Source organism: Triturus cristatus, chromosome 9, assembly GCF_964204655.1.
Source record: "Triturus cristatus chromosome 9, aTriCri1.1, whole genome shotgun sequence".
Taxonomy (NCBI): domain Eukaryota; kingdom Metazoa; phylum Chordata; class Amphibia; order Caudata; family Salamandridae; genus Triturus; species Triturus cristatus.
Window position 1 is genome coordinate 1,275,169,489 of NC_140592.1, and position 144,179 is coordinate 1,275,313,667.

Consider the following 144,179-nt stretch of genomic DNA (forward strand, 5'->3'; position numbering starts at 1 on the left):
GTAACTATGCTCTGAAACTGTGTAACTTGTAACTATGTAACTGGTAACTATGCTCTGAAACAATGCTCGTCCTCTTGTAAAGCGCTCTGATACCTCCTGGTCTAGCCAGCGCTATATAAAACTTTTCAAATAAATAAATAAAATAAGTGACTGCCATGGTGCTCCTTATTCATTCATGCATAAGCTATCAGATATAGTGAGCTGTCAAGTCCTTCTTTGATGTTCATGTCACCTCATTAGAGCACCTCTCCCTGGGCCCATGACTGCCTGAGTGCTCCTTATTCATTCATGAGAGCTGTCAGATATTGTGAGCTGTCAAGTCCTTCTTTGATGTTCATGTCACCTCATTAGAGCACCTATCCCTTGGTCCAGTGACTTCCATGGTGCTCCATATTCATTCATGAGAGCTGTCAGTTATTGTGAGCTGTCAAGTCCTTCTTTGATGTTCATGTCACCTCATTAGAGAACCTATCCTTGGGCCCAGTGACTTCCATGGTGCTCCTTATTCATCCATTCATGAGAGCTGTCAGATATTGTGAGCTGTCAAGTCCTTCTTTGATGTTCATGTCACCTCATTAGAGAACCTATCCTTGGGCCCAGTGACTTCCATGGTGCTCCTTATTCATTCATTCATGAGAGCTGTCAGATATTGTGAGCTGTCAAGTCCTTCTTTGATGTTCATGTCACCTCATTAGAGCACCTATCCCTGGGCCCAGTGACTTCCATGGTGCTCCATATTCATTCATGAGAGCTGTCAGTTATTGTGAGCTGTCAAGTCCTTCTTTGATGTTCATGTCACCTCATTAGAGCACCTATCCCTGGGCCCAGTGACTTCCATGGTGCTTCATATTCATTCATGAGAGCTGTCAGTTATTGTGAGCTGTCAAGTCCTTCTTTGATGTTCATGTCACCTCATTAAAACATTTATCCTTTGGCCCAGTGACTTCCATGGTGCTCCATATTCATTCATGCATGAGAGCTGTCAGATATTGTGAGCTGTCAAGTCCTTCTTTGATGTTTATGTCGCCTCAATAGTGCACCTGCCTCCTCCCAATAAAGCCTCTCGCTGTAGTTATAACGGATTGGTGGTATATGAGGGGGCGGAGGGAACCAATCACATAGAACGAAATGCCATGACAGAAGTGAGGCGTGACCAACCAGGAAGTGTACCAGCATTCCAATGGGCGCCTCACTTGGAAGAACGGCAAGAAATCTGTGCAATCGGTGCCTGGTGAGGTGTTTGAGGCGGATAGAGCTGCCCAATGGCCTGTGGCGGTAGATCGATGGGCGGTGAATGTTAACCAATGAGCGCTCTGCCCGGGCCCTGGGCTGTCCAATAGGCGGCAGGTCTGGGTGTGGGACCTCTGGTGGGCGGGCCGGCGGCAGCAGTGTGCCCTGTCCGGGCCCCCGGGACGCGATGCCGGTGCACGCGCGGGACAAGAAGGAGGCGGGCGGGCCCCCGGGGCGGGAGGACATGGAGCTGGATTACGGGGAGCCCGAGGGCAGCAGCGGCAGCGAGGAGGACGACGATGAGGACGAGGAGAGCCCGGGGAGCAGCGGGAGCGACGGGGGGGAGAGCGAGGGTACGCGCCGTGAGGGGGGGCTGGAGGGGCCACCCAAGGGGGGGGTTCGCGAGCGGGTGGACCCAGGACGGACTGGGAAGAGAGCCGGTGCTGAGGCTGTGCGCCCCTTCCCCACCCCCGGAGGATGGGGGGGGGGGTCTCAGTCCCCCCCACCCTCTGGAGGATGGGAGCCCTCCCGGGAGGGTGGCACTCACCGCTGAGGGATAGAAGGAGGGTCAGTGCAGATAGAGGAATGGTTGGGTAAAAGTTGAGGGGTCAGGGTCACACGGAGCAGGGGTTGCAAGCTGGCATGAGGCTAGGGTCACATAGGGCAGGGGTTGCAGGTTGGCATGAGGCCAGGGTCACATAGGGCAGGGGTTGCAGGATGGCATGAGGCCAGGGTCACATAGGGCAGGGGTTGCAGGATGGCATGAGGCTAGGATCACATAGGGCAGGGGTTGCAAGCTGGCATGAGGCTAGGGTCACACAGGGCAGGGGTTGCAGGTTGGCATGAGGCCAGGGTCACATAGGGCAGGGGTTGCAGGATGGCATGAGGCCAGGGTCACACAGGGCAGGGGTTGCAGGATGGCATGAGGCCAGAGTCACATAGGGCAGGGGTTGCAGGATGGCATGAGGCCAGGGTCACATAGGGCAGGGGTTGCAGGATGGCATGAGGCCAGGGTCAAATAGGGCAGGGGTTGCAGGTTGGCATGAGGCCAGGGTCACATAGGGCAGGGGTTGCAGGTTGGCATGAGGCCGGGGTCACATAGGGCAGGGGTTGCAGGTTGTCATGATGCCAGGGTCACATAGGGCAGGGGTTGCAGGTTGGCATGAGGCCAGGGTCACATAGGGTAGGGGTTGCACGATGTCATGATGCCAGGGTCACATAGGGCAGGGGTTGCAAGCTGGCATGAGGCTAGGGTCACACAGGGCAGGGGTTGCAGGTTGGCACAAGGCCAGGGTCACATAGGGCAGGGGTTGCAGGATGGCATGAGGCCAGGGTCACATAGGGCAGGGGTTGCAAGCTGGCATGAGGCTAGGGTCACATAGGGCATGGGGTTGCAGGTTGGCATGAGGGCAGTCACATAGGGCAGGGGTTGCAGGATGGCATGAGGCCAGGGTCACATAGGGCAGGTGTTGCAGGATGGCATGAGGCCAGGGTCACATAGGGCAGGGGTTGCAGGTTGGCATGAGGCCAGGGTCACATAGGGCAGGGGTTGCAGGATGGCATGAGGCCAGGGTCACATAGGGCAGGGGTTGCAGGTTGGCATGAGGCCAGGGTCACATAGGGCAGAGGTTGCAGGTTGTCATGATGCCAGGGTCACATAGGGTAGGGGTTGCAGGATGTCATGATGCCAGGGTCACATAGGGCAGGGGTTGCAGGATGGCATGACGCAAGGGTCACATAGGGCAGGGGTTGCATGTTGGTATGATGCCAGGGTCACATGGGGCAGGGGTTGCAGGATGGCATTAGGCTGCGGTCACACGGGGCAGTAGTTACAGGAAGGCATTAGGCAGGGGTCACACGGTGCAGGGGTTTGCCCATTCGCCTGAGACTGGGGTCACATGGGGCAGGGGTTGCAGGATGGCATGAGGCCAGGGTCGCACGGGGCAGCAGTTACAGGCAGGCCTGGGCGTAGTCGCGGAACTCACGAAGTACCAGAAAAATTCTACCAGAGCGGCAGCTCGCGAACGGTAAGGGAAAAGTCTCTGCTACACTATGTGGAGCGCAGTTTTCTGCACAGTCCAAGTTTTGTGGAGTGCAGAAAATTCCGCGAACGGAGGGGAGTTCACCGCCCAGGCCTAGTTACAGGATGGCATGAGGCCGGGGTCACACGGGGCAGGGGTTTGCCCAATGGCATGAGGCTGGGGTCACACAGGGCAGGGGCTGCAGGATGGCATGAGGCTGGGGTCATATGGGGCAGGGGTTTGCTCAGTGGCATGAGGCTGGGGTCACACGGGCAGGGGCTTGCCCAATGGCATGAGGCTGGGGTCACACTGGGCAGGGGTTTGCCCAATGGCATGAGGCTGGGGTCACACGGGGCAAGGGTTTGCCCAATGGCATGAGGCTGGGGTCACACTGGGCAGGGGTTTGCCCAATGTCTTGGGGGCAGGGGTTGCAGGATGGCATAAGGCCGGGGTCACACAGGGTGGGGGTTACAGGATGACATGAGGCCAGGGTCACACGGGGTGGGTGTTACGGGACGACGTGGGGCCAGGGTCACATGGGGCTGGGGTTATGGGATGGCATGAGGCCATGGTCACATGGGGCTGGGGTTACTGGACGGCCTGAGGCCAGGGTCACGTGGGGCGGGGGTTACAGGATGGCACGAGGAAGCGACTGGGCAGTGAAGGGCACTGGGGAGCAGGTGGATGGGCGAGGGGTCTGAGGGTGTAGCAGTGAAGGTGTGGGAGAGTACAAGGTTAGCTGGGGAGAAGGGGCATGAGAGAGGAGGATGTGGAGAGGGAGTGGGGTCCTACCTAGGGATGGTGTAAGCATGTGGGGCGTGACAATGGAAAGGAAGGGGTAATACCTAGGAGAGGTAGGGGTAGAGGATGATGCGGGGGAGGATGTAGACACAGTGAGGGGTAAGAACCAAGAGAGATGAGGGTTTAGGAGGTGAGAGTGAGGCAGGTAGAGGATGAAGCCATTTAGGAGGTAGTGACTGAGGGGTAAGAGCCAGGAGAGGTAGGAGTAGAGGAGGGGAGGGTGGTGCAGGCAGAGGATGAAGCGGGGGAGCAGGTAGGAACAGTGAGGGGTAAGAGAGCGGGCAGAGGAAGGAACAGCGAAAGCATGGCACAGTCAATGAACGGCTGGCATGTGATACTCGGATGTGGTGGGTATGAACCAAGGGGGAGGCATGGGGTGACATTGGGCCAGGAGGAATCAGTAAGAGGACAGGGGGGAGTGGGGATATGGATATAGTCAGTGGGACAGTGAGAGTTAACGTGTAGATTGGAGCACAGATGATGGTGTTTTAGGGGATTATGACGGCCTGGAGGTAGGACTATGGGGGAGGAGGGAGAGTGGGGGTGTTCATAGACGGGGCACCTATAGGATAAGGAAACAAAGCGATGTAAAGAATGCTTGAATCAATCTCAGCCAATCATGGTCCTTCAGGACTGGATTCCATTTAATTGTTTTTCACCCACAATACCATCCTAGACAGAGGCCTTCCATATGCAAATCAGCCTTCATCCTGCTGCATTAGGAGCAGAATAACCTGAGCTGCCGGGTCCCTTCCATACAGTAACCCAAGCGACCTGTATGATGAGTCCTGTGACATAGCGAGCTGGGATGCCTGGATTGTGACAGTAAAAGTGTGTCTTGTGCGAGGGAGGTTTCTAGGATTGAGACTTGAAAGTGGGATGGGTGAGCAGAGCTGCAGAAGACCTCAGGTCACTACTGTTTTTCAGCACCAAGCCTTGCGTTTTGACTTTCACAGTGTAAATGTTAGCCTGTAAATGCCACTTTAGAAGTCGCCTATGGGTGACTAGAAAGGATTATTGAAAGTCACAGTTATATAGGGCCGGTTAATTGCTGCTGCGGGCCAGTTAGTGTTGTAGGTAGAGAATTGGAATGAGGAGTTTGAGGTGAGGAGTAGGGTTGGTGAAAAAGTAATGGGGGGTGGGTTCGAGTGAGGGGTTGGTAAGCTTATGTACCCTGTAAGGACAGCGAGGGTGATTTTATTCCTAAAACTCTGCAGAGGCGGCTTTTTTTGCTCTGCCCAATCCCAGTCCTTTCACAATTGCTTTATTGCACCTTGCTTAGCATTTAAAGAGGTGCTCGAATTGGACACGAAGGGGTTAACACTCAGAAAAAGTTAGGTATATCTTGAAGGTTCATACCACGGTAGTCCAGCAAGACTGAAAAATTACAAATGAAAATGTCCTTCTTTTTGGCTACGGCAGCTTTTTCTCCCTTCAGGCATTTCGGTGCCAGTATCGGGCAATCTGATCAGCTGGGCGCATTGGTGAACAAAATGTTGCATCCACCATTACAGGACTCTGGGAATTGGCCCCAGTGTGCCGACAAAGTAAATGAAAATGTAGATAAGAGGGCAGGGTGGGGATACCCTGACGCCCAGGCACTTGGCGGGGCTAGGGAGGGATTTCATTTAAATGAAAGAAGAATTTCAGGCCATGGGTGCCACTGTACTCTTGCCGAACCCACTGCAGCCCTCACGTGAGGTATTGTGATACTCCCACAGGAGCAGCTGTGCAAGCTTCCATCACATGGTACCGTCCATTCCCCGAAGAAGCTTGCACAGTACCGCTGTACCATGGGGTGGAAGCTTGCGTGTTGAGTACTACAGGAGTACCATGGTATCTGAAAAAATGACAAAGAGAATGGGGATTAGAATGTGAAGGAGCATGCACGATGGGTGCATTCGTTGCAGGTTGCCCGAGGTTGTTGGGCGCATTCTCAATTTGATTACGAAAAACAAACTTTGTGAGAGAAAAAAACCTAAAGGTTAACGTGATATAGTTAGGTATGGTAATAAGCACTTAGCATACATTTAAAAAAAATAAACTTGATCAGAAAGTTAGAGATGTCATAGTTGGGTGCTGAAAAGAAACAAGAATGTTTAAAAAACAGAAAACTCCTAAATTCACAATTTGTAGTTAACTGAGCTACCAATGACCTGCCCCCCTGCTGTGCATTTCTTATGACCTCACATTACATTACTCATGACGTTATGACATCATTGATAAGTTCACTAACATCCTCCAGTCATTGTGTCAAGGTTCTGTAGGGTTTGTGGACTTAACGTAATTCAGCACACTAAATCTATGGGAAATAGTTTATCACCAATCATGTGGCAGCCATAAACTTTTATGAATCGTGCACACAATTTCTCAGGTGATAAGCTTGAACGATCCAGATATTTTTTAGCACATACTGTTTGCCTGCGGGACGCGGGTCTGTTTCTGATAAGCCGTTAAAGTGAAATAATGTTATATATTGATTTTTGATCAAAAAATGTATTTTGTTATTTTTAGTGCCCCCTGACGAAGGGTCCTTCCGAAATGCATTGGGAGCTGTAACACTTCATGGAGTTTAAGATTCGAAAAATGAATGCACATACAGATTTATTGTTCAATAAACATGATGCTTATGGGTCATTAATTGTGTGAAATCATTGATAGCGGGAGTCTATTTGAGACTGGCTCTTGTAGATTTGCGTATTAGACTTTTCGATGTGTGTATGGATTTTATTTGAAAATTGTATTTGTTAACTCAATAGTTTGTACAACAATTATTGAAGTTACATAGCACCATTATTGGGCTGGTGAAAAGTGCACTTTGTATTCATATGTGACAGTTCATGTTCTCATGGTATTTAGACATAAACTTTGAACACATGCTGGGCACATAGCTTATCTGTCAAGTCACCCACATTTGGTGGATGTTAACCTGTTTTTACCGCTATTCACCAACCTCACAAACAAAATACCTCTATAGACTTTAATAGTCGCCCACAGTTGGGAGTCGAGAGGTAGGCACCTCGTTTTATCATCGTTTCATGCAGCCGGTTTCCAAGTTTTTAGGACCCCTGCAGGCCCACCCAGGCTTCTTTTTCTGGCACAATGTGTCTTGCTTTGCTGTAGGCTCCCAGATGCTCTGCCATTTCTCAGCTTGCTCTAGGTTTTGAAGTATTTTCTCCTTTATCCTTTCCAACATTCTTGGACTCTGCTTCCATTCGTTCATCAGCCAGGCACAGGTTTTCCCATTACGTCTCCAGCTGCAACACTCCAAGCCCTCCTATTCCTGGCATTCCCTCCCCTCGCCTTAGTTGTCCTGCATCTTAACACCCCATCATCCCCACTTTTATCTGCCCCACTCTACCAGTGTAAGTTTTTGGTTGACTGGAGCTTCATCTTAGCCAGCCCTAACTGCTGGTCACCAGTCTCTCTTTGCACTGCCCGTTTTCCATGTGTCCCTCCATTTCCCATTGTTTGTGGGACCCTTTCTCCTCAGTCTTCAATGTGCCAGGGTTTCTTTACTATGAGTGCTTCTCTGTGCTTCGCTGATTTGAACATCTTTCCCAACAGAAATGGATGATGAAGACTGTGAGAGGCGGAGGATGGAATGCTTGGATGAAATGTCTAACCTTGAGAAGCAGTTCACAGACCTCAAAGATCAGTGAGTCCAGGGCTGCTGGGTGGACGGGTCTGTGGGGGATTGTGTGGGGGTGGTGGTAATGGGAACTCAATCAGGGTGTTTGTAGGTGAATAGCCAGATGGGTGCTATTCATGCTGTCGGTTTGCAGTCTTTGGTTGGAAAGTTGTTGTGGGGCGGATTCTTGCATGCTGGCATTGACACCTTTAGATAAAACTGCATTTCCATTCCCAGTAATGTAAACGGTTGCTAAAAATCATTTGTGTCAACTTTAAGGTCAAGTTATTGACTTCTGATCGTCATTGTGCTGGAACTAAAAAAAAACCAAAAAAGCTCTCAAACCCACATGTAATATGAAAATTGTCGCATGCGTAGTCCCGCAGTTGTCCAAACAGTTTACATACGGGTGGATGTTGTGAGAAAGGAAACGCTGCCGATTTCCTGTCGACTCTTGAGATAGACCTGACCTAGTATTCCGCTTTGCTTCTTAATGCTGTTACACTTACTTTTTATTTCCACAACATCTGCTGTGAGGCCACAATATGCAGGTGCATTGAAGGGTACTGCTGACCCTTTCTAGCATACTGTGACCTATAGGTGTAGAAGTCGTTTACTTAAACATGTAGTGTATATCCACTTTGTTTTTTTGGTTTTATAATGAACTTAAAGTGAAAAGGTGCTTTTAAGATTCAGTAGTTTCATTAAAAAGAGATATCTGGCCCCCACGGGTCCTAATGGTACATAACTCCAATCTAATGTGACATAATGCACACAGTTCACTTGATAAATAAAAACATCCAACCTTCTGTTGATTTGTGTAAAAAGTGCATTCTGTGATTGTAAGAAGCTGGCCTGGTATATGATGTCCACTAATATACGTGGGCACCTTGCACCAGTCCAGACAGCCCTTAAGGTGATTTAAGCGGTCTTGGACAACCTTAGAAAGCTCTCTAAGTGGTAGCTGTGGAGAGCAGCTTTCAGGCTTAGTCCAGAAGGAGTTTAAATCATCTTGTTTTACCAGATTGCAATCTTATACTATAGATTAAGTGAAAAGAACCACACCAAGTATTTATAAAAATATGTATTATTATATAATACTCTCTAGTACGTTCCAATATCTCCAACACAGAGATAAACACAATACTTTAGCAAAGTAACACAGTAAATTGCACAAAATACACAGTGGACCCCAGGTGGGACCAAACCGTATTCTAAGAAAGTGGTGTAAGAACCACGACTTTGATCACGACAAGGTAGAGAGGACGTAGAAGTGCTGATGACCCATGGAACTACCCAAGGTGAGTAGAAAGCGACCCCATGGAGGGCGTGTGCAGTGTGGAAACATGACCGCGTGCTCTGCACAACTCTGTGTGCAAGTTGTGGTTGGATTTTTAAAGATTGTGGATCATGAAGAAACCCCGTGGAAGAGAGGAGGTTGAAGAGCCACCCCACCTGTGGATACCCTAGTACCCACGTTGCCTACACCAGGGAAGTCGGGTGCATACGTGTGAAGTGGTGTCGGAAACCGCTGTCAAACCCAGTGGAGGACTTAAGGAAAGTGCCGCTGTGGAAGAAGTGTCTTGTGGTATCAGAGGATGGATTCTCGATGAGAGGTACCTGCAAGCAGAGGGGAGAGTCTGTCACTCAGGAGTGACCAGGAGACTTGGAAGACGAATGCCCTCCGATGTTGGGTGTTGCAGGACGGTTGACGATGACCTTGACTCTGCAGCTGTGAGGACCAGGCGATGCTGAGGAGGACCAGGAGCCGTGAACGAGCTGTCCCACGAAGGATGTAGTGTGCTGAGGGGTCTGTGTCCGGCGGGAGTACCAACAAGCCTTGGCAAATGCAACCAATGTAGGAATCAAAGAAGGAGCAACTTCGGGACCAGGAAGGTCCAGGTGACTCCACAACAGCAGGGGAGTCAGGGCAGGTCCTGAGCAATCGGGAGCTGTTCTGCTTGGGTTGTCGGATCAGATAGAACCCGCTCAACAGAGCCTCTCTAACCCAGCCAGAACGTTACCCCCTCCCTAGGGCCTATTCACAATAAGTAACCATATATATATATATACCACCTAAGGACAGGGAATTCCTACTATATATATATACACCAAGACCTCTTATAATACAAGTGGCGGCCTCGCGATCCCAGACGGACCCAGGACTTCCTACCCAGACGGCAGCCTTAGCCTCGCGGTCCCAGACGGACCCAGGGCTTCCTACCCAGACGGCAGCCTTAGCCTCGCGGTCCCAAACGGACCCAGGACTTCCTACCCAGACGGCAGCCTTAGCCTCGCGGTCCCAAACGGACCCAGGACTTCCTACCCAGACGGCAGCCTTAGCCTCGCGGTCCCAAACGGACCCAGGACTTCCTGCCCAAACGGCAGCCTTAGCCTCGCGGTCCCAAACGGACCCAGGACTTCCTGCCCAGATGGCAGCCTTAGCCTCGCGGTCCCAAACGGACCCAGAACTTCCTGCCCAGACGGCAGCCTTAGCCTCGCGGTCCCAAACGGACCCAGGACTTCCTGCTCAGACGGCAGCCTTAGCCTCGCGGTCCCAAACGGACCCAGGACTTCCTACCCAGACGGCAGCCTTAGCCTCGCGGTCCCAAACGGACCCAGGACTTCCTACCCAGACGGCAGCCTTAGCCTCGCGGTCCCAAACGGACCCAGGACTTCCTACCCAGACGGCCGCCTTAGCCTCGCGGTCCCAGACGGACCCAGGGCTTCCTACCCAGACGGCAGCCTTAGCCTCGCGGTCCCAAACGGACCCAGGACTTCCTACCCAGACGGCAGCCTTAGCCTCGCGGTCCCAAACGGACCCAGGACTTCCTACCCAGACGGCAGACTCAGTACAAGTTCATCCTATAATTACCATAACATACAACAAGGGAATCAGTTTTACTATACATCGGATCACACAAGAACTGCTAGTTTGAGCACAACCTGTTCTCTGGTTTGAGGGGCTTCTCCCTCCTTTATTCAGTTACCACTTACCTGACCAGTGTTAACATCCGTTCATGTCAAGTCACAGCTGACTAGAAGAATAGGCTACCCTCTTATACAAGAACACGCAGCACATGTTGATTCACTACAAACTGACTTTATTATATATTATATACGCAAGCACATAACATTACTGTGTAACACATAACCTGTAAAGAAAAGTGAAAGATTAGGTTGTACACTCTAATAAGAAAGGGGTCGACATCACCTTAGTCGTGTGTAGCCTGCACTCAATGGTCATCTAGGTTCCCTTCTCGTCTGTGCCTCGGCTCGCCTGGAGATCACACCTCCGTAGCTCCCTTCTCCGAGTCACTGGGACCTCTTCCTCATCGGCTACTCTCTCCTCTCTGGCAATTCTGCTAGAAGAGTATCTGTCTCTTGGTCTTTCTCCGCCCTCAAGTTTGTCATCTGTCTTCCCTGGAATAAGTAGTAGCTTTTCTGCTAACGGCTAGATGCCGCCTATGGATTGAAAGAATAAGTGCCAGTATCTGCCTCAGACTTTCACTAATATAGAGGTGCATTTTCTCATGGAAAATTCCAGCCCGTAACCTGCCGCCCACCAAATTCTTGTACCTCCCCGTGCCAAGGACACTTTCCCAGCCGGCCGGCCTGATGTAGCGTCTTCGGCATGAAGAAAATTACAATCCTTCGATAAGGGCCGGTCTGAACCGGTTCTCTCCAAGCGAATAACACCTCATAACTAAAACATCCCCTTTAACCTAGAAGCATCTCAAGCTGCTGGAGCAGAAAGAAAGATGGAGTCTCCCCCGTTTGAGGCCTACCAGGCCTGAATTCAGCACGGCTCCATGAAATACCCTCACTACAGGGCAGGCTATCCCTAAGACTAACGAATCTATCCCCTAGGATATGTGTGCAAGCCCTAATCTATGGGGAAGGACACAGGATCATGTCGAAGTGCCTAATAAATAGGCTCTATACACTACTCTAACCCTTAGACTTGGATGGAAAGAGACTGAAGTCACACTAGTTATTCTTTAACGCAAGAAAAGGCCGGAAAAATCGAGCAGTACATTTCACCCTTGACTTCAGTCTATTATACATTCATTAAACAGAACTAACATCGGTGGAAGAATAATATGAAACAAAACTAACTGATCTATGTCTAGTACCAAGTGTGCAGAATTGAAGTAGCGAAGGAATACACTGAATAAAGCAACAAATAGAAATCAAAACAGCGATGGTAATTAGAATACCTCCTAATATTCGACGTAACAGATACAGGTCAGGTAACCAATTAAAGAGCCAGTCAAACCAGCCCTGGTCAATGTGTTTTCTAACTTCCTCCGTCAAATCATGTAACCTGTCAATGTGGGCGCGAATAGATTGTGTATGATCAGACAAGTTAAAACAACAAAGACCCTCAAAATCGGAGCAGTCATGTCCATGTTTAAGCAAAAGATAATCAATGGCCGCTCTATTTTGCAAGATGGCTCTTCGTTCACCCTGGGCGTCTAACAGCATGTCAGATAGGACTGTAGAAGTATGATTAATGGATTTTACCATCCAGCAGGCCATTTTCTCAATAGATTTAGCATTATAAACCGCCAAAGCAGGAACACCAATAATTGAAATAGCCAGGCTAAGGTATTCAGACTTGGAATATAAATGCAAAGATGAGTCACAATCCTCCTGTAACATCACTGCATCTCGAATCACACGAGAATTGGCATTCGGATGTGATGAGAACATCAGTAAGCTGAGTCTCGTAATGGCACAGGGGCCACCAGAAATATTTGCGGGGACATATGGCCAAGAAGTATTACCACATGAGAAAAGCCATCCGGCAGGTAGCAACATCGTGCGATAATGACTAGGGGTAACTACCAAACTCTTGCAAGTCATATTGTTCATGACCGAAGCACATGTTTTCGGTGTCCTTTGAAAGCACAAAGTTCGCTCATGAAAGGTGAAGGAAGTAGCACCTTTCAATTTCAGATGTAGACATTCAGAAATTGCACTAGGATTACATGTAAGAAAGAAGCATGTATCACCTTGTGTGATATTATAGGTAACTATTTGGGACTGGACGGGGGGTATCCTGTCCGGTAGTTCAGTACATAAGGGGCAATACGTATGGGTGGCAAAATCGCCCAGAAGAGCAAAGTTGGGGCAGTGCCTTTTACCATCCCACCACTGAAGACAGGCATTATCAGTAATTGAGCCACTCGGTCAGTTCGATGGATCAGCAAATCAGCCTCACTGCTATTTAGCAGGAGCACCTTAATCTCTCCCTGATAATCGCTGTCAATGACCCCTCCAAGTACCTGAATGCCTTTTACAGCCAGCCCCGATCTAGGGGCGATTAATCCAAAATTCCCGGGTGGTATATGAACACCAACACCGGTCGCGATGATGACCCGATCTTTACCTTTTAGAACGGTGTCATCCATGGCATGCAAGTAATGCAATTCCCAATTATGGGAATGCCAAGTCGGTAACCAAACTGCCAGTCCATTGGCAGTAGACCAAGAGTCGGTGAAAATATGACATGTGCCGGGTAATTCTTGTTTCAGGACTTGATAAACAGCATACAATTCAGCAAATTGGCTGCTCTTACCTTCACCAGTTGTGCTCAGCAGTTTCTGTGTGATCGGATTATAGGACACCGCTTTCCAGTGCCGTTTCGGCCCTATGAACCTTGCTGAACCATCCGTAAACCAGACATGGTTCCTGTCCTCCGCGGACAAATCATCAAAGGGTCTACCCCACTTGACAGGAGACTCCTGTACTAAGGGTACGGAACATTCACTCTCAGTCTCAGTTGATGGCGCCCGTGCCACCTGCTCATGCAAAGATGGAACTCCTTTTTGTCCCACACGTGCCCTGTCTTGTATATACCATTTCCATTTAATCACACTCGCCTCTTGAGCGTGTCCAATGCTGTGGGTTTTTGGCGAACTCATAACCCACTGCATAATAGGAATCTCAGGTCGCAAAACTATATCATGTCCCAAAGTCAATTGCTCGGTACCCACCAGAGCCCAATAACATGCAAGTAACTGTTTCTCAAAGGGTGTATAACGCTCACTAGCATCAGGTAACTTTTTGGTCCAGAAACCCAACGGCACTCTACTCCTGCCTTGCTTCTGCCACAAACTCCAATTCGCATAAAGGCCCTGTACAGACATATTTAAATCTACCTCCCCATCACGTACGGGCCATAAATCCAAAGCATGTTGAATTGCCTCTTTTGCTAGGTTGAACGCATCTTGCTGTGGTGTATCCCAATCAAATGCATTCTTTTTACGGGTGACACGGTACAAGGGGGCCAATATTTGACTCAAATGAGGAATATGCTGACGCCAAAAACCAAATAAACCAATGAAGCTTTGGGCTTCTTTCCTATTCCTTGGAACTGCAAAATCAAGAATTTTTTGTTTAACCTGAGGGATCACTTCACGGTGCCCTTCATGCCAATTAATACCCAAAAATTTCACAGCCTGGGACGGGCCTTGTAGTTTATCCGGATTGATTTCCCAACCTTTCTCACGCAGGCACCCAATGACTCTGTCCAATTGGGTCTGAACTTCCTCTTGTGTTTCGCCTTGGATCAAAACATCATCAATATAATGACACATCTGAACCTGCGGATGAACCGGTACCTCAGCCAAATGCTCTGCCACCAGCCGGTGACGTATCGTAGGGCTATGCACATAGCCCTGAGGAAGACTCCTAAACGTCATTTGACGCCCATTCCACGTAAAACTGAACTGTTCCTGACACTCAGGGGCAATCGGAATCGAAAAGAAAGCATTAGCAATATCAATTGACGCATACCATGTACCTGGATGTTTTTGGATTCTTTCAATTAGGGTAATAACATCCGGTACTGCAACGGTCAAAGAAGGTGTGTGTTTGTTCAATTCTCGATAATCAACAGTCATACGCCAAGAATTATCACTTTTACGTACAGGCCAAACAGGATTATTCCAAGCAGAAGTAACTGGGGCTATAACACCTGCATCCACCAACTCCTGAATAGTGGTACTAATCTCCTCATGACCACCCGGAATACGATACTGCTTCTGACAAACCACTTTTGTCGCCTGAGGAACTGTTATGGGGGGCATTCGTAAACGACCAACCCGTATAGGCCTGGACGATATATAATGCGTAGTTCCAAATTGGTAACATCCATCATCTAAGTGCAAAGTCATTCCTTTCAAAATATCTATTCCAATTATGAATTCCAAGAGAGGCACCACTAGTACAGAGTATTCTTTTCTAGGAATTCTACCTATTCTCATTTCAAGTAATGTTTGAATTGCGGGAGTTTCCTTTCCACCTAATCCGGTAATTGTAAAAGGCTGACCTTTAAACTTCTTTGATTGACCATGAATAAGAGTGGCCTCCGCTCCTGTATCTACCAATGCTCGGGCCCTTTGGATATTACGATGTCTCCAATAAATTTCAATATCTACATAGGGTCTATTATCTCTGTGAGCCCATCTGTGTACTGGAGCTTGACCTATTTCCTAGTCATGTTTACTGCATTCTGTGTACCAGGATAAATCAGGATAAAGACTCTCACGCTGCTTAGGTATCGGTACCTCCTGTTCATATCCATTCCCAGTACGAAATGGATTCGTGTCTTCTGCAGTACAGTGCTGGTTTCGATCGGCCAAATTATGACGATCCTCTCTCCTCCTCAACTCAGGGGATTGATCCCTATCATCTCTACGTCTGCTGTAAATATAATCATTTTTTCCCCTCTCTCTTTCCTCTTCTCTCTCTCTGTCTCTCTCTCGACGGGGGGACATATCACGTACATAACGTCGGTCATCACGACGAACAGAGCGCCCACGGCGGTCGTCATCACCGCTACCGTCAGAACCACCACGATCACACTCAGACATTAGAACACGCCGGGCACCCTCCTTCCGATCCAAGCCACGTTTGCGAAACAACTCCCACAAACGAGCAGTTGTCTCACCGTCAATGTCCTCCCTCCGAACACCATCGGCCAGAAGACCAGAAAAGATATCACGTCTAGTAAGTTTATTGTCACCAGGAGTACGAGTGTCAGGCCGGGACTGACGTTCAGGTTTAAACCACTCGCCTAACTCACCGAGTTGGCGTACCGATTCCAGTACTGTAGATAACACGTTACCAGTTTGATTAATCAATAAAGTCATCATGACCTGCTTATAAGCAACAGGGGAAGAACGAATAATACGATTCCGCACAGAAGATGTCAACGAACCATCAAGCAACCTGTCAGCAGTACCTAGAAAAATCGCCGTTTTCATCACCTCTTCTTTGAGACGTTGTGCAGCGTCGCGCAAAGTATACCACTGTTTGTCATTCACAGGCCAATCAGACTCAGTAGGGTACTTTATATTACAACCCTCAGTCGCCAATTGAAGTAAAGAAATTTGACCACCACCATTATAGTTACGAAAATGATCCTGTACAGTAGAATCCGAGCTCAAGGAACAAAACTTCAAACAATCACCATTATCCAACATAATGCCAGCAGCGCCCAGTTCATAAAGGCGCACCATCCATGTGAGTAATGTCTCACCAGCTCGCTGCCGAAATCGCTGCAAAATATCACTAATTTCCTGTTGAGTAAAGTCCTCTAAAGAGTCTAAAGAAACACCCTGCGGAGCAGCGGGAGACTGCTGCAATTTCCGACGAAAAACTGGATGCACCGAGACCGCGGGGTGAGCATCACAAGGAGCTCGACCAGTACACGTAGAGGAACAATCAGTGGAAGAAGCATCAACCCCACTCGAAGGACGAGCGCAATCACGGGGTGCACCATCAGGGGTGCGAGAAGCAGGCTTACAATCATGGCGGGAGCGGGAGGACTCGCGCTTAACAGATTCCTCACCCGAGGAACAAGAATCACTCGAATTCCAGATATTACCATCCCATTCATCAGGATTCCAATCCAGTCCGGTTTTCGCCATGACCAGACGCACCTTTCGCGGCGAAACCCGGCCGCGCCGATTTTTGTATTTATAACGGGCAATTCGCACAGCCGCCCTCTCGGCAATAGTCTGGTAAGTCTCAAGTTTGTCAGCAAGCAACTTATTTTGACACCGCAACAAAGTATGAGAATTCTGAATCTCAACAAAGTGCGCTTCCACATCCTTAAGAGAGATCTGTAGCTTCAACAACCTCTCATGCAGAATCCTGTACGCAGACAGAACAATCCAACCTCTGCGCCCCAAAATGGGAATCTCCTCACCCTTCGAGATGGGTGCCTTCTGTAAACAAGTAATCACATTAGCCGGCCCCGCCAGCTCCAAAGAAGAATTCCAATTCTCACTCAAACCAGTAGAATCAGCCCACTCGCGGGCTAAGGCTTCATAAGGCGTTGAATCCCATCCGGGAATATCAATGGGCAACTTAAAAGTAGATTTTGACTTTCTAGAAAACATTGTGAAAAAGAAAGAAGAAAAGAAAGAAAAAGAAAAGAAAGAAGAAGAAAAACTATACACACAATTATACCACAAATAATATACAAACAAAACCACGCACACGCCGAAACCAAACACAAGACAACACGACGCACACAGGTTTCGAAAACGGTTCGTGACGCCAAATGTTCTGCTTGGGTTGTCGGATCAGATAGAACCCGCTCAACAGAGCCTCTCTAACCCAGCCAGAACGTTACCCCCTCCCTAGGGCCTATTCACAATAAGTAACCATATATATATATACCACCTAAGGACAGGGAATTCCTACTATATATATATACCAAGACCTCTTATAATACAAGTGGCGGCCTCGCGATCCCAGACGGACCCAGTACTTCCTACCCAGACGGCAGCCTTAGCCTCGCGGTCCCAGACGGACCCAGGGCTTCCTACCCAGACGGCAGCCTTAGCCTCGCGGTCCCAAACGGACCCAGGACTTCCTACCCAGACGGCAGCCTTAGCCTCGCGGTCCCAAACGGACCCAGGACTTCCTGCCCAGACGGCAGCCTTAGCCTCGCGGTCCCAAACGGACCCTGGACTTCCTACCCAGACGGCAGCCTTAGCCTCGCGGTCCCAAACGGACCCAGGACTTCCTGCCCAGACGGCAGCCTTAGCCTCGCGGTCCCAAACGGACCCAGGACTTCCTACCCAGACGGCAGCCTTAGCCTCGCGGTCCCAAACGGACCCAGGACTTCCTACCCAGACGGCAGCCTTAGCCTCGCGGTCCCAGACGGACCCAGGGCTTCCTACCCAGACGGCAGCCTTAGCCTCGCGGTCCCAAACGGACCCAGGACTTCCTACCCAGACGGCAGCCTTAGCCTCGCGGTCCCAAACGGACCCAGGACTTCCTACCCAGACGGCAGACTCAGTACAAGTTCATCCTATAATTACCATAACATACAACAAGGGAATCAGTTTTACTATACATCGGATCACACAAGAACTGCTAGTTTGAGCACAACCTGTTCTCTGGTTTGAGGGGCTTCTCCCTCCTTTATTCAGTTACCACTTACCTGACCAGTGTTAACATCCGTTCATGTCAAGTCACAGCTGACTAGAAGAATAGGCTACCCTCTTATACAAGAACACGCAGCACATGTTGATTCACTACAAACTGACTTTATTATATATTATATACGCAAGCACATAACATTACTGTGTAACACATAACCTGTAAAGAAAAGTGAAAGATTAGGTTGTACACTCTAATAAGAAAGGGGTCGACATCACCTTAGTCGTGTGTAGCCTGCACTCAATGGTCATCTAGGTTCCCTTCTCGTCTGTGCCTCGGCTCGCCTGGAGATCACACCTCCGTAGCTCCCTTCTCCGAGTCACTGGGACCTCTTCCTCATCGGCTACTCTCTCCTCTCTGGCAATTCTGCTAGAAGAGTATCTGTCTCTTGGTCTTTCTCCGCCCTCAAGTTTGTCATCTGTCTTCCTTGGAATAAGTAGTAGCTTTTCTGCTAACGGCTAGATGCCGCCTATGGATTGAAAGAATAAGTGCCAGTATCTGCCTCAGACTTTCACTAATATAGAGGTGCATTTTCTCATGGAAAATTCCAGCCCGTAACCTGCCGCCCACCAAATTCTTGTACCTCCCCGTGCTAAGGACACTTTCCCAGCCGGCCGGCCTGATGTAGCGTCTTCGGGCATGAAGAAAAATACAATCCTTCGATAAGGGCCGGTCTGAACCGGTTCTCTCCAAGCGAATAACACCTCATAACTAAAACATCCCCTTTAACCTAGAAGCATCTCAAGCTGCTGGAGCAGAAAGAAAGATGGAGTCTCCCCCGTTTGAGGCCTACCAGGCCTGAATCCAGCACGGCTCCATGAAATACCCTCACTACAGGGCAGGCTATCCCTAAGACTAACGAATCTATCCCCTAGGATATGTGTGCAAGCCCTAATCTATGGGGAAGGACACAGGATCATGTCGAAGTGCCCAATAAATAGGCTCTATACACTACTCTAACCCTTAGACTTGGATGGAAAGAGACTGAAGTCACACTAGTTATTCTTTAACGCAAGAAAAGGCCGGAAAAATCTAGCAGTACAGGAGCCCAAAAGAAACAAGTGTGAACCTCAAGTGGACCCACAGGCCGGAGACACTGGAGTAGCAAGAGGACCTCAAGCAGCTCACCAAAAGATACAGGCCACGATGCACAAGATGTGGTGTGGCTGAAGATTCTGGTCACAGGAGGTGCTCGAGGTTGGGGCTACTTGGAGCCTGAAGATCTTCTTGGAAGGAAGCCAACAAGCCTTTGCAACTGCAAGTTGGACAGGGTGCACAGAGGTTCAGTTACTGCAACCCCCACAAGGGATACTTGCCTCAAATTTGGTGAGAGGGCAGGGCAGGCCTTGGGAGTTGTGGAAAACCACCACCTGTGTTGCAGAGCCTTCTGAGTCCGGAGGAGCTCAGGATCTGCAGACCGATCGACTTAGTTACGGTGCCTGTGAATGCAGGAGAGTGACACCTTCCCTCCAAGGGAGATTTGTTCAAGTGTCTTTAATGCTTCACAGGCCTTGGAAGGTTCCTGTATGATGCACAAACCATGCAGCAGACTGGAAGGGAGACGAGATCCGGCCCAAACGAAGTCCAGACGATAGAATTAGTGTCTGATTTGAATCTTAGCCCATGACGAATCTAGGGACCTACACCCAGGTAAGCCGTAGTACCCAAGGGAAAGGATTGGTAAGATTAAGGGGACCCTTCAGGGAAGGGTCTGGACATGGGGAAGGTTACTCCCTTGTCCTTTGTCCAGTTTCGCACCAGAGCAGGAGCTAACAGCTCTCAGAACTGGTTTGAACTGGACTATGTACGGGGACACCAAGTGTGCCCCTCATGCAGACTTGCTGGCGCTGGCAAGCGCACCCACCCAGTCCCAATCCACTAAATCTTGTCTTGGAGGTGGTTACACCTCCCTGTGACAGGATGCCTATTGTTCCACCTGCCTCTGCTTGGCTTCCTTAGCTCAGCAGCAGGAGGGCAGAAATGTGTCCCTGGTCGGCAGCAACCATTTTGTGCTGTCCGGGACTAAAAGGTTGGCACCTGGAACACTGAGAGCCTAACAGAAGGTTCTTCCAGTGCTTGGAATCATACTTCCTACACTGTTTGCAGTGTGAGGGTATGATTCCAACATGTTTGATACCAAACATGATAGAATTAATTGCAGCCGTTTTTGAGATGGTCATCGCATAATTACGCGGTGCCCCTCTATATAGTATATGGCTGCTTCACTGACAACCCAGGAGAATGGACTCCGTAGGCTGCAGGGGTGTCCTGCTCATGCAGCAGCGCCCTCTCACTTAAAACCAAGCACCCTGCTATCAGGATTGCAAAGGCCTGCAATAGGGCGACTTATAGGTTTTAAGTACAGTGAAGCTTGGATATAGAAAACGTATATCTTAAGTGGTGCAGCACCAACTTACACAGGCTGCAATAGCATGCCTGTAGTTCCCTTTTGCATGGTTTCCCATGGGTGGCATAATGCATGCTTCAGCCCATGGGAGACCTATGCCCTCGGTACCTTTACCATATACTAGGGTCTGATAAGGGTCCGCCAGTATCCAATCCAGGGTTGTACCTAGATTCTAGCACAACAATTTAGGGAGAAAGCAGAGAGACTGGGTTCCTGATTAGCAGGATCCCAGTCAGACTAGTCAAAAACCGCTTCACATCAAGCGAAAAGTGAGGGTCACCATGAAAGTGGACCCTACAGTAATACAATAATGTTTCCTGTAAGAGTTTATCAATGTCTTGCATCATCTGAGAGGAAGTCTGACCTACCCCTGCTTAGGGAACTGTTTAAGCTCTGCTGTTGCTTCAAGGCATTTGTTTATGCTTTAAGTTCTTTAGTTCTCGTCACGATATCTCATAGAGGTTATGATCTGTATTTTGACTTGGCTGTTGAAGAATCCTGATTCTTTTATTTTTCAGCCAATCAGTGGTCGATTACTGGTGTGTTTTTAGATTATCAGCCTGTTGCTTGATCCAATTTCGGCTCAGCTTGAACTGTTTCACTCTCAGGTAGAGAGAGGAAGTCAAGGTGCACTCCATGATTTTGAGGTGTCCCGATCCAAAGGCTGTAAAGCGGCCCTAAACATCACTCGTCCACCACAGTGTTTGAGGTTATTGAGGGGATACAGTTTGATTTTCGCCAAATGTACATTTAATTTCAGCCATAAATCTCCACTTCTGCCTTGCCTGTTCAAAGGTCATTGTTCCGCCAGTCTTTTGGTTCACTCGGGTTCTGGTTTGTAAATCTTAAATCATGCAGAAATGCGCGTAATTGTTTTTTATTATTTAAGAGAAAATGGGTTTTTTACATGGCTGCCCTTCCACGGAAGCTGTACGTTTAAAACCTTCTTATGGTAGAATCTTAAACTCTTAACATTTACAATATTTACCCAAGACTGTCCAGCCTTGCATGTAGAGGTGGGCTTCTTTCTGACCTCGACCAGCATCATAAAGTGAGGTCACTGAGTTTCTTTTGTGATGACCTCCACATCAGGGCAGAGGGTATTTTTATGTATTGCCCACCAGGTAGATTGGCAGCAATCTTGAAGTTTCACCTTTTGTAAATATTTCTGACTCACGAGTGATGGTCTTAATGTTGCTTAGAAATGATTTTATGGCACTTCCAAAACCGATGAGCATAAGCTCTTCTTGAGCATAAGCTCTTCTTGAGCAGAAGCTCTTCTTTCTCTGAGCCCCTCACAGCTGTCTTTAGATCTGGGCCACGTTGCCACAGCCCTGAGTGTTCCAGACTCTACTGGCATAGTCTCATTGTATATAAAGATTCTAGCACTTCCTAGTCCAAGTCATTTGGTGCCCTTTTGTCGCAACACCTGATTCTAATTGCCTTCTTAACTGACATGGAAGCAGTAAAGCTGCACTTCTGAATGCTGGCAGTGGTTCAGAGTGGCCCTGGGCCTGTACTCTGGTGGTTGGGGTAGTTTTCCACTGGTGTCCTGGGGATCTCCATACTGACGGAGGACCGAGGTGAGGGCGATCAGTTCCGTGGGTCCTTGGAGTAAGTGTGACTACAGGACCACGGTCCCTCGCCGGTCCCGGGTTTGGAGACTTTCCAATAAACCCTTAAATTGTTCACTCTTGGAAACTGTTCAGAGTACAGTACTAAAAACGACAAGCGGCTGCCTGTCGTTTGAAGGTAACGAATCCCCAAATAGGGGTTAGACTAAAAACCTAAGGGACCAACACCCTGATGAATGCCAGTACGACTCTTGTGAGCGTTTAATGTTGGCAGAAACATGTTGGTACAAGCAGCTGGGATTTAGGGGTCTTTACCTCCCCTAAATAATCCCAACAGTTTACTTTTAAATTCTGCCAGGAGGTGACAGGAATAAAATTGTATACAGTCTCCCCCCTAGGTAGTTTTAGTATATATGTCTGCACACCTGTGGTCCCTTTTTGAGGGAATACTTTTCTTTACTTTGGTTTTGTTGTCACTATTTTTATTTGTTATCACCTTTCATCTTTCTGTGACCTCACCACTACATTCTTCATCTCTTAAAAAACATTGCGCTCCGCCCTCTGTGTTGGTCGGCACGGGGGCGTTTGACGCGGCCCAATGATGAAGCATGACACTGCAAAGTGTGTGAGGGCAGTATTATAAGAATAATGCTTTTTCCTTTTCACAAATATTCTTGGTTCTGATAGTAAGGGATAATAGTGTGTGTCTCCTACTATCACGGTTACCTGTTACTAAAAAGTTTGGGTAGCTGTTCTCTGTATAGTGAGTTCTAAACGTTTGTTAGGGGAGTCAGAGAAGGCTTAAGCTCTCCCTTGTATCTCTTCCTTGTGATAGTGTATGATCTCCATACTGGGCCAAGTTCAGCTCTTTCTGCACTTGACTGTCAGGGCATCGAGGGTGCTCAGTCACTGGCTTCTTCGGGCGAGTAGCACTATCTCGAAACTCGGCGATCAACCAACAGGCACAGTAACTCGAATGTCCAGCGTAGTGCGTGCCTTTTTAGAAAGGAATGTACTTTCTAACCGCGGTGCTCCATGAAAATTCTTTGAATTATACAGGTTAGGGGGTCAGATCACGACTTAGTGCACCACATCCCCTTTCCTTTCACCCTGATGACTTGAAATTAACTTGTACTGGCCTAGCTGGCATGAATAAGTCGCAGGTGCATATTTATTGCCCCACAAGTCCTCTCTGCAGTTAGTTCACTCGTTTGCCCAACGTTTCACCACTGGAAGTGAAGTGGGTAGGAATTCAGTCTCTAGGCCTTTCATGCTCGACTAGTACAAACTCGACAGCTTAAATGCTCTGCAAGCTGAAGCCTGCAATTATTGGTTGCTATCACTCAGAGGCTGCGAAGGACGCTGGGCGCAGGCCACATTTGACCATGTGGTGCCGCCCTAATTATTTTGGTGACGATTGGTAGTCCTGGCAGCACCAGAAGTTTATCAGCCACGGGGCGTCATGGCCATGAGGTTTTAGAGGCAGGTGCTGTCCCCAACCAGACAAATTGAACACCATGGTGTTTACAGTCCCAGCTGGCCCCATGCGAAGGGAGTTGGTGTCCTGACTATGCAGGTGTGCGTAAGCAAGTAGATCTTTTGTGGTTCTTGCCTGGAACCACAGTGAGACTGGCAGACACTCTGGAGCACGAGTCACTCCTGTCTCTGCTTGAGGAGTGTGCTTTCTCTGGGTGTTTCTTCTACCAGGAACACACTGGGCTTCTCCTGGACAGTTTCTCCTACTTCAGGGCCAACCCGATTCCGTCCCTCTGTAAGCAGGCAGGTGTCAATGCACTAGGCAAACCCTCTGCTTCTCCAGCTGAAAGTGAAGAATTCAGGTGTTGTCCTGCCCACCTCGGGAAAGTGATGCAGGCACATTCCCTGGCCACACAGTATTCCTTCAAGCACTCCACAGATATCTCTCCTTAATTATGAAGCACATGGGAATGGGACAGTTTAGCGGTTTGAGTTCCATAGTTATACACGTTTTTGAGACCGTTGATGTGCATCTACTGTCTCAACCTTTAGAACCAGTTTGGGGGATAGCTCTCATTGAAGTGCCCTATTTAGGTTGCTCTCAAGACCCTGGCTTTGTGTAAAGTGATGCTTCTGGCAGCAAGGAAGATTGGGACTGTCTCTAAATTGGAGCACCCGCAACATGGGCACAATGAAGTGAAAGATTTCTGTATCTGGCTGTCGGCCTCTCTGAAGTATTACTCAGTTGTAGACAAAAGGGCGGCCCTACGTAACTCTTCCTTCTGGAAGAACTAAACTGCAACCCCTTGCAAAGTCTTTACTTTGTCCTCTGAATATATCCATTCTCCAGGCACAGAATTTTAGGCAATACACTGCCATGGTCAGGGAAAACTACTCTCAATCCTACTGCTGCACATATGCCACGCGTACACTACATGCACCTGACATGAACACAGGATGTCAGTGCAGGGTCCTGGGTATTCACGTAACAGTGAAACTTTACACAAGAGGGCCAGTAGGCCGTGCTTTCATTGGCTCGGATGAAAATGGAGGGGGGTGGGGTGGGTTAAGACCCGGTAAGACAATCTCAAAACACGGTATGCTGCTGCCGCAATTTTGTGTTGCACCCAAGACAGCGACAGTAGGTCTCTATAAGGACACACATGTGTGCCCCTCCAGATAACATGCAAAAACAACAGTTGATGGACAGAATGCAGAACTATGTAATACATTCACCCCAGTACAGAGATCTGGGCCTAAATCCATCGTGTTTTTTTGCTCACCATGCCATTCCAGTTTGAACCCAGCCATATGCAAATTTCTAAAGCCAGGATAACTTGATTCCAGATCACAGGCTATATCCTGGACCTTTTGTAGTGAGTAACCTGTCTTTGCCACCAGGGCCAAAATAAACATCAGGATACCAGATACGTATGCAGGTGGGCACTCGGGGCAAAGGAACCACCCATATACCATAAAGAGGGCACTCTCATCCGAGCAGATTATCACCTGAATTTGTGTGTCTAAAGTCTTGCTGTGGTGAGTACTAGGTGGACTTTGGTATACATTATAATATGTAAAACAATGGAATCTTAGATGGAGTACTTTCTCTTGCTTCACGGCATGGGTTTATGTATCGGCCATCCCTTGTCGGGTTAATTGTTTAAACCACCCCTTCGGTTGTCTTTGGAGTGGTAAAGCCCATAAGATCTCTCACAGAAAGGCCTCTGCATGCTGCGTTTTCATGAACCCCTAAAGGTCCGTTTATTGCCCTCTTGCCCTTATAGAAGAGAATGTTAAACTGAAAGTCTTTTGTTTCCAAAATTGGCCTTTTGACAGCCATATGACTTTGATAGAAAGCACTAAAATCGCCTCTGGGATAATGCTCCTTGTTGATAATTAACCTGTATCTTGTAGCTTTCATTGTAACTTTGAGCCTCGGTGTGCTTTTAATGACCAAAAATGTTCAGAATATATTGGGCTCAGAGGGTTTGTGTATGTGGCAGGGGGTATTGATGTGAACAAAGCTGGTTCCTTTAGACTAGAATCCTTCCTGGTAATAGAAACAAGCCTTTTTATAAGTCCTCGTGAAGTCATTTTGGGTATTTGAGATCCTGGTGGTCTTTAACGTTCCCTGTGTCTGGGCGGGTTGGTGGGGTTCCTTGTCTCGAGTGGTGCTCCCATGTTGGCCCTTTCTGCAGATCTAGAGTGACCTCTGGAGCATGTTTTCGTTTTCTAAGGCTTTCCATTTATATTCTCCTTGTAGTGCAGAGGCGACCCAGTCTGAAGAACGGGCTGTCGGGTAAGTCTGCACACCACCACATGGTGCCTTCACACTTAACCCACTTTCATGAATCTGCCCTGCATCTGTTCCAATGCGCTCCGAAAGCTTGGTTGAGGGTGAAGGTCCCAGGTGGTGTTAGGGTGGGAGGGTGGCTGCTCCCCACTTTAGTGTAGCTTTCAATAATGGGAAGTAGGTGGTTGGTGCAGCTTTGTGTCCTCTCTTGGGTGTACTTCACTCTTAAGTATATAACTTTTCAGTCACATTGTTCTTAGATACCTATATATGTATTTTTTTTCAATCAAAACAAATTGGTGATAAGTTGCCTTAACCAGCTATCTTCAGAGGGTGGTTTCGCAGCAGATTTCTGGTGAGAGTTATTACAGCGCTGTTGCATTGGATGTGGCATTCTGGCATGAAGTCCTGTGCCTACTCTTTGGCCAAGAAGGCCTTGTGTACGACTCGTTCAGGGTATCCAGCTGTAACCTTTGCATACTTCCTGTGGCCTCCACCCTGTTGAAACGGCCAGCCTTCTGCAGGTCACTTATACTGCACCCTATCATCACCCAGGCAGCTGCCAGATGTCGGCATTCTAAATCCATTGGGTTCCTTTTACAACCTTCTCACTTCTCCTGTGTTGGTGCACTTGTACCCCGAGTTGGGTCCATTGTTTTTGTTTTGTGCATAAGACGCTCTGTCTAGCATTCGGTTGGGCATTCTGGTAATGCTCTCACCTTGTCTCTGTTAGACTCTACAAGGAACGCCTGAACCAGGTGGATTTCAAGCTTCAGGAGGTGAGTGCGGGAAAGGGTCCGGAGTACCTGGAACCACTGGCCACACTACAGGACAACATGCAAATCCGAACAAAAGTTGCAGGTAAGGAGAAGAGCAGGTTTGCTCAGGGCCTGTTTGTCCATTGTTGGGAACTGGGTGTTGTGTTAAAGTTGGGGTGAATTAGGAGTGCTAAGCAGGGCTTCCAGGAAAAGAAGAACCACATTTTCTGCTCTGAGCTTCTCCGGTTTGCCTACATTGCAAGTCAGTGAGGTCCATGGTGTCGATTACTGGAGTTCTGACACGAGGCCGAAGTGGCTTGTACCAGGAGTGGGGCTCTGCCTGCCACTGGAGGCTTTTAGCACTCATTGGAAAGTGGAGCATGGCAGCTGTGGCAGGAGCATTTGGGCCCCACTGGAAGTGATAGGGTTGTGGCGGGAGGACTGCTGTGGCGGGAGGTTGTGGTGCTAGGACTGCTGTGGCGGGAGGTCATGATTGGTAGTACTGCTGTAGCGGGAGGTCATGATTGCTAGGACTGCTGTGGCAGGAGGTTGTGGTTCTAGGACTGCTGTGGCGGGAGGTTGTGGTTCTAGGACTGCTGTGGCGGGAGGTTGTGGTTCTAGGACTGCTGTGGCGGGAGGTCGTGGTGCTAGGCCTGCTGAGGCGGGAGGTCGTGGTGCTAGGACTGCTGTGGCCGGAGGTCGTGGTGCTAGGACTGCTGTGGCGGGAGGTCATGATTGCTAGGACTGCTGTGGCGGGAGGTCGTGGTGCTAGGACTGCTGTGGCGGGAGGTCATGATTGCTAGGACTGCTGTGGCGTGAGTTCGTTGTGCTAGGACTGCTGTGGCGGGAGGTCGTGGTGCTAGGCCTGCTGTGGTGGGAGGTCGTGGTGCTAGGCCTGCTGTGGTGCGAGGTCGTGGTGCTAGGCCTGCTGTGGTGGGAGGTCGTGGTGCTAGGACTGCTGTGGTGGGAGGTCGTGGTGATAGGACTGCTGTGGCATGAGGTCGTGGTGCTAAGACTGCTGTGGTGGGAGGTCGTGGTGCTAGGCCTGCTGTGGCAGAAGGATGTGGTGCTAGGACTGCTGTGGCGGGAGGTCGTGGTGCTAAGACTGCTGTGACTGGATATTGTGGAGCTCATTGGACGGAAGGGAGGGGTTTCTGTGGCGGGAGGTTGTGGGTGTTTGTCAGAAGTAAAGGGCACCATCATCTGCAGTAGCCTGTCAAAGCGCTCGTTTTGATGCATATGGTGGGGGCCACGTGCTAGTTGGAAAGGGCGTGCTGCAATGGCAGCCATGGTATTGGTGACCGGCTGTGAAATGCCATTAGAACTTGTGATTGTTCTGCTCTGTGTGAAGGGGAGCACAGCATCTGCAGTGGGGGGGTGTGAGTGTTCAGTGTGGCTGGCAGAGAGCTACTGTGGTGGTGGCTTGTGGGTTCTCATTACTGGTGGAGCACACTGCCTGCATTAGGAGGACATGCATGCATACCCTGAAGGGGAGGTTTATGGGTTCTAGTCACTGTTCTGGTAGAGCACACTGTTTGCAGTGGGAGGATGCATGCCTGCTGTGAAGCTGGGGGCTTGTAGCTTCTTGTTACTGGTAGAGCACACTGCTTGCAGTGGGAGGATGCATGCCTGCTGTGAAGCTGGGGGCTTGTAGCTTCTTGTTACTGGTAGAGCACACTGCTTGCAGTGGGAGGATGCATGCCTGCTGTGAAGCTGGGGGCTTGTAGCTTCTTGTTACTGGTCGAGCACACTGCTTGCAGTGGTAGGGCATGAATGCTTGCCCTGAAGGGGGAGTTTGTGGGTTCTCGTTACTGGTAGAACACTGTACCTGCAGTGGAAGGATGCATGCTTGCTGCGAAAGTGGGAGCTTGTAGGTTCTCTTTACTGGTAGAACACACTGCCTGCAGTGAAATGTCATAGATGTTTGTTGTGAAGGGTGAGGGATGCTCGGTGGGAAGCCATGGTTCTAGTTTTCATGGGAAGGAGAGTTGCCAGATTAAGCACCCGCTATTCTGGAAGGTCACGATTAAAGGAGCGCAGGCTTCCACTACTCGTTTTTTGAGAAGAATGAAAACTCAGCAATAGCTTTTCTCTGGTTCTTGATCCTGGATTTTGTCAAAATCGTATGTTCGAGGCATATGAGCTGCATATTCTACATTATGCATAGATAGTCATCTGGTGTTGGGCTTGGATGCTTGCATGTTGTTGCTGTTGTCTTGGAAGAGTCTTTTGTAGTAACGAGAGGTGACTCCTCCCTTGGGCGATAGTGCGCATGGGCATCGACTCCATCCTCAGATTGTTTGTTTTTTTCCGCAATTGGGTTCGAATGTAACTTTTGCGCTCCGGTTCGGCACCTTAATCTCCAAACCTTGGCAACGCGCAAACTATCTACAACTCGACTGTATAGTTTTCGATCGCGTGATCTTCGATGTGCATCTGAGCTACTCGATTCCAGTCGTTGACGCGGGCCGCTGGGCCTATCGACGCCGTTCGGGCCTACAGCTCATGGAAAGGACTCCCTTCAAAAAATGCCCCCAGCGTGGAACTAAATTCCCACACAGTGACCATCACAAGGTCTGTACCTGTGTCTCTCGCCCGAGCACGACGAGAACAATTGCTTGGCCTGTGCCTCTTTTCGATCCAAGAAAACCATCCGTGATCGCCGGGCCCGACGACACATCATGGCGCAGCGAGCAGCTCTGGCACCAGTGGACATCTTCGATGAAGGCCCTGATGTCCTGGAGGAGTATTCTGAGGACCTGGCAATCGTGTCTGAAGCAGACTACTCAGACGACCACATCACTCCTGGTCAACGAGTGAGTACAACTGCCCCTACCTCAACTTCACCCTAAAAAAAGAATGCCCTGGTCAAGACTTCGCCTGTTGGCCCCAGTCGCGACCGAAAACAAGCTTCAGAAGCCCTGCCCCCGGGCCCAGCTCCGAAGATAAAGGACAAGCCATCCGGTAGCTTTGGACCGAGCAAACCGTATCTCTGTGTCCCGCAGGCGCCTTCGGCACCGAAGACGGGACAGCAACCTACTCCCAAAAAGAAGTCGGCACCGACTACCTCGATGCCGAAAAAAAGCCATCGAAACCAAAGCCTCCGGAACCGAAAAAGATTTCCATCTCCATAGCCAAGCCAAAGGACCCCAAACCACCTCCTAAGGCCTCGGAGCCGAAGTCCAAACCCCACTCTGACCCAAAGAAGTCGGCGCTGAAAGCGGTTACCGAGGAGGACAAACTTTTTCGACTGGATCCTGTCGATCTGAGGCAGAAAAAACTTCATATAGACCCCAGGACATGTGGCTGCTGTTCCACACAAAAAGAGGAAGCTGGACACACCAGACAACTCCTGCAGTGCCTGTAAAGAAAAAAGAATGTGACACTTCACCTATAAGATCCTCTTCTCCTGTCCCTCCTCCTGAGCCTGTTCTTCCTTCTAAGCCTGTCTGTCCTCCACAGCCTCCAACACTTCAACCACGTTCACCACCACCGCAGGATGACGATGATGATTTAGGGGGTGAGGGAGGCAACAATGACCCTTTCACTGACCCTTATGATGACATGGACGTACCACAGGACGATTGGGACGATTATGATGACCCAATAGATCCCCCAGGCCTCCCAGATCCCCAGGCATATCCAACAAAGCCATCTCCACCAGATGACAATATTAGCTTTGGTCAGATTGTAAACCGAGCTGCTGTCTACCATGGTGGTCAGATGCATTCCGACCCTGCAGACGAGGACTTTCTCTTAGACACCTTTGAACAGTCACAAACGACTGCCAATGCTAAAAGGGGTCATTAAACATGCCCCGACATATTCAAAGGCCCTGTGAGAGCTAGAATTCTCAATCCCAGGTGTGATAAATATAAACCTGCCTCCGATGAACCCACCTACATCAAAGGGCAGCTACCCTTAGACTCGCTAGTGGTAACTAACGCTAGGAAATGTACCAACTCACAAACCTCCGGTGACGCACCACCTCCGGATAAGGAATCTAAGTTGCTAGATGCCTCCGGCAAGAGTTGCTGCCCAAGCAGCTAATCAATGGTGCATAGCCAACATCCAAGCATTACTTGCTAGGTACGATAGAGCTCGCTATGACCAACTAGAAACCCTGTTACAGCATTTACCTGACCAATACAAAACCCAGAAAAATGATTTAATTCAAGAGGGCAAATTAATAACCAACGCATCAATCAAGTGTGCCCTTGATGCAGCCGACACAGCCTCTAGGTCCGTTAACACTAGTGTGCTACTCAGATGACATTCCTGGTTACGCATTTCAGCGTTTAAACAGGAGGTTTAATCAACTATCCTCAACCAGCCGTTCAATCAAGAACAACTTTTTGGACCGGCTGTAGACACCACTCTAGAGAAGATGAAAAAGGACACGGAGACTGCTAAATCCATGGGAGCTCTGCAGTCTCCATCCACACGTGGTTCCTTTCGTCGCTCCTTCTATAGAGGAGCATCCAAAAACATGGGAACAGACACCGCCTCCTCTTCCTACAAACACACCACGCACACATCCCCCAACAGAGGATATTTTAGTGGCGGATACAAGGGAAATAACAACAAGGGGAGAGGCCAAGGTAACAACAACACTCGCGCCTCCCCCGCTAATAAACAGTGACTTCCCTCCAGACCATTCCACTCAAGTCAGAGGGAGACTCTCAGACAAGTGGGTAAGACATATTATCCAGTATGGTTGCTGCCTGGAACTTACAGCAACCCCACCCACCATACCACCCAAACAGCGTCCAATGTCCACAGAACACCTCACGCTCTTAAAACAAGAGGTTTTTTCACTGCTTCAAAAGCAGGCACTAGAACTAGTTCCCTTACAGTGTCAAGGAACAGGAGTTTACTCGCTGTATTTCCTAATCCCCAAAACGGACCGGACCCTGCGGTCAATACTCGACCTCAGGCCCCTCAATCTCTATATCCAATCGGATCATTTCCATATGATCACTCTCCAACAGGGCGACTTCCTTGCCACCCTAGATCTCAAGGACGCCTACTTCCACATTCCCATGCACCCTGCTCACAGGAAGCATCTAAGGTTCATAGTGGACTGACAACACTATCAGTTCAAAGTCCTTCCATTCGAAGTTACAACCGCACCCAGAGTGTTCACAAAGTGCCTTGCAGTAGTAGCAGCACAGCCGAGAAGACAACAAATCCATGTCTTTCCATACCTCGGCGACTGGCTGATAAAAGCCAAGTCTCACAAACAGTGTGTTCCTCGCACCCATCAAACCATCCAGCTGCTACATGACATGGGATTCACAGTAAACTCCGCCAAGTCACATCTTCAGCCCTCCCACATACATCAGTATCTAAGGGCCACATTAGACACCTCCAAAGCTCTGGCATATCCCAATGCAGCCAGGATAGCCAGTATGCAAACACTCCTTTCCAGATTTCAACCACAGCATTCCCTCCCAGCAAGAGTATTCATGCAACGCATAGGGATGATGGCCTTTTTCAACTTTATCGTACCTCATGCAAGACTTCAGATGCACCCCTTATAGGAATGCCTAGGACGTCAGTGCAACCAGGCTTGAGGTCATCTTACAGATCTGGTGTTTGTGGACAGCCGCACACATCGCTCTCTGCAGTGGTGGAACACACAAAACCTTTCCAAAGGGCGGTCGTTCCTAGAGCCGGTTCCACAGATAGTGCTGACAGCAGACGCATCTCTCACCGGCTGGGGAGCCCATCTCCTAAACCACACAATTCAAGGCAAATGGACCACGCAGCAGAAAGTGCTCCACATCAATCACCTAGAATTACTGGCAATATTTCTAGCACTAAAATTATTCTAAGTACATCTACAGCACAAGATTGTACTAGTCCGGACAGAGAACATGACAGAAACAAGGAGGCACACCTTCTTTGCGGCTGTCCCAGCTCGCACAAACCATTTGGAGATGGGCCATTCGACAAAACATATACCTTCTGGCAGAACATCTTCCAGGAGTTCACAATCAAATTGCGAATCTGCTAAGTCGACAGACACAGCAGATACACGAATGGGAACTTCATCCCCAAGTTCTTCAACCATTTTTCCAAATGTGGGGTGTGAGAAAGTGCCATCTTTCTTGCATGGTATGCCCCCACTTTTTGATGAATGTACTTTGACTGAGTGTGCCCTGGACTCCTGCCAATCAGGTGCCCAGGGCCTATGTTCCTTCCCTAAACAGAAACCTCAAAACCAAATTGGCAAACCCTGGCCACATGTCAGCCCCTGGTAAGTGGTACCCTAGGTACCCAGGGAAGGCCTCTAAGGGCTGCAGCACTCATTGTGCCACCCTTAGAGGCCCTGTACCGTAACACACACACACTGCCCTGGCAGGCTGAGTGTCTGGGTACAAGACAAAACAGAGAGACGACATGGCACACATCCCTGTGTGCCATGCCCACAACCTACACTGCCCTGGCATACATCAGCCACCCCTCTAGCTGGGTGCCCTATGCCAGTGGTGTGGGCACAGAGGCAGGATCCCTGTGCCCCTACAGTATCCAGGTCCATTCCTGGGCCCTGTAAGTGCAGTGCTGCCATTTAAGAGTACATGGTGCTGGGAGCTTGTCAAACACGAACTCCACAGCACCATAATGGCAGCATTGAAGACTGAGAAGTTTGGTATCAAACTGCTCAGCACATTAAATCCACACTGATGCCAGTGTGCGATTTAATGTACCAAGCACCACAGAGGACATCTTGGAGAGGCCCCCTGAAACCTAACCTACAATCCATGTCTGGTCTGAGAGGCTGCCTAGGCTGCCCCACAGCAGACATGTTGCTGGACCCCTGGGTAGGAGAGCCCCTGCTCTCCTGGTTCCGCAACAATGCACATCCTGGGCGAGGTGCTAGGTCTCCTCCCCCAGGATGGACAGGGGGAAGCTTCAAAGGCATGCCGCCTCTTTGAGCTTCCCCAGGCCACTGCAACCCCCCACTCCGGCGGGAAGCGTGGCAGGAAACCCCAAATAAGGACGGGATGTGCCAGCCTGCCCACCCCACCCCTCGTGTGGGGGAGGCGAGGTGATGCACATCTCCAGGCGCTCGCCATCTTGAAGATGGGGAGCCCTGCCCAATCAGGATTAGGCTACTGCCCCCCTCCCACAGGAGAGAGGCAGGATAGGGGGTGTACCCACCCCAGGACAGGGACCCATTGGTCCCTGCCCTTCACCTACCTGTAACGCCCCTAAATCTGGTATTTAGGGGCACCCTGAACCTTCCTTCCCCAGATTCCAGATTCCAAAATCCGAAGAAGAGCTAGAAGAAAGAAGACCTGCCCTGCAGCTGCTAAGAAGAGGAAGACACCAACTGCTTTGGCCCCAGCCCTACCGGCCTGTTGACCCTCGAACCTGCTCCAACCCAGCATCTCTTGTGACCAGCAACCTCACAAACCCCGGAGGACCTGGCTACCTTTCGACTCTAAACCCCTGGGACTCCCATGAGTAGAGGCTCTACTCAAAACCTACTTCGAATCCCTGGTAGCAGCCCGGAACCGCGAACCCAGCACACTCTGCACCAGCCAAGCCTGGCCTGTGCCGGAGTGAACAAAGACCACGAGGACGACCCCACGGCGACTGTGACCCCGAGTCCGGCACCCAAGGACCTCCCTCGACCCTCCTGAAGAAGCCTTCAGCCTCAGAACCAGGTGCCCCCCCAACCGCGATCAACAGAGGGTAAGATTTCCCGACACCAAAAGGCACCCCTGCACCCACCGCCCTGAGGCCCCGGGAGGCCCAATACCGGGGTAACTACCTATGCCTCAACTACCCAACTTACCTCTCGAAGTGGTGGTGGCACCTGAAGAATCTTCGTCCCGGAGCTTGCAGTCTTTTTTCTAAACCGGAGATTTCCCATTGAAATCAATTGAGCGCCCGAAGGCTCAAAAGCACCCTGCACCCAGCCACCCGAGTGGCCCTGGCAGTGCAACCACTACACCGATCTACTTCCCCACTTGCCCTGAGTAAGTGACCAGGAGCCCAGCTCCAAAGCTGCGTGGACTGCTAGTCAGCAGCCACCAACCAAGGCCCCCCTACCTCTCATAGGCTAACATTGGGCCTAACTCTCTCTGCACCCGGCCGCCCTTGTGCCGCTGAGGGTGAACCAACTGTACCTACCTGACCCTGGGAGACCCTTGAGTCTATGCACAGAACCTTAACTCTGCCAGTCGAGTACTTACCTTAAAACCGATAACTCAATTTTCTCCATAGGGTAACATTGACTGGCTTTTTCCTGAAATTTCTTCTAAGTGTGGACTTTTCAAATCTTAAAATATTCACCAAAAATCAGCTGAGTAACGAAAACGAAAATACTCACCTGGTCTTAGGTGAGCTCCCAGTGCTGGATCTTGGTGCAAAGCACTGACTCTGGAAAAAAAACTTACAACTGTACTTACCAGTGACCAAATTTTCTCCCATAGGAAACCATTGACTGTTTTTCTGTGAAATTTCTTCTAAGTGTCAATTTCTTCAAACTTTAAATATTCTTTAAAAATCGTATAACTTCTGAAAACGTAATTGCTTACCTGTTTTGGATAAAGGTCCCAGTACTGAGTCTAGGTACCCAGTACTGGATTACAAAAGTAACGAGAACATACTATACCTGCAACTTGAATTTTCTTCCATAGGGAATCATTGACTGTTTTCTATGAAATATTTTCTAAGTGTCAACTTTTAAAATAGCAAAATATCGTCTAAAAATCATCACGGTAATTAAGTCGACTTTTATCACTTGATTCTCAGTACTGACCCAGGACTGAATCTAGGATCCAGTCCTGGAATTCCAAAAGTAATCCTAAAAGTAATCTGTTGCAAATAACTTGAAACTTCCATTGAACTCAATGCATTATTGTGTTTAAAATTGTGTTGCCTATTGCAAACACTTGTAACTTTCTACAAAAGTCAATTGCATATTGCAAAAGTATTTATATAAAGCATCTCATTCTGAGAAAGTATATTTTAATACCTATTGTTGGTTCTAAAATAAAACAAGCATATATTTTTTATATACAAACCATTGGCCTAGAGTTCAGTTCTTGAGTGTGTGAGACCATTTGCTGGCTGAGTGTGTACAACAAATGCTTTACACTGTCCTCTGATACTGCCTTACTGCTCGACCAAGCTACCACTTTAGAGAGTAAGGTTAAATCTAACTTTAGCCTCTGCCAAACCTCTGGGGAGTGTGGACTCCGTACACCCCGTACCTATTTGGGAACAGTATATACAGAGCCACTTTCTCACATGGGGTCAACCTGACATAGATATGTTCACCACTTAGGCAACTGCAAAATGCCCAACCTTCACCGCCAGATTTCCACACCCCTTGTCCAAAGGCAATGCGATATGGATGAACTGGTCAGGCAGATTTGCGTACGCTTTTCCGCCACTCCCACTGATTCCCCAGTAGTACGCAAGCTCAGACAACAGTCTCTCAGGATGATCCTGGTAGCGCCCACATGGGCACGGCAACCATGGTTCACAACACTACTGGAACTCTCAGTAGTTCCACACCAAAAACAACGCTTCTCCCCAACATTGCTAATGCAGAACCATGGAGAGATAACCCCGATCCAGGTCAACTGAATCTAGCGATCTGGCTCCTGAAGTCCTAGAGTTCGGTTACCTTAACCTTCTGCCGGACTCTGAACATCATTAAAGAAGCCAGACACTCCACTATTAGAACTTTCTATGCAGCAAAATGGAAAAGATTTGTCATCTACTGCAATAACAATAACATCGCTCCGCTGGATGCTTCCATCCAGGACATCATTTGCTACTTGCTACACTTACAAGGGTGTAATCTAGCATATTCATCCATAAGATTACACCTAGCGGCACTTGCTGCTTATTTACAAAACAGACAACACTTGTCACTATTTAGAGTACCTGCAATTAAAGCCTTTATGGAAGGCCTTAAAAGAATAACTCCTCCCATCCTCTCCGGTGTGGAATTTAAACATTGTTCTTACCAGGCTCATGGGACCCCCATTTGAACCTTTACACAAATGTGAACTTCAGTTCCTCACATGGAAAGTAGCTTTCCTTGTCGCAATCACCTCTCTCAGAAGGGTAAGTGAGATCCAGGCTTTAACCATGCAAGAACCATCCTTAGAAATACTTCGTAATAAAGTGGTTCTCAGAACAAATCCAAAATTCCATCCCAAAGTAATCTCCGCTTTTCATCTTAACCAGTCGGTTGAGTTACCGATGTTTTTCCAAAACCCAGACTCTGTAGCAGAGAGAGCTCTTCACACACTGGAAGTCAAAAGAGCCCTACTCTATTACATTGACAGGACTAAACCCTTTAGAAAGACAAAACTGTTTGTAGCCTTCTCCCCACCTCATAAAGGGACCCCGATCTCCAAAGTTAGGATCGCAAGGTGGATCGTAAAATGCATTCATATATGCTATCAAAAGGCTAAACGCACATTGACAGATTCCCTAGAGCGCATTCAACACGCAAACTAGGGGCTTCCATTGCATTCTTAGGGAACATTCCGTTATATGACATCTGTAAAGCAGCAACATGGTCTACACCACACACCTTCACCAAACAATATTGTGTTGATGTGCAGGCAAAACAACAAGCTTCTGTAGGCCAGGCTGTTCTTAAAGCACTTTTTCAAACTACTGCAACAGATACAGGTGACCACCGCTAGGGGAGACACTGCTATACAGTCTATGCTCCGTGTACAATCTGAAGCTCATGTGCCTCGAACGGAAAATGCTACTTACCAGTATGCATCTGTTCTTGGCATTTAGAGCTGCAGAGTTGTACACGCCCACGCGCCTCCCTGGAACCTGTATCTGTTCCAGTATTATCTTAATTGGATACACTTATATGGACATCTTACTTCTTACTGACTCCATCATTTGCCTGCTGGCGAAAACCAATCTGAGGGTGGAGTCGATGCCCATGCACACTATCGTCCAAGGGTGGAGTCCCCTATCTTGTGACTACAAAAGACTCTTCCAAGACAACAAGAATGTGCAAGCATCTAAGCCCAACACCAGATGGCGATCTATGCATAGTGTTCAACTCTGCAGCTCTACGTGCCAAGAACAGATGCATACTGGCAAGTAGAATTTTCCTTTTGTGACCTGAGGAGTGGCCTGAGATTATAAAGACTTGCAGAATTTAGGATATGGCCAGAGGACAGCCTTCAGTTTACTTTGTTTAGACTTCTCAGGAGGGGGTAGGGCGGACAGTCAGTCTGTGCTGCTCTATGAAGCATGAGTAATATTATGAAATGTTTCGGGAACTGCCTAAAGTGTCAAGGAATGGTGCAGGATGAACACCTACCTCTCTCCGCAGGAATCTACAGAGAGCTGTGCTTGGAGTCTGTGAAGAACAAGTATGAGTGTGAGATCCAGGCCGCTCGCCAGCACTGTGAGGTATGCAACACTTGCCCTGGCCCTTTCCCGTTCGAGATATTAGCTGCCCTGCTCCCCCCCCACCCCCCCATCCCTCTGTTCCATTACTAAGATTTAATGTATGTGGGTTCTCAGTGGATGCTCCCCACACCCTATGACTGAAGTATGGGATCACAGCCACACAAGCCCTCCCAAATGAAGTCTTTTTTTTGTGCTCTGGAGTTGGTACCATAACAACTGATTTTGTGGGTACATGTGATTGAGTTTAGTCTGGTTTTCTTCAGTTCCCCTTCCCCCTCTCCTCCTCTCTCTCTCTCCTCGATTGACTTGTGTTCCTCGCCTCCAGAGCGAGAAGCTGCTTCTCTTCGACACGGTGCAGAGCGAACTGGAGGAGAAGATCCGGAGGCTGGAGGAGGACCGCCACAGCATCGACATCACTTCCGGTAAGGAAGCCTGCTTCCGGGACTCGTGCCACTCTCACTCACTCTGCGGTCACTGCCTTGGCATGGGGCCTTTCTTAGAAATCTTGATGTACACTGTGTGATGACGGCCTGAAGGCTGAGGGGCGCACTCCCACGTAGCTCTTGACGGCATTGCGAGACTGTTTTTCAGCCACTTACTCCCAAGTGGCTCGCTCTTTTGATCTCGGCTTTAAGAGATGTGGCATGCATGTCGTAAAGTTTATTTCTGACGGTGTGCTCTCGCCTAGAGACCCATGTAGACATAAATACGAATGCTGACGGCAGCGTCTAGTTCACAGCTCGGTCTGCTCGCCCATCGTGGCGCTGCCTCTGCACTCTGCGTCCTTTCCTTTCTCATGCATTTAGGTCTCTTCTTACAGAGGAGGACTGGGCTCATCTGATAGCTTGTCTGACAGTCTTAGTACTTGCACTCAAATCCCAGAGACAAAGTCCACTCCACCCCCTTCTGTTACTAGTGAGTTTCTCGCGTGTGGTGCGTCCAATACTGACCTCTGCTCTCTTGCCTTTGGCTCTTAGAATTGTGGAATGACGAGATCCAGTCCAGGAAGAAGCGGCGGGATCCTTTCAGTCCAGACAAGAAGAAGAAGCCGATGGTTGTGTCCGATATCTTTTGTCCTGCAGTGCGCCGGGTCCCTTCCAGCAGGAGCCAGCGGGCCAGTCTGTCTTGGAGGGGAGTGTGAGCGCGACCAGTGAGCTGCACTCGTCCTGCTTTCACCTCGTGGTGTTCTCCTCACCGCCACCCACAGATCTTCCTGGCCGCTCTGAGCAGCGCCTTTAGTCTTGCTTGAGCACTTGACTCGCCTTGCTGTGTGCAGGAGTTCATTGCTACTGGTGAGAAGCGCTAGCTGCTAAGATGTGTGATGTACCGCTCACAGGCTTGAATCCCGACCCATCATCCCACCTTTGATGTACAGCTCACAGGCTCGAATCCCGACCCATCATCCCACCTTTGATGTACAGCTCACAGGCTCGAACCCCGACCCATCGTCCCACCTTTGATGTACAGCTCACAGGCTCGAATCCCGACCCATCGTCCCACCTTTGATGTACAGCTCACAGGCTTGAATCCCGACCCATCGTCCCACCTTTGATGTACAGCTCACAGGCTTGAATCCCGACCCATCGTCCCACCTTTGATGTACAGCTCACAGGCTTGAATCCCAACCCATCATCCCACCTCCCATCTTTGATGTACCGCTCACAGGCTTGAATCCCGACCCATCTTCCCATCTTTGATGTACAGCTCACAGGCTTGAATCCCGACCCATCATCCCACCTCCCATCTTTGTACAGCTCACAGGCTTGAATCCCGACCCATCGTCCCACCTTTGATGTACAGCTCACAGGCTTGAATCCCGACCCATCGTCCCACCTTTGATGTACAGCTCACAGGCTTGAATCCCAACCCATCATCCCACCTCCCATCTTTGATGTACCGCTCACAGGCTTGAATCCCGACCCATCTTCCCATCTTTGATGTACAGCTCACAGGCTTGAATCCCGACCCATCATCCCACCTCCCATCTTTGATGTACAGCTCACAGGCTTGAATCCCGACCCATCGTCCCACCTTTGATGTACAGCTCACAGGCTTGAATCCCGACCCATCGTCCCACCTTTGATGTACAGCTCACAGGCTTGAATCCCGACCCATCTTCCCATCTTTGATGTACAGCTCACAGGCTTGAATCCCGACCCATCATCCCACCTTTGATGTACAGCTCACAGGCTTGAATCCCGACCCATCATCCCACCTCCCATCTTTGATGTACAGCTCACAGGCTTGAATCCCGACCCATCGTCCCACCTTTGATGTACAGCTCACAGGCTTGAATCCCGACCCATCATCCCACCTTTGATGTACAGCTCACAGGCTCGAATCCCGACCCATCGTCCCACCTTTGATGTACAGCTCACAGGCTTGAATCCCGACCCATCGTCCCACCTTTGATGTACAGCTCACAGGCTCGAATCCCGACCCATCGTCCCACCTTTGATGTACAGCTCACAGGCTTGAATCCCGACCCATCTTCCCATCTTTGATGTACAGCTCACAGGCTTGAATCCCGACCCATCGTCCCACCTTTGATGTACAGCTCACAGGCTTGAATCCCGACCCATCATCCCACCTTTGATGTACAGCTCACAGGCTTGAATCCCGACCCATCGTCCCACCTTTGATGTACAGCTCACAGGCTTGAATCCCGACCCATCGTCCCACCTTTGATGTACAGCTCACAGGCTTGAATCCCGACCCATCGTCCCACCTTTGATGTACAGCTCACAGGCTTGAATCCCGACCCATCGTCCCACCTTTGATGTACAGCTCACAGGCTTGAATCCCGACCCATCGTCCCACCTTTGATGTACAGCTCACAGGCTTGAATCCCGACCCATCGTCCCACCTTTGATGTACAGCTCACAGGCTTGAATCCCGACCCATCGTCCCACCTTTGATGTACAGCTCACAGGCTTGAATCCCGACCCATCGTCCCACCTTTGATGTACAGCTCACAGGCTTGAATCCCGACCCATCGTCCCACTTTTGATGTACAGCCAACAGGCTTGAATCCCGACCCATCGTCCCACCTTTGATGTACAGCTCACAGGCTTGAATCCCGACCCATCGTCCCACCTTTGATATACAGCTCACAGGCTTGAATCCCGACCCATCGTCCCACCTTTGATGTACAGCTCGCAGGCTTGAATCCCGACCCATCGTCCCACCTTTGATGTACAGCTCACAGGCTTGAATCCCGACCCATCGTCCCACCTTTGATGTACAGCTCACAGGCTTGAATCCCGACCCATCATCCCACCTTTGATGTACAGCTCACAGGCTTGAATCCCAACCCATCATCCCACCTCCCATCTTTATGTACCGCTCACAGGCTTGAATCCCGACCCATCATCCCACCTTTGATGTACAGCTCACAGGCTTGAATCCCGACCCATCATCCCACCTTTGATGTACAGCTCACAGGCTTGAATCCCGACCCATCGTCCCACCTTTGATGTACAGCTCACAGGCTTGAATCCCGCCCCATCGTCCCACCTTTGACGTACAGCTCACAGGCTTGAATCCCGACCCATCGTACCACCTTTGATGTACAGCTCACAGGATTGAATCCCGACCCATCGTCCCACCTTTGATGTACAGCTCACAGGCTTGAATCCCGACCCATCGTCCCAACTTTGATGTACAGCTCACAGGCTTGAATCCCAACCCATCATCCCACCTCCCATCTTTGATGTACCGCTCACAGGCTTGAATCCCGACCCATCTTCCCATCTTTGATGTACTGCTCACAGGCTTGAATCCCGACCCTTCGTCCCACCTTTGATGTACAGCTCACATGCTTGAATCCCGACCCATCATCCCACCTCCCATCTTTGTACAGCTCACAGGCTTGAATCCCGACCCATGCTCCCATCTTTGATGTACAGCTCACAGGCTTGAATCCCGACCCTTCGTCCCACCTTTGATGTACAGCTCACAGGCTTGAATCCCGACCCTTCGTCCCACCTTTGATGTACAGCTCACAGGCTTGAATCCCGACCCATCGTCCCACCTTTGATGTACAGCTCACAGGCTTGAATCCCGACCCATCGTCCCACCTTTGATGTACAGCTCACAGGCTTGAATCCCGACCCATCGTCCCACCTTTGATGTACAGCTCACAGGCTCGAATCCCGACCCATCGTCCCACCTTCGTAGGCTGCCTGGCGAGCGCTTGTTTTTTAAACTGAACGATGAGCTTTTAAACGCCATGGGTGGCTGTGTTTATTGGGATATTTGTGCTTCTCGAATGGGCTGTGGAGAGTAGCCTGGTTTTTGAGGGAAAATTTACTACATTTATCTGGTGAATAAGTTTTAGTGTTCCGTTGAAAAGGAAAATGCTGTATTTCTCACCCCATTCTTGGACATGTACCTCGTTTTGGCTTCTCATGGTTTCACAGCCATCTTGTATCGCTGTCACCATAGCAACCTTCGCTCCAGAAATGACTTCCCGACTGTGAGCGTCGCAGGTTCTATGACCGGCTGGTAAATCACCAATGTCTGCGGGAGGAGATACATGTTGCGTTGATATCTGCTCCCCTAACACAGCCGCCAGAATGAAACGCTCTCATTAATATTTGGATGGAGGTTTGCTCAATTGTTTGAAAGGATACGGGGCCATCATGGAAAAGAGGGTGGCGGCCATCTTGGAACGGTAGCATGGTGGTGTCTAGGGCAGTGCGGTAAGGGGAGGTCATTTTGCAATCGTTGTTTGGACGCCATCGTGGAATAGTTCAGACAATTTTCACTTCTTATCCAATAATGCTTTTGTGACTTATTCCTGTCCGAATACTTAACGAATGTGTTTCGTCCGAATAACGCGAGTCCCGATTTGACTTCAGAAGAAACAAGCATTAAAAATGCAATAGGTATCGCCTTTGATTAAGTTAAAGCCATTTGCTTTACTAATGGTATTGTATAGCAAAGCAAATGGCTTTAACTTAATGAAAGGCAAGACCTATTGCATTTCTAATGCTTGTTTTCTTTTTTTCCATGTTAGTTGTCTTTCTGATTTATGTCTGAAGTATCCCGCCTCTAATTATAAGCCGGTATTTGTGGTGGGGGGGGCTGCCGTTTCTTTTGTTTTAACACTCTTAGTGATCGATTATGAACTGTGTCATTACGTTGGGTGACTTGGTTTCTCCAGGGGATTGGTTAGCAGGTATGTTTTTAATGGGTCCCATATGTTCCTCGGCCGGTATGTGGCTGGGAGTAATTCCGCATATGTTAGCATTTGTTCCTGCCAAAATAGCAGATCTCTAAGCCACTCCTTAAACTTGGGGACTCTTCCCCCATCCCCATCTGCAGGACACTCTACGCCTAGCTAGGAAAAATCCCAGTGCTGCTTCTATCGTCTCAGTGTGTCCCAGCAGGGCTACTATTGGGGATGCTTGTAGGGGCGTTTGTATCATTTTGGCCCTTGCATTAAAAACCTATTGCCAATATTGATTAACCCTGTCGCATTCCCTAGCTAGGTGCAGGAAGTCTGCATGGTCACTCCCACAACTGTCACATCTATTGTTATCCCGTACTTGGAATTTATGCAATTTAATGGGCGTATAATATGTTTGGTGTATACATTTGAAATGAATAATGCGCAGACGCTTCTAGCAGATATCTGCCTTGTTTGCATGCAGCAGTATTCCCACTGTTTGTCCGATAGATTAATTCCTAGCTCTGCTTCACGTCGCACACGTGCGGAGACCGGTCTGTGCGTATGAGATGTTTGTACTGTATGATATAGTAGTGAGACAGTGTGCGCAGGCTTCGTGGTTTGTAATATTGCATGCCTTGGGGTCAAGTTTGGAGGCTCTTGTGGAAAGGCGGTGTGATTGCTCGGACGCTTTGTCTTATTCGGACATATAGGAATATATCCGTTGTTGTAGGGCCCACATTGCCCAAAAATTGTTCTCGTGTCTGGAAGGTCTCATCTACATACAGCTTATTTTTTGGATCGCTGATAATTCAGGGTGATATGTAAGTGCTAGTAGGGGTGAATACAGCCTTGGGGAATTTAGTGTCTCCTTTATACGTCGCCAGGCTACTGTGGTGCACTCCACTTTATCCGTGAAAGAAAGCCAATTGGCATTCCTATTCATTGTACGATACCTATTGGGTAATCTCATTCAAGTGAATCAAATGCTTTCATGGCATCTTAAAAGACTGCCAGTTCTAGGTCAATGTCCTGCATTACAGAGAAGAGGGTTCTGAGATTATGGGATGTCGCTCGCCCAGGGATGAAACCTGCTTGGTCAGGTAGCACCATCACCTCCATTAGCAGACTCAGCCTATTAGACAACACCTTGGTGAGAATTTTAGTGTCACTATTTAACAGTGATAATGGTCTATACGATTCACATTTATTAGTCGGTTTTCCTGGTTTCAGCAGTGAGGTGATCATTGCTTCCCTCATGGTTGGTGGGAGAACACCTTTCTCCTTAGCCTCATCATGCATATTTTTTAGTATGGGGGTTAGCTGATCCACATAAGCCTTGTAGTATTCAACCGGTAGGCCATCCGGCCCAGGAGCTCGACCAGACCTCATCTGCATTATTGCAGTGCAAAATTTGTCCTTCTGTATAGGTGCGGATAGAAATTCTCTTTGCGTATTGCCCAGCCACCCGAAGGCCACGTCTCTCAGTAATGGTGTTAGATTTACCGTTTGTTGCCTACTTGTTGTGTATAGAGTGGAATAGTAGGTAGTGAATATTTGAATCGGGTCGGCTGTGTCTCTATAGCTTTGGCCATTGGAGTCTCAAATCTCCAGCACATAGTTAGAGAAGTGGGGTTTGCGAATTTCATCTGCCAGTGCCTTCCCAGGTCGTTCTCCCTCTCCATTTTTATGTGCCGTATAATATTAATCTGAAATAGCCTTTCCCGGTCTGCCGTGTTTTTATATTCCGTCAGTTTATCCCGAAGAACTGTTATTGTTTAGAGTAGAACTGTTCTCTTGTTCTTGTAGTTTCAGCTCTATCTCTAGTGTATGTAATGCATTGCGAATATCTCCGAGTATTCCGGTTCCTTTAGTTATGCAGAATCCTCGTACTGTGACCTTAAAGGCCTCCCATACTGTGGCCAAGTGTGTTACTGTGCCAATGTTACGTTGGAAAAAGTCAGTTATTTCTAGACCTAGTTCTGCATGGAACACTTCGTCTAACAGCATCGTCAGCATGAGCCTCCAGTTCCTATGAGGTCCCCTAATATCTGGTGTAGTCAGTGTCCTGTGAACCGGTGAGTGGTCTGAATGTTTTTGCTAGGTGTTTACTTTGGAGACTCCTTGGAGGCCATCCAGTAATCAGGTCTAGACCACGTGGAGTGAACTGCCGAGTGGTGTGTGCCCTCCTTAGCCGTGGGGTGAAAATGCCTCCCGGCATCTACCAAGCCATGTTCCGCAGTTATACGTTTTACTGCCTTTGGGCTTTGGTAAAGTGGGGGGGGTAGGGGGTTCGATCTATCTGACTTCAGTTCCAATGTCATGTTGAAATCTCCTCCCCATATCACATGTGTAGACCCAATATCTAGTATCTTTCCCTATAGTGTAGTGAAGTAAGTGGGATTGTCGGTGTTGGGACCATAGCAATTCACAAGTGTTACAGATGTACCCAGTTTTCCCCACATTATACTGTATCTGCCTTGCTGATCATGTGCCGCTCCTATTGGGACGTAAGGGGTGTGATTTTTTAATCCGTATTGCTGTGCCTCTAGAATATGTAGAGTACAATGCAAAGCCTCAATGCTCCGACCATCGAGCAGCAAATGCAGGGGTAGCGTAGGGGCTAAGATGTGTCTTCTGCAGTAACGCAATTTGGATAATGTGTCTATCTAGGTATGCCAGTATTTTTCTACACTTCCGCAGGTTCCTCAAGCCCTGTAATATTCCAGGGTAGGAAATGCAATTATTGAAGAGGTGGTGATTTTTGTCATGGTAGTGTAAAGAGGAATCCTTGAGCTATGAAGCTATGATGTGGTAGTAATATGTCTGTGGATGTATGTGATATCGTTTTATTATGCAATGTTACTTGTACTGTGCAATCCCCCAACTTCAATCCCTTTCCCACCCATAACAGCAACCTAAACTTGCTGGGATCAGATTTCCCGCCCCATCCCAAATAATTCTGAACGATTAGCTTAACTGAGGCAGAGTTCAGGATTTAGAACAGGGGGGGTTCTGCCTTTGAGGAACGCCAGAGGGCATCACAGTGTTCTCCTTCCCACCCCATTTGGTGGAATGCCCATGGGGGAGGGTGCCCGATTATTGTATAAAGTCTTGGTACTGCATTCATCTGCTTGTTATGTCCAAAAGTTACCACGGTACTCCGCCACTGTTATTCATGCCTTCAGCCGTCTGTAATGATTAGGGTTGTCTTGTGACCTTTCGTAGATTTATAGTGACCTGTCACTTTTGAGTGCCTTAGGCAGTCCACATCTTTACTTTGTTCCGTGCTCGTACGGCCTAGGGTGCTTCCATTCCGATGCCGGTGATGCTGCTCTCGAAGATGGATTAGACAACTTCTTGTTCTCTATGCTGGGTGTGTTTTAGGAGGTCTCCTACTTGCTGTGGATTGATAAATAAGTGTTGCTTTCCTTGATGAGTGATTCTGAGGCTTGTGGGGTTTATCAGGGCATAGTCGATTTGTGCCTGTTTCTTTTTCACCAGTACAAACTTCTTCCTGACTTCCTGCACTGCAATTGTAAAGTCTGGATATATAGAAAATGCATTTCCTTCAAACTGGAGTTGCCTCCTCTATCTAGCCATTCACAGTGCCACGTCCCGATCCCGATAATTCAGGACTCTTGCAATTATCGGTCGCGGAGGTGTTCCTGGGGGCGGCTGTGGTCCCAGTGATCGATGTGCCCTCTCTGGCCCCATGTATGGGGAAAATGTGTCAGCCCCAAGGACAGTCCATATCATCTGCTCGATGTACTATTCCATCTGCCCTGTGTTCGTGCTTTCAGGCACTCCCAGTATCCTTAATATTTCGCCTGGAGCGTGCTTCCGGGTCCTCATTTTTTGCTGTCATTACCCTCAGCAGTTGATCCATCTGTGTTATTTGTTTGTGCCTGTTGGTCGAAGTATCCTCTAGGTCCGATATTCTGTGCTCGACATCTGTAAGGCGGGTTTCGTGTTTTTTGAGCTTGTTTGCTGTGGAGTCCGTGAGGGCTGTCATTGAGTCCATCTTGGTCTTGATGGCGGTAAGACTTTGCTTCATGGCATGCAGAAGTACTTTCACATCGTCTTCCTGTCTCTGTGCTGCCTCAGGGGTGTCTCCTGGTGTGCTCCGGCTCCTCCTGGTGTGTGCGCAGCACCACCGTAGGTTCTTATGGTAGTTGTGCTTGCTTCCCCTCCGTCCTTCCCATTTCCAAGCAATGGAGGCTCACTGCCGTCTTCACAATACCCAATCTGGGGCTGCTGCACTTGGTTTGACACCTCCTCACTACCAATGCGCGCTATGGCACTGTACACAGTTCTCTTTGCTGTGGCTTGTACCTAAGGTTTTGTTTGTTATTCAAGTCCTCCTTTCCCCCTTTCACTCTTCGGTACTTTCTAGGCCAATAAAGGAGTCCCCGCTGTTTGTTATATCAGTGCACGCTGTGTCTTATTGTCGTTTGTGCAAATGTCCTTCCATTAACAGTTCAATATTAAATTAATAGTGGCATATAGTTTGTGCGACTGTCCGCCCGTTTTTGTCACATAGGATCACGCTGCTTCGGCCTAGTTAGGAGTAGAATGCTTTTGTAGCTTTATCCGTCAGTAGTGCATTTATAATATTATATCATGTGCTTAAATATCCCCTGCAATGCGCACCCAGGGCCTGTACTGCCCTACAGTTATGTCCTTGTGGTATTGCCGATCCCTGGCTTTCCCGCGCCGCTCCTTACCTCCCTTTTCTGTCTTGCTACTAGTGAGGAGGAGGAGTCTTCCGTGCTTCACGGCACCGAACGCTGTTTCAGCCGCACGTCTCGTGGTGGCACCGGTACTGTGTGCTCTGATTGTTGGCCTCCTCTTTTAACCGGGGTCAGACAGTTAGTACCTTCAACCTCGGGCCTCTGGTTTAGCAGCCACGATGCGAGGCCCTGCAGTCTCCAGGTGCCGCAGGCTCGTGTAACGTCAGCCCTGCGATGCGTCACTACACTGTGTGGCCGCTCAGGGGTGGTGAAGGCTGTATCTTACAATGGTGGTTCTCTCATCAGCCACATTTCGTTCTATCAGGTACTTGCCACTTAATGCTCTCTCCTGCTTTCTTTTTATGCCATAAATACCAGAAACCACGCAGGATAATGAGATTTGTGTTCCGGTATGCCAGAGCCTCACTGGTATGCGGCCATCTTGCGTGTGCACCACCTAGGAGCAACTCCCACCCCCAACCCCCCCAGGTACAGGACTTGGGTTGCTAAAAGAACATCGATCAATCAGGATTTATGAAGCACCACAAATCATGAGTGAGGGTCTCAAGGTGCTGGAGTTGCGAATTGCTTTACGGTGCTTTGTTCATTTGATCAGCTAGGTCTTATGCCCTTTCCTGAATTTCCGGGGTGATGCGGTGTTCCTAAAGTGCAGAGGTAGGTCATTTCAGCCATTTGCCTGCTCGGTGAGAGAAGGAAGGTCCTCCAATGTTGGCTCTGCGGATCCAGATGTGTCGGCGAGGAAGAGGGAAGTGGACCGCAGGTGTCTGTTCGGTTGGTGGAATGTCAGTTTGTTGATGTATGCTGGTCCGTCGTCGTACAAGGCTTTGTATGCGTGGGTCAGCATCTTGAACTGGCTTCTCTACTGGATCGCGAACCAGTGTAGCTTCTTGAGGTGCGGGGTGATTTGAGTCTGTCTGGGGAGGTCGAGGATGAGTCTTGCCGCCGAGTTTTGTATTGTCTAGTCTCTTCAGGGGGCATTCAGTGATTCCTACGTAGAGTGTTCCTGTAGTCCAGCTTACTGGTGATGAGTGTCAGAGTGACGTTCTTTCTGATGCTGACTGAGCGCCACCTGAAAATCTTAGAGGATTCGTAGGGTGTGGAAGCAGACTGACGAGACTGCTTTTACCCGTTTCTGCATAGATAACTTGCTGTCCAAGATGATGCCGAGGTTGCAGGCATGGTGGTCTGTCAGGGCGGGGGAAGGGCCGAGTTTAGCAGGCCATCAAGTGTCGTTCCATGGCCAGGTGTTGTTCCTAAAGATGAGGACTTCCGTCTTGTACGTTTTGAGCTTGAGGCAGTTGTATGATGAACGTCACCGACTAGATTAAGGACATCTGTGTAAGTTGGTTGTAGTGGCAGAAGTGTCTTCTGACAGCGAGAGGATGAGCTGGTGGTCGTCGGCATAAGAGATAATATTGAGTTTGTGCGATCTAACCACGTTGGCTGGTGGTGTGGTTGGGTCATGTACATGTTGATGAGGGTGGCTGTGGAACGATCCTTGTGGTACGCTGCAGATTATCTTCTTGGGTTCCGCGATGAAGCTGTAGATGTACATGCTGTCCATACTCCTGTCGTCTAGTGTTTGACTCTGACGTGTGAAACGTATTGTTCGAGGCATATGAGCTGCAGATTGTACACTTAGCATAGATCGCCATCTGGTGTTGGGCCCGGATGTTTGCAGTTTGTTTTTCTTCTTGGACAGTCTTTGGAAGTCACGAGTTTGGTGACTCCTCCTTCGGTCCGTACTGCGCATGGGCTTCGGCTCCATCCTCAGATTGTTTTTTTCCGCCATCGGGCTCGGATGTGATACTTCGTGCTCCGGCTTCGAACTTCTACGGTTCCAGCCTCGACGGAAAATCCTCGTCTCTTCGAGTTTCTTCATCATCATCTTCATCTCTCGAAGCGGCACTTTTCTCCATCCCGTACATCGGCACCGGCCTTCGGGCCCTCCTCGACTCCGGTCCCGGCCGATGGAAAGGACTCCGTTCAAAAAGTGCCCAAAATGTGGGTCTAAATTTCCCCACACCGACCTCCATCAGGTGTGTAATCTTTGCCTCTCTCCAGAACACGAGGCCAGAGACTACCCCGCCTGTAAGTCTTTTCGATCGAAGAAAACCATCCGGGATCGAAAAGCTCGACGCACCATGGCGCACTCATCGTCTGCAGCTCCACCGGACATCTTCGGAGACGGCGCCGAAGCTTCGGGGCAAACACACACCGAGCAGGAAGAAGACGTCGTCAGCGCTTCCGAGGCCGACGACTCCGACGTGGAGGACATCACACCGGCGCAGCGGGCCGCGAGTACTGTGCCCCCTCCCACCCCCGCGCCCAAAACCAAAGAGACTCAGGTTACTCCCTCGCCTGCCGGCCTGGGCAAAACCAAGACCAAAGCTTCGATCACCCCACCTTCGGGCTCGGTGTCGAAGCCTCCAAAGTCTCACGGCAGCTCGGGATCGAGCCAGCCGACGCCCGGTGCCGAAAAACAGCATCCGGCACCGAAGAAAGCAATATCCAGCTCGACTCCAAAGCCACCGGTGCCGAAGCCTGGACTCTCGGTGCCGACCAAACACAAACATAAATCTGTCGGCACCGACGCTCCGGCGCCGAAAACTCCTTCGACGCCGAAAAAACAGGAGGCCCCAAAAAAGCATGGCGCACACAAACCATCGAAGTCCTCGGTTCCGAAATCACCGGTGCCGACGGACGATTCGACGCCACTGGCTCTGTTTACACCAGACCCTCTACAAAAGACTCTGTCCAAAGATCCAAAGACTGGACTATTGACTTTAATTATCAAGAAAAGACGCCTTGATACTCCGGCTCCTCCTCCACCACCCAAACGGAAGGACTCGGCTACTTCTCCCCTCAGAGTGCCCTCCCCACTACCACCTCCCCTACCTCCTCCACCTCCTCCACCCCCTCCCAGGTCTCCGCCACCCTTACCTCACTACTCTCCGGCCCCGTCCCCAGATCCGGACGACGGGGACCCGGACAATTATCCGGCGGATGCCCCCATGGATCCCACTCCACCAGGGACCCCAGACCCTTGGGAGGATTACAATAACCCTGATATACCCGATATTCCTCAGGACGACCTATACCCATCCAGGCCGTCTCCTCCAGAGGACTCCTTAGGGTTCCATCATTTAGTGCAGAGAGCAGCACACTACCATGGGGTGGACATGCACACTGAACCAGTGGAAGACGACTTCTTACTGGATACATTCGACATACAGGACAAATCCACCTCCATCTTACCCATGCTTCAGGGTGTCACCAAGCATGCCGCAGAGGTGTTCAAAGACCCTGTCAGGGCCAGGGTACTAAACCCTAGAATAGAGAAAAAGTATAAGGCGGCACCCACAGACCCTGCATACATTAAGGGCCCTGCTCCCTTAGATTCCCTAGTTGTCTCTACAGCTAGAAAGCGGGCTAACTCCCATTCCTCAGGAGAAGCCCCACCGCCAGACAAGGAATCCAAACTCCTAGACGCGTCTGGCAAGCGCACCGCCTCTCAAGCTGCAAACATGTGGCGCATTGCAAACACACAAGCGCTACTTGCGCGCTATGACAGAGCACACTACGATGAACTTGAGGCTCTTATGCAGCACCTCCCCGAGAAACACAAGCGTAGGGCTCATGAGCTAATACAGGAGGGTAAACTCATTACAAACACCTCCATTAAGTGTGCCCTCGATGCAGCCGACACTGCTTCTAGAGCCATAAATACCAGTGTCCTGCTTCGTCGCCATGCCTGGCTCAGGATCTCAGGGTTTAAGCCTGAAGTCCAGGCGTCCATACTCAATCACCCCTTTGACCAACAAACGCTCTTTGGGCCCAAGGTAGACGAAGCGTTGGAAAAGATGAAAAAGGACACAGACACAGCAAAGTCTATGGGGGCACTCCAAACACAAGCGTCTAAACGTTCCTTTCGACGCTCCTCCTTTCGTGGCACAGGCAGAGGCTTCTCCACCGATAGCACCTCTACCTCCTACAAATCCCCTCCTCAAAATACCTTTTCAAAGGGCAACCAAAGGGGTGGTTACAGAGGCAACAACAATAAGGGCAGGGGCAAAACTAACAACACCCGTTCTGCCACCCCGCCCACACAATGACTTCCCTCCGCTCCCCCCAGACCATTCCACTCCGGTCGGGGGCAGACTACAAAACTTTATCCACGCATGGGAGTCCATAACATCGGACAAATGGGTGACCCAAATCATTCGGTCAGGGTACTGTCTCGAGCTAACATCTACCCCACCCAATATCCCACCAAGGCACCGCCCAATGTCTCAAGAACATTCCACACTGCTCAAACAGGAGGTACTCTCCCTCCTCCAAAAACATGCTATAGAGCAGGTCCCCATCAATCGGCAAAATCTAGGGGTTTACTCCCTATATTTCCTAATACCAAAGAAAGACGGGACCCTCAGGCCCATTCTGGACCTCCGGCCTCTAAATGCCTACATACATTCAGACCATTTCCATATGGTCACCCTACAACAAGTCCTCCCGCTCCTCTGTCAGGGAGACTTTCTCACAACATTGGATCTGAAAGACGCATACTTTCACATTCCAATACACCCCTCTCACAGGAAATACCTCAGGTTCGTGGTGGACGGGCAACATTACCAATTCACGGTTCTCCCCTTCGGGGTCACCACCGCACCACGGGTGTTTACCAAATGCCTAGCGGTAGTAGCAGCACACCTCAGACGTCAACACATTCACGTCTTCCCTTACTTAGACGACTGGCTGATAAAAGCCGCGTCTTACCACCAATGCGTGCAGCATACAAACAGCACCATCCAACTGCTCCACCAGCTAGGCTTCACGGTGAGCTACCAAAAGTCCCACCTCATACCATCTCACACAAAGCAATATCTCGGGGCCACTATAGACACCTCCAAAGGTATTGCCTATCCAAACACAGCCAGAATCACAAGCATTCAAGCCTTACGCAAAACATTCCTTCCCCAACACTCTCTTCCAGCAAGAGTGTTCATGAAGCTCATAGGAATTATGGCGTCTTGCATCTTTATAGTGCCCCATGCAAGACTCCACATGCGTCCACTTCAAGAGTGCCTAGCACAACAGTGGAACCAGGCCCAGGGTCAGCTGACGGATCTGGTGTTGGTGGACGGCCGCACACATCACTCTCTGCAGTGGTGGAACACCACAAACCTTTCCAAAGGGCGGCCGTTCCTGGACCCGGTTCCTCAGGTGATTCTAACAGCGGACGCATCGCTCTCCGGCTGGGGAGCGCACCTCCTACACCTCACAATGCAAGGTCTATGGACGCCACAGCAAAAATTGCTCCACATCAACCATCTGGAGCTCTTGGCGATCTTTCTAGCCCGAAAATCTTTCCAAAAACAGATTTCGGGCAAAGCAGTCCTCATTCGCACAGACAACATGACTGCAATGTATTATATCCAAAAACAGGGGGGGACACACTCTCCCCAGCTCTCCCGCTTAGCCCAGAGCATATGGAGATGGGCAATTCCCCAAAACATCTTTCTCCTGGCACAACACGTTCCAGGCGTACAAAACACCATGGCAGATCTGCTCAGCAGACAAACGCAACAACTACACGAATGGGAACTGCATCCGCAAGTTCTTCAGCCATTCTTCCAACAGTGGGGGCATCCTCAGATAGACCTCTTCGCCACCCACGAAAACAAAAAATGCCCAAGCTTCGCCGCCAGATACCCACACCCATTGTCCAAGGGCAATGCGATATGGATGAACTGGTCAGGCAGATTTGCATACGCCTTTCCACCTCTCCCACTAATTCCATTAGTGGTCAGGAAGCTACAACAGCACTCCCTCACACTCATTCTGGTAGCTCCGACGTGGGCCAGGCAGCCGTGGTACACCACGCTACTACAACTATCAGTGGTACCACATCAAAAACTGCACCTATCCCCATGCCTCCTAACCCAGAACCATGGAGAAATCAGGCACCCGGACCCAGCTCAGCTCAACCTGGCGATCTGGCTCCTGAAATCCTAGAATTCGGATACCTTAACCTTCCCCCTGATTGCATGAACATCATCATGGAAGCCAGACGTCCTACCACTAGAGCATGTTATGCCGCAAAGTGGAAAAGATTTGTTATTTACTGCCGTAACAATACAATCAACCCTTTAGATGCATCCATACAGCACATCATATGCTATCTGCTCCATCTTCACAGGTGTAACCTGGCATATTCATCCATACGCCTACACCTAGCAGCGATCGCTGCTTATCTACAAAACAGACAGCATTTATCTCTCTTCAGAGTGCCCGCTATTAAAGCCTTCATGGAAGGCCTTAAACGAGTAATTCCTCCCAGGGCACCACCTTCCCCTGTATGGAACCTAAATTTAGTTCTTACACGACTAATGGGTCCGCCCTTCGAACCAATGCATAAATGCGAGCTACAGTTTCTCACCTGGAAAACAGCTTTTCTCGTAGCTATCACTTCACTTAGAAGGGTTGGTGAAATACAAGCGTTCACTATACAAGAACCCTTCATACAAATACATCACAGCAAGGTCATACTTCGCACAAATCCGAAGTTCCTGCCCAAGGTAATTTCCCCCTTTCATCTCAATCAATCGGTGGAATTACCTGTCTTCTTCTCGCAACCTCAATCTGTTGCAGAAAGAGCCTTACACACACTCTATGTAAAAAGGGCCTTGCTATACTACATACAAAGAACGCAACCCTTCAGGAAGACTAAACAATTGTTCGTCTCCTTCTCTCCACCACATAAAGGCAACCCCATTTCTAAATCAGGGATAGCTAGGTGGATTGTAAAATGCATACAGATTTGCTACCAAAAGGCTAAAAGAACATTATCTGTTCCGCCTAAAGCCCATTCTACAAGAAAGTTAGGGGCTTCTATGGCCTTTCTAGGGAATATACCCTTAGATGACATCTGTAAAGCAGCCACATGGTCTACACCGCACACCTTCACAAAACATTACTGTGTAGATGTGCATTCCAAGCAGCAAGCTAGAGTGGGCCAGGCTGTACTAAAGACACTATTTCAAACCACTGCAACGGATACCGGTGGTCGCCGCTAGGCTTGGGTACTGCTATATAATCTATGCTAAGTGTACAATCTGCAGCTCATATGCCTCGAACGGAATATGCTACTTACCAGTATGCATCTGTTCTTGGCATGTAGAGCTGCAGAGTTGTACACGCCCACCCGCCTCCCCGGCTACCTGTATCCGTTCCAGTACATCTTATTTAGATACTACACACATGGGTTTCTCACTGTGATTACCAAGCTCCATCATTTCCCTGTTGGCGAAAAACAATCTGAGGATGGAGCCGAAGCCCATGCGCAGTACGGACCGAAGGAGGAGTCACCAAACTCGTGACTTCCAAAGACTGTCCAAGAAGAAAAACAAACTGCAAACATCCGGGCCCAACACCAGATGGCGATCTATGCTAAGTGTACAACTCTGCAGCTCTACATGCCAAGAACAGATGCATACTGGTAAGTAGCATATTCCTTTTTTCGAAGAAGCCTTCGAGTCGCGAGGTATAGTGATTCCACCTTTTACTGGTAATGTGCCTGGGCATCGCCTCTATAGTTAGATTTTTTTTTTTCTTTCTCCGCCGCCTGGTTCGGCGTGCATCTCCACCAAGCTCCTTGTCGACACCTTGCGGTGATAGTCGTCTGGTCTGATTGTCCAGACCCATTGGTAAAGCAATCGTCTCACATATTGCACTTTCGAAGTTGTTGCTCTTTCTTGTCATTCTCGACAACCGGACCTTTTCGACACTCCATCCGTGGCCTTTCTTTTCTCTGTGTGTTTCGTTGGATTGTCTAAAAACAATAGTTGGCTAAACATTTCCTCTTAGACATTATTAATAATTAGATGCTAAGCAATTGGTTTACCCGACAGTACCAGCTGTTTATTACTTTATCAATACCCAGGTGCCGAGGCACACGGGGCTACCCCATTACCACATATTGCAGACTTGGTATGGACATACACTAGGTATGGAGATATATAAATGGGCTTTTTCAGTCGTCTGCACGAGATATAGACATGTACAATATGAGTTGAGGCAGGGATATTTTATCACTCAAATATGGCCGCCCTATTGCACGTATAGAGTGGAGGTTTGAACACCGCTAGTCCTTTGGTTACATGACTAACTTCTACTGGACTCCAAGGCGCTTGTGCTGAACGCCACGACATGCGAATGTCCACATGAGAGTACCCTCCCTCCGGTATATCCAGCTTTGGGGCCCTCTCTTTGTTCGCTCTTTCATGAACCCTAATGGACCCGCTTCAAATGTTTGCCTTCTGCAAAGACTTCTTAGAACCACCTGGTCTGTTTAGTTTGTAGAAGACCAGCGTTTAGATCCACATTGTCCGATCCATCAGCACATTTCCTGATCGGGGACCTGGCTTCTGGGAGTGGGACCTGCTTTCATGCCGCGCGTCTAAGAACCTTCGTGTCGAGGCTTCTCTTGAGTCACTTGAGGTCTTTTCCTTTCAAAGAGAATGGAAGCTCAGCAGTGGAGGCCTCTTCCTTTTTCCAGTGTGGATTCATTCTTTGGGTGCAATTTCAGGAACCAAGCAAACTTTCAGATGGCTTGAGGGTGGCAAATGTGTTTATTTTTTTTCCAGATTTCTCTGTGGGTTCAGGGAAGGTTTGAAGAACTAGAACAGCAATGGGATTGTCCCGTCCCCTTTGCTAATTTTCTTCTCTGTGAAGTGGTTTTGGCCGCCTGTCTGCGACTCTCATGTCTGATTTCAGAATTGAACTTCTAACTAAAGTGTGTATGTTAAGTTGGGCAAGCAGGCCCTTGTCAGAAATGAACTGTGTGTGAGCAGGAAGGGGTTAAGAAAAATGTGTAAACCCCAACCGTCCTTAACTTTCAAACGCCCATATATTGTGTACATGCTGCAGGACCTGGACATACTCGAAGACTGGACGTCGATCCGGAAGGTAGGGCCGTGTGTTCTCCATAATACGGCATTCACCGAATAGTTCCATTCGTTGTTCAGTGGGGATTCCAGGGAATGATTTTTGTGCTGTCTTGGTGCTTTGTACAGTTAGGAAGACTAAATGAACCTTCGTCTAGTGCTACACAGATCCACCGCTAGTCCCTGTCCACAATCCCTCCCACACCTGCCCATATCCGAATGTTTATCTTTGTTTCTCACATGGTCACAGGTCTGGTTTGAGATGTGCAGCCTCTTACGGCTTGTGGACTCTAACTTTGCATTGAGGTCCGCATTTCGCTGCATTTGTGAAGGCTGTAAATTGACCCGTTGTGATATTAAGATACGGGAATGGAGTAGGGAAATGCGAGTGTATACTTGAGTGAATTTCAATCTGGTGGCTTGTTTTCAATTATCTTACTGTTGGTCTATTGAAAATGAACTTGTGCATCCCTTTTGTACTTGCTTGCCAGGGCGGTACCACTTACCTATAGTGCTAACTCTTTCTCCCCCGAGACCAGTGGCTGGTGGACTCTTCAGCACTTTGGGAAGGCTCTCCCAGCAGACAAAGCATTGCCTATTTCTCTCCCGCGTGCACGCTCGATGGCAGTCATAACTTCCAGCTCACAAACTGTACTTTCTGTTGCAATGTCAACAGCCTATGAGCCAGGAAAGAGGATGAAAGCGAACACGCTTGCTGAGCTGACTGCTCTTGATATGCGCACACACCCAGGATTAGTATACTCTTCATGAGTCCAAAATATGTGCATTCAAAGCATCCTAGGCAACATATTTACCACCCAAATGATGGCAATGAGGAAACGAAGCCTCGAACATCTCCAGCCTCCTAAGCTCCTATAATGTTCCGTGTCCCTCTTCTTGATAAGAGACCAGCATCAGTATTACCATCATCTTATTTGGAGAATCTCTGTACAATTCACCTATTGAGGCTCCCTTAAAACACTTGATCCTTCATGATCTAGGAGCGCTTTCATCTCTTGTAGTCAGTAGCCTGCCGACTAGCGAGACCTTTTGTACAGTTCATAATTTGTTTACCTGGTTGACCACATTATATAGTCCCCGTTGCTAACCATCAACCTCTCCATGAAATCCTCCTAGCGGGACCGAAACCATCTTTACATTTTTCGTTTCCTCTCTGTCCACTACAGGTGACTTCAGTCACTCTGTTATTTTTGTTTTGGCCCCAGAGTAGCAGACCGTGTTGGTGGTGGTGGCCAGTGTATTCCAGGTAGCAGGATTGATATGGCTGTTACAACCTAAGACTAGCATCTGCTACCCGGTGGCACTCTGGTTTCTCTAACCTCAGACTAGCAGTGGGTGTCGATGCTAGCAGTGTCACTATGGTTTTTAACACCTACTAGCAGCGGGGATGTTGGTGTCACTCTGGTTTCACTGACCTGAGACTAGCAGTTGGTGTTGCTGCTAGCAGTATCACTATGGTTTTTTTCACTGACTAGCAGCGGGGATGTTGTTGCACTGGTTTCACTGACCTCAGACTAGCAGTGGGTGTTGCTGCTAGCAGTATCACTATGGTTTTTCCCACCTACTAGCAGCGGGGTTGTTGGTGTATCTGGTTTCACTGACCTCAGACTAGCAGTGGGTGTCTATGCTAACAGTATCACTATGGTTTTTTACCACCAACTAGGAGCGGGGTGTTGGCGTCACTCTAGTTTCTTCTACCAGAGGCTACCAGCAGCAGGTGTGGCTGGGGCAGCGTTATTTTTTTCTCCCACTTGAGACCAGCAGCAGGTGTTGGCGTCACTCTAGTTTCTTCCACCAGAGGCTACCAGCAGCAGGTGTGGCTGGGGCAGCGTTATTTTTTTCTCCCACTTGAGACCAGCAGCAGGTGTTGGCGTCACTCTAGTTTCTTCTACCAGAGGCTACCAGCAGCAGGTGTGGCTGGGGCAGCGTTATTTTTTTCTCCCACTTGAGACCAGCAGCAGGTGTTGGCGTCACTCTAGTTTCTTCTACCAGAGGCTAGCAGCAGGTGTTGCTGGGGCAGCGTAGTTTCTTTTTCTCCCACTTGAGACCAGCAGCAGGTGTTGGCGTCACTCTAGTTTCTTCCACCAGAGGCTAGCAGCAGGTGTGGCTGGGGCAGTGTTATTTTTTTCTCCCACTTGAGACCAGCAGCAGGGGTTTGTGTTGCTCTGGTTTCTTCGACTTGGTATGAGTAGCAGATGATGGTTGCACTCTGGTTTGACTAATCCGGTTCAGAGAAAGCTGGATGGACCCCTCCTCTACACCCGCCGCCCCCTTGAGTGTCCTACAGTTGCTGCCTATAGCTAAGGGAGGGTTAATGTCAGGCTTTATTTTCACAAGACTGTATCCCCGCACACACTTGTGAATACATTGACATCACCTGTATACAAACTCCATTCTTGTTTTTTATTTTTTTATTTTCTTGTGCTCTGCTTTGAGTTACATCAAAGCAGAACGCAACTTCTGTTCTGCTTCAGCAGCATTGCATGTGGCAACTTTAAGGAAGTGAGGGGTCTGCGGCGCATAGCTACTGCACAAGAAAGCATCAGAGAATGCTCTGCTTCTGTACTGCAGCACGGGGACCTTTGAAGCTTTCGGTATCAAGAGTGCGGAAGGGGTGCTGATGGCAAAGAGGCGTTCTGCTCCAGTACTGCGGTACGATTGTTCTCTGACTGCCTTGTCTGGTGTCCTAACGGATGTTTCCAAACCTTGTTCTCCTCTCAGGCAATGGCGACACTTGGACCTCACCGAGTAAAGGCAGAAGGTAAGCCGTGGAGAATCCATTCAAACGTTCAGCCATGGAGTAGAGCAGCGTTAAGGATGGGGTGGAGGCAGGTCTTTCAGTACAGCAGCTAGTCGAACTGGAGCTTCTACATCTGAGCTATGTCTGTGTAGGGCACAGGGAGGAGTGAGTGAGCTAGACGTTTCACATCCGAACTAAAGAAGCTGGGCTGCAGGTTGGTTTCTTTTTTACAAACAATGAATTTATAGAATTTGTACTTTAGCACATGCTCCAAATACTGCCTGGTTGATGAGTTCCTTGTCTCCAAGGCAAAATCCATGGGATCCCTCGCAATGTTACCAAGCACAAACTCATTGCAGTTGCGTGAGGCTATGGCGCATTGTGTGTCTGTCGATGCTCTAATCTCAAGGAACCGCAAACATGATGTTTGGCCTGGCATCCTTGCTCTGGTTCATCCAATACCCCATCTGCCAGACTCGGGGCATTTGTGTACTGCATCTGAGGTGAGCGCATATCTGCTTGTGGTCTCTATATTGCCATTCTCACTCCCTTACAAATAATCTTCAGGCCCCCCTCTATGCATGACTCGGCGGCCATGGTGTCTGACTTTGTCCTGTTTACCCCAGTCATACAGGTGGACACCACTTTTAACGAAGGCCATTTTTGCAATCTCCCCCCACCCCCCTACATCATACCATGCTTTTTCTGTCATTTTGCCATGCTAGTGCTGATTTATGCTATGATCAGCTCTTTTTTTTTTCTTTTCTTTTTTTTTGAGGCCCACTAGCCATCCTGACCCTACCCTTGGCTTGCAAGATGGCTGTGGGCGGAGTTCTCGCTGCTCACATCTGATTTGACCTGCTGCGTGTGAGTTCAAATCCCAACTGGGCCCACTGACATTAAACCTTTCTGGGTCAATATTTCGACTCTCAATAAACCTCTTTATCAGCACATTTCATCATTGCTACACGTACAATGTTGAGGCACGTCTGCTCTTTCCAGGGCCAGAGGGGGCTAGTATCTCCCTCTCTAGAGCAGCTTGTAGCGGTGATTTAGAGGAGCACCACTCATTTACTTGGCACCCCAGTTGTGGTAGTTAGTGGAGGCTTGGAAAAGGATCCTTGGTTCATGGCCTTGCGGGGGTAAAGGACCGCAACCTCCAGTGCCCCCTAAAAGGAGAAGCCATGGCTGATGTGTGAGACTTGGTGTGTGTTTTGAGACGGAAGAGAGATGTGAGTGTGGAGTCCCTTGGAAGCACAGACATTGTGCCGTATTGTAACAACACTTTGGGCAGGATGAGCATAGCATCTTTCCAGTCTAGCAGACTGGTAGGTCTTCTAGGAGCTGTTTGGAGAGGCCTATTGGCACTAATATCCTGAAAATTACCTCTTCTTTCCTCAGATCTGGTAGAAGCTTCACTCCGCTCACCAGGGGCTTCGCCACGTCACAGTTCCGGTCGTGGTCTTGCTGTATCTGTAGGTGAGGACACTGTCTGGGGGGATATTGAGGCATTTTCAGCACCAGCAGTGTGAGCATTGTTGCTTCATTGACAGTCAAATCTTAACTTGTTTCTAACTTGTTGATGTGGCATGCTCTGCATACTTCAGCCATCTAGTGTTGGGCTCGGACATTTGCAGGTTGTCTAGTTGGGAATGTGCATGGGCACCAAGTCCTGCTTAGATGTTTCTTTCTTCCACTGGGTTCAGAAGTGTATGGATGGGCTCAGACTCTACATATTCCCATTTTTTCTCGGGACTGTGTTGAGTTTCAGATCAACTCAACACCTAGAATTGGAGAAAACCTTTGTCTGCACTCTTATCCACAACAACTTTTTGCAACCGCCAAGGCCTTTGGCCTTCCTCAGGGCTGTGTGACCCTTTGTCTTCTTCAAAGAGAAGTCACACAGGGTGTTGGACCGGACTCCCTTCCACTACTGTCCCCTGTGCCAAGTATCCGTGGTCCGACCATCACCTGGTCTAGAAGCTCTGCCTCTTCCACGACAATGTTGTGTACGAACCCTGCTTCTCTTTTCAGTCAAAAACACCCTCTGATACTTGGGGGAGAGATGTTGGGCACACCAGAAAATGCATCAGAAATCCCCGATGACTCACCTTGCATTTTCAGATATGCCCTAGGCTTTCCGCCCCACCAACGATCGCCCAGTCTAGAAGCGGTCTTCAGCTGCTCAGTCCAAGAGGAAGAGACAGGGTTCCCCCGACCTCTACAACCAGTGGCCCTCAAACAAAAACCTTCATTTGGGTTGTGAATGTTTGTCACCGATGCACACGTTAAGCCTCCTAAGAGGCCTCGCTTACAGGTAGAGAACTCCCCCAGAGGACGTCTGGTGTCCAGCCCTGTGCCGAAATCCTCAGTCTCTGGCTTCCGCCACCTACAGTCTCCGGTCGGCACAAAACAAATTCCTCTCAGCCAGCAAAGCTCCCACCCAAGAGCATTGACCCATCGTACCTGTTGATCACCAGATCCTGCATACCCCTAGATATCACTCCTAGGCATACGCCCCTTTGATGCTTATGCTGCCATTGACGTCGAAGACCCCATTGGACGACCGACTTAGACTCGCAGCAGCCGATCCTACAAAGACTGCAGGAGGTGCTAGACACCAGGCAGAAAACACTCTTTATTCATCCCTGACTGGGAAGGTTTCGGTGGAGAACTTCCACAGAAAGCGGTTTCGATTCTACCTCCTACCCACAAGACGCCTAGAGGAACCAGCCCTCCCACTGTGTTCCGCCTACTACACCTCTGTTTCCTCTTCCACCATTGCCCCCAGCACTTCCTCCACAGCCATCTTCACCACCTCCACACCAGGCACCAGCGGGATCACCTCCCAATTCCTCTATGACCCATGCAACCCTTTGGCCTTGCTGACCCTTATGAGAGTTTTTGAATCCGTGCCCACAGATGACCCGTGGGATGACTGTCCATCCCCTGGGGGAGACAGGCCTAGAACACCTCCCTGTTGGAGCAAGCTTCTTTTAGACGACACCACAGCATACCAGCACGAGGTGATCCACCTACCGCCATCTTTCATAAAGTTGTCATGCACGTCCTCCACGAGGAAGGTTATTTCCTCTTGGAGATGATGATTGAATCTAAGCGGACAGACAATTCTTACCCGCACTAAACAGACATTAAAAAAACCAGTGAAAGCCAGGGTGGTAACTTAAAAGGATAAAAAATAAAAGTATTAGCCCTCTCACAATGACCCTGCGTACCTCGGGGGTCCTGTCCCACCGACTCCTTGGATGTCCTCAGTCTGCAAGCCATGGATGACACTCTGCCGCCTGACAAGCAAAGCGAAAAGCTTGGCGCTGTTGGCAAAAGGATGGTGGTAGGGGCCGTCGCCCACTAAAGGATAGCCAGGGTACAGCGGGAGGAGATTCAGAATCTAGTCTGTCATCTAGTAGTAAAGGGAGGGCATAGTCTCAGAGAAAGACTATATCCAATACCACCACCCTCTGCGTTCCGGTCACTGCAAACACCTCTTCCTGAAGTGTCCTCATGTTTGAGGGAAGAGGAGGGGCGGGGTGTCACACTTGGCTCCAAATTCCTGACTGCACATTGGAGGCCCAACAGAATCTCCTTATCCTGCCCTTCGATGAGGAATATCTATTTGGGCCACAGGTTGAAGAGATTGTGGAACAAAGCAGCAGCCTAGTGGAGGCTCCAAGGTCACCTTCCTGGATCTCTCCACCTCCTATCAAACACAACCTTTCCACAAGCAGGCAGGAAGAGATGCCTACATGGGCAATAATAAAAAAAGGTCAGAAGTAAAGGTGGCCTCAGCAAGGGGGCCTCCACCTCCAAGCACTGACCTGCCTTCGCCCCGCGATGACACACCAGCTGTCTGGAGAAGACTGCAGCATTTTCTCTCTCACTGGGAGGAATTAGACCACATCAGACCGATGGGTACTAGCAGTGCTTCACCATGGCTACTGCCTGGAGCCCCCACACCGTCCGCAAAGAATATCTTAACCTTCTGGAGAAATAGATGCAAGCGCTCTTTCAAAAAGGGGCCTTAGAACCAGTGACCCTTCCCCATCGGGTTGAGGGAGTTTATTGTTTACTTCCTCTTCCCCAAGAAATACTGTTCCCCCAGGTCAGTCCTGGACCTTGGGCACTTCTTGGAACACTTTCATATGGCAACCCTACAAGATGTCATTCTCCTACTTCAATTAGGCGATTGCATGATGGCATTAGACCTGAAGGATGACTACTTTCATATCCCCTAGTCTTCCCACCTACCAGCGCGGCCATCACTGTGTGGTGAGCGGCCTTCGTTGCCTATTCTGAATATTTCCTTTCGAGGTCACCACTGCCCCAAGGGCTTTCACAAAATGCCTGGCTGTGGTGGCTTCACACTTAAGGAGTAAGGCATCCTCATTGTGCACGGTGTCGCTGATTCAGGTCGCAGGCAAGCACCAGTGTCTAGCACATACCCAGACATCCATCCTTGGTCCACAACCTAGAGTTCACTATCAATGCTACCAAATCCGACCTGCAACCCCACCAAATTCAGCCCTTCATGGGGCCTGTACTCTGCACGGTTTCAGGCAAAGCCTCCCTCGGCCCGCAGAGGGTGTTGGCATTCCAGCAAGTCTTGCCTCTTTTTCAGCCCAATCGAGAACTCAGTCAGAACATTCATGCTCCTACAAAACATATACCTTCTGGCAGAACATCTTCCAGGAGTTCACAATCAGATTGCGGACCTGCTAAGTTGACAGACACAGCAGATACACAAATGGGAACTTCATCCCCAAGTTCTTCAACCTTTTTTCCAAATGTGGGGTCAACCAGACATAGATCTGTTCGCCACACACGCAAATGCAAAATGCCCAACCTTTGCCGCCAGGTTTCCACACCCGTTATCCAAAGGCAATGCGATGTGGATGAACTGGTCAGGAAGATTTGCATATGCTTTTCCGCCACTCCCACTGATTCCCCAGTAGTACGCAAGCTCAGACAACAGTCTCTCAGGATGATCCTGGTAGCTCCCATATGGGCACAGCAACCGTGGTTCACAACACTACTGGAACTCTCAGTAGTTCCACACCAAAAGCTACGTCCCTCCCCAAAGTTGCTAACGCAGAACCATGGAGAGATAAGGCACTTGATCCAGGTCAACTGAATCTAGCGATCTGGCTCCTGAAGTCCTAGAGTTCGGTTACCTTAACCTTCCACCGGACTGTATGAACATCCTTAGACAAGCCAGACGCCCTACTACTAGAGCTTGCTATGCAGCAAAATGGAAAAGATTTGTCATCTACCGCAATAACAATAACATCGATCCGCTGGATGCTTCAATCCAGGACATCATTTGCTAGTTGCTACACTTACAAAGGTGTAATCTAGCATATTCATCCATAAGATTACACCTAGCGGCACTTGCTGCTTATTTACAGAACAGACAACACTTGTCACTATTTAGAGTCACTATTTATGAAGGGCCTTAAAAGGATAATTCCCCCCAGACTGCCACCCTCTCCGGTGTGGAAATTACACATTGTTCTTACCAGGCTCATGGGTCCCCCATTTGAACCTCTACACAAATGTGAACTGCAGTTCCTCACATGGAAAGTAGCTTTCCTTGTCGCAATCACCTCTCTCAGAAGGGTAAGTGAGATCCAGGCTTTAACCATACAAGAACCTTTCTTACAAATACTTCGTAATAAAGTGGTTCTTAGAACAAATCCAAAATTCCTTCCCAAAGTAATCTCTGCTTTTCATCTTAACCAATCAGTTGAGTTACCGGTGTTTTTCCAAAACCCAGACTGTGTAGCAGAGAGAGCTCTTCACACACTGGACGTCAAAAGAGCCCTACTCTATTACATTGGCAGAACTAAACCCTTTAAAAAGACAAAACAACTGTTTGTCTCCTTCTCCCCACCTCATAAAGGTAACCCCATCTCCAAAGCTGGGATCGCTAGGTGGATAGTAAAATGCATTCAAATATGCTACCAAAAGGCTAAACGCACATTAACAATTCCCCCTAGAGCGCATTCAACACGCAAACTAAGGGCTTCCATGGCATTCTTAGGGAACCTTCCCTTAGATGACATCTGTAAAGCAGCAACATGGTCTACACCACACACCTTCACCAAACCCTATTGTGTTGACGTGCAGGCTAAGCAACAGGCTTCTGTAGGCCAAGCTGTTCTTAAAACACTTTTTTAAACTACTGCAACAGATACAGGTTACCACCGCTAGGGGCGGCACTGCTGTACAGTCTATGCTCAGTGTACAATCTGAAGCTCGTATGCCTCGAATGGAAAATGCTACTTACCAGTATGCATCTGTTCTTGGCATGTTAAGCTGTAAAGTTGTACACGCCCACCCGCCTCCCCGGAACCTTTATCTGTTCCAGTACTATTTTAATTAGATACCTTCACATGGACATCTCTTTATTTCTTACTGACTCCATCATTTCCCATCATGGCGAAAAACAATCTGAGGATGGAGTCGATGCCCATGCGCACTACCGTCCAAGGGAAGAGTCCCCTATCTCGTGACTACAAAAGACTCTTCCAAGACAACAACAAAGTGCAAGCATCCGAGCCCAACACCAGATGGCGATCTATGCACAGTGTACAACTCTGCAGCTCTACATGGCATGAACAGATGCATACTGGCAAGTAGAATTTTCCTTTCCTCGTACCCATAACCTCTCTCAAACACATCCGTGAGTGGCAGGCCCTTGCCCTACAGGAACCTAATTCGTGCCCACAAGGACAGGGTCATCCTCAGAACTAACCCAAAGTTCCTCCCCAAAATGGTGTCCCCTTTCCACTTCAGCCAAACTATAGAGCTCCCAGTCTTTTTCCCTCACCCAGACTCTGTAGCAGAGGGCCCTTCCCTATAGATGTTCAACCCGCTCTCATGTATTACCTCGACAGGACCAAGCTGTTCCGCAAAGATGACCAGTTTGAAGCCTTTGCCAGACCAATCTTGCTGTCATAAAGCCAAAAGAGCCATCCCTGTTGCCTCGGGCGACTTCTACACACAATGCAGAAACCATAGACTCTCTTGACCATGTCCTGTTAGCTGCTACATGTAAAGCAGCTGCTTGAATAACACTTTTACCAAGCACTACTGTGTGGACATGTGCCTCGGCACCTTGAGACCTCACGGGTGAGGAGTGCGCTTACAGTTCCCCTGATTGATTCGCACACTAGCCACCGCCTGAAGGGAAGTACTGCTTTACAGTCTTTGCGGAGCATGTGTATTTGCAGCAGGAAATGCTACGAATGGAAAGGGTTACTTACCTATTAAGAATCTGTTTGTAGCGTGTAGTGCTGTAGATTCTTATTCACCCACCCTACCGGAAGTGTGTGGCACTACTTGCAGATCTCTCCTTATTCGCTATATTCCTTTCATTATATACATGTGCACCATACTGTGTTCTCTCGCCAATCCATAGCACTCTCACCTGCTGTGTGAAAACAGTGTGACATGGAGTCTGTACCCGTGTGCAGTCCTGCTTCGGGGTGGAGTCCCAGTGCCTCCTGCACCTCCGAAGCCTTTCTATGAAGAAAACCAATGTGCAAAGGTTCAAGTCCAGCACTGCACGGCAGGAGCGTGCGGAGTATGTTAATCGTTTAACATTTTCCTTCAACCATCCTTTGGCAGCCCTGAGGGTCTGCAGTTCAGTCCGGCTTCTATGCAGTGATCAGGCTCGGGTGATCTTCTCTACCCCCGTGAGCTTCCATTCCTCATCAGGGTCCCTTGCACAGGCACTCGGAGAGTAGTCGTAATGTAATATCCTCCAGGCATTCCCAGAACAGTGTGTTTATGCACACCAATCCAGCGAAGCCACGTGAGAGCAGCCCTGTCTACTCTGAGCATTAATACATGGCAATTCAGGAATTGCTAGGCAGATTAATCATATGAGGCCCTTTCTGACCATTAGCAATGTAAGCAGCTAGGCCCGAGCACCTTTAGCACACGGGAGCATCTGCACATATCTTGGTAAGAGAAAACACACATGATCAGACAAGACCATCTAAGAGCAGCCCCAGCCCCTGCAGAGCATTGGCACAGAGAGCCTGACCCTGCATTCTGGGCAACCTTGTTTCCTGGGGGTAGTAGTCATTCCATGCGGCAGGCGCTCATTCTTCCTCTTCCTGTTTTCCGTAGTTCCAATGAAGATGGATAAGTTCCCGCATAGTGCCAGGTCGGAGGATGGGCGCCTTCACTATGATGGAGAGTGGTACGGCCGAGGACACACCATCTGTATCGATAAAAAGGACGAGTATCCTACCAGGTGAGTCCTTCACTCTGTGTACGGGTGAACAACTAGTGGTATGATGTCTTTTGTGTGGATAGATCAGTGTTTGGGATTGCAAAAGCTGAACAAGGAGCCTCTCTGTGGTCATATGGGTTGCTCACTGGATGTGTGAGGGGTGATGAGCACCGTAAACTGAGGGTGAGCTGCTAGAGAGGACAGGCGTAGTTCTGGCGGTGATAAGTGACCAGATCCAACCAAGGGATAACATGCAGTCTCTATGGGCAGACATGCACAATCCTCACAGTCTGCGTCTCTGCCACGCCTGGGTCTCATCCTGTGCTTAGCTGTCCTTTTTTCCCCTGACATGGAAGTCCCATGTGCAGCCATGGAAGCATTTCTTGCCGTTGCATCCGCCAGGAAGGTGAGTGATATTAAAGCTCACTGCTTTAGCTGTGTACAGCCTTTATTCCGCTTTAGGGGCTGCATTAGGTCTCTCATTAATGGGCTATTTTTCTATCTACCTCCCATGACCTCATTTTGCCATGTGATGTCCGAGACTTAAAACATTTTTTTACCCAACCATTTATTGACATTTTCTAAAGCTATGACTGCGGTACATCTTGGAAAACTAAGGCACAAGATATTCACGTCATTCCAGTGGAAAGTATAAAGGCAAACCTAACCTGCCCGGCATCCCAGAAGAGCTGCATCCGCATCACACTCCAGTAGATGTGTGCCAGTATCGTCCAAGCGCCCCATGCCCTCTTACGCTTCTCAGGGCACACTTGTGCTGCTGAAGGATGTCAGTCAGTCTCCCTCGGGGCAGGAAGTGTCTGGTGCATGCGTGCTAGATGACGTCGTTAAATCGTGGCCTGCGTCCCTTAAGTTTGGCAGCAGTAGATGTCTGATCTGTGAGTACCAATAGAACTGTGCAGGGGCATGCCCAACGAAGATCCTTCTCATGTGAATCCTCTCTGCTAGTGGTGCAAGTGCACATAAAGGTTGGAAGGGGACGGCCCCATTGAATGCTATGCCAGATGGGGAAAGGACCCAGTTTACCTGCACTCAGGGCAGGCCCTATACGCTCTGGCCCTATGCTGCTGGTAATCCTTCAGGCTGTGGTCAAATGCTTTTCACAACCAAGTTTCCTTTTTGAAGTACGTGTCTTTCCTGTGGATGAACGCCTGCAGACACTTTATTTGGACTGTATCATTCCTCCATGCTCTCTTGGAGAACTGAGCTTCTCTTTATAGATCTTTGAGTACAATTCAGTGGTTCCAAATCCACTTGGATCTAACCAGGTCAGACATCTAGTGCCTCACGATTTTCTTGCATGAACTAAATTTAGGGGCGTTACAGGTAGGTAAAGGGCAGGGACCACTGGGTCCCTGTCCTGGGGTGGGAACACCCCCTATCCTGCCACTCTTCTATGGGAGGGGGGCAGTGGCCTAGTCCTGATAGGGTAGGGGTCCCCATCTTCAAGATGGCGAGGGCCCGGAGATGTGCTTCACCTCGCCTCTTCCACCTGAGGGGTGGGGTTGGCAGGGCTGGCACATCCCCTGTCCTTACTTGGAGTTTCCGGCCAGTCTTCCCGCCAGAGTGGGGGTCAGAACCGGTGGGGGCCAGTTGCTGAGTACAGCAAGTGGCCTCGAGAAACTCACAAAGGCGGCATGCCTTTGAAGATTCCCCCTGCCCATCCTAGGGAGGAGACCTAGCACCTCGCCCAGGATGTGCATTGTTGCAGGCCCAGGAGAGCAGGGGCTCTCCCACCCAGGGGCCAGCAACATGTCTGCTGTGTGGCAGCCTAGGCAGCCTCAGAACAGACGTGGATTGTAGGTTAGGTTTTAGGGGGCATCTCTAAGATGCCCTCTGGGGTGCTTGGTACATTAAATCCCACACTGGCATCAGTGTGGGTTTAATGTGCTGAGAAGTTTGATACCAAACTTCTGAGTCTTAACTGTTGCCATTATGGTGCTGTGGAGTTCGTGTTTGACGAGCTCTCAGCACCATGTACTCTTAAATGGCAGCACTGCACTTACAGTGCCCAGGAATGGACCGGGGTACTTTAGGGGCACAGAGCTCATGCTCCTTTGCCCACACCACTGGAATAGGGTACCCCGTTAGAGGGGTGGCTGATATGTGCCAGGGCAGCGTAGGTTGTGGGCATGGCACACAGGGATGTGTGCCATGTCGACTTTGTTTTGTCTTGCACCCAGACACCCAGCCTGCAAGGGCAGTGTGTGTGTGTAAGGGTACAGGGCCTCTAAGGGTGGCACAATGAGTGCTGCAGCCCTTAGAGTAGAGGCCTTTCCTGGTCACAAGGCCCTGGGTACCTAGGGTACCATTTACCAGGGGCTGACATGTGGCCAGGGTTTGCCAATTTGGGGTTTGTGTGGTTTAAGGAAGGAACATAGGCCCTGGGCACCTGATTGGCAGGAGTCCAGGGCACACTCAGTCAAAGTACATTCAGCAATTCAGCAAAAAGTGGGGGCATACCATGCAAGAAAGTTGGCACTTTCTCACATATGGGCATCGGAGTCGGAGTCATCTGCTTCGGATAAGATGTAGAGATCCTCCGAATCCTCTGCAACATCGGGGCCTTCATCAAAGATGTCCTCTGGCACCAGAGCAGCCTGTTGCGCCATAACGTGTCGTCGAGCCCTGTGATCATGGATATTCTTCTTGGAGCGGAAGGAGGCGCAGGCTTGGCAATTGTTCTCCTCGTGGTAGGGCAAGAGACAGAGGTTGAAGACCTTGTGTTTGTTGCTGTGTGGGAATTTAGCGCCACACTGGGGACATTTTGTAAATGGAGTCTTTTCCATTAGCTGTAGGCCCGAATGGCGTCGAGAGGCCCAGCGGCCCGCGTCAACGACCGAAATAGAAAGGCACGCGAACAAAAACAATACCATCGAGTTTTTCATGCTTTGCGCATTGAAAGGTTTGGAAAAACACGGTACTGAACCGAAGCGCTGAAGTTACATCCGAACACGATGGCCTCCAACTGATAATGCTACTTAACAGTATGCATCTGTTCTTGGCATGTAGAGCTGCAGAGATTCATACGCCCACCCGCCTCCCCGGAACCTGTATCTGTTCCACTGTCATCTTACTTCGATACATTCACATGGACATCTTTTCTGTTTCTTACAAACTCCATCATTTCCCATCATGGCAAAAAACAATCTGATGATGGAGTCGATGCCCATGCGCACTATCGTCCAATGGGAGGAGTCACCTATCTTGTGACTACAAAAGACTTCTTCCAAGACAACTAGGTGCAAGCATCCGAGCCCAACACCAGATGGCGATCTATACACAAGTATGAATCTCTGCAGCTCTGCATGCCAAGAACAAATGCATACTGGTAAGTAGCATTTTCCTTCTTACGTTTTGAGTCTTAAGATCAGTTGTGACTCCTCCCTTAGTCACCAAACCACCTTAACACAGACTCCACCTCTGGAAGTGTGATTTAACGGACACCTTTTTTTGCTCTACCATAGATGTAAGGCCAAATATTCCTCGTCAGATCAACAGGGCGTGTGTAATTTATGCCTGTTGGCCAGAACACAAGGCTTCCTGCAATGCCACAGACTCAACAAGGTCAGCCATGTCAACCTCCTAAGCATCACCAGACAAGGCAGAGCCTTGCTCCAGTGGGAATCTGGCTATGAGTCTAGCCTGCTGTGTACCCACCTTGGATCCGTCTCCCCGGGTGGACACCCCTCAAACCAGAGAGCCTTCTTTGATGCTGAGCAAGCCTGCGCCTAATGATGCTGAGCCATGACACCCTCTTGACACAAGGCTCGGAGCACACCGCTTCGGAGCTAAAGGCACCAAAAGGCTCGCCTGGACCAGCCTCCAGATCTGCACTGATGATGCAGGATTGATACCACTACAGCTGCCAGAAGTCTGTGACAGGAAGATCTAAATCCAACCCTTTAGAGGGAAGATCCTTCCCAAACCTCTTCCTGAACACCAACGATCCTGATTTAGACTCCACCACTAAGGCCTCCTCGCCAGATGACACCACCACTTATACAATTATATTCCAAAAGATCTGTCCATCACAAGGTGAGCTGCACATGGTGTAAGAAGAGGGTGACTGCCTTGTAGAGATCCTGATGCCTCATCTATCCATCCACAGAGGAAAAGTAAGAGAACCAGAAAGAAAATCACACTCTTTTTAGTAAAGAGTTTTGAAAAACGTGGAAACAAGATGTTCGAGGCATATGAGCTGCAGATCACACACTAGGATAGTAGATCGCCATCTGGTGTTGGGCTCGGATGCTTGCAGGTTGTTGTTGTTGTCTTCGGAAGAAGTCTTTGTGGTCACGATATAGGCGACTCCCTTGGACGACAGTGCGCATGGGCATCAACTCCATCGTTGGATTGTTTTTTTCTGCCATTGGGTTCGGATGCAACTTTTCCGCTCCGGTTGGAAATCTCAATTCTAAGCTTTTCGAAGCGCAAAACTTCCACAAAACATCGAAGCACCTTCATTCTCGACATCGATTTCATCGGCCCGATTCCGGACGTCGACGCGGGCCGCTGGGCCTATCCACGCCGTGAGGCCTACGGCTGATGGAAAGGACGCCTTTCAAAAAATGACCCCAGTGTGGAGCAAAATTTCCGCACAGTGACCACCACCAAGTCTGCAACCTGTGCCTATCACCTGAACACGACGAGTCCAGCTGTCCAGCCTGCGCATCCTTTCGATCCAAAAAGACCATTCGAGATCGAAGGGCTCGAAGACTCATCATGGCACAGAGAACAGCTCCGGAACCAGAGGACATCTTTGATGAAGGCCCCGATGTCCCAGAAGAAGATTCCGAGGTTCTACAAATCATCTCCGAAGCAGACGACTCAGACGACCCCATCACTCCTGGGCAACTTGTGAGTACCACTGCCCCAGCCCCCCCCCCCCCCCGCCCCCCCCAAAAAAACCAAAGGAATTGGTCAAGACTTTGCCTGCTTGACCCAGTCGAGACCGAAAACATCCTTCAGAAGCCCCGCCTCCGGGCTCGGCTCCGAAGAAACAGAAGCCATCCAGTAGCTCAGGACCGAGCAAACCGCATGACATGGTTCAACCGGCACCTTCGCACCGAAGACAAAAGACCACTCTTCACCGAAATCGGCTCCGACGCCTTCGGCACCGAAAACACCAAGGCCAATAGATAAACCGGCACTGAAGGTTCCCAAGCCTAAAGATACAACTTCGGCTCCGAAACCATCTTCGGCACCGAAACCAACGGCTAAGGACTCTCATACACCTCCTAACGTCAAAAACTCCACTGATCAACCAAAAACTCGATCTGAACCGAAAAAATCGGCACCAAAGACTGTTCCCGAGGGACAAGAACTTTTTCATCCAGATCCCATCGACCTGAGGCAGAAAAAGATTTATATTAACCCAAAGACTGGACATGTCACCGCGGTGCCATGTAAAAAACGGAAACTGGACACACCACCTGCCCCAGTTCCTATAAACGGGAAGGACTCTGCAACATCACCTATGCCCCCTTCCTCTCCTATACTACCTTCTAACCCACCCCCTCTGCCTACACCACCCTTACCTATACCCTCTCCATCACATACACCACCTCCACAGGATGATGATGATGACCTAGGGGGTGGGGGTGACCCTAATGATCTGTTCACGTATCCAGATACCTCACCACTTGATGATTGGGCATTCCGTCTACCAGACATGCCTGACCCTCAGCCATATCCCTCCAAACCATCACCTCCAGACGATCACCTGGGGTTTGGCCAATTATTAAATAGAGCGGCACTTTACCACAGCGTCACAATGCACTCTGACGCACCAGAGGAAGACTTCCTATTAGATACTTTTGAACAATCTCAAAAGTCTGTACAAATTCTGCCTATGATTAAAGGAGTCATAAAACACGCCCAGAGGTATTTAAAGACCCCGTCCGTGCCAGGGTTCTTAACCCGAGGATAGAAAATAAATATAGGCCTGCCCCTTAAGATCCTAGTTACATCAAAGGGCAGCTCCCTTTGGATTCTTTGGTCGTTTCCAATGCTAGGAAACGCGCCAACTCCCAAACCACAGGAGATACACCACCCCCGACAAAGAATCCAAACTGTTAGAAGCCTCTGGCAAAAGAGTAGCAGCACAAGCCGCTAATCATTGGCGTATTGCCAACACCCAAGCCCTACTAGCACGCTAAGGCAGGGCCCACTACGACCAGTTAGAGAATCTCTTACAACATCTGCCAGAGCAATATAAAACCCAGGCAAATTACCTTATCCAGGAGGGAAAACTTATTTCAAATTCGTCAATTAAATGTGCGCTTGACACCTCAGACACCGCCTCTAGAGCAATTAACACCAGTATGCTCCTTAGATGACATGCCTGGCTACGCATTTCAGGCTTTAAGCCAGAGGTACCAACTACCATACTTAAGTCAGCCATTCAACCAGGAACAGCTATTTGGGCCAGCAGTAGGCACTGCCCTTGAAAAAATGAAGGACCCCGAGACTGCTAAGTCCATGGGAACATTACAGTCTCCAAAACCACGTGGCTCCTTTCGGCGCTCCTTCTACAGAGGAGTCTCCAAAAATATGGGAGCAGACACCTTATCTGCATTCAAAGCCACTACACAAACATCCCCCTGACGAATACAGGCCCCAGCTAGGCCTGCAAAATACAAGGGTTCGCTCTCCTGTAACGAAAGCTAGAAGGAAGTTGGCACGGAAACTGCAAATACAAAGACAGAGTTTATGAACCCTTAAGGGTGGTCCTACAACCTACACAACACTCTTTAGTATTGTATAGAGTAGCACAAAGAACTTGCGTACACGGTCCCCTTTTATACACAACAGAGGGGCTCATAAGTGGGTGGATACAACATAGAGCAAAATTCATTACCATTTATGGACATTTTCGATACAGGATCAATATATGGGCGGAGTTACCAATTTCCTGAGCCCGCGAAAACATGGTCAAACAAGGACTAACTGATAACAGATGTGGTCAAGTCTGGACATGCGCCAGACGGACAAAGGAGCTATTTATAGACTGTTACTAGGCAGATTACAAGCGCAACTAGCGAAAAGGTAGGACTCTTCTCGTGCAAAGCACGTGGAGACATGACAATACAAAATGGAGTCCGGACATTAGTCAACATAAGACAAGAAACACATTTTGACTGTAGAGAATTCATGTCTTCAGTGAATGCTTAATCATATCGCTGTTTTAGTTTTCAACAGACGACCCTTTCAGCATTTACTGAAGACATTCGGCTTATTAGGATAATCATCATATATGTCAATTTTCATCATCTCTTCCACCTCCTTGTTTAAGTGTTTCTGATAGGTGACATTGGCAATAGCTTTCTTATCAGGAATACAAAATGACACACATAAAGAACAGAGTAAAGGACCACACTGAACACAGATGCAGCAGGAAAACAGAACTGCTACAATAATACAGAGACCAGTTAAGACTTTCCATCCCCATGTATTGATCAATGCCCAAAACCATCCAGAAAAGGTCCAAGTGCCATTTTCTGTATGAATCTCAGCTGCGATTTTATGCAATTTATTAATAGCGTTATAGACTGATGGCGTGTGGTCAGGAATAAATATTTTTTCACCACACCATAGGCAGCTTTCTTTCATTTTGGTAGTGTTTTTCCCCCCCTGTTGGATAGTTAAAAACATCCCTGAGCTCCTCCTTTTTTAAGTAATTAAAGGAGTAGTAGCTCTTTAACCACACCAGGTGTGGTTAACGGGAGGTCCCAGATGATGAAGCATGCCACTTCGGTGGGTGATGGGACTTGGTTCTTGTAGATAGGATCCTCTACTGGGGTAAGCAAACTGGTTTCTAGGTTTCATCGCTAGGTAGATCTCCTTAGACCCACGGGCTCTTTTGTTGTTCTAGTTCTGGTATTTGGGGATTTGCCCGTGCTGGTCTTTAAATTCCCTTAGACCCTCCATCCATTGTGTATTTACCAGGAATAAATTCACAACAACTACTTCCGATAATTCTACATGCTCCACCTCTGTCTGCTAACATAACATCTAATACCATACGATTCTGTAACGCAACAATTCTAGTGATTTGTAATTCTTCCGTAAGATTCCCAAGAGCAGCAGCAGCTTGATTTGTTACAGCCTCTACAACTCTCGTTAATCGTCGAACTTTCCTACTATTTAGAGCAGCTCCAACAAAGAAAAACAATCCTCAGTTAAAATCAATATACTGCTGTAAGCTAGTGTCAGTTTGGTCAACATCATCAATAGATAAAGTACGTTTATACCTATTTACAGTTACATTGTGTAATAACTTCAAGTCTTTATGATAGGATGCAGGCGCTAAGAATACAGGGGGTAATAAGAACCCTACATAACATACTCCGGACCAGCCGGCTGGTAAGCGATAATAACCCTTATTCCCACATACGAAGTACGTATTCTGGGAAGCTAAGAAAGTACTATTATTTAATCCATCTATATTCAAAACAATAATACAGTCACTAACACCAACAGGAATATGACCCACACTCTGGACACACAGGTCCGCTTGTGCCACTTGAATTACAAATTTTTCATTCCCAGCAGTGTCTCTGGTGTTCGTGAAGATGTAGGGGATTGATTCATTATCTGGTCGATATTCTTCCCACTCCCATATTGTCCCATTCGCTTGTGGATAGCTTTCTTTATCTTGATGACATTCCTTATTAAGTCTAAAAAGTAGTCGTCCCACTGTAGGTTTCCGTGTGGCAAAAAGCAAAGTGTACCATGCTCTACAGGAGCCATTATGAGAGAAAGGAAGAGGTATGAACGGCGTTCCTCCTTTCTTCTGATGAGCTGGCATCATACCACATATCCAACAATTCATAGCATTTGTAGCAACATGGGTATGATGCAACATCTGGAAGAAAGTATTATTCAAATAAGACTGACGATGCTTTAATTCTTGATACGGAAGGGTGTAAAAGTAGTGCTCCTCAGGCACTGGAGTAGTCAAAACAAGCAACTCACGGGCAGGAGTCACATCCTCAACAAACCACGTGGTTATACCAACAATAGCTACAATGATAATAAAACTTGTCACACAAAGAATCTTCTTCTTCTCCATTTTGTAGTAAAAGTCAATATCTTCCTGAAACTAAAAGGTTGTCAGAACTCTTCCCCTTAGGCAGCCGTTGATTTCTTCACCAGCGGGCCAAGACGGGTGTCACTACACTAATGCAGGGCTGATCCCCCCCCCCCCCCTTGCCTCATTGGCTCTCCGTTTCACTAACCTAAGGGCCGTTCTGACAACGTGTCCTGATACAGAAAGAAATCACTTCCTCTGTCTGAGATGATATCTTCTTCCTCCAGGAATCGCTTGTTCCGGAAAGAGCTCCTCAGTGTCGTTCGGTTCCACAGCACGGCCTTTCTCTGCAGTCAGGATTTCTCGATGGTCGGTCAATACAGCAGGCTCCACTATTCCAGGCGGCACTTTACGACAGTGCAAGGAGTGGATCCAGTTCTTCCGATTGGAGACTCGCACAGCTGTCCTCGTTGCGAGCAAGACTTGCTCAGGACCAACCCATCTCGGCTCCAGACTGTTCGTCCTTTCAAACACCTAGATCATAACATGGTCTCCAGGCCGGAGGTTATGTCCTTCACCTGTGGACCGATCAGGGAGCGCTTCTCGAACCTGTTGATGAATAGAAACCAAATTATCCGTTAACTGTGCCAGATAATCATTCATCATTACACAAGGTACATCATACACTGACTTCGGTTTCGGTGGACCCCAAATATTCATTGGGCGTCCAAACACGATCTCATATGGCGTGAGACCGGTCCGAGAATGCGGTATCGATCTAATTGACAATAATGCCAGCGATAAAGCGTCTGGCCAAGTCAAAGAAGTCGAAGCTTGGATCTTAGCGATCTTAAGCTTCAAAGTACCGTTATATTTCTCAACCAATCCCGCAGATTGAGGGTGAAACACTGCATGAAATTTCTGGGTAATTCCCAGTCCTTTCAGGACATACTTGATAACGTCTGCTATAAAATGAGGTCCATTATCACTCCACAACAATCTACAAACACCATATCGAGGGAAGAACTCCTTCAATAGCATCTTGGCTGCAGTCATTGCAGTATTGTCTTTCGTAGGGTATGCCTCAACCCATTTACTGAAGGCACAAACCACTACTAGAACATACTTCAGATTGTTACAGCGCTCAAGCTGAATGTAATCCATCTGCAAAACCTCAAAGGGTGCAGTAGGTGTTGCAAATCCTCCTGCTGGAGTTCGTGTACCCTTTCCTGGGTTATACCTCAGGCAAATCATGCAATTCTGCACTACCCTCTTTGCCGTACTAGCGATCTCCGGATGCTCCCAAACTCGTGTGAGTAATTTTACAATTGCGGAAGCTCCGACATGCGCTAGTCCATGTGCCATCTGAACCATAGGTTGTACGAAAGCTGTGGGTAACTTCCATTTATCCATCTGCTTATATCTCCAACACCCTTCATCATCTAATTCTCCATCATTGGACCATTGCTCCCGTTCCTTATCGGAAGCGGTCCTCTGTATCTCCAGCACTTCTCTCCTAGCATCGTGCCATCTTTCTGCCTGTGACTTCACAACATACATTGCAGTAGAGTCAGGCTGCATCGCAGTCTCTCTTGCCACCCGGTCTGCCAAAGCATTCCCTTCTCCAATTTTATCAACCACCTTTTTATGGGCACTACATTTAACTATAGCAATCTTCTTTGGATATGTTAATGCAGTCAAAAGATTGTGAACTAACTCTCCATACATTATCTGTGCTCCATGTGACGTTAGAAACCCTCTCTCCTTCCAGAGTAGGCCAAAATCGTGCGCTACTCCGAAGGCATAGCGGCTATCTGTATAAACATTCACACACAATCCTGCACTGAGCTCACATGCTTGTGTTAATGCTATCAGTTCCGCTGCTTGAGCTGATTTCTGCGGTATGCGTGCTGTCTCCACTATTGTTTGTAATGTGGTAATTGCATACGCTGCTGAAGTCGTACCATCTGGTAGTTTCAGGCATGATCCGTCCACCCATAGTTCTCCATCAACATCTGTAAAGGGCGTATCCTGGAGATCAATACGACCCTTTGTCTGTTCCTCAGTCACAAGAATACAGTCATGTGCTTTTCGTGCTTCAGACTGAGTTTCCGACAACGGCAACAATGTGGCTGGATTTAACGTTGCACACCTCTTTAACGTAATGTGAGGAGCCAAAAGCGTCAATTCATATCCCGTTAAACGAGCACTGGTCAAATGCTGCGTCTTTGTCTGATTAAGCAGGGCATCAACAGCATGGGGAACTAATACCAACAGCTTATGAGATAACACAATTCCCTCGCTTTGGCGTATTGACACAGCTGTCGCCGCAACCGAGCGAAAACAACCAGGCAATGCTCGGGCAACAGGATCAAGTACGGCCGAAAAATATGCACAAGGGCGCTGCTTGTCGCCGTGCATCTGCACTAAAACTGATAATGCACATCCATCTTTCTCATGTACTTTCAATGTAAAAGGCTTCGTATAATCAGGGGTACCTAACACTGGTGCTGAGCAAAGGGCTTGTCGCAATTTCTGAAAGGCAATTTCACAACTATTTGACCAGGGAAGAGGAATTGGGGTATCTTTTGTCAAAAGTGCTAACAATGGCTTAGCTATATGTGAAAACCCCAATATCCATTGCCTACAAAAAGAAGCAAGACCCAAGAATGCACGCACGTCCTTCTGTGTGGAAGGTACTGGCGTGTCCAAAATTGCTTGAATACGATATGGTGTGAGTGCACGCCCCTCCTTAGACGAAAGGTGACCCACGTAAGTCACCTTTGGTCTACAAAATTGCAATTTCTTCTTCGACACTTTGTGATTGTGAGATGCCAAGAAGGAAAGCAAGGATAACGTGCACTTCTCACACAGCTCAGGAGTGTCGGCCGCCAACAAGATGTCGTCGACATATTGTATAAGGGCTACACCATCAGGCAGAACAAAGGAATCCAATTGTCTTTTCAATGCTTGACTGTAAATACTAGGACTCTGTATAACCCTGAGGGACTCTACAAAATCTGTAGGACCGATTATTCAAAGTGAAGCCGAAAAGGTACCGGCTATCAGGATGAATAGGAATCGAAAAGAAAGCATTTTTCAAATCGATAACCGAAAATGTGGTCGCCGTTGGCGGGACCAGAGTAAGCAGGGTCGTGATATCAGAAACCACTGGATACTGAGGTATCACTATCTTATTCACCTCCCTTAAGTCAATAATAAAACGATAAACCCTAGTATCGGTATCTTTCTTCAAAATGGGTAAAATAGGACTGTTGCAAACGTTGTAGGGAACTTCCTCCACTACTCCCACCTTTATCAAATCCTGCACAATCTGTATGAGTGCCTCCTCCCCCTCCTGGGAAATACGATATTGAGGGAGGCGTGGTAGCACAGCACCCTCCTGGACACTAATGTGGAGAGGCGGAATCACCATCTGTCCCACATCAGTATCCGAAGCGGCCCACAAAGTACGAGGGAGAGAAGCCAATACAGTATCCTCTGCAACCACACACATCCGTTCTGCCATGGGGTGATTGTCATTTAATATCACACGTACTCCAGTAGGGGAGCAGCGGATCGTAGCTCTGAAGTGCTTAAGCATATCAAGACCCATAATGTTGTCAGGCGTGTTCGGAGCAAGCAAAAACGGACAGGGTGCAGAAAGTTGGTCAACATGAAATGCAAGGGGTCGGGATAGAGGACTTCGAGAGAGTGTACCATCAAACCCTACCGATGTAACCATTAAGCCAGATGGGGGAGCCCTCGGAACCAATCGTTTGGACAGCGCACTGCGAGTAGCTCCTGTATCAACTAGGAACCGATCAGTAGAACCCAGAACATTTGCTGTAACATAAGGACCTTTCTGATCAACTGGCACTTCAACTGATTCCAACCCCCACCCAACGCAATCCTACGCATGCTGCGAATCATGGTACCCAGAGCGGTCATTCCCAGACATTTGATACTGATTTTGCCGATCAAACACATTAGGTCTATCTCGTTGCTGCACAGTAGGCTCAAAACGAGCACGATCATTGAAATTCCCTCTAAAATTCGAAAAGCCCCCTCTACCTCTCGGCGGTCCCTGACCACGTCCCTGACTGGGTGCATATAATACCGGACAATCCCTGGCCCAATGACCCAACTGTTTACAATACGCACATTGATTTCTATTAACATCCGACCGACCCGAAGGGGGACCATAAAATCCTCCTCTACCTCTCTCAATACCCCGACGAGGTGGACCATACACTTGTGCTAACATCACCTTAGTTTTCAAATCTTTCGATTTCTTCTCCTCATGCCCCTTCGCTTCTTGTTCCTGACGCTCATAATACTGAGCCATAGTCAGGAGGGATGCCGGAGACGAGGTGGACCAAGAACTTTCACTCGCTTGTAAACGAGCTGCTATTCCCGGTAATAAATTCGCCACATATTTATCAACAAAAAGATGTCGACCCGTATCATCCGTAAGTGACTGACCACTGAAATCATGAAATGTTTCCTCAAAACGCGTAAAGAAGTCTGAAACTGATCCATCAACCTTCTGTTTACACGAGGCTAACATATTCCAGTCAATCTTTTTAGGGGGAATAATCGTTTTCAACTTAGTCAAGATAGCAGCAGGAAGATCTAAAATAAGCTGGGGCGGTTTTTGCGCGGGCTTTCTCTCCCTATCCTCATCCTCAATCTCAGACCATTTGGCCTTAAAAACGGCTTGATCATCCACCTTCCGCACAGATCTCCACATATCCGGTGGTAATATGAGCCCAAAAAACAAGTCTATATCTGCTAAAGTCATAGTACAAGAATTCAAGACCCCTCGACCTCTTCATAAAAGGCCGCTGGATTCTTGCGGGGGTCAGGCAATGCATTCTTCAATGCCATAACATCAGTCCTATGCCAGGGAGTATAGACCCAATTATACACAAAATATCCCCTATTATCGGGGGAAGACATGTCTGAACTAGTACCCGCTCCTTTAGGAGGAACATACAAAGGTGCCGCCTCTCGCATCGGTTTAGCATGCACTAGTTCACTCTTATCTGAATGGGAGGTAGATGACTGTTTCCCGCCGACATGGGGATTCGATTGCTCCTCCTCCCCTTTCTTTTGGCGCGCTCTCTTTAAGTTCAAACATCGCGTCCCGCAATGTAAACAGCCGTCGAACCGCATCGGGTACCTTAGAGGGAGAAAAAACACCGTTACGTAATGCTTTAGAATCTAATACTATATCATCAGGCTCAAAAACATCAGAATATTTCAGAAAGGCAGTAACCACTTCATCAGAAAGTTTCAACAAAATATAACTTTTCCCTATTCTGCCAACTGTCCAAAGATGCCAATAATTCAGTAAGAGATAGCTTGCCCTTAAGCGCACGAAAATAAATTTTCCGAAGCTCACCCATACGATCAGGTGATAACATAGACCGCGTGTCTACCTTATCCGAAACCGATCCAGAATCCTGTGACCCCGGGGCAGAAGCGCCAACATAAGGGGGCGGAGAGCGATCTAATAAATGAAAATCATCTTCAAGATTAGTAAGGACAGGATAAAGTGGCTGGCGGACAGCATATTGACCCGAGACTTGCAACCTACGCTCTTTCTCTTGTCTCTCCGCCAGTTCTCTTTCCTCTCGACGCTTCGCTTCCTGCGCTCTCACATGATCATTTTTCCGTTGCTCTTTATCAATCAGCGCTTTCTCACGTTTCTCCCGCTCACGCACTTCCTTCACCTATAACCGTACACATTCAAACATGTCTTGCCGAGCACGCCGTTTACGCATACACTGTTCCACATACTCAATCTTACGCATATCAAACGATCCATACAAAGGCCATCGTAACTCAGGATCCTTTTTGGTGTATTTCCTCCACACTGTGCTGTACATTATAGAAGAAAGACCATGCTTCACATACATATCCCTATTAGGAGTCCCCTCTGGGGGGGCTGGAGCGGATTCCTCAAGATTTAACCTGTTTCCAAAACAGCAGCACCACGTACGAAGAGCGCTAAAAGCAGGCATGCTCAAAAATAATGCAAAATATGCAGTATTATCAAAAATGGCACTTAAACGTTGCGCCGTTCAAATTTAAACAACTCCGGAGAAATATCTCCACATTACCTGCCTATATGTGTTGCAACGCATATATTCCCACAGTAATCAATACAAAATATGACCGGTCATCACAAATCAAACTCAAATAGCCAACCCAGGCTTCAAAACTCGGAGCAAGTACCGTACAACGGTTCTTACCAATCAAGAGCGTCCAGATTCCAACTGCCAAGTTCCAAAATTCGCCCAAACGGCTATCACGCGGCAAACCGACAGAAGAGGTCTCAGTCGAGGACCGGCGCCACCCAGATGGTCAGCTCGGAAGGGAAGGAAGAAACCTTGGGATGCCAGGACTAAAAGACGCCGCTGGCAGTGATCACATCCCCGGCCAAATTCCTCACCTTCGTCACGACCAGTCCTTCGAGCATCCGAGTCGCCGATGAGCCCCACGTGACGGGCGCCAATTGACGAATACAGGCCCCAGCTAGGCCTGCAAAATACAAGGGTTCGCTCTCCTGTAACGAAAGCTAGAAGGAAGTTGGCACGGAAACTGCAAATACAAAGACAGAGTTTATTAACCCTTAAGGGTGGTCCTACAACCTACACAACACTCTTCAGTATTGTATAGAGTAGCACAAAGAACTTGCGTACACGGTCCCCTTTTATACACAACAGAGGGGCTCATAAGTGGGTGGATACAACATAGAGCAAAATTCATTACCATTTATGGACATTTTCGATACAGGATCAATGTATGGGCGGAGTTAACAATTTCCTGAGCCCGCGAAAACATGGTCAAACAAAGACTAACTGATAACAGATGTGGTCAAGTCTGGACATGCGCCAGACGGACAAAGGAGCTATTTATAGACTGTTACTAGGCAGATTACAAGAGCAACTAGCGAAAAGGTAGGACTCTTCTCGTGCAAAGCACGTGGAGACATGACAATACAAAATGGAGTCCGGACATTAGTCAACATAAGACAAGAAACACATTTTGACTGTAGAGAATTCATGTCTTCAGTGAATGCTTAATCATATCGCTGTTTTAGTTTTCAACACCCCAGTAGAGGATATTTTAGAGGCGGATACAGACGAAACAACAACAAAGGGCGAGGTCGAGGTAATAACACTCGTACCTCCCCTGCCACAAAACAGTGACTTTACTCCACTCCCCCCCCAGACCATTCCACTCCAGTCGGGGGAAGACTAAAACAGTTCCTACCTGTCTGGAACTCCATCACAACAGACAAGTGGGTAACACAAATTATCCAGTATGGTTACTGCCTGGAACTCACAACTACGCCCCCACATATACCACCCAAACAGCGTTCCATGTCACCAGACCATCTTACGCTCCTCAAACAAGAAGTTCTCTCATTGCTTCAAAAACACGCAATAGAACCAGTTCCCTTAGAACATCAGGGTACAGGGGTATATTCACTCTACTTCCTAATCCCCAAGAAGTACGAGAACAATACTCGACCTCAGACCCCTAAATCTGTATATAAACTCGGATCATTTCCATATGATCACTCTTCAGCAAGTTCTCCCACTACTGCAACACGGCGATTTCCTTGCCACACTAGATCTCAAAGACGCCTGCTTCCACATTCCCATACATCCTGCCCACATGTAGTATCTAAGGTTTGTGGTGCACGGACAACACTACCAGTTTACAGTCCTTCCATTTGGGGTAACAACCGCACCCAGACTATTCACGAAATGTCTGGCAGTAGTAGCAGCACATCTCAGAAGACAACAAATTCATGTCTTCCCGTATCTAGACGATTGGCTAATAAAAGCCAAGTCAATCAATAAATGTGTTCTACACACTCACCAAACCATCCAAATCTTACACAACTTGGGATTCACAATAAACTATCCCAAATCTCATCTCCAACCCTCTCACATACATCAGTATCTAGGAGCCACCATAAATACCTCCAAAGCCCTAGCATATCCCAGCCCAGCCAGAATAACCAATATACAAGCTCTTATCACGAAATTTCAAGTCCAGCACTCCCTTCCAGCAAGAGTGATCATGCAACTCATAGGCATGATGGCGTCATGCATCTTCATTGTGCCTTATGCAAGACTTCAAATGCGTCCCTTGCAAGAATGTCTAGCACGTCAGTGGAACCAGGCTCACGGACAACTCACAGATCTGGTGTTGATGGACAGCCGCACAAATCGCTCTCTCAAATGGTGGAACATAACAAACCTGTCCAAAGGGCGGCCGTTCCTAGAGCCTCTTCCACAAATAGTGCTGACAACGGACGCATCACTCACAGGATGGGTAGCCCATCTCCTCGGACACACCACTCAGGGCAAATGGACCACTCAACAGAAAGTGCTCCATATCAATTACCTGGAACTGCTAGCAGTATTCCTAGCACTAAAGTCATTCCAACTACGTCTCCAGAACAAAACTGTCCTCATACGGACGGACAACATGACAGCCGTGTATTACATACAAAAACAAGGAGGCACACATTCTCTCCAGCTGCCCCAGCTCGCACAGAACATTTGGAGCTGGGCCATTCCCCAGAACATATACCTGCTTGCAGAACACCTTCCAGGGGTTCACAATCACATTTCCGATCTGTTAAGTCGACAAACTCAACAGATCCACGAATGGGAACTACATTCCCAAGTCCTCCTGCCCTTTTTTCCAACAATGGGGCCAACCAGACATAGACCTGTTTGCCACACATGAAAACGCAAAATGGCCACCCTTCGCCGCCAGGTTTCCCCACCCGGAGTCAAAGGGTAATGCGATATGGATGAACTGGTCAGGCAGATTTGCGTACGCTTTTCCGCCTCTCCCACTCATTCCATTAGTGGTACGCAAGCTCAGGCAACAGTCTCTCAAACTGATCCTAGTAGCTCCCACATGAGCACGCCAGCCCTGGTTCCCAACACTACTGGAACTCGCTAGTTCCACACCAAAAACTGCGTCTCTCCCGTCCTTATTAACCCAGAACCATGGAGAAATTAGACACCCAGATCCAGGTCAACTGAATCTGGCGATCTGGCTCCTGAAGTCCTAGAGTTCGGTTACCTCAACCTGCCACCAGACTGCGTGAATATTATAAAGGAGGCCAGAAGACCTACCACTAGATCCTGCTATGCTGCAAAATGGAAAAGATTTGCCATTTACTGCACTAACAATCATATAAACCCGTTGGATGCATCCATCCAGGACATCATTTGCTACTTACTACACTTGCAAAGATGTAATTTGGCATACTCATCCATACGTCTACACCTAGTGGCATTAGCAGCCTACTTACAAAATCGACAACACTTGCCACTCTTCAGAGTACCTGCGATCAAAGCCTTCATGGAAGGACTTAAAAGGATTATTCCTCCCAGATTACCACCCTCTCCAGAGTGGAATCTAAACATTGTTCTTACCAGGCTCATGGGACCCCCATTTGAACCTCTGCATAAATGCGTATTACAGTTCCTCACATGGAAAGTGGCTTTCCTTATCGCTATCGCATCCCTCAGAAGGGTAAGTGAAATCCAGGCTTTTACCATACAAGAACCATTCCTACAATTACACCGTAACAAAGTGGTTCTTAGAACGAATCCGAAATTCCTTCCAAAAGTCATATCTCCGTTCCATCTTAACCAATCAGTAGAGCTACCAGTGTTCTTCCCAAATCCAGACTCGGTAGCTGAAAGAGCTCTTCATACCTTAGACGTTAAAAGAGCCCTTCTTTACTACATTGACAGAACCAAATCATTCCGCAAAACAAATGTTTGTAGCTTTCTCTCCACCACATAAAGGCAACCCCATTTCCAAATCTGGGCTAGCTAGGTGGATAGTTAAATGTATCCAAATATGCTACCACAAAGCTAAACGCACACTAACGGTTCCCCCTAGAGCGCATTCCACACGCAAAATAGGGGCTTCCATGACATTCTTAGGAAACATTCCCTTAGAAGACATTTGTAAGGCAGCCACATGGTCTACAACACACACCTTCACTAAACACTGTTGTGTTGACGTGCAAGCAAAGCAACAAGCTTCTGTGGGACAGGCTGTCCTTAAAACTTTATTGCAAACTGCTGCAACCGATACAGGTGACCAGCGCTAGGGGAGATACTGCTATATAGTCTATCCTAGTGTGTGATCTGCAGCTCATATGCCTCGAACGGAATATGCTACTTACCAGTATGCATCTGTTCTTGGCATGTAGAGCTGCAGAGCCACACACGCCCACCCACCTCCCCGGGACCTGTATCTGTTCCAGCATTGTCTTACTTGGACATCACACATGGACATCTCTCTCTTTTCCACAAACTCCATCATTTCCCATCATGGCGAAAAACAATCTAACGATGGAGTTGATGCCCATGCGCACTGTCGTCCAAGGGAGAAGTCACCTATCTCGTGACCACAAAGACTTCTTCCGAAGACGACAACCTGCAAGCATCTGAGCCCAACACCAGATGGCGATCTACTATCCTAGTGTGTGGCTCTGCAGCTCTACATGCCAAGAACAGATGCATACTGGTAAGTAGCATATTACTTCAACCCACACTAAATCACGATCTTGCCAGGCATTGCGGCTGTAGGAAGATTGTGGGAAGCTTCACAGCCTGAGAGCCACTTGGGCAGGATGTTGGTGAATAGAGATGCTGTGGTGAAGGGAGGTGCAGTGAGAAGCTCTGGTAGTGAAGGTGTGGGCAGAAATGGAGGCCACCTTGACATGGGAGTGCTGTTCCTGGAGGGTTGGCAGCTTACCCACTCATACGGGGTGAGATGGGACCGCTTGTCCGGCTGCAAAAGGTGACTCTTGTCCAACACTGGAGGGGATCTTGCTCTGAGGCCCGGATGCTCCGAGGACTGAGGAATCTGTGGGCTGTCCCCATCGGTGACTGGGGGGGGGGGGGGTTGTGTTCTGTCTACGTGGCGCCTCCACAGAGATAAGCCTCCTTACAGTTTTTTTCTTTCGTTATTTTTAGTTTGTAAGTCTGGAATTAGGCATGTCATCTTAAATGTGTTGCCTGTGAGCCCGTCTTGGGAAAGGCCCCCCTCCCAACGCTCTCTTGCTTTGCCTCATGGGCAGTGGAGTCTGCTTTTTTTGGGACGGCTAATGCTGAGATTTTGAGGTCATTAAAACAAAAGAAAGACTCAAGGACCGTTCAACATAGAGGACTTCATGCTCTTGGTCTTCAAGACCTTGAGATAGAAAGAGGGCGATTTTACTCTGAAGGGACCGGTCCCTCTCACTGACCCCTAAGCCGGTCTCGGATGGGGCCCATGCGGATCCTCTTCACACTCTGCCTTTCCCTCCTGAGCAGTGGAAACAGCCTTTTTGAGGATAGCTAATGCTGAGGCGTAAGGGGGTCATAGAAAAAAAAGACTACTCTGCACGGACCGTCACACATAGGAAGCGGCATTTATGCTCTTGGTCTTCAAAAGGGCAAGTCACTCTGAAGGAAAGGACCCCCCGCCCCTTTTCACTGACGACTGTGTCCATGTGTCATCTGTACATGGAAAAGAAAGCGGGATAATATTCTGTTGAAGGGAAGGATCCTTTCTACCCGAATTGAAGAGAGTCATCCACGTTCTGAGGAAATGAGACCTAAGACAAGTTTTTATGAATTGTCCTGTGGACCATCAACCATTTATAGACCCCTCCGTCCCCGATGATCAGAATTTCTTGGGAATTGGTCATTGTGCAAGAACGATAGCTCTTCATAAACTCCTCGTTCGGTCTTGGGGAGCAGCATACATGGGACTTGGCCACATACAAAGTACCATAGCCCCTTGTTTGACACCTCCCTCTCTCTATGGACCTCAGAGACTGAGTCAAAGCACACAAGATTGGTACTACGGAGGCAAGAACCAAAAGAGCGGCTGTAGGCGTATCTTGTACGACAATCCCAAGTCTTTCTCACACTGCTCATATGGAGCACCCACTAAAAGAGAATGAGTGCTCAACATCCAAACTACAAATGATTGAAACCCTTGTGATGAAAAAGGCTGACCAGACGCAAGATCTGATCATTTGAGCTGGCTCGACTTGGATAACTGGAGTAGGAGAGCCGCGTTTCTGGCTAGATGTGGCGCCCAGACCAACGGGGGATGCTCACAAGCCCTTAGATCTACTGATGGGCATCTTCACAAACTACACACCAGGCAGGAGGGAACAGGACCACTCCAACCCGAAAAGGGTCATCTAAAACCTGTTCGAACTCCTTCAAAATAAATTAACCACCTAACCTCTCCGATAAAATTACTGAACACACTCCTGGTTGTCTCTATCTTCATCAAAATACCCCACGGCGTCCTGCTATCCATCTAACCTGCCCCCTTTTTAACATGAAGTAGTGATATCAGTCTGCAGGAATAGGAATATTCTTGTTCAAGCTACAGCAAAAATCTGGAAATTTTTGACTCTTCTGCATACTGAAACCCACACATCCTCGAACGATCATGCGATTACCCACAGCATTGTGCAGGATCCCCAGCAACTCTAAGGAAACACGAACACTTCATCCCACAACACGCATCCTCTTACGCTACCCAACCTAACCTGTACCAACCACAGCCAATACCGCCACTCACAAGACCGAGGCGAGAGAAGTGTTCGAGGCATATGAGCTGCAGATTATACACTTTTGCATAGATCGCCATCTGGTGTTGGGCCCGGATGTTTGCACTTTGTTTTTCTTCTTGGACAGTCTTTGGAAGTCACGAGTTCGGTGACTCCTCCTTCGGTCCGTACTGCGCATGGGCTTCGGCTCCATCCTCAGATTGTTTTTTTCCGCCATCGGGCTTGGATGTGATACTTCGTGCTCCGGCTTCGAACCTTTCCAGTTCGACCTTCGACGGAAAATCCTCGTCCATCGAGATTCTCAAGACAAAAATCATCTTCTTCATCTCTCTCGGCGGCACTTCTCGATTCCAAACATTGGCACCGGCCTTCGGTCCTCCCTCGACTCCAGTCTCGGCCAATGGAAAGGACTCCCTTCAAAAAGTGCCCAAAATGTGGGTCTAAATTTCCCCACACCGACCTGCATCAGGTGTGTAACCTCTGCCTCTCTCCCGAACACGAGGCCCGAGACTGCCCCGCCTGCAAGTCTTTTCGATCGGAAAAGACCATCCGGGATCGAAGAGCTCGACGCACCATGGCGCACTCATCGACTTCGGCTCCACCCGACATCTTCGGAGACGACACCGGAGCTTCGGGGCAGCAGCACAACGAGCAGGAGGAAAAACTCGTCAGCGCTTCCGAGGCCGACGACTCCGACCTGGAGGAGATCACACCGGCGCAGAGGGTCGGGAGTACTCTACCCCCTCCCACTCCCGTACCCACACCGAAAGAGACTCCGGTTACACCTTCGCCTCCGGGCCTAGGGAAAACCCAAACATACAGCTTCTATCACCCCACCTTCGGGCCCGGTGTCGAAGCATCATAAGTCTCCCGGCGGCTCGGGCTCGAGCCAGCCTACTCCTGGTGCCGAAAAACACCGTTCGGCACCGAAGAAAACCACACCCAGTTCGGCTCCGAAGCAATTGGGCTCGAAACCTGCACTCTCGGTGCCGACAAAGCACAAGCATAAGCCCCTCGGCACCGACGCTCCGGTGCCGAAGCCTGCCTCTGCACCGAAGAAATCGGAGACCCCGAAAAAGCATGGCATGGAGAAACCATCGAAGCCCTCGGCTCCGAAAACATCGGCACCGACAGACGATTCGGTGCCAGGAGAACTATTTACGCCTGATCCTTATCAAAAAACTTTAACAAAGGATCCAAAGACTGGTCATTTAACTTTGTCTTCCAAAAAAAGACATTTAAACAAGCCAGATCTTCCTCCACCGCCAAAACGGAAGGACTCTGCCACATCCCCCTTCAGAGTACCCTCCCCACCACCTCCTCCACCTTCTCCACCTCCTCCACCTCCCATATCTCTGCCACCTTTGCCTCACCGCTCTCCAACCCCATCTCCAGACCCTGATTATGGAGATCCAGATTATGATCCGGCAGACGCCCCAATAGACCCCACACCTCCAGGGACTCCAGACCCATGGGAGGATTACCACAACCCCGATGTACTAGATATGCCTCAGGATGACATTTATCCATCCAGGCCATCTCCTCCAGAGGACTCCCTGGGGTTCCACCACTTAATACAGCGGGCGGCACACTACCATGGGGTAGAATTACACAGCGAGCCAGTTGAGGACGATTTCCTACTGGACACTTTTGACATACAAGATAAGGCCACAGCAATATTGCCCATGCTCAAAGGAGTAACCAAACATGCTGCTGAGGTGTTCAAGGACCCAGTCAGAGCTAGGGTATTGAACCCCAGGATAGAGAAGAAATATAAAGCAGCCCCCACAGATCCTGCATATATTAAAGGACCTGCTCCCTTAGACTCATTGGTAGTATCCACAGCTAGGAAGCGGTCTAACTCTCAATCCTCAGGGGAGGCTCCACCACCAGATAAGGAGTCAAAGCTCTTAGATGCGTCTGGTAAACGCACTGCCTCGCAAGCCCCAAATATGTGGCGCATCGCCAACACACAAGCACTGCTTGCACGTTATGATAGAGCACATTACGATGAGCTGGAGGCTATCATGCAACACCTCCCAGACAAACATAAACACAGGGCTCATGAGCTAATACAGGAGGGAAAGCTCATCACCAACACCTCAATTAAATGTGCCCTCGACACAGCAGACACAGCTTCTAGAGCTATAAACACCAGTGTTTTGCTTCGTCGTCATGCCTTGCTCAGAATCTCAGGGTTTAAGCCAGATGTCCAGGCATCTATATTAAATCACCCCTTTGACCAACAACACCTATTTGGTCCAAAGGTGGACGAAGCATTGGAGAAAATGAAAAAGGACACAGATACAGCGAAGTCTATGGGGGCATTACTATCCCATACCCCTAGACGGTCATTTCGTCGTTCCTCCTTTCGGGGCACAGGCAGAGATTACTCTGCCGATAGCGCCTCTACTTCTTACAAGTCCCCTCCTCAGAATACCTTCTCGAAGGGCTATCAAAGAGGTGGATATAGAGGAAACCATAATAAAGGCAGGGGCAAAACCAACAACACCCGTTCTGCCACACCGCCCACACAATGACTTTCCCCCGCTTCCCCCAGACCATTCCACTCCAGTCGGGGGCAGACTACGGCATTCTCTTCACACCTGGGAGACCATAACATCAGACAAATGGGTGACACAAATTGTTCAGTCAGGCTACTGTCTCGAACTAACATCTACCCCACCCAATATTCCACCCAGGCACCGTACAATGTCACAAGAACACACCACACTGCTCAAACAGGAGGTTATCTCCCTCCTGCAAAAACAAGCTATAGAGCAGGTCCCCGTCAATCAGCAAAATTTAGGGGTCTACTCTCTATTTTCTAATACCAAAGAGAGACGAGACCCTACGGCCCATTCTAGACCTCCGGCCTCTAAATGCATATATACATTCGGACCATTTCCATATGGTCACCCTCCAACAAGTTCTCCCACTCCTCTGTCAGGGAGACTTTCTCACTAGACTGGACTTGAAAGACGCATACTTTCATATTCCAATACACCCTTCTCACAGGAAGTACCTCAGGTTTGTGGTGGACGGTCAGCATTACCAATTCAGGGTTCTCCCCTTCGGGGTCACAACCGCACCACGGGTGTTTACCAAATGCCTAGCGGTAGTAGCAGCCCACCTCAGAAGACAACACATTCACGTCTTCCCTTACTTGGACGACTGGCTGATAAAAGCCGCGTCCTACGACCAGTGTGTGCAACATACAAACAACACCATCCAACTGCTCCACCAGCTAGGCTTCACGGTGAACCATCAAAAGTCCCACCTCATACCATCTCACGCAAAGCAATATCTCGGGGCCACTATAGACACCTCCAAAGCTATAGCCTATCCCAATTCAGCCAGAATCGCAAGCATACAAGCCTTACGCCAAACATTCATTCTTCAGCACTCTCTCCCCGCAAGAGTGTTTATGAAGCTAATAGGGATGATGGCATCTTGCATCTTCATAGTGCCCCATGCAAGACTCCACATGCGTCCACTCCAAGAGTGCCTAGCACGGCAGTGGAACCAGGCCCAGGGACAGCTGACGGATCTGGTGTTGGTGGATGGCCGCACCCATCACTCTCTGCAGTGGTGGAACACCACAAACCTTTCCAAAGGGCGGCCGTTCCTGGACCCGGTTCCTCAGGTGATTCTCACAACGGACGCATCGCTCTCCGGCTGGGGAACGCACCTTCTACACCTCACAGTGCAAGGTCTGTGGACGCCACAGCAAAAGTTACTCCACATCAACCATTTGGAGCTATTGACGATCTTTCTAGCCCTGAAATCCTTTCAGAAACAAATTTCAGCCAAAGCAGTCCTCATTCGCACAGACAATATGACTGCAATGTATTATATTCAAAAACAAGGGGGGACACACTCTCCCCAGCTCTCCCGCTTAGCACAGAGCATATGGAGATGGGCAATTCCACAAAAAATCTTTCTCCTGGCACAACACGTCCCAGGCATACAAAACACCATGGCAGATCTGCTCAGCAGACAGACGCAGCAAATGCACGAATGGGAACTGCATCCACAAGTTCTTCGCCCATTCTTCCACAAGTGGGGGCATCCTCAGATAGACCTCTTCGCCACCCACGAAAACAAAAAATGCCCAAGCTTCGCCGCCACATACCCACACCCATTGTCCAAGGGCAATGCGATATGGATGAACTGGTCAGGCAAATTTGCATACGCTTTTCCACCTCTCCCGCTAATTCCATTAGTGGTAAGGAAGCTACAACAGCACTCCCTAACACTCATTCTGGTAGCTCCAACATGGGCCAGGCAGCCGTGGTACACCACACTACTACAGTTATCGGTGGTACCACATCAAAACTGCAGCTGTCCCCATGCCTCCTAACCCAGAACCATGGAGAAATCAGGCACCCGGACCTAGCTCAGCTCAACCTTGCGATCTGGCTCCTGAAATCTTAGAATTTGGATACCTTAACCTTCCCCCTGATTGCATGAACATTATCAAGGAAGCCAGACGTCCTACCACTCGAGCATGCTATGCCGCAAAGTGGAAGAGATTTGTTGTTTACTGCCGTAACAATACAATCAACCCTTTAGATGCATCCATACAGCACATCATTTGCTATCTGCTCCATCTTCAAAGGTTTAACCTGGCATATTCATCCATACGTCTACACCTAGCAGCAATTGCTGCTTACCTACAAAACAGACAGCATTTATCACTGTTCAGAGTGCCTGCTATTAAAGCCTTTATGGAAGGCCTTAAACGAGTAATTCCACCCAGGGCACCACCTTCCCCTGTATGGAATATCAACGTAGTTCTTACAAGGCTCATGGGTCCGCCTTTCGAACCAATGCATAAATGTGAATTACAGTTCCTCACTTGGAAAACAGCTTTCCTCGTAGCTATCACTTCCCTTAGAAGGGTTAGTGAGATACAAGCGTTCACTATACAGGAACCCTTTTTACAGATACATCACAGCAAGGTGATACTTCGCACAAATCCAAAATTTCTGCCCAAGGTCATTTCCCCCTTCCATCTTAATCGGTGGAATAACCGTTTTTTTTCTCGCAACCTCAATCTGTTGCGGAAAGGGCTCTACATACACTTGATGTTAAAAGGGCTTTACTGTACTACATACAAAGAACGCAACCTTTCAGAAAGACTAAACAATTGTTTGTCTCCTTCTCTCCACCGCATAAAGGCAACCCCATCTCTAAATCAGGGATAGCTAGGTGGATTGTAAAGTGTATACAAATTTGCTATCACAAAGCAAAAAGAACATTATCTGTTCCACCTAAAGCCCACTCTACAAGAAAAATAGGGGCTTCTATGGCTTTTCTAGGGAACATAACCTTAGATGACATCTGCAAAGCAGCCACATGGTCAACACCGCACACCTTCACAAAACATTACTGTGTAGACGTGCACTCCAAACAACAAGCTAGTGTGGGCCAGGCTGTACTAAAGACACTATTTCAAACCACTGCAACGGATACCGGTGGTCGCCGCTAGGGCTGGGTACTGCTATATAATCTATGCAAAAGTGTATAATCTGCAGCTCGTATGCCTCGAACGGAATATGCTACTTACCAGTATGCATCTGTTCTTGGCATGTAGAGCTGCAGATCTATAAACGCCCACCCGCCTCCCTGGCTACCTGTATCCGTTCCAGTCTATCTTATTTAGATACAACACACATGGGTTTCTTACTATTATCACTACGCTCCATCTTTTCCCTGCTGGCGCAAAACAATCTGAGGATGGAGCCGAAGCCCATGCGCAGTACGGACCGAAGGAGGAGTCACCGAACTCGTGACTTCCAAAGACTGTCCAAGAAGAAAAACAAACTGCAAACATCCGGGCCCAACACCAGATGGCGATCTATGCAAAAGTGTATAGATCTGCAGCTATACATGCCAAGAACAGATGCATACTGGTAAGTAGCATATTCCTTTCTTCCTCTAACCCGAGGTACAGAATGACGCAGAATGCCTGCCCCCACTCCGGAACCAAGTCCCAACGAGATGTCAATCTACCAGACTCTGCCTTGCACAGGAGACTTGTCGTGCTCACTCACTGCGCTCCCTAACCAAAACAGGGGGGCCGAGGACCAGTCGTCACCTCCCCAGAACTGGCTTGGACACATTTCCAATCTGTCCGACACCCTCTCCACAGAGAAGACCAAACACTCATACACACAGCATTTAGCAAAGTCTGCCAGCCCCCCAGCAGACTTGTCACCCTCACAGTGGGTTACACACAACCTAGACACCAAAAGTTCCAAAGCTCACAATCCCAGAGTAGGACCCCAGCTAGACTGGCATGGAGAACAATGGGAAGAAGCTCACAATCCCAGAGTAGGACCCCAGCTGGACTGGCATGGCGAACAATGGGAGGAAGCTCACAATCACAGAGTAGGACCCCAGCTAGACTGGCATGGAGAACAATGGGAGGAAGCTCACAATCCCAGAGTAGGACCCCAGCCAGACTGGCATGGAGAACAGTGGGAGGAAGCTCACAATCCCAGAGTAGGACCCCAGATAGACTGGCATGGAGAACAGTGGGAGGAAGCTCACAATCCCAGAGTAGGACCCCAGCTAGACTGGCATGGAGAACAATGGGAGGAAGCTCACAATCCCAGAGTAGGACCCCAGCTAGACTGGCATGGAGAACAGTGGAAGGAAGCTCACAATCCCAGAGTAGGACCCCAGCTAGACTGTCATGGAGAACAATGGAAGGAAGCTCCCAATCCCAGAGTAGGACCCCAGCTAGACTGGCATGGAGAACAGTGGGAGGAAGCTCACAATCCCAGAGTAGGACCCCAGCTAGACTGGCATGGAGAACAATGGGAGGAAGCTCACAATCCCAGAGTAGGACCCCAGCTAGACTGGCATGGAGAACAGTGGGAGGAAGCTCACAATCCCAGAGTAGGACCCCAGCTAGACTGGCATGGAGAACAGTGGGAGGAAGCTCACAATCCCAGAGTAGGACCCCAGCTAGACTGGATTGGAGAACAATGGGAGTTAGCTCACAATCCCAGAGTAGGACCCCAGCTAGACTGGCATGGAGAACAATGGGAGGAAGCTCACAATCCCAGAATAGGACCCCAGCTGGATTGGCATGGAGAACAATGGGCGGACGCTCACAATCCCAGAGTAGGACCCCAGCTAGACTGGCATGGAGAACAATGGGAGGAAGCTCACAATCCCAGAGTAGGACCCCAGCTGGACTGGCATGGAGAACAATGGGAGGAAGCTCACAATCCCAGAGTAGGACCCCAGCTGGACTGGCATGGAGAACAATGGGAGGAAGCTCACAATCCCAGAGTAGGACCCCAGCTGGACTGGCATGGAGAACAGTGGGAGGAAGCTCACAATCCCAGAGTAGGGCCCCAGCTAGATTAGCATGGAGAACAATTGGAGGAAGCTCACAATCCCAGAGTAGGACCCCATCTAGACTGGCATGGAGAACAGTGGGAGGAAGCGAACCGTGATGTGCCTCATTTCAGGTGCAATTCTACCTCACAGTAGCAACACCGCCTCAATCGGCTGGAGCACAGAATCGGCACTTTTAGCAAAGATCTTAGTCATCATGACATACCATAAAGGGGCCTTACAAGATATACGAAGAGTGCGTAACATTTGCTAGCCCCCATTCACAAGCCATTCCCTCTCCCACTCAGGATCCCACGCTCCCCCATGGGCATCCATACTGGTGCTGAACAATAACAGTAGACCCAAGAGATCCCTCTGTCAGCTATCCAAGGCAGACACTGGATCCCTGCTCCAGGAATACCAGGACAACTCGCAGGTAACCTCAAAGACACTCGTATTACTGACCTAGGACATACCGGTAGTGATGAACAACAACTTGCGAAGAACACTCTTGAAAGTAAATCTTGTGAACCGAAGAAGTTGGTTCTGATCCAGTTGATCCCGGACCATGCTAACTTGCTCCAAGAGTAGGGAACCTCTCTGAAGTGCATGTTACATAACTACAGATTGGCGGCTAAAGATGCCACAGACCTCGCAGAAGCTATCCTCCATCTTGACCTTGTTCAAATGGGAACACTGATTAGTGAGACTAGACACCTGAACATGGGTGATCTATTCTCACTATACCAGAGTGCCCTCACTCCCCCAACTGAAGTGTGAGGCATACACAAACTAATGGAGCACTACAACCATGTCTCGGCTAACATTATGGGTGTAGTAGTTCATTTCATCTCCAGATACAAAAATAAATTATCCCACCCCTGGTACAACCAAAACGTGAAAGAAGAGAGGAGACTCTGACCTGATGAGGTGATGGGGACATAAACACTCCTGGATACATCAAACAGCTACAGGAGCTAAGCAAAAAATATGCAAAAAGATCATACGGAAGGCGAAATTATCATTCTTCAAAAACTTGTGCCGGCACTTACACCAAATTTGCCTCAAGGCTATAGAACTCTCCCTCCAGGCGGAGATTCGATCCAGCCCGTTGACTCGTATCTTCAAGAAAGAAGTCAAAATGGTCCCACTAAACAAATTCCTAGCCCAAGGGTCTGGACCAGGGATGATACGCCACTGTGACACACCCTAGGTTTGCTCACCAAGACAGTTGCCACCATTATTGTTTTATGAAGGAGAGTGGACAAGCAAAGCAAAATGTATGTTTATACTGCTGTCTGTTGATTGATTATATGGTTCAAGTGACGGGTTATGGTTTCTCTATGTACAGTGCTGTGATACCTGTGGGTCATGTTCGCGCTTTATAAAACTCTCAAAATAAAAATAAATAAATAAGATGTTCCATGGATTCTGCCAACTACTGCTAGTTAGCCAGAACACAGCACCCCCTCCCTCCCAGTCACTGGTGGGGACAGCCCGCTGATTCCTCAGTCATCAGCGCATATCGGCCTCAGAGCGAGATCCCCTCCGCAATGTTGGACAAGAGTCACCTGTTGCAGCCGGACAAGCGCTCCCACCTCACTCCGTATGAGTGGGCAAGCTGCCAACTACTGGCATATTTTTATTGTGTTTGATGGGAAGCGTCTATTTAGCCCATAGGCTGATGAGATACTAGATTACATCAAAAAGAAATGCACGCAGCTAGTTCAGTCCTCAATCCTATGGTCCACCTTTCACAAGCACCAAACCAGCGACTGCTCTCCCGCATCCACCCAAAGGCATGGGTACCAGCAGCAACCCGGTCTGAACATGCAGCCCGCCAAGACCTTCATGTGAGGTGCATACAGAGGCAGCGATTGATATGGGGGTGAGGCAGCTCCCACCAGAGTCCCTCAGCCTCAAAGCTAGGACTCTCCCTCCATCTACTCCCCAGTCATACAACACATGTTGGGGGAAGACTGGTTTTTCTACCTTCGACAAATGGTTGTGCGCTCTAGTACAGCATTAGTTCTGCCTTGAATTTCACACCAAACTTTATGCCATGTCCTCAGCCCAGACTATCTTCGGCTGCTCAAGGAGGAGGTGCAAATGCTCCTAGCCAACGGTGCTCTCATCAGCGTGGCAAAGGAATATATTCTTTATAATGTTTAATACCAAAGAAGGGTGGGTACCTCTGGCTGCTGAACCAATACATCCTGTTGGAGCACTTTCACATGACCCCCATGCAGTATGTCTTCCTGCTGCTCCAAGAAGAGGCCTTCATGATGGGGCTGGAGTTTAGATGCCTACTTCATATGCAGTTTATTCTTGCCCTCATTGTTGGCTCTGCCTTGTGTTGAGTGGACAACACTACCAATTCAAAGTTTTTCGCTTCAAAGTCTCTTCGGCTCCAGGGGTGTCCAGCAAGTGTTTGGAATGGTGGCAGATCATCGGTTCAGAGAAACGATTCCCATCTTTCCATGTGTAGATCAAGAGCAGCAGCAGACGATGCCTCGCGCCCTTTCAGAGGGCGGTGTCTTGAATCTACAGATTATGATTCACCATCCATATCCCAACGTCCCGCGCCATCCCCAACAGAGCCAGCGCTTCTTAGGGTCCATCCTAGGGTGAGGGGAAAGAGGGCTGGGATTCCCGAAACTGCTGCCTCATTTCCACACAGGGCATCCTCTTACTGTTAGACCGGTAATGACATTGTTGGCGATGGTTGCTGTATGCATTGTTGTAGTGCTGCACTACTGGCTGCGCATCGGCTTCCTTAAAGATTGCCTCGTGAGGCAGTGGTCACAAGCGGAGGGTTGATGGGTGGGTCTTGTGTTGATCAAAACTGTGTACTCTCATATGGCAGAATAGCAACAGCGTGTTGCTCGGCCAAGCCTTTCTTCAAGCCTCTTCAGCAGGTGGCCATTACCATAGGTGCCTCACTTATAAGCTGGTTTGGTTTGGGAGCAGAGCTCACCTCCACTACATTCCTGTTCCAGGCACTTCGTTCCCACAATACCAGAGGTGTCACTAACTTAAGCTTGTGCCCATCGGTCTATCCATAATTGTTTCTGCAAGCTTATCCGGGGCAAGACTGTCCCCATAAAGATGGACAGTACAGCGGGCGTATACTACATTCAGAAACTGTGGAGTACCAGCTTCTAGCTAAATGCACTTGTCCATAAGATTTTGAGGCCAGACTTTCTCACTAAGCATCGGGTCAGCTAAGATAAACAGACCCCAAACAGCTCACACTAGCGTTTGGGTATCCCAAGCTTGCAGAGGAGTGAATGCTCATTCTGCACAAGGTGCTCACACTTGACTACACACTCCTGCCAAGCAGCGTGAAAAGGTTTGTTCACGACTGAATTGCTAAAACCATAGACCACCCCCACCTGCCCCCCTTCTGACCTCTCAGTCTCTGCAAAACACAAGTCTATGCCTAGCTGCAGTCGCAGGTTGCATGCAAAGTAGGGAACATGCATCCCTTTTCAAAATCCCTGTTCTATTCTTTATAGAGGGACTCAAGTTATGCCTCACAACCTGTGTGCAACGTTAATGTAGCTCTCTCACAGCTGATGGGTCCACCCTTTGAACCATTTCACTCTGGGGGCTAGTTATTGTCCTGAAAGGGGACTTCCTGATAGCAATCACCTCTCCCTCGAAAGCATCCATGAGTTACAAGCTTTAACCATAGAAGAATCTTTAATTGAGGTCAGTAGGGACAGGGTGGTCCTTTTCACCGATCCCAAATTCCTGCCTGAGGTTGTCTCACCTTTTCAGGGTAATCAAACCACATTGTTGTCCGTCGTCTCCCCTCACCCAGACACCATAGTGCAAGGGGCTTTACAAATACGAGATGTTAAAAGGACTAAGTCTCTTCGTAAGACAAAAAAACCTAGCCGCAGATTCCTTACCTTTGAACTTTCAGGTGTCAGACTGGATCCGAAAGATTTTCCATAGCAGTACCCCTGCACGCTGGTTAGTGGCGTCGGTTGACTGTGTGACGTCGTCGGCATCGTGTTTGTCATCACGTCCGCGTCATCCATATAACTGCCACTCTCGAGCGCTGATGCCAGTTCTTTCTGTTCACGCTAGCCAGCGCGGATCCGAGAGCTACTCCTTGTCATTTTTCAACCGACTTTTTTAGACTTTTTGTTGACTCTTTTTGGTGTGCTAGGGATGTCTGACCTCTGGGTACAAGCTGTGCAATGCCTGTCGCTGCTCCATGTCGGTCACGGACACCCACTTGGTGTGTCTGGTGTCTGGAGCGCGACCACAGCACAAAGTCGTGCTCTGATATCTGGGCCATGGAGCTGAAAGCTTTGAGGGAACGGTCCCTAAAGCTGATCGTGGTCCGACGCCACAGAGGTCGAAAAATCTGAAAAATGGTACTAGTCCTGCAGGTCTAGTACCTTGAAAAATCTCCTCGACCTAACAGTAACCTACTTGACCTCCGTCTCTGAAAGCGGAGCAAATGTGACAAGATAACAAGATTTAAAGGCATCTTTATTGCTCATTTTCTTTGTGAGCAAAAAAAGGCCTTTAAATCTTGTTATCTTGTCACATTTTCTCTGTTTTCAAAGACAGAGGACAAAAGTTAGTATATTTTCCTACTTGCCAGAAAGGGCGAGTAGGACCTAAAAATAGCTCGACCTCATTAAATTTACCTCGCAAATGCGAGCGGTCGAGTGGATTTGTCGAGCCCTGTCACCTCACCGATCCCGATGAAGGTCCGAGCACCTCTCCGGTGAATCGAAGTCCTCTTCGTCGAAGTCAGGTGAGAGGCACCACAAAAACACAAGGTCGTAGCATGTTTTGACTTCTCCCGTCCCATGACGTGGAGGATGAACCTCCGTGTTTGAGCCCCCCTCAGCGGAGCGGGTGCCTTGGTCGGCTCCGCGCTTCCATCCCTTTCCAGGGCAGGGAGTGACTCCTGCCCAACTTGGTGTTTTATGACTCCATGTGCGCCATATTTGGGGGGACTGACCCTGCGCCTTCGGTCAGATGGAGGAGTCCCTGTGGGTTCCACGCCTTGGGCTTCAGCCACGGTCTTCGACTGGACCTGTTCCCGGGTCCAGACTGGCGCCGGTCGCACCACTACAGCGACCTTTCCCGGCGCCGTGTCTACCGGAGAGATCCTAGACTTTGCCTGCGCCACCTCCTCAATCCTCTTTCCAGACAACACTGAGTCGGTCGGGCGTACTCCGAGACCGCAGCCGTAATGCTCCATGCCGTTCATCCTTCCCTATTCTGAAGGGTTAGGAATGGATGAGGAGGATTGGGAGGGGGAGCAGGATCCCTTAGAAGTCCTGCTACCACAAGATATGGACTCGTATGAGGAACTGGATGATGCCAGTGGTCTGGACACCTCTCCAGATTCTGGCATGCTGTCTCCACCTAACCTGGCTACGGAGGAGGGGGCAGCATTTGCAATGGTGGAGCGTAGGGCTGCGCAGGTCTTGGACCTGCAGCTCCCTGTGGTGGCAGTCAAGACTAACTTCTTGACAGAGGTCCTGCAGCCTGGTGTCTCCAGCTCGAACCCTTGCTGCCTATCAATGAGGCCTTAATGGACGTTCTTCTGAGCACCTGGTCCCAGCACAGGGGCTCCTGTGAATAAAACGATTGCCTGCCGCCATCGCCCTGCACTGGATTTCCTGGTTTTCCTTATCGCCCACCCCGCCCCAAAAAGCTTGCTAATTCAAGCTTCCACTTCCCATGGCACGTTCTCTTCCGCACCTCCAGACAGGGAATCCAAGAGACTGGAAAGCTTTGTAAAGATTTTTTTTTTCTTCTGCCAGTGTAGCATTGCGGTCGGTGAACACTGCATGCCTTTTGGGCCGTTGCTCCCATTCGATATGGGACACAGTTGCGAAGGTGCTGCCCAGGGTCTCCGAGGAGGACCGGATCCTACTCTCCAAAGCTATCTCAAACGGAAGAGGCGCAGCAAAGTTCACCATCTGATGTGGCATGGACACGACAGACTCGATGGGTAGAGGTATTTCTGTGACAATGGCCATACATTGCCAGACCTGGCTGAGGATGTCTGCTTTTTCGGGGTATGTCCAAGCTAACCTGATAAACATTCCCTTTGATGGCTCCCGTCTCTTCGGAGACAACGCAGATGCCGCCCTTGATCGTTTCAAGGACACGCGGGCTACGGCAAAGTCCTTGGGCCTCACTACAACATCCCAGCCTGTATCTGCTTTACGCTCCTTTCATGGCTACAGAAGGGGCTACCAACCGCGCCAACCCTACTCCGGAAAGAGGGCACAGCAAGTTCATCAACCTCTGCGGGCCATGGTTCATCCCAACCCCGTAGGTCGTGAGGCCAGAAGTCGAGCCAAGCCACGATCCCCTCCTCCCCGCAAAACCTTCCTAATCTGATCCCCCAGGAACTTTCACGACGAGTTGGTGGCAGAATAAGCCATCATCTCCACCACTGGCGAGACATCACCTAGGACAGGTGGGTGTTGCAAATAGTCCAAAAGGGCTACTCCCTCCCCTTCGAAGCTACTCCTCCCTCTATGCCTCCAGTGTACGATCAGCTGAAGGAGGATCACATTGCCCTACTCTGCGTGGAATTAAAATCTCTTGTCCGAGCGATCGAGGATTCCCAGGCCAGAAATAGGCTGTGGTTGTTATTCCCGCTATTTTCTGGTTACAAAGGAGGACGGAGTCCTTCGTCCTATCCTCTAACTCAAAGCCTTCAATCAATCAATCAATCAAGGAATTTGTAGAGCGCGCTACTCACCCGTAAGGGTCTCAAGGCGCTGGGGGAGGGGGGGGTGGGGGGGGTGAGTCGCTACTGCTCGAACAGCCAGGTCTTGAGTTGTTTCCTGAAGGCGAAATGGTCCTGGGTCAGCCGGAGGTGGGTGGGGAGGGAGTTCCATGTCTTGGCTGCCAGATAGGAGAAGGATCTTCCTCCGGCGGTGGCTTTGCGAATTCGTGGGATGGTGGCGAGGGCGAGGCTGGCGGAGCGGAGCTGGCGGGTTGGTGCGTAGAATGCGAGTCGGTTGTTGAGGTACCTGGGGCCCGCGTTGTGGAGAGCCTTGTGTGAGGGTGAGGAGTCGGAATGTGATTCTTTTGCTGACGGGGAGCCTGTGCAGATCTTTCAGATGGGCAGAGATGTGGCTGTGGCTGTGGCTGTGGCGGGGGACGTCCAGGATGAGTCTTGCCGAGCTGTTCTGTATGCGCTGTAGTCTTTTCTGGAGCTTGGCTGTGGTTCCGGCGTAGAGGGTGTTTCCGTAGTCCAGGCGGCTGGTGACAAGGGCCTGGGTGACGGTCTTCCTGGTTGCGGTGGGGATCCATCTGAAGATTTTTCGGAGCATGCGCAGGGTGTTGAAGCAGGATGCTGAGACGGCGTTGACTTGCTTGGTCATCGTGAGGGAGGAGTCCAGGATGAAGTCCAGATTGCGTGCGTGGTCTGTGGGTTTGGGGGCGATGCCCAGGGCGGGTGGCCACCAGGAGTCGTCCCAGGCAGAGGGGGATGGTCCCAGGATGAGGACTTCCGTTTTATCTGAGTTCAGTTTCAGACAGCTGAGCTTCATCCATTCCGCGACGTCTCTCATCCCTTCCTGGAGGCTGGTTCTGGCGGTGTTTGGGTCGTTGGTGAGGGAGAGGATCAGCTGTGTGTCGTCGGCGTAGGAGATGATGTTTAGGTTGTGTTTGCGTGCGATGGTTGCGAGGGGGCTCATGTAGACGTTGAAGAGGGTGGGGCTGAGCAAGGATCCTTGTGGGACGCCGCAGATGACTTCGATAGCCGCGGACAGGAACGGGCGAGGCGGACTCTCTGGGTTCTTCCGGCGAGGAACGAGATGATCCACTCCAGGGCCGCGCCTTGGATTCCGGTGATGCTGAGGCGTTGTATCAGGGTGTGGTGGCATACTGTGTCGAAGGCTGCTGAGAGATCCAGGAGGATGAGGGCGGTGGTTTCCCCGTTGTCGAGCATTGACCTGATGTCGTCGGTAGCTGCGATGAGGGCGGTCTCAGTGCTGTGGTTTGCTCGGAAACCGGACTGTGACGGATCGAGGGATCCGTTTGTCTTGAGGAAGGCAGAGAGTTGTTTGTTGGCAGTCTTCTCGATGACTTTGGCAGGAAAAGGGAGGAGCGAGATGGGTCGGAAGTTCTTGAGGTCCGTGGGGTCCGCGGTGGGTTTTTTCAAGAGGGCGCTGATCTCTGCGTGTTTCCAGCTCTCCGGGAAGGTGGCGGATGTGAAGGAGCTGTTGATGATGTCCCGGAGTTGGGGTGTGATGATGGAGGCCGCTTTGTTGAAGACCGGGGTCCAGGCGCAGAGGGTGGCGGTTGGGTGCGCGGGTTCGGTGGTTGTGTGCGTGGTAGTGCCGAAGCTGTCGTGTATGTCGGCGATCTTGCGATGGAAGAACGAGGTGAGTGAGTCGCAGAGGTCTTGCGAGGGTGTAATGTCGTTGTTGCAGGCGCTGGGGTTGGAGAGCTCTTTGACGATGCTGAAGAGTTCCTTGCTGTTGTGGGTGTTGTTGTCCAGACGTTGTTTGTATGTATTTCTCTTGGTGGTGCGGATCAGTTGGTGGTGCTTGCGGGTGGCTTTCTTGAGGGCTGTCATGTTCTCTGTTGTCTGATCCTGGCGCCAGGTTTTCTCCGGGGAGCGGCAGGTTTTCTTCGAGTTTATGAGGTCGTCGGTGAACCACGGGGCATTCTTGCTGTGGGGTCTGCTGGGTGGTTTCTTCAGTGGTGCGAGTTCGTCGGCGCAGTTGGCGAGCCATTGTGCGAGGTTGCGGGCTGCTTCGTTGGGGTCCGTCGTGATGGTGGGAGGGTTCAGGCTGAGGGAGGTGGTGAGCTGGTCGGCGGTGATCTTGCTCCAGCTTCTGCGGGGGGCCTGTTGCGGGTGGTGGTGGGTCGTGGTTTTCCTGAAGGAGAAGTGGACGCAGCTGTGGTCTGTTCAGTGGAGTGGCTGAAGGAAATGTACTTGCTGGAGGAGAAGACGGGGTCAAGTGTGTGGCCGGCGTAGTGGGTGGGGGTGTTCACCAGTTGCTTGAGTCCGAGGTTGGCGAGGTTGTCCAGCAGGGTGGTGGTGTTGCTGTCATTGTTGTTCTCCAGGTGGAAGTTGAGGTCTCCTAGGAGGATGTAGTCTGGGGAGGTGAGGGAGTGCGGGCTAATGAAGTCTACGATGGCTTCGCTGAATTGAGTGCGTGGTCCTGGGGGTCTGTAGATTAGGGTGCCTCTGAGGGTGGTTCTGGGGTCGGTGTGTATCTGGAAGTGCAGGTGTTCGGCGGCTGTGATGGTGTCTTCCGAGTTGGTCATGATGCGGATTGTGTTTCTGTGGACGATGGCGATGCCTCCTCCGGTTTGGTTGGTGCGGTCCCTCCGGGTGATCTTGTAGCGGTCCGGGATGGCTATAGCGATGTCTGGGGCTGAGGAGGCGTTCATCCAGGTCCCTGTGAGGAAGGCGACGTCGGGTGCTGTAGTGTCTAGGAGGTTCCAGAGTTCGACTGCGTGTCGGTGGACGGAGCGGGTGTTGAGCAGGATGCACTTGAGGTGATTCTTGCTGGTGGTAGGCTTGGCGGGTGCCGGCCCGGGACGGCTGCAGGTGAATTTGCACTCTTGGCAGGTGAAGGGTCCGTGGGTGCGTTTAGGGGTGGCCAGGTGGCAGGCGGGGTTCCGGCCGGTGTTGAGAGCGCGTAGGGCGGCGGCGTCGTAGGTTCGTCGGGTGCGTTGGCCTCGTCGAGGTCCAGGGTTCCTGGCGCTGGGCGTGGTCCAGGCGCGGATGGGCGCAGACGGGCTTGCCAGCGGCGCGGCCGTGCAGCGGTCGCCATAAGAGGGGAGGAGGTGTCAGCTTGGAGGCGGGAGGGTATGAGCAATGGGATCAGGGGGGCGGGGCCGCACGGGAGGCAACGGCGGGAAAGACGGGAGCGAGGAAAAAAAGCAGTCACTCAGTCAAATACCAAAAGTCACTCGTTCATACAGGGTACAAAATGAAAGGCGGGCGGGCAGGCACACTCACGCAGTCAAAATGGAGTTACAGTACGAGAAGGGGGGGCAGGCATGCACACACGGGGCACAGAGACCGGTCGGCGAGCGCGCAATCGGGAGACGCGCTGAACTGGCGGGACACTGCAATCAGGCAGGCGGAGCTGCAGCCGTGGAGAAGTGACCTACCCGAGGGTCAAGGGTCACTGTCTCTGCCGTGCAGCGGTCGCCATAAGAGGGGAGATGGGGAGGAGGGGTCAGTTGGGAGGCGGGAGGGTATGAGCCAATGGGAGCAGGGGGGCGGGGCTGCACGGGAGGCAGCGGCGGGAAAGACTGGAGCGAGAAAAAAAGCAGTCCCTCAGTCAAACACCAAAAGTCACTCGTTCATACAGGGTACAAAATGAAATGGGGGCGGGCAGGCACATTCACGCAGTCAAAATGGGGTTAGAGAACGAGAAGGGGGGGCCGGCAGGCGCACACTGGGCACAGAGCCCGGTCGGCGAGCGCGCAATCGGGAGACGCGCTGAACTGGCGGGACACTGCAATCAGGCAGGCGGAGCTGCAGCGGTGGAGAAGTGACCTACCCGAGGGTCAAGGGTCACTTCAGCTACTTCCTCAAAATGTAGAAGTTCAGGATGCTCATTTGCTCAGGTCCAAGCTGCCCTGGACCCAGGAGACTGGAGAGTAGTGCTGGACGTGCAGGATGCTTATTTTCATATCCCTGTCCTGCCGGCCCATTGTCGCTACTTGCGGTTTCCGGTGGGCCATGTGCACTTTCAGTTTGCTGTGCTTCCCATCGGCCTCACCAGTGCCCCTTAGGTGTTCATGAAGGTGATGGCGCTGGTCGCAGCCTATCTGCGGGAATCAGGGATTGCAGTCGTCTCCCACCTCCAGACTATAGCGAACCTCCTGCATTTGCTGGGGTTCACTATCAATGAGCCAAAGTCACACCTAACTCCCTCTCAGATGCTCCTTTTAATTGGAGCAGTTCTGGACACGGTACAGTTTCGGGCCTATCCTCCTGAATGATGCTGCCTATGTTTCAGCCTCTATCCTGGATTTCGGAGAGTGACTGAGGCTGTTGGGCCTCATAGCCTCCTGCATCCTGCAGGTGGATCATGCACGGTGGCGCATGCGGCTCTGCAATGGGACCTGAAGTTCCAATGTGCGCAGCATCAGGGAAATCTCACCACCTGGTTCAGATATCAGAAGGCACTGCGAAAGACCTGCATTGTTGGCTAACAAACAGTGATTGGATCAGAGGCAGACCCCTCTCTTTTCCCCACCCAGATCTCACAGTATTGACAGATGCTTTCCTTCTGGGATGGGGTGGCCAACAGACGGAGGTGGAGATCAGAGGACTCTGGTCTCCGGTGGAAGACAGGCTCTATATCGACCTATTGGCGCTTTGTGCGATCCCATTGGCACTGAAAGCCTTTTTACCATCCTTCAAAGGAAGGCTAGTTCAGGTGTTCACAGATAACACTACCGCCATGTGGTACTTCAACATACAGGGCGGAGTGCGGTCATGGACTCTTATCAAGAGGCCCTGCGCCTCTGGGATTGGCTGGAACAACAGGGCATTTCCCTGGTGGTTCAATATCTGGTTAGTTGTCTGAACACCAGAGCTGACAAACTCAGCCGAAGGTGCCTTGTGGATCATGAGTGGCGTTTCCATCCGGAGGTGGTACAAGGGCTATTTCAGCAGTGGGGAAAGCCTTGCTTATATCTGTTCGCCTCCGAAGAGAACGCACAATGTCAGCAGTTTTGCTTATTGGAGTTTCCAAGGCAACTGTCGCTCAGTGAAGCGTTTCGTTGCAAGTAGAGCTCAGGCCTCCTGTGTGCTTTTTCGCCCATACCGCTCCTGCCCAGCGTGCTCAAGAAGATCAGGTGCGACCGGGCACAAGTTATTCTTGTGGCTCTGGATTTGACATGGGGACTTTGGTATACCAAGCTTCTGGAGATGAGCATCAACCCTCCGTTCAGGCTGCCCCTTCGGGAGGATCTTCTGTCGCAGCAGCAGGAGAGGGTCCTTCACCTGAATCTGTCCACTCTCCGCCTCCTTGTGTGGAGATAGCGCGGCGACCGTTGACAGCTTTTGACCTTCCTCTCGAAGTATGTGAAGTTATTCTGGTAGCCAGACGTCCCTCCACAAAATCGGTATACGCCTGCCGATGGAACAAACTTTGTAAATATTGTACAAAACAGACCACTTACCTGCTTCTCTGGCAGATATTCTCTTATTTATCCTTTCCTTGGCCCAGCAGGGCTCTGCTCTGTGCACTCTGAATGGCTACCTTTCGGCCCGCTCAGCTTTTCTTTGTCTGCCAGATCAGCCTTCGTTTTTTAAGTCTCCTCAGGTGCAGAGGTTTTTGAAGGGGTTCACCCACTTGTTTCCCCCTTCTCCTTTTTCTTGTGCCATCTTTCTTGATGTGCACACTGTTTAAGCCGCTGCACAACTGCCCTCTACGGCTGCTCACCATCAAAACAGCCTTCTTAATGGCAATAACCTCTGCCAGGAGGGTGAGCGAACTGCAGGCACTGTCATCACAGCCTCCTCACCTGACACTCTTTCCGGACAAAGTGGTACTAAGCACTAGGGCATCTTTTAACTCTTCCATCTAGGACAGTCCTTTACTCTACCCACTTTCTATGCAGCTCAGCACCCTCCAAAGAAGCAGAGCGTATCCACTATCTGGACCCAAAAAGAGCGTTCTCATTCTATCTTGATTGCACTAAATTGTTCCAGGTGGATGACCAACTCTTTATCGGGTCCGTGGGAGCAAAGAAGGGTTGTGCTGTTCAACAGAGGACCATCCCTCGTTGCCTTATCCTCTGTAAAAAAATATATGTTACTCCTTGGCAAAGAAGCAGCCTCCTGAATGCCTTGGGGCCCGTTTCACCAGAGCGAAGGCGGCCACCACAGCCCTTCAGCTTAGGGTTCCCCTTGTTAATATCTGCCAAGCGACGACATGGACGTCCCTGCACATGTTTGCCAGACACTATTGCCTGGATTCTCATGTTCGCAGGAAGGGCCCGTTTGGCTGCTCTATTCTGCGGGATTTTTTGTTCTAAAACCTTCCGCAGTCCCTCCTCCGGGGAAGGTATTGCTTGGGTATCTGTTCAAAGGTAAGGAATCTGCTGCTAGATGTCTCCATCTGATGGACAAGTTACTTACCCTCGGTAACACCTTATCTGGTAGAGACATGATCTAGCTGCAGATTGCTTACCCACCCACCCTTCCTCCCCGCACTGCGGAATTGTTTGTGTCAAGGCTGTTCCCCTTTAGGGCCCTAGCTCCTTTATTTTTTTTTTTTTAACACACTATGGTCAGTCACTTCATGGCTCTGTGCCTCTGGCGTGGAAAGTAGTTATCAGTACTGACAGCGCGCAGCCGTGGCAGTTATATTGACGGCACAGACGTGACGATGAAGAACACGATGCTGACAACATCACATGGAGTCGACCGATGCCACCTATCAGGGCGCTGGGGTACTGCTATGAAGAAATATTCTGGATCCATCCTGACGCCTGGAATTTCAAAGGTAAGGAATCTGCGGCTAGATCAGGTCTCTACCAGGTAAGGTGTTGCTGAAGGTAAGTAAGTTTTCCGTTAAATACTTACAAACCTGTTATGCCAAACACTCACTGTGTGCGACTCTTAGAGCATTCTACACAAATGAAGGGAGTCACAGGGCATTCTTAAGTAGCATCGCTTTAGCAGACCTCTGTAAAGCTGCCAACTGGTCAGTGCCACATGTGTTCACTCTACACTACTGTGTAGACATTCAAGTCCTTCAGCAGGCAGCGTGTGGTCAGGTTCTGTTAAAAACTGTAGGATCATCTGCGTCTGCTCGCTGACCACTGCTTTTGGAGAGAAACCGCTTTACAGTCTATGCATGGCACGTGTGTTTACAGCCACTCATGCTCTGGAACGAGTGGAACATGTTACCCTGTAAAGATCTCTTCTTAGCATGTAGTGCTGTAGATTCACATGTGCTCACCCTCCTCACTGGAAGCCAGTGAGGATCACAGATGTTTAGCACTTTCTTTTCAACTTGCAGTTCCCAAGGTACAGTGCACTTTTCTTCAACACTCCAGATATACTACTCACCTACTGAGTGGAAAATAATCTGAAGTGCAGTCTTCGTCCCGGGGCGTAGTCTACCAAGAGTAGGAGTTTTTTTGCTCAACTTTTTCTAAGAAAAACGAGCTGCAAATGTCCAAGCCCAATCCTGGGCGGCGGAGTACGCAGAGCATTAAATCTTCAGCACTAATCTATGATCAGATGGTTCCAGGCTATGTATCATTTTCCTTTTCTTGCACCTTTTTGCAAGCTCCTTTGCTGAATGTTGAAATAAAATGTTGGTTTTGCCCATGCTCTTTGACCTCTGCTGTCATTTAGACGTCTCATCTGTCCTTTTTTGGGTACCATGTTTCCCTCATGACCATCAATCAGTTGATTTGTTGAGCGCTACTTGTCACCCGAGAGGGTATCCAGACACGGTGGAGGCTGGAGCCTGTTGCTGCTGTGAGGCTTTCCTCCTCTCCTGGAGCGTCCGTGTGAGTGCTGTAGTCACCATGTTGTATTCCAGGGGATGGAAATTCATTCAAACCCATGAGATTGAGCGCCATTGGCAAACGCTGCTCCATTGTGGTCTGCAGTCCACTGGCGCGCCTCTGAACTGCTCCCCTAAGGGCCAGCCTGTTGGAAATGTACATTTTAAATATATTTCTAGTGAGTGTTTTGGTGTCTCTGGCTTCTTTTAATATGCACTTTTTTCCACGCAGTGCCGTCATCACCACCATCAACCACGATGAGGTTTGGTTCAAGAGGCAGGACGGGAGCAAATCGAAGCTGTACATCTCGCAGCTGCAGAAGGGGAAGTACACAATCAAGCACATGTGATGACCTCCTGGTGGGCTACTGGACCGATGCCCTGCCCTCTGCGGATCCTGGAGGCCCCGGACGTGCAGCTGCCCCTTCCTGTTACGTGCTGCATGGCTGTGCGCCATGATTGTCCTTGTGACGTGCAAATTCCTGTGTCTCTGTATATTTTGTTGTGCAAATTGTTGTTCGGTAGCACCCTCTAAGCACCTCATGGCTTGGACAAATCTTTCAGGGAAGCGGTTGCTGAAGCAACAGTTTCCCTCAGCACCAGGGAGAGCCACTCACCGATACTGTGCTATGGAAGGACCATGTAACGCCACTCCTTTCAAGGGGTCACACCTCATTGGAGGACCTTTTTTCAACGTGGTATCAGGAAGGATGCTGTTGGAACACTGACTTTTTTCAGGGTCAATCCAGCCCAACAGCGCAAGAACTCCGTCCTCGAAGGATCTGGCTCGGTCACTTCTCCTGTTAAATGACCGCACCCTTCCTCCTAGTGGATGACTTACCTCTTCATGGTTCCATTGCGCGCTTGCTGTTGGGGTGCAGCGTGGTGTTGTGACCCCTGGCAAATGGCCACAGTGCAGACCGCAGAGGGCATCCTTCTGATCTTAGGTCTGCTTGGGGCTGGTGAGACTCGATGGAAATATTTTTAAATCATGTTGGAATGACCTTGAAAGCGGGGACGCTATCCCTCCTGGGTGTTTAGACACAGGAGTCCGAGTGAAGGTTCTGACAAGTGAACAAGGAATCTGCGCAGTCTGTCCGAGAGGGATTGCTGCGAGGGGTGACTGATTGCAGCCTTCGTATCCTTGTGAAGCTGCAGAGGGTGCCCTGTGCCAAGTTCAGCAGCAGACATTTAGTGTCTAACAGTTTTGCCTTCAACATGCCTGTGGATTCTGTGATGATCGTAAACCCACTGGAAGGATGCTTGTTGCTGCGCTGGGTCTGCTGCTGCGATAAGGAGATTTCTTCTCCTCTACTGAACGTTGAATTTAATGGTGTTAAATGGTGCCATTAGCAGAGATTCAGTATCATAAGCTAGGATTGTATTGTAGGTGAGCGCGAGGACAATTAGCAGAAATTCAGTCTCAGAAGCCAGGACGGTATTGAGTGAGCGCGAGGACAATTAGCAGAAATTCAGCATCAGAAGCCAGGGTGGTATCGAGTGAGCGCCAGGATAGTTGGCATAGATTCAGTATCCAAATCCAGTGTTGTATTGAAGATGATGGCGAGGAACGTCATCCATGGTCAGTGGCACGTGAGGCGCTGGCATTGGTGTCTCTATTTGCAATCCTGGGTCTGTCGTCCTGCAGCTGGTTCTGCTTCATTGCGATAGCTCCTGGCCTCTTGTCTATGGTGACTGTTGATTGAACGAGGGCTGGGTTTAGATTAAATAAACTGCATGTAAAGGGAAGTGTTACCTATTGAGACACCTGCCTGATCCAGCGTGTCTTCCTCTCAAACAGGTCTCCTGGGTGCCAGGTCCTGAGCAAAGAGCTCACAAGTTGTGCTCCGCACTGTCGCGTGTTGCACGCTGTATGCGTTTCTATTCAGCATCCTCTGCTGCTTCCTGGCGGGGCCTTCTCCACAGGGTTGGGAAGGTGCATCTTGTGAGGCCGCTCTCTCCAAGCACCTGGTTCTATTGGTAATTCTTGGTTTGTATAATCCAGTGCCGGCCTGTGATGTCCCAGGCAGAGCGTGTGCAGGTTTGTAGGTTACATAGCCCAAGCGGCAAGTTTATACTGTGAGAAATGCCTCTCACTGGGGCACTGTAGTCTGCTTTCTGTGACCAGGAGCAGTTTATGAAGCCGTTAAACTGCAGTGCCCTCCACGCTGCAGCGCATAGCGCCTACTATTGCAAGTGTTGGGGAAGGATGTGTAGGTACCGCTCAGCAACCGACTAGTAACTGGTACAATACAGACTGCTAGGCTGACAGTCACCTTCCGAAACGGGCGGGTTGCTTGATATCCCGCACAACGGACCCTTGTGAGTGGTTGGAGGGCTGATGAGGGGGTGGCTGCTGCAGTGCCCGGATGACGCAGAGGCTATGTGCAGGGCTTCGATCACAGGAAGCCTTTCTGCCGCTGCTTCCATTTTACTGCAGGGTCACCTAACCCTAGTTATTGCATGTTCTAGATTTTATGTTCTTAAGTTGTCTTGTTTTATGTTTCATATTATTTAAAGTTATTTTGTACATACATTGCATTGGTTCCTAACCATGTTAATGTTTCTGAAAGGCACTAAGTGACCCTGCAGATTGCAATGTTCAGTGTAGAATAAAATGTTCTGGGCTTGGTGGCAATGATCTTTCCACTGTCCTCGCAGCCCTCCTGCCCACCCCTCCACCCTCCAGATGCACCTCATGCCCACTCCTCTAGACCCACCTCACACCCACTCCTCCACCCTCCAGATGCACCTCATGCCCCCTCCTGCACCCTTTAGACCTACCTCAGTCTAGAGTTCAACACCGTGCCGAAAAGTGCATCACGTGGCACCTGGATAGTGCAATTTGTGTAGTGGGCCAGACTTGAGATTGAGTTCTAATTCTGTGAGCTGCAGCAGCTTGTCTACCTCAGTCCTTGTTGAGCCAGCTGTGCAGGGGAGCGTGATTTCACCAGGAGGGCTTGGGATATGAAGCCATGACAGCAGTTCTTGGATTTTGGGGGGCAGTGTTTTCGTAAGAGGCCACTTCTTCCCCCGCATGCCTTCTCGGCATTAATGTCACTCTTGGCATAGGGTTTCCAACAGGAGGGTGTGGAGGTGCTGGCAATGGGGACATGGGGCAGAGTTTCAGAATCGCCGCATGAGATTTGCACCTCATTTCATTTTATATAAATGAGTAATGAACGTAGTCGGTGGTTACCCAACAAGTCTTAAATGGATAACTCCCGCAGCCCCCCACCCCCACCCCCCACTCTTCTGCTGTGTTGGACTATGCTTCCCCTGCCAAAGCCCCTCCAAGTAACAGGTTTGGTGTAATTTGTCACAAAAGGTGACCGTTCCAATCCCCAAACATTTGAGATCCTTGGAATATTCCCCGAGGGGCTTGATTGTCCCACTTCCTCCGCCGGCCCCAGCCCTCCGGACTAGAAGCCAAGATTGGACCCTTCCTTGTATTCTTGAGTTTGTTTGGCTCAGTGCTCTTCTCTAAGCTGCCCATCGCCAGGTAGTTGCTCCATCCCCTGAGCTTCCCCGTCCCCTGTGAGCTGCTTAGTCCTGAAGGGGAAGGAACAAGCTTCTAGGTCTAGTTGTCGGATTGCATGGTTTTATAATCATGTGCCAATGTTCAGTTACCATGTTTCTTGACTCCTGGGTGCATTTCTGACAGCTGCTATACATGCTGCTATAATTTATATTTTTTGTATCAATGTTGTGAGCAGAGCTTTGCAACCCAAGGACAAGATTTTCTAAGTGTCGTCTTGGTATCCCACGTTCAACATCAACACTTGTGTTTTGCTTATTCCTTTGAGTTTATTAACCTAGTTCCCTGCTAACTTAGTACCAGGCACCTAGAGACCCCCTCCCTACCTCGTCCCCCAGGCCTCCGATTGTGAACTCTGTATTCATGAGCCCATCCAGCCCTAGAGATGGCAAGCCCCCTATGCCTGTCTCTGTCCCGTGTGGCTTACAGTCCTAGATGTGTAAGGCTCTCTGTGCCAATCCGAAGGTGAAGGTCTGCCTACTCTGTGCCAATTGCTTCTGCCTCATCCCCAGTTCTGCTCATAACTGGGCCTGTCAATCTGAGCATCTGCTGACCCTGGGGCTGCTATGTCCATTAGTGGAGAGATCATTGCTCGACATCAATGTGTCAATTTCCAGAGCTTCCTCATTCCTTGACCAGCGGGTGCAGTTGTGAATTTTAAGCACCCACATGTGTTGTCCTTGCTGCTATCATCAAATGTGTTCATCTGTGTTTTCAGTATAGATGTGATGAATGGATGAGACACCCTTGTTTACTGTGCCCAACACCGACTGAGTCTTTCTTTACCTTGGGAATAGGTGTGGGGTTGGGTGGTGGTCCTTTTTCATTTACTTCCATAACTCTGGAAAAGGTTGCACATTTTTATGTTTTTTTTTTTTTTGTGTGCTAAATTTGTGTGTTGTGCCCAAGGGCTAATGAAATGTGCACTGTGTAGTGGGTGCTGCAAACAGTTTGACAGGTGGTGGTGGTGGGGGAGTTTAGGGGGGGCATTTGTTGTCTTGGTAAACTGCATTCCTTTGCCTTGTCAATCGAACAACCCAGCTTAAGGTCACCCACACTTGGTGAAAATAAACCACATACTTGAAATGTCTGGCTCAGACCAATGGGCATCAGTCTTACCAAATTTGGGGAAGGGGGAACTCCTTGCTGGGTTTTGTTGCTTTTCCTGTTATTACTACCCCTGCAGCGCGTTTCAGAGCTTGCACAATTCAGATATGTGAAGATGGGTCGAGTAGCTTTTTGAAATTCTTTTACCTAGGTTCTCAAGATAAGTTTTCCCTAAGGCTTGATCCCTAGACAGGACACAGGCCACCTGTTACTGGGTGACTTGGGCAATGTTGCTTATAGCACTGGGCTGCTTCAGAAGAGAATGCCTGACGAAAGAGGTCTTCTACGTGCTCTCCCAAGGGCCAGATTGTTTGCTGGGTGGCTCGAGCTGAGAAACCTATTCCCAGCCTTTGATTCTTGATGTTATTCCTTCTGCAGATTCCTGGGCAGCACACAGCTCGCTTCATGTAGTGAGAGGGTGATGGCTGCGCCAGAAGCCTGGGACCTACCATAGGGTCACATTCACCGAACCAACACTGAGGAATCATAGGAGTGGTTTAGGGCTGTGGGGTCTAAAGCTGTGGGAACACAGCAACATGTGTAAACTTTCCCATCCACTTGAAGTTTGAGTTGATACCTTAGGAGGAGCAATATTGATCCTTTTATGGGGATATCTGTGGGTTTTCCAATCTCTAACCCCTGTCAAGTGAATCTTTGCAGGCTTTCATCGCCGGCTTTTGCAGAATCATTCTGTTCATTCCAAGGAGAGGCTCACGCTCCATGTCTGCTGCCCCCAGTAGCACACAGACCGAAGGGGGCGCTTGGATACTGTTGTTTGGTTGAAACCTTGATGCCTGTGCATAGTCTCCTTTTGGACACCATTCCCTGTACTCTCCGATATGTAAAGCATTCCTGCCTGGTGCTCACCCTTCCCTCAACACACACTTGGATGAATTAAGGGTCCTGTCGTAGAAGCCTTGTAGGTCCACAACCGGGCGTTGTGCCCCTAAACCTAGTCAACTTTCAGGTTAATTGCCCCATAGGCCACGTAGGGAGGGCCCAAGGTGCTTTTGACAGTGAGTGGGTGTTGTGTGTTAGACCCCCTGGCCGTAGAGCCTGGTCCTCTGCTGGGAAATGCTGGCACCTTATGCAGCAACTGAAGCCTATTGGGTGAGAAGTGACCGTACACCCTTGAAAGTTGATAAGAGGCAGCAAGGCACAGCATTAACTGTCCTGCATGATGTTGTGCCTAAACCATGTAGCTCTCTGGTATGTCCAGTCATGGGAGTTTGCCAGTATTTGTCTCTAACGTAGGCAGAAGAGGACGCGCTTCATACTGACCTAAGCAGCCTCCAACGTCACACTTTGCTTCAGAAAGATGCTGAAGAAGTGCTGGGAGTGAGGCCGGTGTTCTGGTTGGTGGCGGTGTTTTAGTGTGTGCTGGGAGTGTGGTCGGAGTTCTGGTCGGTGGCGGTGTTTTAGTGTGTGCTGGGAGTGAGGTCGGAGTTTGGGTCGGTGGCGGTGTTTGAGTGTGAGAAGTCAGTTACGGCTGTGAACAAATGTCGACCCTCTGCTGCTTAGTAAACGGATTTATATTTTGCTCTACATCCTGTCTAAAAAATGCTTCAAATCAGTTTTATACGAGACGTATTTGCATCTGTCTCTAACATGAACCCATAGAGTTGCTTTTTTCGTTGTCCCAGTGGATTTGCATTTCACGTGTTTGGTGAAGGAAAAGCCTCCAGCTTATTGCTTGTGGGTACAGTGGGGCTTAAGTTGCGGACTAGCTTAAGTGACCTCTCTGCATGGCTAAATTAAAATATTAAGTTACCTTAAAAGTGAACCCCTTTTTCTTGGTATTGTGACTTGATTTTTCTCTTCAGGAGCATCAGTCTTGGAGGTCAGTGGTGCCCGTCCAGTTCACTGGTTTGAGAGAGAATCTACAGAGGAAATCCAGTAACAATCTGAAGCAAATTAGCCTTGGTTGGTAGTAAAAGTGGAGAGGTTTTGTGCAGAGGAAGAAGGAGGTGGGTTGCTTGTAGCAACATTTTGAAGGATTGATTGTTGAACATCTTGAGGTGGGTCTTTGGTGAAGAGTTACATCTCAAGTAGTGTTCTCTACTCAGTACTGTAAGGACTGTTTCTTAATCTGTGAATCAAAGGGAGTATCACTTAAGTACAGGGTTGGGGGGGTTGGACTAGGATTCTTCACCGAGGAGCTGCTGTGGGGTTTGGATGAGGGGCTGGTTGGATAAAGTGTTTCATTTTAATCTACATTTTCCGACCACTCTTCCTTGCCATGAGGCTATTGTGCAAGCTTTGAAATAAGCATACACAAAGTATATATAAACAATATTCTGATTGTTGAAGGATCTTTTTTACTGCTGGGTTGCAGACCCTCTTCGACTTTGATAATGTAAATCTACTGCATACGAATCCCATCTCTGAAAGGCTTGAAGAATGCCTTCATTATCTGCTCGAGACATGTAAACATTGAAAGACTCCTTGGACCCACAACTGTGTATTTACAAAAAAAACAGCAACAGCATCTCCGTTAGAGGGGTTCAAGGGCTTTCTCATTCAGTAAGTAGTGGTTTCCGTTACCATTTTCAAACGTGACCAGAAGTCTTATAATGACGGCTAAAGTTTCAGGAAACCGGTCACCTAGCGAGGGCTCTGGGGGTAGACTGATGCCCGCATAGGGCTTGGTGAATGTGGGGTGGCGAGTGATCTTTATTTTAAGGCAGTTGCCTGGGTAAGTGCGAGCAGTCGGATGGGTGACATTGGGTAGTTGGCTGTGTACAGCACCAGAATGTGTTCCCTTGTCATATGAAAAGTTGAAAGGCCAAGAAGCGATATCAGTGTTTTTTTTAATGCATGAGTTGCCTCTCCCACTGCCGAACACCTTTATGCAGCCTCTTTTGGTTGGATTAACTTTCTATCCGAGTGCTGATCAAGTTATCAATGCTGAAGTGGGACGTGAAATAATGCACATTATTCATTTAAGATGCAATGTCAATAGGCTTGGGTGGAAGATCTCTTTTGTATTTCTTGAATGTTTTTTCAGATAAGTGATTTTTCTGGTTTCTTAAATGAGGCATACCTTTGTCTAACCACTTTTGCTGCTGTTGCCTGGTGGTTTTTGCAGGACGTAGAATGTTATTCAGTTGAAATGTTTCTTTAATCTCTAGGAGGGGGCTTCACACTGGTTTGCTTCTCAACCCCACCCCTCAGTGTCCTGCGCATCAGTCTGCAAAACTGTGCCATGATTGGAATAAATATTTGCTCTTCGTGTCCCTGTGTCTATTTTGTTTGTTTTTGGATACTTCCTTGCGAGAAGGGCGCTGGCTAAACATGTGGAATTAACAGAACAACAAGAATTTGATTTTATTAAGCGTTCAATTTAGTGGGTTCACCTTACCGGTTTGTGCTGCTCTGTCTGGTACAGAGACCCTTGCACCATATATCCAATGTTCCAGTGCTAAGACACCAGACACTGTGCCTCTATCCTCACCTGATGTATCCATTGATAATCCACTACGGAGAAGCAATCAATCAGTTTTTTATAAAGTGTCGAAAACCAAGCATTCACACCAAAGCCTTAAAACAGTAAGGTCTAAAGAGTTTGTGAAAGATAAACTCCTCTCTGGCTCTCCCTCGACCTTGGAACATATTCCAAGCAAAGCATTTCTGATCGACTTCTAGTCTCATATTCCTTGCCTTTTGAATAGTCTCCAGGCGTCAGACTGGATCCGGAAACTTTTCAGTTGTACGTCTGTTCCTTTCTTTCCACGCAGCCTGACGCGGATCCAAATCTTCCTCTCATCTCAGACACTTTACCTTTTATATTTGTTTCCAATTTTCTGCAGTGTGCATGGGATGTCTCCCCCCTAATATGACCGGTTTTAAGCCCTGTTGGAAGCAAATGTTTGCTAGATACCCATCACATGTGCCTATGGTGTCTGGGTTCGAGCCACAACTCCGAGGTCTGCAGTGACATTGCATCGATGATCCCGAAGGCTGTCCAGGACTGCAAGGTGAAGTTTTACATCTCCAAGCATAAGATAACTCCTCACCGAGAATGCGCCACATCCCGGCCCAAGGCCACGCTGGTCCCACCCTTGTTCTGAGAGTCACCGAAGCAGCTCGCAAGGCCTGTCTTCGTTGTGATCCAAATCATCCAGCAAGTCTAAGAAGAAACATAAAGCAAGGCTCTGTCTTCCTACCCCCGCATAACCCGAAGCAGTCTCAGGGGTGTCGCCTGTGATCTAGATCTGGCTCCCAGAGTTAGTTGATTTCGGAACCAATCCTGCAACAGTTTCTGGCACAACCTGTGTTTCCGGGGCAGTCTGCCACTGATAGAAGACTTCCACACAGCCATGCTCCGGCTCTTTGCTGACTCACTGGGGAGCCTTTAGACCCCAAGGAGCCGAGATGCACTTGGAGCCAGCTGGACCCTCTGACTCCATCCAGACGCCCCAGACTCCAGTCTGTACCCTGTCTCTGGCGCTTGTCGATACCTGAGACCTCAATGCCGATGTCCAATCCATTGATGCCAGACAAGGATCTTCCCACGGTGCTGTCAGACTAGAGACCGCGCTGGTCCCCTCCCCATGCCCCCCAATGTGCTGTGCCTGGAAACAGTTGAGGTGTTGCTTCCTCTAACATCTCCATAGGGGAAACCCACTCTGCATTCACTTTTTGGGCACGGACTTGGACAATGATTATGATGCAGGTTATGAGTTCACGTTGCCCTATCAAGATGACCATTGGTATGATGACTTGCAGGAGGCAGTGGTCTTGATATCTCTGCTAAAACTGGCCTTCTCACCCTCCCCTCCCCTAAACCCCCACCCCTCTTCACAGTCAGTCACAGGGGAGTCCTCTTCCTACACCATGTTAATGCAGTGGGCAGCTGAAATCCTTGACCTCTATCTCCCCACCTTGACAGTTCTCCAGCTTGGGCAAACATCATCTGAGCCCCTCCTGACATTTAACGAGGCCTTCACAAACACCTTAATGGGGGCATGAGCCAAACATTGCTCTGGTCCACCAGTCAATTGGTGAACTGCACAACTCCATAGCCCTAGCCCTAGTGATCCTGCTTTACTGTCTAAGCACCCCTCCCTTGAAAGCTTAGTGATGCTGGCGCCCGAAAGTGAAACCAATCCCAACATGTTCCAAACTACTCCAGACTAGGTCAAAATGTGTCTAAGCCTTAGGTAAACAAGTATTTTAATCTATCAGGTTGTTGCTCAGGTCTGTGAATGGCAGCTGCCTGCTGGGGTGCTATTCCTACGCCTTTTGGGATTTGACTCAAGTCGTCCAAGGTGTCCCTGAGGTCTCCAACCTGTCCTTGCCCAAGCTATTTAGCACGGCCAGGATGCTGCCAAGTTTGATTCGTTGTGGCTTGGACACTACAGATTACATTGAGTGGACCATCATCACCAGTGTTGCCATTTGCTGCCACATCTTGTCAGGATTGCTAAACCAAGCCAAGGAAGAAGAGGTATTATCAGCACACTAGTGAGGAAATCTAGAAATAAGCCTCAAGGATTGCAAAGGCGGCGCGACTCATTATCGAACTCTTTTCCTAAAATGGCCGCCAAGAGTAGACTGTCGAGTCAGGAGGTTAACGCTCTAGTTTCCTGGAAGAATCGTCGAGATGCAGGTGTTGCGCCCGCGCTGTGGCGCACTTCACCTGATATCGTTGGAGAGTGAGGAGTACATTCGTGAGGCGTCGCGAAGTTAGTTTAGGGACTATCTTCGTCGCGCTTCAAATTCATTGCTGGAGGTTGGAGGAGGAGTTTGTGTTCTTGGTTTCCTGATTTTTGAAGTAAGAACTTTCCATGTTGTCAGTAGACCATGCGCAATACTGAAGACTGCCAGTTTAAGCATGCGCAATGAAATAACAGAACTGGGCATGCGCTAGAATTGAATGCTGCTTACAGTCGAGGAGGTAGCGCCAGCCCCAGTAAAGATTTGAGTTTTCTTTGAGAGGAAATTTGGCTCTACTCAGGATTTCCCTCAATTAGTCTTCGTTTTAAATTGAGGTTTTAGCCATTAGAATTCAGAAGTAAAAAACATTGTACATAGTTATACAGCAAAGACTAATCTACACAAGTGATCGAGAGCAGGAATAATTCGAAAAGATACTTACCAGAAAAGACAACATTTTGCAGCGTGAATCTTTCTGGATTCACTATGCTGTGCATTATTCCGCGATCTTGTGGTTGGGTCCGGATTCGTAGTCTTTTCTTTGTTTTTTTTTTTTTTTTTTTTTTTTGTAGCCCAGGTGGGCGTCGACGTCCACCATTTGGTGCACCTCCCGTGACGTCGTCGTGCTTCCTGCGGAAGTCCCACCTTTGGGGCGCCATCTTCAGATTCTTTTTTCCGCCGTTGGGTCTGGATCGTCATCGGGAAGCTCCAGAAGTTCACTCGGAGGAAGAAGGAAGAAAAGCGAGTTTCATCGATAGAATCAAGAGAAGACATCAGGAAAGAACAGATTTCGACAGGAACGCGAAGAAAGAAGACCAGCGAGCCTTTTTCTTCGACAACCTTGGAGAATGCACGCTCAGAGACCCTGAGCGAAATGGACAAGACGCCATTCAAGTTCTGCCCAAACTGCCACCACAAGTTCGCGCAGAAAGACCTGCATCCGGTCTGCAACCTCTGCCTACCGGTGGATCATCAGAGTATCGACTGCAACGCCTGCTCAGTCTTCGCGCCGAAGACACTCAGGGTGAGAGAGAGGCAGAGGAGAGCCAACGCCAACATGGAGGGCCAAGGAAAACCCCCGACACTCTACGCGCTGGGCCTCGACACGGACGACGAGGACAACGTCGCCGAGGCAGCCGAAAACTTCACGGTCGTAGAGACCGACAAGAAGAAAGAAGACGAGGTAAGAGAATCGTCGAGCGCAAATCAAAAAACACCTCGAAAACACGAGGGTGACTCGAGAAAAACTGAGTCAAGGTCCACGAAGGGAGCCCCGGCGCCGAAAACTTCGACGTCCAAAGGGGGAACTTCGGACAAAAGGCCCAGCGGATCCTTACAAAAGGACTCCCTGGCGCAGAAAGACGCCGAAAGGCAAGGGTCGTCGAAATCATCCCATGAAACGGGCCGATCGACGCAGAAAGAACGTTCGACGTCGACGCAAGTTTCATCGAAAAGGCCCGCGGTCGACGCCGAAAGCATCTCCGAAATTGAGAAAAAGAAGAGGCGGCTCGAGGCCGAAATGGAGAACATCCTTCAAAGGAAGAAGGAGTTCGACGCCAGGATGAAGGAATTCAAGATTCCAACGGTTTCAGCGGCGGACGTCGTCGAAGTCGAGGAGGAGTTCGACGCCGAAGGGCTGACAAGGGACCTCGAAGAGGAAGAGGAGCCCTATTATGAGGAAGAAGCCGAGGAAGAAGACCAACAATCGTTCTTCGAATCGGCGACATCTACCGGCAACGACGGAGGAGGAGGCCGTGGACACGTACCCCTCGAGGCCTTCGCCACCAGACGACATCGGGGTGTACAATATGGTGGTGAAGAGCGCAGCAATGGCCTTCGGCGTCAAGCTCGACGAGGAGAGGCCGAAAGCAGATTTTCTCGTCGAAACACTGCTCCCCATCCAGACTAGGAGCCAGTTCCTCCCCATGCTACAAAGCGTGATGAACCAGGGGAGAGAAGCCTTCAAGGAGCCTGCCACCTGTCGGTCGATCACGCCCAGGACAGAGAAAAAGTATAAACACTCCTCCCTGGACCCACCTTACATCAAGGGTAGCGTCACCGCAGACTCCATCATTGCCTCCACGGCCAGGAGAAGGGCCAACGTGCCAGCAACCTCGGGCCCACCTCCAGATAAAGAGAGCAGGAGAATCGACCTCACAGGCAGAAAGGTCGAGAGGAACGCCGCAATGCACTGGCGCATGGCGAATTCAAATGCACTCCTAAATAGACACCAGTACCAACACTGGGATGAAATGGGGGAGCTAGTAAAGCACCTCCCCGAAGAATACCGCCAGAGAGCCTCTCACCTGGTAGATGAAGGCAAGAACATCGCCAACTCCTGTATAAAGACGGCGTTGGATGGGGCAGAGACTTCAGCAAGACTCATGGCCATAGGGGTCACAGAAAGGAGGCATGCATGGCTAAGAATCTCGGGATTCAAACCGGAAGTGCAGAACAACATCCTGGGCACTCCCTTCAACGGAGAGACACTGTTCGGAGCAACGGTGGACGAGAAGCTCACCCAGCTCAAGAAGAACGAGACAGCGAGGTCCATGGGGGCCCTGCAGCTGAGGGGAATGAGACGAGGAAATCCCTCGAGGAGACCCTACGGTAGGGGTGGAAGCCAACAGGGGACGTCGCACCAGGCGTTCCAACAAGGTCAGCAGGGCGAAGGTCACGGACAAAGTCAGCAGAAGCAAAGCTGGCAATATCAACCTCGGGGCCAGTCCTTTCGAGGGAGAGGGAACGGACGTGGCCAAAGGAGGAGAGGGGGCGATCAGCCCTCCTCGAAGTGACTCAGCACGCAAGAAGACGCCCACCCTCGTCAGGCCCCCAAGGGTGAGGCGCAAAAAGGTGTCATCAGGGGGAAGAGAAGATCCAAGAGCCTACGAGCATACGTCACCGGTAGGCGGAAGGCTGAGGTTCTACCTTCAGGAGTGGCGGCGCATAACCACAGACAAGTGGATACGGAACATCGTGCAGTACGGATACTGCGTAGACTTGGAGAAAAGACCTCCAAACAGAAAGCCGAAGGAAAGACAGAGATCGGCCCAAGAACTGGCAATACTCAGAGAAGAAACAAGGAAACTCCTGCAAAAGGGAGCCATAGAGACAGTGCCGTTCAGGGAACGCAACAAAGGGGTCTACTCAAACTACTTCGTGGTTCCGAAGGTAGACGGAGACCTCAGACCCATACTGGACCTCCGGTACCTAAACAAGTTCGTCAAAACACAAAGGTTCAAAATGACTTCACTGCAGGAGGTACTGCCACAGATAAGAGAAGGGGACTTCATGGTCACCGTGGACCTCAAGGATGCCTACCTTCACATCCCAATAAACAGAAGGCACAAGGGCCTTCTAAGATTCAACATCGAACAGGAACACTACCAGTTCACAACCCTGGCCTTCGGATTAAAATCAGCGCCAAGGGTCTTTACAAAATGCCTGTCGGCGGTAGCGGCACACCTACGAAAGCAGGGCATACACGTATACCCCTACTTGGACGACTGGCTGGTCAAGGCAAACTCACGCGAGAAGTGCGAGAGGCACGCAAAACGCGTAACGGACACCCTCACAAATCTGGGATTTTCCATCCACTGGGGAAAATCATCGCTGGAACCGGAGCAGGTAAAGATTTTCCTGGGGGCACAGATCAACTCCCTCAACAGTACAGTAGTGCCCAGCGACAGGAGGACAGATGCCCTACTGAAGGAGACGCAGCTCTACCAGAAGGGGCGAGCTCTGACAGTGAGGGCGGTGAGCAAGATGATGGGGATGATGGCGTCCTGTATCCAGCTGGTGCCGAATGTACGCCTGCACATGAGACCATTCCAGGAATGGCTGCAACAGCAATGGTCACAAGCAAACGGAAGTTGGGAGGATCTAGTGGTTGTTACGCACGCAGTGCAGGAGGAGATAACTTGGTGGAACAGAGACAACATAACAACAGGGAGAAGCCTGACACCACCAAGCCCAACAGTGACCATTACCACGGACGCATCGCAGATGGGATGGGGAGCGCACATGGACAACCTCAGAGTGAGGGGTCTATGGGCTCCGGCAGACGCGGTCCGCCACATCAACTACCTCGAGTTGAAAACAATACTGCTAGCCCTGAAGGCATTCCAGAGACACCTGTGCGGGCAGAGGGTGTTGGTGCAGACAGACAACACCACGGCGATGTTCTACATCAACAAACAAGGGGGGACACAGTCGTTTCCCCTCTCATCCCTAGCTCAGGAGATTTGGAGATGGGCCATACCTCTCAGGATAGATCTACTGGCAATTCACCTACCGGGGAAGGACAATGTGGAGGCAGACTGGCTGAGCAGGCAGACCTCAGCATCGCACGAGTGGGAGCTCAATGGCCAGGAAACGGAGAAACTCTTCCGGAGATGGGGGACTCCCACAATAGACCTTTTTGCAACACGCCACAATGCAAAATGCCAAAGCTTCGCGTCCAGGCAACCAGATCAGCAATCCAAGGGAAATGCCCTATGGATAAGCTGGTCGAGGACATTTGCCTACGCCTTTCCACCGATACCCCTGTTGCACAGAGTGCTCGACAAGTGCAGAACCAGCAACATGACTCTGATCCTGGTGGCCCCACAGTGGGCGAGGCAGACATGGTTCTCACAGATTCAAGAAATGGCGCAAGGCAATCCGTACAGGTTCGAGCGAAGAAAAGACCTGCTCTCAATGCAAAACGGGGAGGTCCTGCACCCAGAGCCAGAGACCCTCAACCTAGCAGCATGGCTCCTGAAGACCTAGAGTTCGCACACCTAAGGTTACCTCAGAGCACTATGCGAGTGCTACGGGAGGCAAGGAAACCTACTACAAGAAAGTGCTACAGCGCAAAGTGGAAGAGATTCACGGTGTGGTGCAGGAAGAAGGGCCTGCACAACAGAATGACAAGAGACTCAACGGTGCTGAGGTACCTCACACACCTTCTAAAGAGTAACCTCTGCTCGAGCTCCCTAAGGGTGCACCTAGCAGCGATCGTTGCCTACACCAGAGGTGAGAAGGGTGGAAGTTTCTTCAGCTCGCAGGTGGTGAAGAGATTCATGGAGGGAGCCAAAAGAATGGCACCCCCGAAAAGGTTGCCGCCGCCGGCATGGAATTTAAACGTGGTTCTGACGGAGCTCATGAAGGCGCCGTTTGAACCCATTCACAAGGCCAATCTACAAATGTTGACGATGAAGACTGCCTTTCTAGTGGCCATAACCTCACTACGCAGAGTGAGCGAGCTTCAAGCACTAACGCTACAGGAGCCCTACATTCAAATTCACAAGGACAGGGTAGTCCTGAGGACGGACCCACACTTCATGCCCAAGGTAGTGTCGGCGTTTCACATGAATCAGAGTATACAGATACCGAGTTTCTTCCAAAACCCGACTACAAATGCAGAAAAGGCCCTGCACACCCTCGATGCCAGAAGAGCGGTGATGCACTACATTGAAAGAACCAAAGAACTCAGGAAGTCGAAGCAGCTGTTTGTGTCCTTTGCTACTAGCTTCATGGGTAGACCAGTGACCAAGGGCACCATCGCTAGGTGGATTGCCCTCACTATCCAATTCTGTCACAAACAGGCTGGACAGGAGCTAACGGAGGGGCCACAAGCTCACTCCACAAGGAAGAAGGGGGCCACAGTTGCCTTCCTGGCAAACACGCCCATCCAAGACATTTGTCTCGCAGCAACTTGGGCATCTGTGCACACGTTCACAAAGCACTACTGCGTGGACATTCAAATGAATAAGGAAGCACAGGTCGGACAGAAGGTGCTACAACACATTTTCAACGACCAGCGATCATCTTCCACCCAGCCACCACAAAAATAGGAAAACCGCTACAAAATCTATGCACAGCATAGTGAATCCAGAAAGATTCACGCTGCAAAACGAAAAGTTTCTTACCTGTCGGTGTAGTTTTGCAGCTTGAAGATCTTTCTGGATTCACTAGCGAACCCACCCACCTCCGCCAGGAAGATGAGGCTGGAGGAAGAGGGGGTGAAATGGATAGGATCAAAAAAGTGGATACGTACAGAAATATGGACAAAAGGATTAATCAATCGCCTAGGGTTAAAAAAAAAAAAAAAAAAACAGGGAAAAAAGAACCCGAAGATGGCGCCCCAAAGGTGGGACTTCCGCAGGAAGCACGACGACGTCACGGGAGGTGCACCAAATGGTGGACGTCGACGCCCACCTGGGCTACAAAAAAAAAAAAAAAAAAAGAAAAGACTACGAATCCGGACCCAACCACAAGATCGCGGAATAATGCACAGCATAGTGAATCCAGAAAGATCTTCAAGCTGCAAAACTACACCGACAGGTAAGAAACTTTTCGTTTTCCACACAGCTGTAACAGGAATAGGTGAGGAGTCTATGGGAAAAAACAGAAAGGAAAGGAAAAGAGGAAGAATTAGTGAGGAGGTGTTTGAAGAAATATAATAATCGAATGATTTTTAGTTACAGCACAAGAAGTCAAAAAAATAAACATTAAGAAGAGAGGCAAGGGTCACACCAAAAAGGGGTAGGTGAACAAGGGAGCAGATTATTTCATAGTTTAAGGAAGAATAGAGATGTTAATCAATGTTGTTCCTTTACAGTAAAATCACACACCCGAGTAACCAGAAGAAAGCCAGAAGAATCTAACGTCTGAAGCTGAAGAAAGAATCAGACGCGGTGCGACTGTCTCTTCTCTGTCCCATCCCCTTTCCCCCCTGGGGTTTCGCAGGCGTTCATGCTAGTAATTGCGTGCGCCGAGAAATCTGAGAGGGGCGTTGGGAACTTGCGACATTCTGCTCCTGTGCATTGGCATAGACACCAGTTCTGACAGAGTGAAGTGCCCACGTTAATTTAGCACCTGAGCAGAATGGCGGAAGGTTTTGATCTGAAGAAACTAGGAGAAATCTTAGAAGGAATTCAAAGAGAATTAGTCACAGTTAGGGAAGAGAATAGAGAGCTTAAAAAAGAAACTACTGAGTTAACTTTAAAAGTGGGTAGCTTAGTGTCTAGTCCCAGTTTTAAATATTCAGCCTCAGCAGAAGGGAGTCAGAGTGATGCATCTATATCTCAACCTAAGATTACAACTCAGGTTATCCATTCCCTCTCCCCGGTAATTCCTTTGGCTCCACCTGAGCGTTTTAATGGAGACCCACAGAAAGCTCAGGTGTTTCTGACACAATGTACCTTGCATTTTATGTGTCGCCCAGCAGTATTCCCAGATGAGCAATCTCGAGTGGCATTCGTTTTGTCCTACTTAAGTGGATACTCAGCCTCCTGGGCAATGCCTTTGGTCACCAGAAATGATCCCATCTTATATGATTTAGATGAATTCAAAAAAGAATTCCTTAGAATATTTGACAGGCGAAGAGTCTCACAAGCAACAGACAATGAGCTATTGGAATTAAAACAAGGCAGTCGAGATTTAATTGCTTATTTGGCTCAGTTTAATAAGTTGGTAGTGGAAACAGAATGGCCGGATAACAAACGAGCGGCTGTGTTCTACCGTGGCCTCAAAGATGAATTAAAGGATGCCTTGGCACAGGTGCCAAATAGACCCACAGAAATCTCCGCATTGATTGATTTAGTTTTATAAATTGACTTTCGGCAAAATGAAAGGAGGGGAGAGAGGAAGAGAGATTATCGCCCCAGTGTTCCTAGGTTTGATCGAGTCAAGATAGAAGGCAGTAAGGAATCTGATCTGGCTCGTGGAGGTGAACCCATGCAAATAGGAACAATTCGTGGACCTCTCACTAAAGAAGAAAAAGACAGACGAAGAGCAAACAAGCAATGTCTTTATTGTGGAGGCAGTGGACATTTTGTTCGAAATTGCCTGAAGAAACCCAAACAAACGTCGACGGAAAACAAGCAAGCGTCGTCGGAAAACGCCTCGCACCACCAGTAAATGGAGTAGGACTGGTGGTTGCTGATGTTAAAACAACTCCAGAGTCTCATACTTTGGCAAACACTTTGCAATCTGCTGCCCCACATTTGGTGCTGATGATGACCTTACGATTCAGGGAGAAGACATTGAAACAGATAACCGTTATGATTGATTCTGGAGCTACGGGCTATTTTTGCGATTTAAAGTTTGCGGATAGGATTGGTCTGAGGGCTATCAAGAAGGAAAGGAGCGAAGCAGTCCGAGCAGTTGACGGAACCAATCTATCATCGGGACCCATTGTAAGTCACACGGAACCAGTAGAATTGGAATCAGAAGATGGGCACCTGGAAACATTACAGTTCAACTTAATTGATGCTCCGCAATTCCAGTTGATATTAGGGCTGCCTTGGCTCACAGAACACAATCCTACGATCAATTGGGAAGCACGATCAATAGCTTTGGATTCTAAATACTGTAAGGAGAACTGCCATAGAGAATGCAATAAAAATCTTGTGGATTCACCAGCATGCCATTTGAGTGAAAAAGCGACTACAATTTGTGTAATAGATACTACGGAACTACCTGAACAATACGCAGAATTCCAAGATGTCTTTAACTAGGTGGAGGCTGAAAGGCTACCTCCGCACAGGGATTATGATTGTAAGATAGAGCTGGAACCTGGATCCAATCTCCCATGTAGCAGAATCTATGCTTTGACTGAGAGAGAAGACTAACATCTGAAAGAATATCTACAAGAATATCTAGAAAATGGCTTCATTAGACCGTCCCAATCCCCTGTCTCTTCTCCACTTTTTTTTATTCCAAAGAAGAATGCAGAGTTGAGAACTTGCATTGATTACAGAGCTATTAATCGGATAACAATTAAGAATCGGTATCCATTGCCCCTAATATCCGTGCTATTAGATCAGGTGAAAGAAGCAAAGGTCTACACCAAATTGGATTTGAGAGGGGCGTACCATCTAGTTCGGATTCGAGAGGGGCATGAATGGAAAACTGCATTTAGAACCAAGCATGGGCTATTCGAATACCAAGTGATGCCGTATGGTTTATGTAATGCCCCGGCCGCCTTTCAACATTTTATCAACTATGTCCTGAAGGATTTTATTGATCAGAATGCAATAGTGTATATTGACGACATTTTGATTTTTTCCAACACGGGAGAAGAACATGAAGAACATGTGAAGAGGGTGTTGCAGAAACTGCGGGAGAATAATCTGTTCGTAAAATTGGAGAAGTGTGCGTTTAATGTCACTACAGTAGAATTTCTGGGGTTTGTGCTTTCCCCCAGTGGAATAACTATGGATAAAAATAAGATCAAGGCAGTAGTAGAATGGGAATCTCCTAAGTCAGTGAAGGAAATCCAAAGTTTCATCGGATTTGCTAATTTTTATAGGAGGTTCATCCAAGACTTCTCCAGCAAGCTAATTCCATTAACTAGATTACTGAAGAAAGGCATTCGATTTGAATGGACAAAAGAAGCTGAAGAAGCATTTGTTCAATTAAAAGAAAATTTCACTACGGCACCCGTATTACTTCATCCAGATCCAGCTGAGCCCTTTTTTGTGGAGACTGACGAATCCAACTTGGCATTGGGAGGTGTGCTGTCTCAAAGACATAAGAGTACAGGGCAACTTTATCCGGTGGCATTTCGTTCCAGAAAACTAACAGCAGCAGAAGTCAATTACACAATTACTGAAAAAGAATTATTGGCAATCAAGGATGCATTTAAAGAATGGAGGCATTATTTGATGGGTGCAAGACATGTGGTCACTGTATATACGGATCATCGGAATTTAAAATTCTTGAAGTCAGCCAGAACATTAACCCCTAGACAATTACGTTGGTCTTTGTATTTCGCTGACTACGACTTTGTCATTACATTTCGGCCAGGTTCACAAAATGGTAAAGCAGATGCCTTGTCTCGACTGGGTACAGATGGAACATTAGAGGAGGTCAAGAGTCAGATGATCATACCAACCGAAAAGGTGATCGGAGCAGTGTTAAAAGAATCGCAGGGAGAAGAAAAGCAGAAAACCCTGACCCTGGAGGAAATTGGAAGTTGGGTAAAAGAAGATTCAAAACGAGAAATTCGTAAAGGGTTACCATACCATGATGGAGCTCTCTATTTGCCAACCCCAGAGATGCAACAAAAGGCCTTAAAGGAATGTCATGATAGCATTTTGGCTGACCATAAGGGGATCACAAAGACGGAGGAGTTGGTGAGGCGAAGTTTTTGGTGGCCAGGCATGATTCAGGATGTGCGTCAGTATGTGTCCACTTGTGAGATTTGCGCAAGGGGAAAACCCGAGAGGCAAGCTCCAAAAGGGTATTTGAAACCTTTACCTACCCCACCCTACCCATGGCATACAGTCACATTAGACCTAATAGTAGACTTACCATCAAGTGAAGGTTAGGACACCATCCTGGTATTTGTAGATGCCTTTACAAAAATGGCTCACTTTGTACCATTAAAAGGGGTGCCTACAGCTAAAATCCTGGCAGATACGTTTAGTCAAAGTATAGTTCGGGCCCATGGAATTCCCAAGATCCTAATATCAGACAGGGGTACACAATTCTTGTCCCATTTCTGAAGGCATTCACTAAAAGACTGAACATAGAAACTAGGTACACAACCAGCTATCATCCCGAGACAGATGGCCAAACCGAGCGAACCAATCAAGAATTAGAGCAGTACCTTAGATTGTGTTTGTTGGACCAAGAGGGTGATTGGCCAGACTACTTGTGGGCAGCGGAGTTTGCGCACAACAATGCGAAACACATGTCCACTGGTTTTTCCCCTTTTTATTTGAACACAGGAAGACATCCGAATAATTTACTAAGTCATCAAGAAGTGGATGTTCCTGCAGTTACTAATCTTGTGAAACACATAACATGAGTGCATAGTCTAGCCACAGAAAATTTAAATAAGGCTAAAGTAAGTTACAAGCATTACGCAGACAGGAAGCGAAGGAGGGAACCAGAATTACTTGAAGGAGATAAGGTCTGGTTGAACACAAAGAATCTTAGACTAAAAGGAGTAAGGAAATTTCAGCCAAGATTTGTAGGCCCCTACTTGGTAGAGAAGAAGTTAAGTGCATTAAACTATCAGTTGAAGTTGCCCAGAGGGTTACGTGTTCATCCAGTATTTCATGTATCCTTACTGAAGAAGGTGTCACAAAATTTACGAGTTAGTAAGCCTCCAAAATCTGTCCAAACTGAGGAGGGAGAAGAATTTGAAGTACAACAGGTTTTGGATTCAAGGTTAAGGAAAGGACAATTGCACTATCTGTTAGATTGGAAGGGTTATGGACCTGAGGAAAGAACTTGGGGCTTGTCTACAGAAGTTCATGCCCCCCGATTGATCAGAGAGTTTCATAGAAGATTCCCAAACAATCCCCGGCAGAAGGGAAGTACTTTGAGGGAGGGTACTGTCAGGATTGCTAAACCAAGCCAAGGAAGAAGAGGTATTATCAGCACACTAGTGAGGAAATCTAGAAATAAGCCTCAAGGATTGCAAGGGCGGCGCGACTCATTATCGAACTCTTTTCCTAAAATGGCCGCCAAGAGTAGACTGTCGAGTCAGGAGGTTAGCGCTCTAGTTTCCTGGAAGAATCGTCAAGATGCAGGTGTTGCGCCCGCGCTGTGGCGCACTTCACCTGATATCGTTGGAGAGTGAGGAGTACATTTGTGAGGCGTCGCGAAGTTAGTTTAGGGACTATCTTCGTCGCGCTTCAAATTCATTGCTGGAGGTTGGAGGAGGAGTTTGTGTTCTTGGTTTCCTGATTTTTGAAGTAAGAACTTTCCATGTTGTCAGTAGACCATGCGCAATACTGAAGACTGCCAGTTTAGGCATGCGCAATGAAATAACAGAACTGGGCATGCGCTAAAATTGAATGCTGCTTACAGTCGAGTTGGTAGCGCCAGCCCCAGTAAAGATTTGAGTTTTCTTTGAGAGGAAATTCGGCTCTACTCAGGATTTCCCTCAATTAGTCTTCGTTTTAAATTGAGGTTTCAGCCATTAGAATTCTGAAGTAATAAACAAACATTGTACATAGTTATACAGCAAAGACTAATCTACACAAGTGATAGAGAGCAGGAATAATTCAAAAAGATACTTACCAGAAAGACAAAATTTTCCACACAGCTGTAACAGGAATAGGTGAGGAGTCTATGGGGAAAAACAGAAAGGAAAGGAAAAGAGGAAGAATTAGTGAGGAGGTGTTTGAAGAAATATAATAATCAAATGATTTTTAGTTACAGCACAAGAAGTCAAAAAAATAAACATTAAGAAGAGAGGCAAGGGTCACACCAAAAAGGGGTAGGTGAACAAGGGAGCGGATTATTTAATAGTTTAAGGAAGAATAGAGATGTTAATCAATGTTGTTCCTTTACAGTAAAATCACACACCCGAGTAACCAGAAGAAAGCCAGAAGAATCTAACGTCTGAAGCTGAAGAAAGAATCAGACGCGGTGCGACTGTCTCTTCTCTGTCCCATCCCCTTTCCCCCCTGGGGTTTCGCAGGCGTTCATGCTAGTAATTGCGTGCGCCGAGAAATCTGAGAGGGGCGTTGGGAACTTGCGACATTCTGCTCCTGTGCATTGGCATAGACACCAGTTCTGACACACCTGGTTGCGGCCACCTTTTTTCTTACGATGTCTGATTGCCCCTTCTGGACATGATGTTTGATGGAACTTGCCTGTTGGGGGTTTTGGCAGTGCTCCCCATGTCTCCAGCCAACCCAACCTCAGCATGGTGCCCAGCAGTTTCGCGGTGGTGCCCTCCATTTCCTGTAGCCAAGGTTAACAGGCTGCCCAGTCCACCCTGCAGCCCTGCCTACAACACCCCTTTAGCGTGCCCTTAGTGGAGCACAGCCACCTGATGGAGGCAGGATCCGACTATTTTTGCTGGGTTGATAGGCCATAACATTACACAGGTGGGTCCTGCAAACTGTTTGGAAGGGATATGCCCTTCCCTTTTACTAGGTTACACCTTTGTAGTGTAGTTTCCACTAATCAGTAGGAACTGCACGTTTGTGAACAACAAACTTTGGATGGTGCCGGACTGATTCCATGCACCCCCACAGGATATGTTGTCCCTTAGACCAGCTAGCTGACAGTACCACTGTTAGCCCCCCTAAACCTAGGCAGAGAGCGAACAGTTCTGGCAACTACGGAAAATGATGACTGTTCCCTCAGGAACCATGGAGACAGACCTAAAACTTTTTGCTCATTCACTCATGCTCTCTTTCGCTCAGAGAAATACACAAAGACGTTTTCAATTATATTGAACTGTAGTGATTCATCTATATTTGCTGATATGATCAACAGACAGAAGTAGAAGAAAGTTACGAGAAGTGTCAAAACAGTAAATATAACGAGAAGTTCCACTGTTTAGTTGAGAAATGATGTAGTCATACATATACATAAGCTTTCCTGTTTTCAGTTTCTATTTTTGGTAAATTCTGGTGGGGTTTTATCAGTGTTTTCAAGTGATTTCAATATATTAAAAATTCAGTGGTTACAAATTTTCGTGCCACTAAAAACAACAGAAACAGTGTGTTTCTGGTGTTTATGGAACGCTTTGCTTTTATTATTGGTTGCTTTCTGCACTGATAGCACATGGTATATAGTCAGCGTACTTAGTGTATATGAGGTCCAAATAGATTTTTGCAAATTAAACTTATTGAAGTACACCATACACTACTTATTCAGTGAGTCTTTGGTCATGTGCTCTCGCTCTTTCCTTTCCATGTAAACCTCTGTGAAAAGGCCATCTGAACATAGGCACTTGAGAAGGGCAACATCAAAACAGCCAGTACACAATTTGTTAACTCTGGCCACTAACATAGCTTTCCATGCCAATACTGGTGCACTTGAAGATTGTGATTCTCAAGGCAGGTTCTGCAACAATTGCATTGAGATGGGCGCTTATGTCCTCTGAGTTATTGCAGCGGTCAAAAATGAAGCATCACTTTTGAAACTACAGAGGAAATTCCCCTTTACGGAAGGGATCTAGAACTTGTACAGAGTACCACAGTGAGGTTTCAGTTGACTTCAAATGCCATTGGTGGTGAAGGAACATTTCTATGCCTCATTGCAAGTCATTTCTCATACGTTGTTAAATAAAAGTTCCTGAATTGCTCTTCAACATTGCTTTGCTTACCAAGTGGCAAGTACTCTATGTTGCAGTGACAAATTCACTAAAGGTATCTCCCCGCCTACTCTCCAGGAGATGTTTCACATCTACACCAATTATGCTGAACACTTGGCAGACAAGGGTGTTTTCAGACTTCATTTTTTTAAATATGTCCACTACTGCAGTTATGTTTTCCTGTAAAAAAATCTAAGAATGCAGCAGAGTGTACTTTTTTCACAGCACTATCAATATGCGACCAAAGATCCTCACATTTCTTGCCTTTGGCATCGTCACTCAGCAAAACATCTGTAAATGGTTGCCACATGGATAATATAACGTTCATAGCCCCTTGGGCTGAGAACCATCAGCTAAGGTACATAGTTGGGATGACTTTATTTGATGCCACACAAAGCATGACATGATAAATATTTGTGTTTTAGTTCCTGTGCATAAGAAAACAGTGCACCAGAATGGACTATTAAGTCAATAGCATTCCTCATTAACTCTGAACATTGTAAAGATGCTTTCAGCATACCATCTAACAAGTGGCAAGGATCTCTTACAGGGAAGCACTTCAGCTCAGGTCTCACACAAAATGTTCATATACATAGCTCAATCACTGCAAATACGAACAATATCACTGTAATGTTTGTTGAACTTGAAAGAACCTTTTTTGCAGAGCATTCCAAGGGACACCGCGTTACATGTTTTCCAAAAGTCTGGTATCATGTTTTCACCACTATCTGAGATGCTTGGTGATAGCACTCTTTTCACATATACTTGTAACTATACCTTGCATTGAATGTTTAAAGCCTGAGGTGTTGGCAATTCACCTACTATCAATACTGATTCACTAGAAACTGGGGGCTGATGTATTAAGGGGTTTTACCCCTTGTCTGAGGGTAAATGTGATAACACATATTAGGAAAGATTCTTATGAAACCAGCCATTTTACCTATCAGTGAAAGAATCAAATGCAGCCAAAATATCAAATATAATTTTGATATTCCCTGATCCTCTATAGTTTATAAAATAATTAAACAAGACCTAAAACATGCTTCTAAACCCTGCATCTTTATACCAAAGACCACAAAATTGAAAAAAGCAAAAGGAAGAGGAAACAATATTTTAGTGCCATCCCTAAACAACAAAACTCAAGCAGAATAATGTTAGCCCAGTCTTTCTTACTGTCAGCTCATATAACAAAGTTACATTGTATTGCACCTTTAGGAAGAAAAAAAGGACTCTTTCACTCTCTTTTTTTCCTTCTTTGAGTGGCATTTAGTTTGTGGTTGTGCAGGTGTTTTTTCTGTGTTTATATGTTTTTACTGGTGAGGGCTATTTCTCTTTCAGTGGGGTTTTATCAGTTATTTTAGGTTTAAACCTAAAACCGGACAGCCTACATATACAATACTATAACAATCCAGCTTACTCCTATGATGCACACCTTAACTACGTGTCTACGGTGCAAATGTGTTCTGCCAAAAAACCCACCCTGGATGATCAAAGCCCTTTACCTGGTGGGTAAGAGTGTAGGTCCCCGTCTTGGTCATGAACTGGACACCCCCTCACGGAGATGTCAGTCAGCTGCTAGGCAAAATCTGTAGCATGCAAGGAGCCCCCGAAGTCACCAGAATTGTCTCCTCTGATTGTATTTCGAAACAAAAGGTTATATATAGAAAATGGCATTGTTGCCTTGGGCTTTGATTGTGATCAGGCCGCTATTGTTTGTATTCCACAGATAGCTGTGTTGCTTTGTGGACGGAATAACACATTTGTATCACGCACGTGAGGCCCTTGTATGTAATGCTAAAGCAATGTGATAGTGTTCACGTGAAATTCTCTGTCTGCAAGGTTGGGGTTTCATTGAACTAACCCAAGTGGCACGAGTGCAAATGTGTGACAAAAGTCGATGTGACAAAAGGGAAGGCAATTTAAGGAAAGAACCGGTATATGTAAAATGGCACTATTTCCTACCAGGCCCATCTCCAGCACGTGACACCCACTCCTTCTACATAAGTGGACTAAGAAGCTATGTAAAGCAAACTAATCCCATACATCAAAATTGTAAAAGTGTATATGATAACTATAATAACAACTAGACCCACATTCTATATTGAGGCCCAAAGCATATAGAAAATAAGTGTATATAAAAATAAAAACAGAGATAAGTTTAAAGCCAATTTGGGTGTTTAAAAAGAAGAAAAACCAGGCTGAATAAAAAGTTTCCACCACACGGAGAGCCAGATGTTTACATGTTCCAAGTGGCAGAGGAAACATTGCTGTTCCCAGCGTCCAGAAACGACTTTCCCAGTCACACCTCGAAGCAAATCGATAGAACAAATGTTACCTTTCAACCCCCACAGCAGCCACTGAGGGAGTGAATAGAGCCACCTGATGCTCCGTAGAGACAGAGCTTACATCCAAACACCTAGGCGTGGAGGCTACACAGGGAAGCTCTAAGAACACGGCCAGGAGCAGAGGACAGCTGCACAGAGTGGGCTTCAGCAGGACCACCTGTACGTGTATGTCCAAAGGTTCAACCCGTTGCGATTTCAAGCAAAAGTCCAGGCCACACTTGTAAGTGCACAGTTGACGGCAGAACACAGGCTGTACGCAATAAAGCCATACAGGCCGAAAAGACAGAAACTAATGCTCATCCATTTTTTGAAGCAAATGTACGCGACAGAAGTGCACCATGCGTTCATAGCACAACAGGACGAGAGGCAGTGCCAGCTCCATTTTATCTTTAATTGGGACATCCATTGTGGAGCAAAAATATTAGAAGTAATATCCCAGCAACTGGGATCGGGACCAGCGGAATATCTCCAAAGAAGTCCCTGAATACGGAGTGGATAAAGGACTAAATAATGCCAAACACAGTCTGGAAAGTGCTGACCAACCCAGAGCTAATGCTGTTAAAAACCCTACAACTCCAGTCATACTAGACCTGTTAGAAATACGATGGACCAGCTCCCCAAAATTTTGTGGGAAGTTGGTACAGAACATGCCACCGGAAGATCAAACGTCTCCTTGACCGAAGTTAAGGCCACTTCTTTTTGAAACAAGACTTTCAGTTTTCTCAGGGCATCAAAGCACGCATTGGTTAGATTAATTGAAGGCCATAGTGTATCCTCCCTAACTACACGGGCAGGCGGAAAAATAACTTGTGTACAACATGTAACGGAAGAAACTTAGGGTACACCTGTTTTCATTCCACAGCAACCCTGAGCATTCAACATCCGGTAACGCTCATTCGAGAGCAATCTGAAAGGCAGACTATCACGGTCACTGGAAGCCCTTTCAAATAGCAAGACAAGTTTGCTACAGAAGGATTGCACTCCCTGTGCAACAAAATGTCCTTGCACACTAGGGACCCACTTAAAGTATTCTCGCACTCCGAGCCGCTGAGAAACACTTCAATCACCTTATTCCGACACCAGAATGTGAAGGGAAGCTCCCATTGTTCATGTATGGATCCTTCACCTTACGCCTCATATCTGCCCACTTGATGGTGTTGTAGACAGTACTGAAAGTGAAAAGTTGAGATTGGCAGTGTAATGTACCCATGGGTTATCCAATCGAGGATGCGATCTCTGCAACGGTAAAAGGTCATTTCTCAAGCCTCTTATTTCTTTATTTCGCATCTTTGTGGGCCACAGATGGCTGTTGTGAAAGCAGATTTGTGATGTTTGTGTTGCCAAGGCATGTAGCGAGACCATAATGTTTGTAATGTCCAACTCCACAAAAGAATTGACCTAAGCTAGGACTGCCCATGTTGTAATGCAAACAAGTCTTGCTGAAGCACATCTGTTGTAGATGAGACTATGTTACCTAAAGAATAAATTTGAGATAACATAGTCCTACCGTTGTCCACTACTGCTAGAGCCTGTTCTAGGTTGGCCCTTTCAACCTCACGCAGCCTTTCAGCAGCGTCTTGAGATATTTTCCATATATCGTTATAAACCGCATATAGGAAGTGCTTTTGACGTGGTTTTCCGAGGACCCCCAAAAAACTCGCATAACTCCAAGCTATCAGATAAAAGGGTCAAGTGCTGTTTCACCTGAGACCGTGTCAGGGTTTTTAGCCGCTCAAGGCAAAACTCCCCAACACTGTTTTTACCACCCCCGATGCTCACTCTGCACTTCTCATGCCAGGCCTTTGGGCTGTAAATCTGTTTTACCTAGGAATCTATTCTCACATTTGTTAGTGTCTAGTGGCCATACTAACTATCCCTTCCAATCGAGATCTGATGAGTTATGTCTATTCTTGCGCAGCAGGGTATCAATAGTATTTTCATCATAAGGTGTTAACTGCTGCCCGTTGTCAAATTGTGTAAGAGTGGGAACTTGTGGTGTGTTCAAATCTTTTGTCTTGGCCAGGCCAACAGGTCTGTTGCACAGTTTTGTTCAGAAAAATAATATGTTGTTGTATTAAACAGGTTCTTATTAAAACCTCAGTTCCCTGAACCTGACAATCTTTGGTCCTCCAGATAAATTTTACATCTATTGTGTCACTCCAAAAGTCAAAACCTTGTTCAGAGAGGTGGGAATGGAAAGCAGAAGAGTAAATCAGCTTGGTATCAATTAAAATTTTTCTTTGCAAGTGTTGGTGCAAGCTTAGAATTAAATGAGGCTGGGTTAAATGCGTCAAAACCAGAAAAATAGTCAAACTTCTGTGCAAATGTTTTTGAACTGCCCCCTGGTGGTGTAGGACAATGTTCCTATTGTGTAAAATTAAAAACTTTACGAGGTGTACTAGCCTTATGCAGGAAATCATGACAATATTGTTGAAAACAGAACATCTAATCAAAATTAGCTGTATCATCATATAACTCATGTTGGACTTGGCTTTTTGAGCAGGTTTACCCACAGACTTTTTGCCCTCCTGTTTTGGACATATTTTCTGTTGATTTTAGGACTCTGGGCACTTTACCATTGCTATTCAGTGCTAAAGTGCATATGCTCTCCATGTAAATTGTGTTCTGATTGGGATATTTGATTTGCTAATAAGTCCCTAGTACAGTACACTGTGTGTGCCCAGGGCCTGAAAATCATATGCTACTATAGGGCATACAGCACTGGTTGTGCCACTCACACAAGTAGCCTTTCAAAGGTGTCTCAGACCTGCCACTGCTGCGTCGGTGCTCAGTTTCTACTGTCATGTCGACCTGGCAAGTGCACCCACTTGCCAGATTTGAACCTTCCCTTTTCTTACTTGTAAGACACCCCTCAGGTAGGCCTAAGGTACCCCCATGGGCAGGGTGCAGTGTATGTGAAAGGTAGGACATGTACCGGTGTGTTTTACATTTCCTGATAATGAAATACTGCTAACTTCATTTTCACTATTAAAAGGCTTTCTGTCCCATAGGCTAATATCGGAGTTGCTTTGTAACATCTTGAAAGCATAACCTTCTATTGGGACAAGATGGAGAAATGGAGTTTAGGCTTCCTGAACTCTGAATTTGAAAATACATCTTTTAGTAAAAATGATTTTTATATGGTCTGTTTGAAAATGCCACTTTAGAAAGTGTATGATGTAAATTTTCCTAAAAATGTGTTTTGCATCAGATTAATGTATGAATTCATTTGCTGCTTTTGTCATGTTGCAAGCTGTTGCCAATAATTTTTTCACAGTGTCTAAGTCCATTTTTGTCTTTAAGTGTATGTTAATGTGAATTGTATATACGTGTAAGTTCATGTGTGAATTTGATAAGTCTGTGTTTCTTTTTCAGTCCAAAAATTGTTTTGATCAATTTTTAAATTAATAAGAAACAGGAATGGTATAATAAAAATTCCATTCGGACAGATAAAAGAGTTGACTGTTCGTTACTCCATAAGTAGTAGGAGTGTACGGTAGTACGGAGCCGGGTTCATTGTTTTGTGTTCTGAATTTTGAATTGCCCTACCTGGCTCCGGTCCGTTGGGCTTAAACCGTATAGGTTTTTGCACTTTTAGAAAGTGGGCATTTTCTTGCTTAACCATCCTGTGTACCTCTGCCATTTGTGTATTCACTGTCTGGGTTCAGAGTTACAGGAGCTGGGGATGTGCATTCACACTAGACAGACACCGGGGGGGGTGTAACAATTTATATAGCGCACTAATTCCTATGGGTGTCCAGGCGCTTCCGGTCTACCAATACTGTGTCAAGGCAAACTAGTTTCTGAAAAGCCATGTCTTGAGTAGCTTCCTAAAGTCGAGCAAGGAGGAAGTCCTCCTAAGATTAGGCGGAAGAGAGTACCATTCCTTGATAGTATTGTAGCTGGAACTCCTTCCCCCCCCCAGTTCTTCCTTGCACCTGAATGGACTGTGGCTGCCTATCAAAAAGCTGTCTCGACCTCCTGTGCTCAACCTGGCCTGAGCCAGGCTGAATTGGTTAATGTGTGTGCCAGAGGAACTTTGTACCAACTTCAAAAGAAAATGTGGTATAAATGAAATGAAATACCAGTATTTGTAAAGCGCACAGCTACCTCCGAAGGGGTGTCCCGGTACTGGCGACCCTCGGGAAGATTAAGCAAGCTATTGCCAAGAGTCACATGGTGCTGGGCTAACCTGCTGCCGGCACCGGGGATCAAACCGTGAACCCCGTAGTCCAAAATCAGGCACCCTAGCCGCTGCACCACACCTCTTCCACAAATATTGGGGCCCTGACCCCAGAACTTTTGATTACTGTTGTACTAAGGAACCTGCAAGGAAGAAGAGCTGGAAAAGCTGTGAGGAGAGACGACCACTTTGGTGGGTTAGCCTGAAGTGGCTGCTTCTGTCTTGGGCAGGGAAAGGACTCAACTGTTCTTTCTGCAATCTAAGTATCTCCAGTGGCTCGATGTAGAGCTTGCCTCCTGCTGGAAGTCTCAGGCGAATCAAAGACTTCAACATCTTCTGGGTATGGGCTTCTGGAACTGGATGTTTCAGATGCCATAGAGGAAAAGGGTACCTCTACGCCATCAAAGACGCTGCTGCCGGCTCTGTGACCCGAAGGCACCACAGAGGGCACGGCTGCACTTCGCAACGCAACCCTGGTCACACCGACGACACCATCCGCCGCCACAGAACTGCTGCTTGCACCGTGACCTGTGGGCACTGCACTCCGCACCACTTCGCTTCACAGTGCCGCCTTGGTATTACCGTCATCACTGCCGCCGCTACCTACACTGTAACCTGTGGACCCAGCTCATGAAGAACACAGAGCACTGCCCCTGGTCTCACCGCCCCGCCACTCTAAGCTGACATCAAAGCCACTTCCTGCACTGTGGTTTGGGGGCACCGCTCGTAGGTTACTTGAAGCAGTGCCCCGTCCCACACTGCAGCCTTGGCCCACGGACGCCAGCACCATCGACTCCAGATCATCAACCGACGTTACTGCCTGCACCGCAACTTGTGGGCCCTTCACACTGCATTACCCCATCTTGCACCAGAGCCTTGGATCTACCGACGACCGGGCTTCAGCAACGACAACCATGCTGCTTGCACCGTGACCTGTCAGCACCGCCCCACTTTGCACCCCGGCCCTGGTCTCACTGATGCCGCTAGGCGAACATCACTGAGCCGTTGCCTGCACTGCGACCTGAGGGCACTGCATGTCCCACTGCTCAGCTTCACACTGCAGCGCTGACGCTCCTGACCTCAAACTGAGTTCGACCTCCAACGCTCACCGCAAGGTCCAAAGCCCTGCATCTCCAAAGGTATGGGTCTCCCCGACACCGTTGCTGGCCTGCGACTCCGTGGTTGGCAAGAACTGTTGGATTTGTTGTTCACGACGCCTTGATAGCCCCAGACGGAGCTAGCGACTTCAAAGAACTATTTATAAGGTCTGTTATTACTGTATGTTGGATTTTTATCGTTTTGATCTTGCTTTGCACACACAACTATTGGATATTTCTCTAAAACTGGTGTGATGTTCCTGTGTAGGGTTTTCACTGTATTACTGCATGTTATGTGTAAATGCTTTACACACTGCCTCTGAGATAAGCCTGACCGCTCGTGCCAAGCTACCAAGGGGGTGAGCAGGGGTTATTTTAGACGTGTACTCCCCTTATCCTGACTAGAGTGATAGATTCTGCCTGGCTTAGGTGCACACGCTAGCCAGCCAGAAAACCCATTTCTAACAACTCATCAGAAGAAAACACAGGTGAATATTTTAGATCTTCTAACATTTCATGCACTGTATTAATGTACCAATCATCATACCTAGCACTAGGGGTGATGTCATTCAAATGTGGAATTGGTAACAGTTCATTAGGACCATTCACATCAAATTATATCTTTTTCCATACAATCCCATCCAGAACTGGAACAGCTGAAATGTTCACGG

The 144,179-nt window shown here is 48.7% G+C and overlaps 1 protein-coding gene across 2 annotated transcripts; it reads left to right on the forward strand.

Annotated features, from left to right (window-relative positions):
• The first annotated feature begins 1,349 nt into the window (after window positions 1-1,349).
• BRMS1L (BRMS1 like transcriptional repressor) lies at window positions 1,350-119,403 on the forward strand. Of its 2 annotated transcripts, XM_085627455.1 has the most exons (12): window positions 1,350-1,583; window positions 7,620-7,710; window positions 25,874-25,909; window positions 26,637-26,764; window positions 38,003-38,082; window positions 38,408-38,504; window positions 39,060-39,146; window positions 56,912-56,976; window positions 59,697-59,736; window positions 61,117-61,194; window positions 67,870-67,996; window positions 111,757-112,023. In XM_085627455.1, the coding sequence occupies exons 1-12, from the start codon at window positions 1,418-1,420 to the stop codon at window positions 111,872-111,874; spliced, it is 1,113 nt and encodes a 370-aa protein (XP_085483581.1). In that variant the 5' UTR covers window positions 1,350-1,417; the 3' UTR covers window positions 111,875-112,023. The 2 variants fall into 2 exon arrangements, with proteins under 2 accessions (XP_085483581.1, XP_085483582.1); XM_085627456.1 differs by lacking the exon at window positions 25,874-25,909 and having other exon boundaries at window positions 1,351-1,583; window positions 111,757-119,403.
• The last annotated feature ends 24,776 nt before the right edge of the window (window positions 119,404-144,179 follow it).

Bases quoted from the DNA above. Each gene is read 5' to 3' on its own strand.
- BRMS1L (XM_085627455.1), top strand. From the start codon at position 1,418: ATGCCGGTGCACGCGCGGGACAAGAAGGAGGCGGGCGGGCCCCCGGGG. The intron at 38,083-38,407 runs GTATGCAACACT...CCTCGCCTCCAG, and splicing joins CCGCTCGCCAGCACTGTGAG to AGCGAGAAGCTGCTTCTCTT. The intron at 38,505-39,059 runs GTAAGGAAGCCT...TTTGGCTCTTAG, and splicing joins CAGCATCGACATCACTTCCG to AATTGTGGAATGACGAGATC.